The following is a 144,179-nucleotide window of genomic DNA, read 5'->3' as shown; positions in this document are numbered from 1 at the left end:
GTATACAGGCAGTCTATACTGTTGTTTTTTTCTGCAAAGCTCTATAAATCATAAAATATATTGTGAAACATTTGGTATTGAACAATATTGTAGCATATTGAACAAAAACAAATTGTCAAATCAATAGAAAAGACGAAGTGTCATATGATGTGTTTTCTATGCCAATAAACATATGATGTTCTATGTAGGTGAATGACCTATGTATTTTATTTGTAAGTGAATTATTTATAGTCAATTGTCAGGTTGGATTTTTTTTTTCTAGACTTCATTCCATAATTAATGAAAATGGTAAAAATTGTGCCTATAGATGGGGAAAAATAATAAAAAGCAGTTACTTAAAATTTGCTTAATTAAAAGATGATTGTTAATTTTAAACAAAAGAAAAATCATTTGACTGTTTTTTTACTCTAATAAACATTAAAAATTCATACCCTAAATGTAGCCCTTAATGACATATATTCATAAATTTGAAACCCTTAATTTTGATTTTGAGGTATATGACAACACGAAATCTTCTTTTCCCAAAAATATGATTTCTCTAAAATATAATTCATTGTTACGTATTTATAGGTTGAATTGGGTTATAACTACATTATTTTTTTCATAAATACTCTGTTATCAAATTATTGTCCCTGATATGTTTAATAATTTTAAATTTCCGAGTCTTTCTTGTTGATCTAGGAAATATTTGTGTATATATGACTTAAGCTGTAGTTTTTATCTATTGAGTGGCCAAATCATTTAATCATACCTTACTTAATGTCAAAAGTCAAAATTTTTAATTGCAGAATAAAATATTTAATATTAATAAATAAGCTTGCTACCACTTTATCTACAATTCTATATTTTGTTGATCGATTGTCAATTTTCTTTTAATCTTGTGAATAATGGTACTTCGGAAGACAGTCCCAATAATTAATTCCTTGATATGATGCCTAAGTGCAAATGGACAGATTTTTTTCCAAATAATTTTTTAAGCAAGAAACAACTATTACTTATTAATTTAAAAATTTATATATTTCTATTGTTAACTCCGTCCCTACTTTTGGCCTCAAATGACCATTTATTTTGTAAAATTAGCTTCTATTAAATTTTAAGTGTCATACATTTTATTTGACATAATTTTTTGGGTTATTTAATAAAACTAGGCTCTAGGCTAAAAAAAGGTCATAAATGTTAAGATCATCCAAATTTTGTTTTGATCTAAGTAAAAAATGATACACCAACTATTCATGACACTCATAGAAATTTTATTTTTAATACCAGGAGACTTATTTTCTCTCTGAAGCAAATTGCTATAAAAATGCGTGCCTCTCACTCCATGGTATACGAAAATGCAAAATTAAGGAAAGGAAGGAATATGGAATACCTCGAGGTTAAAATAATCACTGGAGCTTTTATAAAAATGTTATGCCTTCCTCCATCTTGTGCATTTTCGAGTGGGGATCAATGATAGCCGAAAATTCACGTTGCAATTTCAAATATGTAATAAACTTATCCAATTTTATCGTCTCTACAAGGATTGTGGGATAACTTTTAATAATATAATTCATGTTTTTAGCCATTGCCCTGGTTTAAACATCCTAAATCTTTTATCATTGTAGATCAAGAATTACTTCGGAATTTAGGCCAAATTTTGTAAAGGCATACATATTATTTGGCATGCCATATAGAACATTTTACAGTACAGAAGAAAAATCAATCAGTCCTTGTATTTTAAATGTTAAAGCCTATATTATTAAAATAATAAGCAAAACAATTATTTTTGGTACAGTTGTAACACTTATAGCAACTGTCCCCCTTGTAATTTGTATTATGATATCTATCTGTTTTTCATCGATAAGTAAATTTTGAAGCTTCATCAATATGCATCAATTGATAGCCAAATACTCACAAATTAAAATAACAAAAGTATAGCAAAAACAATAAAAAACTAAATAAAATAAGTAAAAAAAGTTGTTACTTCCAAAAAATTAGTAGGATTCCTACAAAATAGTTATTATTTAGAATATCTCAAAGATAAAGATTAACTACTTACTTGTAGATTTGACTTAATAATCTGCATGAAATTATATTACTTTAAGAAAATTTTAGTGCTTATATACTTTATTACGCTCTAGAAAACTGTTGTGGGTCTCCCCCTAATAGTCCATTTGCACCCTAGGATTGATTTGTTATAGACTTATTTTTTGAAATATGGATATTTTGCATAAAGTAAATGTTTTTTAATACGCAGGTTAAACATGTTTTTTTCTTTCTATCATTCATAAACATATGTTCATACTTGTCGCAACGATATAAAATATGAATTATTCTATTATTTTCTTCAGACGTTGAAAAACAATGAAACTTATTCATTACATCGCTTTTGTACAAATTCTTTTACTCGTTGTTGACTTTTGCTCTGCAACACAATTGTGAGTATATAATTTCAATAAGAATATATTCCTGATTTACTTATTTAACATAGGAGATTATCCATGATTTGGATTTGATATAAATAAAATCTTTTATATAAATTCCAGAACATTCCCAAAGTAAATAAAGTAGTAAACAGGTTTTCATTAATAGTCTCTCAGTTTATAACAAAAGGGACTCATTCGTTGGCGGTTTTAGTGAAAGTCGGTTCTGGGGCAAAGAACTAAATCTATAAGCTCTTATAATTTTGTAAATTAAAATAAATGATTTTTTAAGAAAATATACGCGCGCGAGACTCTGCTTTTTTTCTATATAGATATAAGGAATAATGTATTTTACAATATTTTCATGATCTTTTTTATAAACTTTGTGCATATTTAATTCAATGTTATCTAAGCATTATATATTTTTTTTATTAAAATGACAAATTTCGTAAATTTCAACCATTCTCTTTATTTGAACTATTTATAAATCATTATTACTTTCAGTGTCCCTAAATTTAAGGGCAATTGGTGTGAAGACAAAAACGAGCGAAGGAATATTCCAAAGATCATGAGAGAACTTGGTGAGATTAATAATCATATTGATTACTGTTTTATATTCATCAAACTTTTTTTATAGGACTATCAGAAGATATAATCAAAGCATATGAAGATGGGGCCCCTGCAGTATTAGATATAGGTTATATTCCCACTGATGCAGAATACAATGTCACCGGAATGGGTAAATTATACATATATAATACCGAGAATGAAATAACTGTATTACATAATATTTAAGATCCTATGGGAAATGAGATTCAATTGACTTTTGAACGGAAGCAGAAACAATTGGAAAAAATAGATTTCTTTGGATCTGAATTATATTTCAAATCCTCTTTCAACAATAATATGATGAATATGTTTTTCTTTAAAAATCCCAAGGACTCCCTTTTCTTTAAGATTCAAATAAATATGATTGTTACTTTTAAAGACACCTTCTTGAAATTTAGGATCGTTGAAAGAAAAACAAAAACCCCGACATTCACCTTATTTACCCGTTGTCTTCATGGTTCTTAATCATAGTATATTTAATACATACATTATACTAGGTATACATATATAAGTTTTTATATGATCTTTACATGTTGTAAATATATATTTACTTTATTTCTTATACAATACCGAGTTGTGTTCATAAATAAAGTCCGTTTTAAGCATATTATTATCCCTCTTTTTACTATTATATTTTATTAATTGATGTAGTACCTTGTATAGTTCGAAATTATTAGGTGTCATGAACAAACAAACTTCATTTTAATATTTTTATAAATATAAAAGATAACTCTGACAAAATGTCATCACCGCTAAACTCAGTTTTTTTCTGAGTCCAAACACTCGTAGATTTAATTTCTACTTAGATGTTCATTCCTCAATATTAAATAACCCTGATAAGGGATAATAGTTAAAAAAATAAAAAACACTGTTTAGGTGTCCAACTACAACATAAGCTGACACGCTAAAAATTGGAAAGGATTTGTAAACTTAAGTATAGTGTACTCTTTGTTTATTTCTAATAGAAGGCAGTATATAGCCAAGAGGAAGGTACATATTTATTATTCTTTTTTTCTTTCAATCCCAATAGAGGTAAAAAATTGGCGTGCTATTAGTACGCATATGTAGTGTGTTTTATGCATAAAGGAAGGAGTTTTCATAATATATTCAATAATATTTCTGACTGTAATTTTGTTGTTCTTCTGTGATTCTATTATTTATAGGATGCAATGTTAAATCATTGTTCTGTTGTTGGCTGCAAAAGTTGGCTAACTCCTACTGAAGAATTTATTCTACTTGGAAACGATGAATGCAAACCTGTATAAAATCGTTTTCCCGAGAATAAGGTAACTGGAGAGATGTCTGGATCTTGGCTGTTGCACGAAAAAAGCTAAACAACAACTCCAAATTCAAGGGTTTGCTCTTTTCATTTTAGACCGGACGATTTCAATAGTAAGAGATCTATAAAAAGATCTGCCGTTCCATATTTTTGGGGTTTTAAAAAAAAAGAAAAAAAAAGAATCTATCCCTTCAATCTTTCAAACTTATCCCCAAAACTATCAATTAAGTATTCCTAAACCAAGATCTACCACCTATTCCTCAGCAGAATCATGTCATATTGGGAAATCAAATTTGGTGCATGACAAGATTGTGAAATTTGAAGACTTCAATTAACTTAAAGATTATGATGACTTCCTGGAAAAATTTTATTTTCTATAATTCCATCTGGATTCCTTCATCATAAGAATAAGACAAATTTGTTCATCTGTTATAATAAACTCAAGAGAATTATTGAAAAATTAAGCTTGGTTATAGAGCGGAACTAAAATTACGAACGTGTTTTATACACAAATCACTGACTGGAATCATTATGAAATAAAGCAAAGCTCAAAAAGATGACTGGAACAACATTGGTTCACAACGTTAAAGGACTGATTAATCTTTGTCATTTTTTATTTGATGTTAGTGATCTAGATTAAATATTACTCAGTAAGATAAACTCTGATCCGGAGGAAAGAAGGATTGGATTGTACAGACAGCTAAATGGTGGCAACTTCTATCTTTGCATTCGTCAATTCTTCGAGTCGAAATAAAAATATAGATAAAATATATCATAAGATTTATCAATATGGAAGATAAAGAAATAAAGTTAATGCAACACAAAGTGAAGGATATAAATAATGCTCATCAAAAGATTGAAAAAGAAACGTCACTCCAATGGGGTGTCTCTCTGCGTTGGAAAATAATCATGATTTAATAACCATACAATAATTACTCTAATTTTGGTGTTCACTGTCGTTTCCTTAATAATTATACTGAATATGGATTTGTTCTTCTTAAGCTGAGAATAATTCCCAATAATTACACATAGGAACTTAAAAAAATCTTTAAAACTCTATATTTACATCTAGTTGTGCTTAATACACTGATTTCCTATCTATTTTTAATTTTTTTGTATCAAATCTTTTTTCCAAATATTTCAATAAGATTTCTTTGATTATTTCATTAAGATTTTTTTGAATATTTAAATCCTTTATATTTTGTTGCATAGCTTATCCCAGTTTTAGAGCTCTCATTCAGAAACTGGGTAATACATTGAAAGAAGGGGACACCGACGATCATAAAGAAAGAAATTTATTTAGGGGTCTAGGATATTTACTTGGCAATTTGGCTTAGTTAGGCATCACCCTAAGGGAAAAATCGAACATTATCTTATTGAGCCCATTTATAACTCAAAATCACAAAAATACAAAATCACCCATCTTCTCTCAAAGACACATGCCCATTTATAATAAGAAAATAGAATAACTCTCCATAAAAATTATTACTGGTAAACTTTGTTTTTTTCTGAGTCCATTTATACTTAGATGTTAATTCCAAAATCCCAAATCATAATAAATATGATGCATACTTAAAAAATAATAATAATAAATAAACTAATAAACTTAATGAAAGCACCCAAAAAAATAGAAATCTATATTAATAAATTATTTACATATTGTAATAATTATTAATTCAGTAATAATCTTTGTTTACTTTTATTACTTTAATTTTGAAGACTTTTAGTATAAAGAAAAGGCCAGAAAAAGTTCAATATCTTTACAATGGGTCTTCATTATTACCTCAATTACTATTTATTAATTTGATTTAGCTTATTAAGTATCTTTATTCGAAAAAAGGTCGGTAAAAAGGTAAAAAAAAGGTCAAATTTATCCTAACATAACCTGTTCTATCTACTTCAAGTAATAAATTCACAATTTCCAATAATTTGGGAGATATATAAATTGTAAATAGGGATATCATTTTTTTACGATCACATAGATGGACATATAGCCAAAAATATAATTTATAGCAGCCTTTCCTCTTTTTGACCAATTAGCACTAACCGTTAATACAAATTACAAATATTTTTGATTGCAATTTGATTAAACTAAATTTCTTGCTTATCAAGATTTGTTGTAACACCAAGGGGTTATTTGATATTCAGGTCAAAACACTCTTTTTTGAGAAAAATCGTAAAATTTCAAAACTGTAAAGCCGTTGAGCTACCTTTAGATATTTTTCAAACCCGTTCAAAATTTATATACGATGTCTTAAGCCTTAAAAGAAAAATTTAAAACCCCAAAAGATTAACCTTTTTCAAATTAAAAAAATAAGCTCCCCCTTAATCTGTACTTTAAATAAAGTCTTAACCAAGGACAATGACAAAAACAATTCGTTCAAGGAAGGTACTTACTGCTACCGCAGTCAGGCCAAGGACACATAAATACATTTATTATTATTAATCCAAAAAATTTAGAAATCGGTTATTCTTTTGTAGTTTCAATAATTTTTATTAAATCACTGATATTACAAGAAAAAAATAATGTTATATTGAGTTGATACCTCATTGTACCAACAAATTCATCCCTGATATTATCAGTTAATCCTAGAACCATCACTAGGACTATAAATCAAAAATTGAGATAAAAAAATAGAGATTCTTTCACAAGGACTCCACGCCACCTACTGACAGAGGCCATGAATACCAGGAGGTTCGAGAGATGCAAAAAAATCCTCATATAGATCAAGGCAAATGAGTCAATTTTGAAAATTTTATCTGACAAGAAGATTTTCACAGTTCTTATACTCCACAAACACCGGAAGGACCCTCGGATTGCAGGTAACAAAAAAAGAGGTCCAAGGGGTCTACTACACAATATCCGGCCCAAACAATTGTCGTTGTGGTCTCTGATGGAAGGACAATACCAACGGGTTTTTATTATGGGTGGACAGATAATCATCCAGGAAGCCTACTATAAGGTGCTTATGTAAAGCATCTTGACATGGCCTAAGATCAACGATCCGTAGGGTGACTATATGTGGGCTCAGGGAAAATATATGCAATACATAAAAAAAAACGTTTATGAAGAGACGAGGACCATCGTTCTAATACAATTTCAGGCTGTCCTAATTGTCAGGAGCTTTACATTTTTTCCTCACAGTCTCTAACCACGACTCGACCTTTGACTACCTCCCGGAATCCTCTAAGTGGTTTCTTGCACCACATCCAACCGTTTCTTCCTGACCCATCCTGGATTATTACAAAGTGAAAATCACTGCTCTTTCCTAATATTTGGCCTATTGCTGTTCTTCCATCAATGAGTAACGGGAGAATTAAGTAATTTGCACTTTTTCCATTTGCACCCCTGTCATATTTGTAATACGTTTTTTAATATATTGATGATAGTTATAAGAAAGTTTTCTATTTTTTCCAAGAAGAAACTTTTTCTTTTTCCCCATAACATTTTATCTACTACCATTTTCCCTGACACCAAACTAAGATAGCGTATCTTGTTTATAAACACTCTATAAGATCAACCTGAATAAATGTTGCATCCACTAAAAAAATTGGACACTTTAAATAATAAATTAATCTCGGAGTTAGTGTAAATTTTCCCAAAAATTTGGAGACAATCTTTAGAAAGAATACAAATTGAATATGGTGCTAAAATTTTGTGTGAAACGAAAGAAAACCATATATTTCAAAAGTATGAATACAGGTTTCAATCACCTGTAACGGAATTCGATTGTGCAATACCGAACTGCTGTGGTTGTCTTTGACCTTCTTCTGGTTCAGTTATAGACTCTTAGGGTATTTCTTGAGAAATAACCCTAATAACAACATCCCTAATTTTTTGCTTGTAGTTGTCTGAGTAGAGCGGGAACATATTTTTAATGATTTTTATGAAAAAGTTATGAATGAACGTTTCCAAAACAAATGTCAAGTGTAGTATATGAAGTGCTGCTTTCAGCCTATCTACCTATTCTTTAATGAATCACAGCCCAAAAAATCAACTGATAATTACAACAATTTGCAAGTACACACATTGTTTACAAAGGTAAACAAAAAAGTGAAAATTTGGGGATCTTTTTATGATCATTATTCAATAAAAACAATATAATGTATTATTTTACAATTACATAGTATCAGATCAAAAAAAACAGGTTTAACTTTAGCAAATATAGATTGAGTGATGAATTTGAGCATTTATCAATTTGATCTCAAAAGATACACACTTTGTTACAATAGAATAGAGTTTCTACGAGCGTAATTTAGTATAATATGTTATTGACAGATTTCAAAAGTAACATTGCTCTTGTAATTCATTAGGATGATCAAACTATTCCTAGTGTTATAGGGAAAATGAAGGTTGATTGACTTCTCATATGGATATCATAGAAAAAGTTTATAAATTACTTAATGATACACAGCTTTCAGTTGGAAAATTTGAGGTTCTAGCTAATTTTGTATATAAAAACATTCAAAAATGGGACATAGATGACAGTTGTAAGCTTATATGCTATAACACAATAGATTGAAATACAGGTAGGAATAATATTCTTCTAAAAAAATGGAAAAGAGATAATTCACTTTATGTATTGACAGTATAACAGGAACTTATATTTGGGTCAGTTTTTCAATCATGCTTGTGATTAACAATGAAATGAGTTAAAATGTGTGAGCCATTTCTTTTGGCCAATCAAAACGAATAACAAGAGACTAAAGATGAATTTAAGTATCTAAAAGTTGTTAATAGTCTAACCCAGCATAGAGAGTGTTATTTCAAGAATATAGTGTTGTATGCCAATACGTTTAAGATCTAATGAGTCGGTAACCTAATTCTAGGAAGCTTACTCAGTAAAAATTGTAATTATAGGAAAAATAAGAAAATATAAAAATTTATAATAACATTTTCTAATTATTGGCTAGTAATAAGAAGTTAAAATATCTTTTAAATGCAAAAGTTAAAAGAAATAGGATTCACAAATTGATCTTGTAGCTCTAAAAAAAGGAATCTGTTCAATACCCAATTTGATAAAGAAAAACTTGTTATAGATCTTAGATCAAATATTATGGAATGTAAAAGATTTTTAAAAAATTAAAATTTAGTTTTGTTTCCAAAAATAAGTCAAAAAGGTATATTGGACAAGTTATTGCTCGGCCAAAAAAAAATTAATAAAGAAAACCCCAGCAAACACCCTGTGAATGTTGGGAAAAAAGCAAACAAATTTGAACAAGACTGAAAATGGGGGTATATGTACTCATAGAACCTATTCAACACTAGTCATAATTCAATTTAGCAAGAGCAAAATTGAATTCAACCAATCAACGGTAGCACAATCATAGAAATAAGTGAAGCCGAATCATGAAACATTTGAAATTTTTTGTTAGGAAATAACTCCGAGCATTATTCCAAAAGAATCACAAAATATTAAGGATTTGGTTATTTTGCTTAAGTATCTAAAATAAAAGGCACCTAATACTAATACTGCTAATAAGAAGTAAAAGTAGAGTAATCAATAGGTGGCCAATTTACGTGTATTTGGTGTTATTGTAAGTTAAAAATATATTATTTTGTCACAAACGTCATACATAAAAATATTCAACTTTACGTACATAGGCCATGAAAGGATTTATATTTAATAGTTCATGGATATAAGAAAGGACAATATTTTAATTTAAAAAATGTTATGAGTATTTAAATGACGATTCAACTTTAAAGTAGAAAGCAGCTAAGATTCCGATCAAGGATAATAATGTTATCCATTGTTTCATTAATTATTTAAAAAAGTTTTAGTGACGGGTTTCTTAGCGAACAAAAAGTGTTTAAGTGAGTAACGACTGTTCAGGCGAGTAACGAGTATAAAATTATAATTATAACTCTACGGAAATTTGGTACATCATAACAATTGACAAGAGATATAAGGCTTTTAAGTTGATGGTCGTTGGACTGATTAGCAAAAATTTCAAGACTAGAAATGGACCGAAACCTTTTATATTTAGTCATTCGATTAAATTTTAGATTTTTATATTCAAGTAAAAGTTTGTCACCACCAATGATACAATCCTTTACCTCATCATCTGATTCGCAAATACGTCGAACAATTTCCAAGAATACTCCTCCATTAGTGCGACCAATAATTGTAACTGGACCAACCACATCTTTATCAGATCCAACCAACATATCCCTATTCCTTCTACCAAAAAGTGTTCTCTCATCATTTTTCTTGAGGTGCTCTAAGCAACAATTAGCTACAAAAGCTATTTCAGGTCCAAAACGAAAGCTCGGAGTAAAGGAAAATTTCTTAGACGATTTAAATTATTTTAGTAAATTAACGGCTCCCCTAAAGCTATAAATCTGTTGATTTGGGTCGCCAACAATTACTTTGGCCGTGCTTTGATGATTGATGATATCTAACATTGTAGGATTTATATCTTGAGCTTTGTCAATCAAAAGTACATCATGTGAAACTATGGTTTGTAGATTTGGCTGCCTCAACTGCCATAATTTTAGATAACCGTCGTGAGTTATGGGCACTGAAGTGTTTTTCTGGTGAATCATTGCTTCCCATACCTTTTTGAATAACTAAGAATGATTTCTCTTTCATAAATTGGAATCGTTTCTTCTATTTCCCAATCAGCTTTTTCAATTACCCATCTGGATGGTACATTCTCTATACTGAGTTCCATCATACATCATAGTAATCCAATCAATTTGAAAAATGTTTTGAGGAGAGCAGCTTAGCTTTAAGGAAGTTTCATTAGATTAGCTACAAGCAGCTATGAGATGAGAGAAATAAACACATATCCTGCTCCGTATCTAGCAATGGTATAGGCAATTACAACGATTTTGATCCTCAATTCACTTCCACGTACAATAGGAATAACCACCTCTTTATCTGAAAATTCGTTTTATTGATCGATTGCCAATTTTCTTTTAATATTTTAAATAATGGATTTTTTTAGTGTGAACCAATTTGCCTTGATCCACACACAAACTTCTTGCACCTCTGCAGTCTCCTTTCATTCACAGTGACCGTCAATAGGAGGTGTGGGGACCTTGTGTAAGATGACAATCCCAAGTCCTCCTGATTATACCCTTGTCCACGTCAAACTTGTTTGAGAGGCGATTCCTGGATTTTGTGGGGCCTCTTTGATCTTTTCTTGATGTCCCCCAGAAACTCAGAATCCTGTTTCAAGTTGTGTTCCCCACTTCCTCCTTTCCTTGAGAGGTCTTTTCCATCCTTTATTATCTTGTCATCCTCTAACTAGAAGATGACTGTATTACAACTATATTTACAAAAAGGTTGATAGAGTTTGAAAAGAAGGATTATGTGTAAAGTGCTAGTATATTATTTTTATATGATCCCTTCTTTAAACAAAATAGGAAGAACACAATTCAGGCGGTTTCGGCTGCTTAGGTATACAGGCAGTCTATACTGTTGTTTTTTTCTGCAAAGCTCTATAAATCATAAAATATATTGTGAAACATTTGGTATTGAACAATATTGTAGCATATTGAACAAAAACAAATTGTCAAATCAATAGAAAAGACGAAGTGTCATATGATGTGTTTTCTATGCCAATAAACATATGATGTTCTATATGTAGGTGAATGACCTATGTATTTTATTTGTAAGTGAATTATTTATAGTCAATTGTCAGGTTGGATTTTTTTTTTCTAGACTTCATTCCATAATTAATGAAAATGGTAAAAATTGTGCCTATAGATGGGGAAAAATAATAAAAAGCAGTTACTTAAAATTTGCTTAATTAAAAGATGATTGTTAATTTTAAACAAAAGAAAAATCATTTGACTGTTTTTTTACTCTAATAAACATTAAAAATTCATACCCTAAATGTAGCCCTTAATGACATATATTCATAAATTTGAAACCCTTAATTTTGATTTTGAGGTATATGACAACACGAAATCTTCTTTTCCCAAAAATATGATTTCTCTAAAATATAATTCATTGTTACGTATTTATAGGTTGAATTGGGTTATAACTACATTATTTTTTTCATAGATACTCTGTTATCAAATTATTGTCCCTGATATGTTTAATAATTTTAAATTTCCGAGTCTTTCTTGTTGATCTAGGAAATATTTGTGTATATATGACTTAAGCTGTAGTTTTTATCTATTGAGTGGCCAAATCATTTAATCATACCTTACTTAATGTCAAAAGTCAAAATTTTTAATTGCAGAATAAAATATTTAATATTAATAAATAAGCTTGCTACCACTTTATCTACAATTCTATATTTTGTTGATCGATTGTCAATTTTCTTTTTAATCTTGTGAATAATGGTACTTCGGAAGACAGTCCCAATAATTAATTCCTTGATATGATGCCTAAGTGCAAATGGACAGATTTTTTTCCAAATAATTTTTTAAGCAAGAAACAACTATTACTTATTAATTTAAAAATTTATATATTTCTATTGTTAACTCCGTCCCTACTTTTGGCCTCAAATGACCATTTATTTTGTAAAATTAGCTTCTATTAAATTTTAAGTGTCATACATTTTATTTGACATAATTTTTTGGGTTATTTAATAAAACTAGGCTCTAGGCTAAAAAAAAGGTCATAAATGTTAAGATCATCCAAATTTTGTTGATCTAAGTAAAAAATGATACACCAACTATTCATGACACTCATAGAAATTTTATTTTTAATACCAGGAGACTTATTTTCTCTCTGAAGCAAATTGCTATAAAAATGCGTGCCTCTCACTCCATGGTATACGAAAATGCAAAATTAAGGAAAGGAAGGAATATGGAATACCTCGAGGTTAAAATAATCACTGGAGCTTTTATAAAAATGTTATGCCTTCCTCCATCTTGTGCATTTTCGAGTGGGGATCAATGATAGCCGAAAATTCACGTTGCAATTTCAAATATGTAATAAACTTATCCAATTTTATCGTCTCTACAAGGATTGTGGGATAACTTTTAATAATATAATTCATATTTTTAGTGATTGTTCTGGTTTAAACATCTTCAATCTTTTATCATTGTAAATCAAGAATTCCTTCGGAATTTAGGCCAAATTTTGTAAAGGCATACATATTATTTGGCATGCCATATAGAATATTTTACAGACCAGAAGAAAAATCTATCAGTCCTTGTATTTTAAATGTTAAAGCCTATATTATTAAAATAATAAGCAAAACAATTATTTTTGGTACAGTTGTAACACTTATAGCAACTGTCCCCCTTGTAATTTGTATTATGATATCTATCTGTTTTTCATCGATAAGTAAATTTTGAAGCTTCATCAATATGCATCAATTGATAGCCAAATACTCACAAATTAAAATAACAAAAGTATAGCAAAAACAATAAAAAACTAAATAAAATAAGTAAAAAAGTTGTTACTTCCAAAAAATTAGTAAGATTCCTACAAAATAGTTATTATTTAGAATATCTCAAAGATAAAGATTAACTACTTACTTGTAGATTTGACTTAATAATCTGCATGAAATTATAAAACTTTAAGGAAATTTTTGTGCTTATATACTTTATTACGCTCTAGAAAACTGTTGTGGGTCTCCCCTAATAGTTCATTTGCACTCTAGGATTGATTTGTAATTGATTTATTTTTTGAAATATGGATATTTTGCATAAAGTATATGTTTTTTAATATGCAGGTTAAACATGTTTTTTTCTTTCTATCATTCATGAACATATGTTCTTTTAAATAAGAGACTCTTAGCCTCAAGACGAATAAATCAAAAAAGTATCTCATTGGATAGCAGAAGGTACGAACTTTGATTAAAAAAGAAAAACCTCCCTAAAAACGCTCTATATTGTTGTTAATTTGAGACCAGGACAATATTTCAAGGATAAAACTCACTTTTGAATTGATCTCACAATAAACGTCCAAATGCTGGAAGAGATAGAAACAAAGAGATAGACAAAGAAAACATATATTATACAATTTGTTATAAGATTAAGCCTACTGTTTCAAACCTGCCTAAATAAATTATTTAAAGCTCCGTGGACAAAAAATGACTCGGTGAATACCTCAAATGAGGGAGGGATTACAAAAGAAGGACATTGAAAGGCCCTATGGAGTAAAGCATTAAACCAAATACCTAAACGAGGGGCCACCTAATCTATAGCTAAAGATTGTATTGGTACAAATAAACTTTTTTTCTTTGCTAGAGGTACTATTTTAGTTATTATTTGGAGATATAATCAGGAGTTTTTATATTATCTAATATATTTTATATTTTAGAAGATGCTCATTCGAAGTCCTGAATGAGCATTGAGTTTAACTAGATAATATTTTTATTCAATTTATTTTTGTTAAACCAATAATTTTTTTATTCTGGGTTTTTTCTTCATATATAATTAATGTAAACATATATATTTTATATAAAACTATGGAGTCCATTCAAGTCTCAAGATTAATTTCTCACTTTTTTACAATAATTGATCATTATTTCAAAATTTTAAAAATAATTCAACGCCCGAGCAACATGACATAGGTAGTTATAAAATACAAATAATTTTTTAAGTATTCTTGATAAAGTGCAATAATTAATAGACATTTAATGGTGTTTTTGAAACTAATCAAGAGTAGGATACTTGATACAATCCTATTTCCTATTCTCTCTCCTTGTTTCTATCTCTTATATCTCCTATTTTCCTCTGTAAACAAAGATAACTTGAATTATAAGTATGATGTAGACATTTTAAAAATGGGTTTAGAATTTGTTAACATTTTCGTTTAAAATTCATTAATATAATTTATCCCTATATTCAACACCGAGGGCTTAGAACAACTTTGAACCTTAAAAAGAACAAAAAATACATGCCCTTTTTCTGAAAGCCACGAGACTCTGACAAAGATATGAAGGCCTTATTTGAAATTGAGGAATCACACTGTACTAAGTTGAGCTTGTTCTGTTCTAGTCCATAAAAAAAGTGTGACTTTGTTGGATATTGTTCTTTTTCAAAGGCCCTTAAAAGGTCATTCTTGGAATAAAACATATTTAATGAAATCAGTGATTTCTATCGTTATTTTCTTCTTCTTCATGTTTGAAAAATGTATAATTTTCAACAAACTTAAATCAAATATAAAATCATGAAAGACACATCTATCAATTTGTGATAAAATAGAGATGTTGAATTGGTCTATGTCATAATACCTAATACATAAATTACAAATAACATCCATCTGACAGTCACTATATTTAAATACAATTGATTAAAAGGACTTGATTCCTTTGCCATTTCTGTGGGATGAATTTTGATTTGGCTGTTAGTCAACCTTAGGATTTTTTGGATGCTTGGACTATTTTTTCCATAGCTGAAGTTAGGGGGATATCATTTTTTAATTTTATCAATAAGTGCTGTCTTCTTTCTAATTGCTCTACCAAAGTTTTGATATTTTATAATGCTGTCTAGCTCCAATTCCATATCAACTATATGTTTTTGAAACATTGAATACGTTACACTAGGGTAATTTTGTTCTGAAATATATATTTTTGTGATGAATAGTGATGTCCATAATGTAAATGATGTAGTGATGTAAATAAGACTTATCTGCATTTTGGGCTCCTTTTTGCACATTCGAGCTTGATTTGCATTTTTTTGCCATTTTGTAGGTAAAAAAACATTCAATTATTAGAAAGAAGAGAACAAGAGGATAGGATGAATCCATTTGTCCAAAGTCAACGTGAATTACCAATTCATGGTATAAATAATTAATGATACTTTTATTGTCGTTATATAAGTTAAAATGATACTAATAGGTATTATTATTATCTGATGTCAGCATTGTTGAGGAAAGTCCTACTGTAGACAAATAATAACGGTTTTTTTTTTTAATAATATGTGGAAAACTAAAGAAATGTATCTATCAAATAAACTGTCTATAAAAAATGTATCCCTCTTGTTCTATTATAAATCAAACCGTAAAATATATTAAAATATGTTATTGAATTGTTTAGCAATTGGATTTCCATACTTAATACAATAAATTAACTATTATACTTCAAAAAAGAAGATATTTTTCTCAAACTATACTACATTTGTCCCTTATTGATCAACAACAATAACCAAATAGTGTTCAATGCAGTTGTAAAGACTTTTAAAATTTGTATTATGCAATAAATTATGGCATTGTATACAATGAAGTGACACGTTATAAAATTACACAGCGTTAATATTTGTTATAATTGACCGGCCAATCATAAAATCTAGCGATACCTTATCTATTTGAGCAAGATACCAAAACCCAGCCTGCTGCAATTGTATAAAGAGTATGTTGTCAAGTAAAATCAAATAGATATTTAATAAATAAAAATCACGAAAAATGTAAACAATGTTGGAAACCAGTTTGTGATGAATGTGTGGCATATAAGGAGGAGACAGTTACTTTTAAATTATGTAAACATTGATTGTTATGTTCAGTGGTATTATTGTATAATTTTTTAAGTTCATTTTTTAAGGAATGTAATTTTGTCTATGTGTTTTTCATCAATACATATTGACAACTTATTTTAAGCAAAATGTACTTTAGTCTATGCTTTTTTCATTCATACATATGGGAAATTTATAAGAATTAGAATATTTCCCCAAATTGTACATAAAAGTAACCAATTCATACAATGAGATAATATGAATACGTACCTTGTTATATTCTCTTTAAATGCTGCAAGGTATTATAAACATAATTAAAATAATAGCTAAGACTATTTATTTTTTTAAATAACAAAATTAAAAGGGATTTTGTCAAAATGATATCACATGGCCTGCTGGGGTGGTATATAAGCCAAGTTCTTCTTGTGTTAAACTTTCAAACTTCTAAAAGTGTTATTCCTAACATAATTTTTAATAAATTAATTAATTAATTCAAATGCAGTTATACAATCAAGAATTTTTCAACTTTGAAAAAAAACTATAATATATTCTGTGGTTATATTTTTCAATTTTCACATGGATAAGTTTCAATCTTCAAAAGGGTTGACCTCTATAATTTTCTGATTATTTCTACTGTACTTTAAAACGCAACAGTTATTTCCTGGCTCGCTGAAAGGGCAATTGAAGAAGAAGAGTCCTGGTTTAATAAGTTATTTCATAAGATCTATTTACCCTCAATCAAACAACCTAGATCTCTTGTGGGAGGAGGATTATCTGTGCTCTCAAGAATATTGCCCAAAGTCTATCAAAAAGTGCTAATTGACCTTTAAGACATCCAAAGACTAAGTGGCAAGCTATTATTTCCTCACACCTAGCGTACACATGGTATGCTATGAACAGATTTTATAATTGATCACTTGGTGGAATTATTTCCATCTTTAGCGGCAGCACATAGCATTATTTTGAAAGGAAATCTGTCATTTTTATCCACCTCCACCATTGATTTGGTGCGATAGAACTGTAAAAAGAAGTTCTACTTTAAAAATCTCATGACACCAAAACAATAAGAATGATTAGCCTTATCGAGGGGTGTTATCTCCTTTCACAACTTGAGCAACGACGTCAGGAAAAGCTGATAAAATCTACGACAATTTCTTGGCAATATTGGGGCTGCCCATATTGTGGAAGAAGAGAATCATGGGCTCAATTTCTAAAGTAAGAGATGGAAAGCGATTTACTCCGCAATTTTAAATATATTCAAGATTTACATTCTTCAATGCTCCTTGCAAGGAATGTGTCAAAATTGTTTCACACAGTTATGTATTCTTTTGCGTACATCCCTTCACTACATATAATGAAAAAATTCATATGGATTATCATAACAGGAATAAATGATAAGTTCGTGACAGCTATTCTTTTATTCGGGCTCACTTCAAATATTTCGAGTACTCCTTCAAAAACTCGTGCTATAGAGTTAGCTCTCTTGAGCCTTAGAATTAGGATAGCAGAGAAGCTGACAGAAGGCGAATTGAAGAATTTAGAACTAATCTTATTTCGACAGTTAAGAGATACTCTTTTTTTTGCCATAAAAATTCATGTTTCTTTTTATCTAACCTGGAAGTACACGAGGAATTTGATAAGCTCCTACCCATTTGGTTCGAAAGATAATAGGACCTTTATTTTCCGTCAAATACGCATCCACAGTTGTGATTTTTGTCTCCGTCCTACTTTAAAAATTTTGATAATTTTTATTCATTTGTTTTCTACCAGATCTTTTTACTAATTTTATTGAAGATTTTTATGAAATGTGATAAACATTTACTACGACTATTGTTATTATATTTTGATTCACTGACTAATTAATTGACTTCTGTTTAGGGGTATAGTTATAAACTAAAATTTTTATTCATATATCTCTTTAAATATGTAACTTTTCCAAATGAATATACTCGTTATGGGGAAAAATAATAAAATTGAACTATTTTGGGTAGTTTTTTTAATTTTTTTTCTAAATTTCCTGCAAGAAGGAAAGCGTTCTTTACATATGAGTTTAAACATGGACAGTTTTATAAAATATCATTTTACGGTGCTTGTTTTTAATAATAAGTTATACCTTAGAAATATACAAACTAAACTTACGATTTTTTTTTTTGATAAAAAGTAACTATTGTAAAGTCGGAAATATTTAACTTAAAAGTAGATTATTAAGGAATATATCGTTCAAATTACAATCAAGGTGAAAATAAAATTAAATGATCGCACTAGCCACCTTCTACAATTATATCACCTACTAAGATACAAACTATGTTTTTTTTCAGATTGAACTGGACCAAACAAATTTAATCCTGACAGTTTCTGAAAAAGTCGATGTGCGTATTCACCCACCGTCTTTTGTCGTTAAGTTCTTCTCAACTTTTCTTTTGTTGAGCTTTTTTTTTTATTCTTAGTTATTTCATAGTTCAAGTTCTATCATGCCTTACATGCTCTAAAATAAGGATTCTCCAGTTTTTTTAATGATGCCCAAACGGTAAAATATTTATTTAATCCAAGTACTCCCTCACTAACACATAGCCTCTTTAGCTTCAGTGACAGGGGCTTCCGCAGTATTGTATTTTGGAAGGGGTCTTTTTTTTTGGAATTTAGCGAAAATAATTTTCAAAATTAATATTTTTGTACAAAAATCTAAATATATTATGAAAAATTTAAGTTTTTTTCTGAAAAAATCTAAATCCACAGCTGTTAACAAAAAAAATCTAGTAGAAAGTAAAAAATCATTAATTTAAAAAAAAAAATATGGGGGGGGATACAGCCCCTCAAACCTTCCCTGCAGACGCTCTGAGTTATGTGCCGTTTGTAAAATATTCTTTCAAGTACCCGCTGGAATTGTTCCGAGTACCCCAAGGGGGAACCACTGCTCTATAACTTTACAAAAAGTAATGTCTTTTTTTTTTTGCCACTTATCGATTTTATATCTTTCCTTATCTTTATTAGTGTTGTGAACGTTGATTGGTTGAAATCAAATTAGTCATTATGAATTTATAAGTAATTTAATGATGAACAGTATCTCAGTTGAAGGGATTTGACTAACTAATTAAATGTTTTCATGTATGAAAATAAAAGTTTGAGAGATAGGTTAATAAAACAATGGGTATGTTTTTGAATTTATACTTTAAACAAACTAAATTTAAAAACCTCACATGATAAACGTTTATAACTCCTCATTAAAACTTTTTGGGGGTCACATTCAGCATAAATGTCATAATTTGTCAATTTTTAATTCATTTAGTAAGTAAACTTTCAGTTTTCTTCTTCTTTTGCAAGTTTATTAACAAGTAAAATTTCCCATTTAAAAATAACGTTTTTCTCTTCTCCATTCAAAATTAAATTTTTAAATAGTAAGAGTGATAATTTCAAATTATAATGTTTTATGTGTTGGTATAACGTAGATCCGGACCCCTACCTCAACATTAAATACGATAAGGGGATAAGAAATTTTCCATGCCTCCATATTCAAACATTTTATTTCTACCCGTTTTTGTAATAATATTGTGTTTAAAGAAGTTTTAATATGAATAAATGATTTACTGTTATATTATGCTCTGATTATGTTTTTAATTCTTTATTTTGCCTTGTTTTTTTCGGACTTTATATCGGTTATGTTATAATTTATTTCTTATATTTACATATATGTATATAATTATATGATTAAAAAAAAGAATTTAAGTGATACCTAGAATTCACATGTATGAAATAAGGTGAATGCTTTTGTGTTATAATTTGCAACTACTATTGAAAAATTTAAGTACCCCATATCAGTAATAGTAATGTCAATTTCGATAAATGGTGTTTCTTGGTTATGTTGCTTGAAGATAGATATTTTTAGCATAGTATTTGTTTGACTAGATTAATGACAAAAAAAACGGCTATAAAAGAATGCATTCGACACTTATGCAATTATTTAATTTGGTTAATTGCGGTAATTACGGGAAGGGCCAACTCTATGGGAAGGTTTCAGGCCCTCAAAGATTTCAGGTGCCTTATATTTCTCTCAACTGTACTGCATTTTACAATTCGGCATTTGTGAAACTGTTTTGTCAATCTAACTCAAGGATTACCTTTTAATTACAGATAATTACAATATATATTTATATTTTTTTATCATGGTTTTATCATTATTCCGTTTTTGGTGAAATTAAATACACAAATTACACGGTCCAACAGCAAAAGTGGTAAAAAAACTGTATATCCTCAATTGAATAGAAATGTATCCCTTAATTTCAAATATAGCCTTATTTGTTCTCTTAGAACCTAATTGCCTTCAGAAAAAGGCCATTTATTTTTAGTTATTTTGGGTTATTTTTAAGGTTCAAAGCTGTTTTAAGCCCTTGGTGTTGAAGATAAGGATAAATTACGTTTATAAATTTTAAAACCAAATTTTAAGAAATTTTAAAAACATTTTTAAAATGGCTGCATCATACTTATAACTCAAGTTATCTTTGTTTAATGTGGAAAATAGATGCTTTTAAATAAGAGACTCATAGCCTCAAGACGAATAAATCAAAAAAGTATCTCATTGGATAGCAGAAGGTACGAACTTTGATTAAAAAAGAAAACCTCCCTAAAAACGCTCTATATTGTTGTTAATTTGAGACCAGGACAATATTTCAAGGATAAAACTCACTTTTGAATTGATCTCATAATAAACGTCCAAATGCTGGAAGAGATAGAAACAAAGAGATAGACAAAGAAAACATATATTATACAATTTGTTATAAGATTAAGCCTACTGTTTCAAACCTATCTAAATAAATTATTTTAAGCTCCGTGGACAAAAGATGACTCGGTGAATACCTCTAATGAGGGAGGGATTCCAAAAGAAGGACATTAAAAGGCCCCTTGGAGTAAAGCATTAAACCAAATACCTAAACGAGGGTCCAACTAATCTATAGCTAAAGATTGTATTGGTACACATAAACTTTTTTTCTTCGCTAGAGGTACTGTTTTAGTTATTATTTGGAGATATAATCAAGAGTTAGGATGTTATATAATATATTTTATATTTTAGAAAATGCTCATTCGAAGTCTGGAAGATGGATTTAGCTTAACAAGAGAAGATTTTTATTCAATGTAGTTTTTTAAACCAATAATTTGTTTATTCTGGGTTATTTATTCATATATAATTAATGTAAACTTATATATTTTATATAAAACTATGGAGTCCATTCAAGTCTCAAGACTAATTTCTCACTTTTGACAATAATTGACTATTGTATCTTAATTAACTCATTTATAATTATAATAACAATCAATCAATCATAAATGTATAAGATTTCAATCAATTTTTGTTTAAACTGTGATAAGTTTCACAATTTTAAAGATAATTCAACGCCCTAAAAACATGACATAGGTAGTTATCAAATACAAATAATTTTTAAGTATTTTTGATCAAGTGCAAAAATTAATAGCCATTTAATAATGTTTTCGAAACTAACCAAGAGTAGGATACTTGATACACTAGGAGGAGAAATGGTACAGGGTAGGATTAGTCATATTACAAAAGGAGAAAACATGTCAAAACTTTAATTGTTATATTCAAGCATTAATTTACTTTTTGTTACAGTTGTTCAGCCTAAAGTAAATACATATATTTACATAAATAAGATAAAAATACAACATTCACAGAAGTAGAGCATAGTTGATAATAAAATTAATTTTGTTTTAAATTATTATAATTATTAAAATATTGATAATTAAAGTATAACAATGTTCAAATTCTCTATAATCGTAAGCATTAATCAACCCAGGTTTTATGTTGATTCGATCAACAAAGGAAGACATTCAATTGTATAAAAACTTGGGTGTTAGATATTTTTGTATTTTAAAGTTATTGACAGTGTAACATGTCTCCTACGTAACAAGTATCCTCACTCTCCCTAATTGAAAACTCCTTTTCTTTAATCGGAAATTCAAAACAGGAAAAATCAAGGAATAAAATAATTTCTTCTTTTCTACAGCAATTTTAGAGTGAGGTAGTCGTGCATCATCCATCACTCTCTTTATTACATCCCAGCCTATGTCTTCAGTAAGAACAATGACAGACTGACGTCATATGTAAAAGGACATCCTTCGAAAAAGGTTAAGGCACAGCAATACTGTATCTCCTCTGGCTGACTTTTGCGTTTCGCTACATGGTTTAAAGCATTACCTCGGACTAAATCCTATTTTCTATTCTCTCTTCTTGTTTCTATCTCTTATATCCCCTATTTTCTTTTGTAAACAAAGATAACTCGAATTATAAGTATGATGTAGACATTTTAAAAATGGGTTTATAATTTTTTAACATTTTCTTTTAAAATTTATTAATATAATTTATCCCTATATTCAACACCGAGGGCTTAAAAAAGCTTTGAGCCTTAAAAATAACAAAAAATACAGTTGCTTTTTCTGAAAGCCACGAGACTTTGACAAAGATATTAAGGCCTTATTTGAAATTGAGGAATAAAACTGTACAAAGTTGAGCTTGTTCTGTAGTGATCCATAAAAAAAGTGTGATTTTGTTGGATAGTGTTATTTTTCAAAGGCCCTTAAAATGGCATTCTTAGAATAAAATTTTTGCATTTTCGAACATGATTTGCAATTTTTTTCTCCCATTTTGTAGGTAAAAAATATTCAATTATTTGAAAGAAGAGAATAATAGATATATACATATAACGTTTGCCGAAAAAATATGCTGGTTCTAACTCTGTTTGATTTTTTCTTACGAGAAAGCTAATTGATGTTCCAAGAGAATCTAGAATTATAAAAAAGTTAGATAAATGTAAATAACAACTGATATGGAAATACCTTTGCCAAAGATTGCATGAGTATGGGCAGTTTCGGAAAGAAATATTTCTAAAGTTGCTGGTTTGCCTTGAATATATTTCTTAATCACATCCTTAGATATACCTAAAAATTACGACTTAATAAAATTATTAATCAGGAGAGATAAGTTTATCAAGCCTACGTAGTTGTTCCATGATTTCTTTAACTTGGTTTCATGAGTCTTTCTTTTCACACCATTTCCCATTGAATCTTGAGACCCTGACATAACATCATTTGTGTAATTCTATAAAGATACATAATGAAGGTATACTTACTTCTGTGCAGTAGAACAAAAGTCCACAAGAAGAAAAAACAAGTGTTTATCTTTCTGAACACAGGACACAGAGCATTGACTTCTTCAAATATACTTAAGTGTCGGCTGTTTTTTCTTTTTTTAAATAAATATTATTGAATATAATTTTTATAGCGAATCTGGAACTTTTTTTATAAATAAATATACAATATTTTGCCATAATTACATAAAAACATTTTTTTTTTTTGCATCTTTATAAACCCATAAATGTCTTTGGTTCGAAATATCGACATAAAAATTAATTATTTGGATTTTGGATGTTCTATTTTTTATTTTTATACAATTTGTTTTTTTTACGTTTTCCTATTTCCCACGGAGGGGAAGTAGGAAAACGGACAGTGTCAGTTTTTGGGCATTTAATATATTCTTTAAGAAAAAATTAATTGAAAAATATTTTAAGTGTCTAGAGAAAAATATATTTATAATTGAAACCAATGTAAGGAATATAATGAAGTTTATGACGGCAAATTAATGTAAAGTTTGGTATTTCATAGTATACGAAATTGGGACTAGGAATATTTTCGAAGTAAAATTATATAAATTGGACCATGGCAAGCCAACATAAAATCAGTTGTACTGATTTTTGAAAAAAATTTGAAGTCTCTTTTTTTGGGACTTATTAAATTTCCGGCCAAAATTTTTTTATTACATAGATAATATCGTTATAGTTTTTTGCTTTAAAGAACGGCAAGTGTCAACAGGATCTAGAGATGAATTTTTCGACTGATATTTCATTTTTCAGACATTCATATGAGGATACTTTTTTTTTAAACTCAAATAAGAGTCTTATTTTTCTCCCAAAAAAAAAAAAAATCTTTTATTTTTAATCGAATTTCAAGAACTACTAGTATTAAACATGAAATTTAAAAGATTTTTTTCGTACCTTGCGTAAATATTAGTGATACATTAGTCTAAAAGAACTTTAATAAACTTCAGTGCGGTCCTTATTAAATTAGTTTAGCTTAGACATCCCCTTATTAGTTTTTTATAACAACTGAGTCATTTCAGCTGTTGAAGCTCTATAATATTCTCTATCAAAAAAGAGAAGATCTCTCAAGTTGAAAGTAGGAAATGTGTGGCTAAAATGGATTGAAATTATACATTCTAGCTATTACTTATTATTTTTATCGTTTTATGTTTCTTTAGTTCTACCTGGGAGTTAAGAAATTAAAAAGGCAGCTAGGACTGAAGGACCTACTAATCGTTCGTTTGAACTTTTGAATGGTTATAAATAGTGTAACAATTAGGAAAAAAAGACTGATTAGGAATGCAGTTCTAGTAACGAACTATCACTAGCTATTTCTAAGAACAAGAGCTGATTCAATTCACCAATTAACTTTCAAGCCAATCAGAAAAGGAAAGCGAAAATTCGAGAATCAGTACAAAAATAAGTTGGTTATAAATTTGTTGCAAGTGAGGAACCGCCGTTCATTATAACAAATGTGGGGAAAATATCAACTTTTAAGTACATTAAAAAGTTAAAACTAGCAATGCCCCTAATAATAACTTTTAAATTTAAAATGGTCTCTTGAACTCTAAAATAGGAAGAGAGCTATGACCTAGAAGACGAAACAATTTCTTTTTGGCATGTTACTTTGCATGTAAAAATGATATTAGTATTGTATTTCAATCTTCTACACAGTTCAAAAGATTACTCAAACTTTGTCACCAATTTCAAGACATATAAAACTAATGATAACTTAATCATTATACCCATTTGAATATTGACATTACAGGGTTTGTTTCCCCCCTCAACTAGGTCTTTATTTATTCACGCATGGACACACACTAAAAAATTAAAATATGTACACATTTTTATCAAATGCATTGCTAAAATCAATTCCAATTAATACTCCAATTTTTTTCCTATTTTCCGTCTACTCAATAGGCGACTGAATATTTCTTGAAATATCAGAAATGTGTCTATTTTTAAGGAATTCTTTCTGTTCTGCTCTCAACTTTTTATTTAAAATTGGCACAATTTGTTTTGCTTCCATTCACTATATTATTCTCATGAACAATTTTATTAATTCTTTTGGTGGAGAGACCTTTATTTGAAGAAAGAGCCTTAAATCTTTTTCAATAGTTATTTTCAGTATCAATTTTCTTCAGCATTTCCTCTTTGTCGATTTCTAAAATACCAAATATTTTTAAACTGTTAGCCACAAAGGTTCGAATTAATAATGACCCAATATTCTTTGTTTCTTCAATATAAACCTGTAATTTCTCTTCCTTCTTCACCTCAAATTTATGAACGATAAAGTTGTGTCCCGTACTAGTTTTATTGAGTATGACAGAGCTGGGTCGTAAGATATTCTGAGTCTATTTTTTAGCTGTAGTTTATATTCTTTTGGATCTATGATCCACTTAGGGATCACAGAGACTTCTACTTACAGGAGTAGTGAACAGTTCTAAATTTAGAATTTTATAATCAGAAAAAGGCTCAAAAACATATAAAGCTCTATCGGTGAAAGAGAGAAAACAACTGAAAACCAGAGAAAGATCCATCCTCGACGACAGCTTACCACTTCTCTATGAATAGGAATACCTATCCTCATACGATATCTTCATCACATCATACAGTTTTATCTTATGTATTAATGTCATTAGGCATTCGGATGTGTGAATGGTTTCATATAAATATCAACATTAGGATCACCAATCAAAATTATAGGGAGTTACTCATTTTTTCGGTTATTAATAATAGACTGGAAAAATAGGTGTACTTTGGGTTGGATCCATAAGCGTGAATAATGAAAAAATCTGAGACATTAAAAGATATTTTAATCTTTTACGACTGACTTTTATTGCAATAATACTATAAACATTCCGAATTTCCAAAGGATTTAGCCACAAATGTGATGTTCCCTCTAAAGGGACTTAATTCAGTATAGAAACACGCATAATGACAAGTATGGAAGTTTGGAAGTAAAGGAATTGTTATTAGTGGTGGACATTAATGTAACCCGAAAAGCATGTCGGAACGTCTAGGGTTATAATGGTTCATACAGTGCTTCAGATCTGAAACAAATAATATTTGATTATAGCTTATAAGTTTTAGATCTGAAATACAATGACCTCCGTCCAAAAATTACTTTTAATGGAAAAACGAGAACTGGCAAAGTAATAAGGGGCAGACTTGATTATATAATCGCTTTACACTGAGTTGCAAATCTCCTAAACGAACCCAGCATACTTCCACCCTATATCTCAGATCACTACCTAGTTTTAGCATAATTTAAGCGTCCTCCCTTAAATTGGAAATCTTCTTGGAAGTTTAATGTTTCTTTACTGGATTCAGAAATACAGGAGATAATATAGCAAAGGGCAATCGTGACTACAGCCTAAAGATAGAAAGTGGACTTTTATCTCCATGGGACACCCTGAAACTTATTGAGTCTCACGCGAAGGGGATCTTCATTCAAAAAGGCTGAGAAAAGGCTAGAGAGGAGAAAAAAACGCTTAATGAGGCACAAACTTTGAACAATGACGATTTTACCTTATCCTTTTAACTGGAGGTGCTTCTGATATACGAGAGAAAGGGGGCACTGATATGCTCCAGGAAGGAATCGATTAAATTAAACTTGAAAGGGAAAACATATGGAACAAGCAGTCTTCTCAAAGAGAATATCTACACTTAGACTATCGACGGGTGAGATCACAGGAGAGCCCTTCGAAATTACGAGAGAAGTTACAATTTTTACACAAACCTATACAGCTGTCCAGACTGATGGTCTAATAACCTCTGTGACTGCGGCTACGGTTGGAGATTGATTAAGACTCCAACGAAATGGACACCGTTACTATTGAGCAAATGGAGCCCTACAAGAGTGAAAGAAGAATCAGCGATTTTGCTTGTACAAATACTGTGGAGGAGTTGGATTTACTGATTACTCATGATGAGATTCTCATTTTTCTGCATAGTTATAGAAAGAAATACAAATCTCTCGGCCACTCGGGCCTGGTTATCAAGTTCTACAAAGAGTTTGATTTACTTCTATCATCATTACCCGCGAAGGTTTTCGAGGAAATATTAAAGAAAGGGTTTATCCAAGACTTGATGAGTTTTGGGTCTCTGACTTTGATTCTGAAAAAAAATAGAGACGCATAAGATTTTAAAAATTACAGGCCAATCTCTCTATTGAATACATCATTCAAAATACTCACATATAAAATATCTCCCACAAATCATCTCTCCAGCTAAAAAGAGTTTATAAAACTTTGCCTAATAGTAATTGATTATCTATTCAGAATTGTGGCGACAGTCTTTTTAGGACCATCTTTTCACTCTTCCCTTCCTTTCTTCCTCCATTATTTGGGATAAAATTATAAATTATATAATAAATATAAACCTACCCCAATACGTTTAAAGTAGATTAATATAATAAAAAACACTAGAGAAATAGTAGTTTAAAAAAGTGTGTGCCAAACTCGATGCCGAAACTTTAGGGCCCTCTAACAACTAAAATGGAGCTCAAAAAACCCAAAATTTTGGATTTTATAGTTTTATATTAAACTATATGTAAAATTATAAAAACATCTGATATAATATAAAAACGACATTTTCTACGTGGCATAAAAAATGTCGTTTTGTTCGATTTGGTGTGGAAACCCCCGGTTCCAAAGTTAAATAATGCAGATAGTGTCGATCCAGTGTTTAACTAAATTATCAGAAAACTAGCTTTAACCTCAAGACAGTTTTTTAGTATTTCAACTTAGAATAAAAAAATTAATTGACCATAACTAATTAACTTTATTAAGTTAAGTTAAAGTTAAGATAATGTAGTTTAAAAAATGAACCAGTTAAGTAAAAGTTAAAATAACGCTCTTTAAATATTTACAACAAAATATAAAAAAATATGAAATATACATACCAAAAAAAAAAATCAGGCAAAAGAACCACTAAGTCTATCAAGGACTCTACGGTAAACAATTCAAAGAGTGTTTATCAATTTTTTCCTACCAGGTGGACAGTGAGAAGTGAAAATTTAGAATTATTTTTAGAAAATTATAATTACTTGATGGAGAGTCTATAGATTATGTAAAAGATACCGAAATGAAAGCTAGAATTAAAGGAGTGATGCCCGCATTGTCAACATTATATTTTTTTATTTTGTTGTTAGAATGGCGAAAGTATTTTAAAGCAAAGGAACAATTTGAGCAACCCACTCCAACTTCATGATATTTCTGCTGCGGAAATATACACATCTATTAAATAATTAGCAAAAAAGAACAAAGACCTTTTTTCCTTTTCTAATCTAAGTTTTTATTTTCAAAAATCCCTTCTCTACTAATGATTATAGAGTTAATATTAACGTAAGGAAAAAACTATGTTTATAAATTTGAAAAGGATAAACGGTTGTTGTGGTTGTTCTTTCTTTTATTACTTCATTATTTAGTAGGTCGTCACGGTGTTCACTTCTCCCTTTGAAGTAAGTATTCTCAAAAAATTACTTTTGTAATAATTACATGTAATAAAAACTTAAAAAATATCTTATATTGAAAAACATGTATCCCCCCCCCCCTCCTCTCCGGGGTCGAAAGCCCTACATTAGAAATATGATCATTGTCTAATCAATTATTAAAACAGATTAAATTAATGGCGGTTATTAATTATTTTATCATAAAACCGGTCTGTGGCACAAAAAAGGTTGGGAAAAAAACTAATAATAGTTTTTACCTTTGTATGTCGATACAGATTTGAGAAGATGTAATGGGATATCCGGACTTCCACAAACCATTACTTCCAATTCATAGCCAGTAAAAAGAGACAAAAGAGGAACGGGTATAACTCGGGACATTCCTTCTCTTATTGCAGATACGGCAAAATCAAACTCATGAAGTCGGTATTGAATTGCTAATTTAACATATTCATTTCTGTTTTCTAGAGTTACACGTGAATATCTGAAAAAAATATTTATTCCAAGTAGTTTATATTTGAATTGGATGAAATTACTAAATATAAGTGTAATATGTAGTGCATAGGTAGAAATTGTTATTAATGATAATTTATTTACCCCAGGACTTGGGAACAGGGTTACTTTTAAGGAAGAACTTGATTCAGGCCTTCCGCTGAACATAATATTTTTACCTTTAAATAAAAAGGTATACAGACAAACTTTTTAATTAAAAATACCATAAAAATAGAAAAAGGGCTGATCTCTTTCTTCAAAGTCATTTCAAAATAGAAACAAAGCATTTGATTTTCTAAAACCACAAATTTTAATAAAGGAAAGAAATTAAAGGGCTCATATATATATTTATTCCCCAGCCCCACTCACGCTAAAAGAGGATGTGCTTAGGCGGAAAAGTCTGTGGTCACCCAGAACTTTTTATGTCGAGGGCTCACTTTTAAGTTTATAATGTGCGACTACTTGATCAAAGAAATAATAGCAATGTAGCAACGAGCGTGTGTAACTAAAGCTCAGCCCGTGATATTAAAAAAGAAAAGGGAAGTATATATCTATCAAGGTTAATAGAAATACAAGGTTATACCATAGTGCTCTTTCGACTGATGAGCGACATCCACCGCACTTTTTAATAGCAACGTCAAAGAGTATGACTGTTACCAAGAGTAGCTATATATCCCCTTACTGGACTGTTGTTATAAATGAACCAGTTAACTTAAATATTTAAAGAGCATTATTTTAACTATTACTTAAATTATATTAACTTAACCAACTCGGCACCTTCCTTCCTTACACTTTTTTTATTATCGGACAAATTTATCACTAATGTTTCCCCACCTCGCCAGACAATCATCAAGTAGTACTCTGACCTATTGGAAAAAATGTTAGACAATTATTTATTGCCTCTGCATTTGCAGGTTTTGTGTATAAATTTCAGGGACACAATTATAATTCTCATACTGATGGGGGAGGAAGCAATTCACAAGTGCTATCACATAAACGTGGTAAATCTTGGACGGGGGATTTTGGGTTACATAATATCCAGAGGGGAGATGTACCTCCTTACCAAATTGCACCCGTATTTATATTTATTAATTTACCGTTTTCGAAACTTGGTTCCAATCGTTTGAACGTCTCTGAAATTTTTTGTATGTGGGGTTGCTTACATTCCATAATCATCCAATGCCCAGGATGTAATCAATTAACATTTCTGAGTCAATGAAGGAATTAGTATCTGAGAAATAATAAATGGTGGTAATCTGGATTCACATTTGAGATTGCGTGAAAGAAATTAAAAAAAAAGAGTTCCGTTTTCACTTTGTCTACGTGGGAAAATTGTAAACTCCACAACACGTATTAAAGCTTCTCTTGATGATGTTTCGCTACGATACGCTTCGTCTTACGTCGTATCTTAATCCCACTTTTGTTAAAATCCAGTGGTGGAGTTGCAGATACGTCACAAGCGATCGGATGAACCATTTGCCATTTTTCATAATAGTAGGAGTTTTGAATTATGAGAGCAAGAGTCGATTCCCTATCATTATCACACAGTGATTCTGTTGAAAGTTCCGAAGATGATATGGGATATAAGAGCTTCTTAACATCATCTTCGGATTAAAGCTTTTTAAGCATTTCATATGGGAGATTTGATGATGGCAAATTAACTTGAGAGTTTTGAGCTTTATGATGACTTAATCTGTGTCTTGAAACCTTTTTTCAATCACACAGTTTGACAAGTGAGTGTCACCTAGTGGGGTATAATTTATAAAGTACATCATGTTAGTATTGTTGGTGCCGGCCATTTTGGGAGCCTGAACAGCCATGTTGAAAACAAGAAAACCCCTTTTTTCATTAATAATAATATAAACACAAGTATGTTGAAATAAATTTTGTTTGTTTTTGTTAGTGAGTGCTCGACAGATTAAAGTACTCATCAGTAGTGATGAAAATCGTGTTTATTTTGGGAATATTAATAAAAAACGAAAAATATCATAGTAATCCAATCAATTTGAAGAATGTTTTGAGGAGAGCAGCTTAGCTTTAAGGAAGTTTCATTAGATTAGCTGCAAGCAGCCATGAGATGAGAGAAATAAACACATATCCCGCTCTGTATTTAGCAATGGTATAGGCAATTACAACGATTTTGATCCTCAATTCAACTCCGTGTACAACAGGAATTTACACATAAATATAACTCTACAACAAATCCTCTTTCCGTCTTCCATACACTATTGATGACTTTATTAGAATTAATTGACTTATTGTTCGTTCTTCAAGAATAATTATAATAGCTTGGAAAATATAAAATCATCTGCACATTGTAATAACAAAAGAGGGCGACCTCCAAATTTCTTATTTTTCTTAACCTATAATTAACAAATAATGCGGTCCCTACGCCACATTAAAAAATTACCCTTTTTTATTTTTCAATTTGTCCCACCTATTGTAATATGCTGCCCCTTGAAATATTCGATGTTATGGGAACCATTGCGCTCTTGGCTCTCCTATAAATAAAATATAAAATCAATTTAACGATGAATACATCAAGTCAGACTTTAACTCTGATTTCACAAGGATGCTTATTGCATGTAATATAACCTTATCCATTGCTAATCATCTACGTTCAAAAAATTTATGGAGAAATACAAGGGTAAACATATCCCTTCCCGAGGAACCATCATTAAATTAATGGAGGATGTTGGTACTGATGTCATTTATAGAAATACATATAAAAATGTTTTGAGTCATCCACACCAAATGACGATCAAGTTATCAGTAAAAAGTATTTACGAATATCGAAATGGAACTCTGAATTTTGTACTATCTCACAGTAAGTATTCAATTTTTTTTAAATCTAACCATAAAATATGATTCTATTTTAGCTAAACATATCAAGAATTATGATACACAACTCAGTAAAGGGCAAAAACAACTGCTTAAATGGTCACAACAACGGGGTAGTAGCTTTGGATGGTTTGCAACAAGTTTGTCTGAGACTACTTACTTCGTTTTAAGACTTGGGTATGATAATTAGGTTTTCCAATATTACATAGTCATTAAATATTACTTTTTTATCACTTAAGGCTTAGCTATAGTTGATGGGCTCCAAGAAATGGTGTTCAGAAAACTCATAAAAGGCAAAACAACTGTTTAAATGGTCACAACAACGAGGGTAGTTACATTGGGTGTTGCATTATAATTAACAATTGTGTATATCCATCATGATAATAGTATGTTGTTATATAAGCATACCTAAATAACGGGGGGGGAAATATTTTTTGATGCTCTTAATAAGGAGTAATATCGCCGGACATTACTACATAATTAGCTTTTGCTCTAAATCTTTAAGATGAATTTATTTCTAACATTTTTTTATTAATATATTTATTGTCTAATTTTATGATTTTGACATTTACTTTATTATGAATAATTAGTTAGATCTCATCGGTAGAGATATATCTATCCTGTGCACAATTGTATATAGCAACTTCCACATGAAGAAGAGGGGTGATTATCTTTTTGATTAAACTCTACGTCTCGCTTGTGTATTGCAACCTAAAGTTATGACATATTTAACTGAATTCCGATGTTAGAACAAGAAAAAATTATCTGGATCAATCTATTATTTCAATATTCTTTATTTATAATTTATTATTATTAATAGTTATATGATTTTAATTGTTTAATTTTGTATATTTAACTTAAATGTTTAATGGTTTATTTTTTAGTATGTAGATTATATTTCATTAAAGCCTTCTTTTTTAAACTTTGAGCTTCAAATATATTTCAAATACTCTACTTTGTCGTTTCATTAGCTATTATTCTGAGAATAAGGTTCATAATGAATTACAATTTCATGGAGTGTGACGTTTTCAAATCTACTGTAACGGATAAAAACGTCGAAGTCAATTATACGTAATATATCTTCATTAAACATTTTGCTAATAAATACATTCGTTATACCTCAAAAATCATAATAAAGCAGGCAGATGATAATCACATCAGTATTTTAAACAATGATACCATATGCATTTTTTCTCCCCCTCCTCCTCGCACGCGTTTTTCTCTACAATATTATCAACTATAGTCATTGCTACATTAATCAATTTGTATTCTATACCATTCGCTTGCCCGGCAAGCACCCACAATCCATCAGAATACAAAACTGTCTAGATCATGCGCACTTATACTACAAAGACCTATATTTTCTTTGTTCTCTGGAGGGGCACCAGATGGTTCCTGGACCATATCTCCCTCTCACAGGACTCAATAGATCTAGATCATTGTTCCAAAGTCCTAATAAACCCTCGATCTCAATTTCCACCGAACATCCTACTGGAAACACTGAGAATGTGGTTCCTGTAGCCACTAGCATCCCCCCTTTAAGTCACTGGCTTTGATCATTGATGCAAGCAGGAGGAATAGATATCCTAGTATTAAAACTCCATAGCACCTTCGCAGCTATGGTGACCTCAAACGTAATGAAGGTAGCTCATTTGCAAAAATAGTTAAGAAGGGTTTTTGGTCTGAGAACTCAATTGCTTTCCAACGCTTCTGTAACGTTCCTCTTTTATTTTGAAATTTCAGGAAGATATGAATATCCGAATCATAGGGTTGGAACTCACATGTTATATTTTTTTTTTTATTATCTTCAATTCAATATTGAAAAACATCTATAAAAAATAAACCATATCAAGATATTACTTCTATCTTGGGGAAGAGCTGATAATTATTTGATAAAAATTGTTATATATATATATATATGTTTTGTGTATTAATGTTATAGTTTTTATATGTTAAACGTTATCGTTTTAGAGTCTTTGATCTATATCTCACTTTACTAATAAGAATATTAAATATGTCTACGAAAATGAAAATATACCTTTTGTAAATTATAAATAACTCAGTAAAATAATGTATCTAATTCATGAAAACTACGAAATCGGCTAACGCGATCACGGTCTCTCCTGTGCATAATACATTTTTTCCCCCCGCTGGAAACCATGTAACTCCTTTGTATCATACAAATTGTTTAACGTTGCAATGACATAAAATTTTATACATTATCTGGGTGTATCCGTAGTAATGTGCGATTTCATTAATTGCGTAGTTAAACAATTATTGTGTACCCCTCCATCCCATTCATGGTCTTTTCTCTTTCCTTCTATCTAGGTTTTTTGGTGCAAATATGAAGATAAAACAAAGGAAATATAGATCTTTGTAGTAGAAGGGCGCATGTTATAGACGATTCGGTCAAAACTTTTTTTGGTTTAACTTTTCTGATGGAGTGTGGGCGCTTGTCGGCAATCAAATGGTATTGAATACAAATTATTTAACTATGATTTGTACATTACTACGGATAAACCTAGTTAATGTATGATTTTATTTTTACAAAATATTGTGAGTATATTTTAATTTGCTTTTACTTACTGTTATTATAGAAATATTGTGATTATTAAGTAATGTAAGTGTGTTAGCTAAAAATATATCAAATTTTTTTGCTTAAAAAAAAAAAGCTGATTAACCATTTTGTTATAAATGCATAAATAATTAGAAATTCTTAATTGAATTTTAAATACTAGATACCTATTACAGCTGACAACGTCAATAATGATAAAACTTTCATCTATCATGGTAGACAACAGTTCCAATAACCAAATTAAAGTACCTAAGAATGTAATAAATTCTTTTGTGGATTATGGATTATTAGAAGGGGTCATAGATGGTCAAGGAAGCAGATACGAAGGGAAATAACCTACCTTCGATCCCAGGAGTTCATCATTCAAGTGTTTTATTGTCCGAATATAATATAAATAGCAATCAAATTGCACACAATAATATTGTCTTCCAATAATATAACTCACAATAACCTTGCTCACCATAATTTTGCTTTTTCTCAATCATAATACCTACAATCAAAATGTACCTACACGATGGCATTACCTCACAATCATATTACCAAAATCATTTCGTCTACAGCCTTTTTACGGCAATCATTTTACAGTAAACCTATAAATTTGAATATAAATATACATTTATTTTTTGCATATATGTGTATATGAAGTCCAAAAAACCTAGGACTTTAACCTATTCTTTCTTTTTATTCAAAATTGTTTTAATGTTCATGCTCATATCAATGTTCATTTAGTGCATATTTAAAAAGATAAAAATAATTTTTTTATTAAAATTATAGGTGATTGCTTCATCCAACAAATACATTGGAATATCATCATTTCAAATCCTTTTATTTCCATTCTTATAAATCCAAGGCAAGTAGTATACAATGTTTGTAAAACTGTAAAATTCATTGTAATCGAGACTAAATGCAACCGATCTTGTTGAATGTAGACCGACCAGAGCACATTTGCCATTAAAACACATCGCAAGAGATGTTCCAGACGCCATAGACTTAAGGCCAGTATTTGGACCAGTACAAAACACTCCCGTATTCCTACAAACTTTATAACTTGCTTGTATAGTCGTCACTCTACCAGCTTGTAATACCTTGCTGTCTTCATTAGTATTCCTTCTCACTATATACACATTTAAATATAAAAATGAATACGTTAATATTACTTTATTATTTCACAAAAATGTTACTAGTTCCATTCGCTCCCTGGTGAATTATTGATCGGTCTATATTCATACATAATGAAAGAACGAAATCAGTAAACGTGAATTTGCCTAAAGTTTGTTTTAAGGCAAGTTCATTTACTCCTGTTATCTCATCAAACTCTTCATGAATCACAGTTTTTACACCATCCAATATCTGAATATTAGACTGTTCTATCATCTTTGAACTCCCAACTTGTACCTAATAACGATTGAGATTTAAATATGTACATAATATATGTAATTAGATAAAAAAAAAAAGGAGCGATGTTTCCATGAGTGAGAAAATAAAGACAACATATATTTTTGTCCTCAGTACTTTTTTTGCCCTTTTCTTGCCATAGAATACATTTAAACCACTTTCAGTTGTTATAACCCATTGGTCATTGGCAATTATTCCACTGCAAAAGACATAATGAATTTTTTTCCTGATCAATGCATGCCATGGAAAATCTTCATTTGTAGCAACTCTCAAGACATCATCATTACACGATCTCGAAATAGAAGTTGACAGCCCACAGGCTTTATAGAGAAGAAGAATTAATGTGCAAGATAAAATATTGACAAATTCTTAGTATAGTAGCTTGTTGGACAATAACCCCAGTATCCATGAGTATAAAGAGTATATGTTGCACACCAAAAAGATCCTAATTTGTCAACTGTTGTACAAATATTAAACTATTTTACAATTCTCTGCAATAGGAATATCATGAAATACTATGGCCGGTCATTGAGGATCAATACTGACTGGACCAAACAATGGATATGAAGAAAATAAACACTGAAGTACATTCAAAAAGGAATTTAATTATTTTGACACTCTTTAGTAAAGGCTTATAAGTAAATGTACTTCAATTTTGTAGAACCCACATTTTTAAGGGATATTGATATTGTAACATTTGTTTCAAGTAATATGTATTTATATTAGAAAAAGGTAATAAAATACGTAGCTTTAAGGATTATTAGTTTTTATAAACATTATCACTAGTAATGTGCCGCAATCTGAATTTTGCTGCATGAGTATTTTAGAGTTTCTAAAAAAAAAAAAAAAACACTCGAGGAATTACAATTTATACTCGTTACTCGCCTGAACAGTCGTTACTCACTCTAACACTTTTTGTTCGCTAAGAAACCCGTCACTCAAACTTTTTTAAATAATTAATGAAGCAATGGATAATATTTTTATCCTTGATCGGAATCTTAGCTGCCTTTAGATCAAGCATTTCTTTTCGAGGACCAGACAACTTATTTTTATGGAATATAATAATAGACTAATAGTTTATGATTAATAAAATAATTTAAAACGGCTTCATGAATGTTTTCCAAGTAGTAGCTGAATGAGGTCATACTGTTGATACCAGAAACTTTTATATTTTTGCTGCATACTGTCCATCCCAATATTTTTATCCTTCTCAGATTTACTTTAGAACATCCCCTTTTTACCTTGTTAGAGTAACATACTTCAACATTCAACTTGCCTATTACTTTCTTCATCATTAAAGTTCTTCATGGCCAATTTATTTTTATTATTTGTCGAATACGAATACATATAAAAATTTTAAACAATAAATTCATAACAAGATATAACTATTTTTTAAACAAAAAAGATAATGGTTGCTACAAAGTTAATTGCCTGATTCTGAATTTCTGCAAGAGGAATTGGGATTCTGTTTAAGCTTAAATTTCGAGGGATACACCAAACGAATTTGTAGATAGTAGAATGAAAATCTGATTTGAAAATTCGAACTTTTTTTCATCATTAAATAGTATTATTGTCCAAATATAATATAAATTGCAACAAAATTGTACACAATCATATTGTCTTGCAATGAAATTACTAACAATCATATTGCTTACAATTGTATTGTTTCAAGATGATATTGCCCAAAACATTTTTCTCTCACAATGATAATGTACTTAACGATATTACCCGAACGTTTTTGTCCGCAACCTTTTTACAGCAATCATTTTAAACTAAACTTCTCTTTTTTTTTTATTTGTCCTATACGGACTTTTGAGTGAGTACTTAATAAACTGCCTAATTCCACACAATGTCGTGTACTCCTGCTCGAATTAAAACATTAAAATAAGATTACTTTTAAAGCAAACTGGGATTAAAAGTCAAGAGGCAACAATGATTTGCCTCTGGTGAAATATAAGTTCTAAACTTAACAGAGGAAGGAAGTCAGTTTAGATGATTTACATGTTATTATGGGATCGAAACGTAAAAATAGAGTATCACAAAGTTTGGAGAGTTTCCAGATTTTGACGAGTTTGATAGAAACCCTCGTTCCTATTGGCGAAAAACTGGAAAGTCGATTTTTACAAGCTTCTCTTGAGGAGAATTTTTTCACCAAGAACAGCTGGTAATCACTTGTTGACAGGTTCAGAATACCTATAAAGTGGATGCATAAGAACCTCCCAACCAAGCTCCCGGAGGTTCTCTTACGTCAATGTCGATGTGTGAGGCCTAACGTTGTCCTAATAAAATATAATCTTTCTCCTATTGGACAAAAAGGGCCGCGCTTGGGCTATGGCTTCCTTCAGACGGTGCAATTGTTGAAAATACATCTCCGAATTAAAATGGTGTTCAAAGGAGAGCAGCTCATGGTTGATGATAAAAATCACACCACAAAGAGTTTTCAAATATCGTGACAACATCAAGGTCGTGGTTGAATATGGGTAGATCTTGTACCTCTATCATGTCTTCAGTCCTCCCTCTTCTGGATCCAAACGAACCGATAAATTACAATACTTGTTTTGTCAGTGCCAAAGAGATCTATAAATCGACCGGAATCCCCTCAATTGGACCAATATGAAGGAGATTTTTCACCCTGAGTGAAGAAGAGTTTCTAACTCTCAGGAGAGTTTTATCAAAGTCTAAAATAAGTATCCACTCTCATACAGCCCATTTATTCCTTCGAACATTATCTTGGAATCTCTTACGAATCGTGATATTAGAAATGCATTTCTGTAAAGGACTATATCTTCAAATTGTCACACGATAGCTACGGAGAAAATAAACAAACTTTGCAGATCTTTGGGTAAAATTTGTCTTTACACGATGAAAATAAATATAACGAATTCATTCATGGACTCCGGCAAAAAATGGTTCCGGTGTTTAATGTCCACCGTCTCATTATTTCTAAATATGTATTTTCCAGATGCAATTAAGAGGAGTTGCTCCTTGTATGGATTAGAAACCGAGAGAAGCAGACATATGTTATACAAGTGCTCAATGGTTTAAGGTATTAGGAATGCCGTATAGAGGATTATTCTTGAGGAGTACGGGTTGAAACTAGACGTCCTAGACTGGTTCATAACAACGTGGAACCCACAGCGAAACTGCAGAAAGATATGAATTTGGTTGTAAACGTTCTCTCAATACTCTTCACGATACTTTACAGAGGGAAGGGGATCCCAAGCAGTTTCAAGAAACACATGGATCAATCGATCCGTATTCTTCGACTTTTCACAATAGGGAGTCCGGTTTGGATCGGGAGAATGGACGGACGAATATATATAGGAAAGAATGGATGGATGTTGGGGAAAATATATGTTATAAAGTCTTTGCAATCTCAATATCATTCAAGTCACTAATATGTGAGTCCAAAAGTTATTTACCTAACTTGATGATTTTTGTCTCATCAAATGCAACGAAAATATCCTTTTCTTCCATTTTCTCTTTTATTATATTCAAAACTTCTTCCCCAACCAAGTTGTTAACGCTCCATGCGTTATACCATAACGCATGGACGACTGACGTTAGACTTCCAGCACGCTTTTAAAATTGACGTCATAGTAGATGTGTGGTTGCGTGTTTTGTTCAAAATATGTTTTTTCTTGCCTAGTAGACGGCACGATACATTAAATGGAAAATTCTAGCAATAGTAACGTCATAGACTATGAGTGGTTGTGTGTTTTATCGAAATCTGCCTGTCTTGCCCAGCAGTCGGTACAATACATCAGATTGAAAATTCTGGCAAGCCCGATAACAAGATGGTTCAACCTTGTACTTCTATTAACCTTGCCTTCTACCATTTACCGTTTCAAACACCTAGATAATAAAGATGGAATACTTACCAACTCTTAAGTACTATTTTCAGATGATTTTTTAAGATGATTTTTTAAGATGAATGTCTTTAGCTTCAATATTAAGAAAGTTATGACCAATTAATCATCGAAATGGCATACAAATTTTTTCGTAGTGTTATGTAATAACCTACACTAAATTATGTGATCTAATAAAATGAGATAGTTCCATAAAACAATATCTTTTGCACATCAGCGTTGATAATTTTAGGTTAGTAGAGGATTTATCTCCCTTTAACGTAATTTTCTACATACCCATTCATTTCTTATTTTTATTGCTAAATATTTCATTAAAATATGTATTCCATTTAGGACAAGATTGTGAATGTAGTCTAAAATCAACCAAATTCAGGGGAATGCATGTAAATATATAAGGTAGCTATTTCTCGTCCCCTTGAAGTAATTTGTATCAGAGTATGAATCACCATAACCTCTTAACTAAAGTTTATGCATTATTTATAGTTATAAGGGCTTCATCCATAAGCAACCAGTTAAAAAACACACACACAAAAAAAACATTTGTTCGCTAATGTGTCCAATTTTTTCACTACATATATATTTAAAAATTTATATATACTCAGGGTTTTCCTAAGCGTATCTAGAGCATTAAAAAAATCAACGAAGGAATTTATTTGCGAAAAACAAGCTTTTTGCCCAGTCTTAGGATAACTTTCATACCAGGGTTGGCTGATTTAAATTAAAAAAATTTAAATAGTAAAATAAGTAAAAACTGAATTTATTTAATGAATATTATGGGCTTATTTGTTAAATTGATGATGATTTGGCATTATTATTAACTATTAATGGTTGATTTAAAACAAAAGCAGGTTGAGTCCGAATCAGTTGAAAAGTAGAGGTTACAACAAAGTCTCCACTTTCGTAATTATGATTATTGGTATTTACAGAAATGATCAAGGGGATTAATACTATTTCAGTAAACATTCCATAAAAATTTAAAATCTTAAGTCTTACTCATTATTCACTCTTCTACTTTAGTTACTGCGGGGGTATATCTATTAATTCAGTTTTACAATAGATTAGTTACCATATTAGGATTTAACTTATTAGTAAGAGTTTCGACGAGGAGAATAGCTACTTTAGTTGCAATATTTGAGCGAGACAAAAAAAAAAAAATCGTAGCTTTATCTACTTAAGTAACTTAGGTGTTATATTAAGGATAACAAGATTTGTGACTAATGTTATTAGTACCTTGTGCACCCAGTGAGTATAACTAATTTTATGAACAATCACCAACTGCTGGGCAACACAGGCAGATTTTGACAAAACACGCAACCCCTCATAGTCTATGACGTCACTATTGATAGAATTTTCAATTAAATGTATCGCATCATGGATGAGAAATCCATGCTCGTATCGACTGCTGGGCTAGAAAAACAGATTTTGACAAAACAAGCCACCACTCATCTACTATGACGTCAATGTTAAAAGCATTAATTAACCTTGGGTGGGATGAATTAGCTTTCATCCACTTATTTTTTCATGCTTTTTTAAGGGCTTGTTATTTTTGGTTGTCGGATACTGAATTACCTGCAGAGGACATAGAACGTAAATACAGTTAAGTAGAAATACTTATGTTAAAGTTGTACATTGAATCTACAAGATGTACAATTAAAAAGTTAGATGATCGATCTATGAATTGACTGATTTTTGACTTTTCTCGTGCAAACGATAAATATTTCATAGAACCTCATATTTAAGTTATCACAGTTCAATCACTCGTTAATCAATAATATATTTATTTTTAATTGTGCTTCAAGGGGAACATCAATTTTAACCAAAAAATATAAATAAAGACGTATCAACCTCATTTATTTATATATTAACCCTTCCCAAATCCACAAGGAATTGAAAAGAAAATCAAAGAGAAATATTGTCAATTCTTAATCTCTTCGATCATATTAGAACTAATTAGAATTTTTTTTTTTAATAACTTCAATATTTTCGCCAGAATATGATTGGACGTTGGTTTCCCTCTGGGTGTGAACGGTAATTTTTTATTATGTATAAACAAAATACTAAAGTTACGCTATGGAGTTCAATATTTAACATTTATTAATTATTTTGATATACTTTCTATTTTTAATTCAAAAAATTAATAATTCTACCTTAAAAAATTGATCAATATTAATATAATAATTGTTTTATATGTGAAACATAACGAAGCAATTTCTACCAAGCATGAAGCATGATTACAAACCATACAAGTTCAATTTTCTCTTGTTTTGTTTGCATAGTAGGAACATCTTTTTCTTTTTTGTTCAAACTCCAGTAAGTATCCACTATGATTGTCCATTATAACAGATACGTTTTTTTCTTTTCGTTCGTCTCGACGACTGAGTAACCAACCCTCTTACCTTCTTCTTTGATAAAATCGTTGTTAATGACTGAATTTTAGGGGTATGAAGCAGTTCTTTGAATTATGGGATCGATTCACCCATGCCTCTGATGTAGAGCTTGACAATTGTAGGACAAAAAATTTGAGAACCTTTTGTTCAGATAGAGTAGGTATCAGAGGTTTCACTTCATATGCTTTATCACTCTTATTATCTTAGAGATTATCATCAAAGTGAAAATTTATAAGTATCATAATAACGACGTTAATGTTGGATACAGGAGTCAATAAAGGCATTCATTCCTACAGTAACCACTTCATCAGCTGTAACTTAAGTATCAGAATCATATAATAAATTGTCAATGTTCTCTTCATCAACGCTGTCTGCTTCGTCCAAAATGCTATAAATTTGGTCACAAATAGTGCTGCTGAAAAGTTTAAAATATCTTGGTCTTTGTTTTCTTTACATTTATGAATAACTCTACATTCAATAGCAAAGTATTCATAAAAAATATTTTTATGTACATCTATTACTTGCTAATTTGGTCTACTAATAAAGAGTACTTTCATATGAATACTCTAAAAGGACAAAAACCTAAGATAAATGCTTCATCCTGAACAAATATTAAAATTTAATAAAAAGAAAAAAAATTGCCTTTCGAACCGAGAGGAACATTAGTATCCTAACAATTTTAAACTGCCATAACATTTGCACTTTTCATCAAAACATAGGAAATTTTTTCAAGAATTACTCTTTATAATATACTAATATTAAACATTTATTAAGAAATTTAAATTATCCTTACATGAAAAACACGATGGGTAGAATGTTATTCTATAGAATTCCAAGAAAAGATATAGTTTGAACACTTACCTACATATAGGACAAATATAAAGTCCTATGATAAAATGTTCTTTTTATAAATTTTTGGAGATAAACGATTACTCTTTCTAATAATTGAAAAATATCTTAAATATCATGAAAAATAATGCAATGAAGAATGAATGAAAATATGGGACACCAGTGTCCCGACGATGAAAAAGGGTTCATACGAAAGTACATAGCGCCAAGTGTCATAATCATTAGGTACTTATGAAACTTATTAAAACTTGGAGTAGCTTTTCTGTGGCCACAAATGGAGTATTATGAGAGGAATATTTGGATTTTATTTACGTATGTATATTCTTTTTTAAAATATTTATAAAGCTGTCACTACAAACTAAGAAAAACTATACACATTAATCGGTATCCGTATCTGAAACAGTGAAAATAATATGCGTCAATTAAAAAACTGAAAATAACATGCGCACAGCAATGCCTTTGATAGTGCAAAAAGGATATATTTATATATATATATGCATATGTATGTATATATATATATACGAGTCTTTTTAGCAAAATTTCTGGTGTTGTAAAAAAAAAAAAGGTATAATATATACATATATATATTTATTAAATATATATATATGTTTATATTGTTTTTTTGTTTCAATAATAATTCAAATTATAGATCATCATTAGTATTATTTCTTATAATAATAATAATATAATGGATTTTTTTTTAAAAAACAAGAATAATAATGAAGTGAAAGGGATGATGATGCTGTTCTTTCTTTTAAATGAATTAATTTAAGTTATTAGGTCTACAAATCAAAGATCTTCTTTTCTTTTCTTTTTCGCTTAGATCGGGAATTAGTTTCGACTTCAGGTGTAGATTCAGTGGTTGTAGGTGTTGATGCTGTCGTGGTCAAGGTAGTCAATGGAGAAGAGGAAAGAGAAGACGTGATTGTGGGTGTAAGCGGGACATGTACAGCATCATTTGACGTTGATTCACCTGATGAATTTATTCGTTTTTTCTTGGCTGGTGTCTCTAACGTATAATTGCTACAGTCTTCTACCTCGTGTTTGACAACTTGAAGTAACTCTGTCGTTGTTACAATTTTGCTATCAATAGAAGACGATACATCAGCGATATCCATAGCAGCAGGGGTCGTTGTTATTGTTGTTGCTTCGGGTGATAGGTCGGCAAGCGAAGATAGTTTATCCTCACTGTTCTTAGTCGTTGAGGATATCGAAGTTACACTTGAACTAGATGAGGAAGGAACCGTAGCAGGTGGTGTGGCTGTTAATGTCACAGTCGAAGATGTTGGTGTTGAAATGGTAGAAGAAGTAACTGACGTATTGGATTTATTTGTAGAGGCAGAGGAATTGATAACAGTCTTCGTGATTGTTTTATTTTTTGCTGGACTAACTGCAACTCGACTTGCCCGAGATTCTGCGATGGCTCTAATATTGACAACTCCTTTACCAGCTGCTGTGATTTTAATACCTGCAGGTACTTTAACATCATCCAACACTGAGCTTTTGGATGATGAAGAAGTTTGCTCCAAAAAGGACTGTATAGCCGAAACCGATTCTTCCTCCTCCTTATCATTTGAAGTTGAACTTGTGGTAGAGTTTGAAGCAGTCTGAGCAGCTTCTGCGAGATTAACCACTCTTCCTGTAGAGCCATTAGAAATAATAACACGTCTCCTGACAGGAGGTGCATTAGTCGAACTAGTAGAACTTCCGTTTCGATTTGAACTCGCCACAGTACGTATCGTCATTGCACCTGTTTTTGTACCCCCTGGGGGAGCAATTGTTTTCTTTGCAAGGATTTTAACCTTGACTTCCTCCGGTTTTTTAATATCTACTTCGGTAGATCCAGATAAAAACGTGTCTGTCACACAAAACCCTGCAGCAACAGTCATGACAGATGAATCCAACCAACATTTTCTAAGAGCTGCAACCAAATGTTTCCTTAGTGCAGAGAGAAGTAGTGCACTGGTATCAAATAACTTAGTATCTTCATACTCATCAACAGTTTTTTTGATTAGATTAACACCATCTATACTAAGCCATTTCTTTAGATTATTTGACAAAACCAGTCGATGTCCCACTGGTTTTTCTTCTCCCAAAACAAGACAAGGCTCGGGACTTGCCAATACTTCAGGTTCAGTAGGTAAACAGAGTGTTAAAACAGTGTCCACACAGTTTTCGCAAAGATCAACGCTAGCAATAGTTCCACAAAGTCTGAAGTCAGGATAACTGAATTTAGTGCATAGGCGGCATTCAGCATACAAACTAAGTAATGTGGTGTTACAACCACACTGGGCAAGTAAACTGAACTTTCCTCTCTGACGATCAATGAATTTATTCACCTCAATTAATTGATTCGCCGATGTTGCTCCTTCAATTTTATGCAGACCTTTGTTGTTAGTACTAATACTAGCAATTGATGAACGGACGGCAACATAATTTTTCCTTTCAGACTTTACCCCAGCCCGGATTTGCAGCATAGTCTTCTCTTCATCCTTGTCAAGAGGAATTTCCATATTTGAACTAGCTGATTTAAACTTCCTTTGAAGAGACAAATGAATTTTCCTTACTCCTGCTGCCTCAGATACTCGACCCACAACTTCAAACTTTAGATTAAATGTTTGATTTGCTGCTGAAGAAGTAATAACTCCAATAAGTGACTCCGTATGAGGCACCATGTGTTCCAAAACCACACCCAAAATCATATCATTCTTTTGCGTCTGATTAGGATTAGATATCAAAGAAGTCAAGTCAATATAAAATCCACATAAATCACATTGATATGAGGCTTTTATTCGAGAAGTAGTAATATCCGTTTCTGAAAGGGCCATCAATTTAGTGATTGGCATTACCTCTGCTACATCTGCTGAGCGTACACTGTGAATAGAAGCAGTAGGATTGGAAAGATTTTCCTGAACTGTATAAATTAATGCGTTTTTTTGTTGGCAAACTGCAGTTGCTTGATTCAAAATCACACGAAGGCAACTGCATAACTGTTCCATATTTTTAAGCTGAAAGAGTTTCAACTTTTTTTCGAAATCTTGTTCCTTCATAACAATGTTAATAAACTGTTTTTGGCAATTAATGCACACACAAAGCTGAGAGTCAACATCATGAACCTCCTGAGTATCTTCAGCAAGGACTGTGGTAGATATATGAAAAACTGCGCAATAAACATTTTGACTATTTTTGCAAACAGAGCAACGAGTAACAGATGAAGTATTGAGTCTCATGAAACCATTATCTCCATATTTTTCTCGAAAACAGTCAATTGCAAATTGCAACTTCTTCGTGCAGTTATACTCAGAAGAAAACTTAGTGCATGGTTGAAACCGAAGGTCAGCTTGTTCAATTTCTTGACATATTTGACAAACATTCTGAGATGAGGGATCAAAATGTTTCATCATATTTTCATAGGAAGTGGCACAATAAGCTCCGGCAAAGCAATTTAAAGTGGCAAGAATGGCATCTTGATGAGGAGTAACATGGCGAATGTAGTCTTCATATGTATAAGGACTATTACAAAATACACATAGAAGGGAATTTCCACGATTAGTTCCAAACTGGGTATTTTTGATGTGTTTGGCCAAATCTGCAACAAAGTTAGCATTTGGTTTATCTAATAGAAACTCCCTCTTTGTCTTCAGACAAATAAGCGAATGTGTAAGAATGACTTCACATTGAGGGATCATCAAGGTACCAGTCTTTACGATTTGTCTGCCGTTAACTTGAATTCGAAGAGTTCGCACAAAATGCTTACTCAAATCACCATAAAATGATGTATGAAGTTCTTCTTTGGCTACAGGTAAAATATGATTAAGGATGCTTTCCCAAGTCTCAGAATTAAGGATGGTTCTAAAGTCATTACAGTAATTGCAACGCACAAATACTCGAGTAGCTGTTGGATCTCCTTGACTTAGCTGTTGTGGTTGGCCAAGTACCTCTGAAGGAAGGTTATCCCCCTGAGGATTTGAAGATGAAAGAAAATCTTGTGTTGCTACTCCTTCTATTCCTCCCTCTTTTGTGTTTTCAATAGCCATGAGAGCCGAATCTAATAAATCTGGTTCACTTGTCTGCTGAATAATCCTCTGCTGGGGTTGAGGTGAAGCGATAGTTTGTTGAGGTAGGGCATTTTGTTGCTGAGCTCTCGAAGAGGGATGTAATACTCTACGTTGTTGATGATTCTGTATTTGTCTAGATTTGCTCACTGTTTTATTGGGCGTTTTTGACGTCGACTTTTGCTTCGTGATTCGAATCGTTTTCCTCCCTCTATTATTTGGATCCGAGGTGATTTGTTTCACTAAAGTTCGAATCAGGGTTTGCTGATCCATATCTTTGGGACACAACATCATGTACTGCTGCGTTTTTCCGTCTTCAGAAGTAACTGAGTACATGACTTGTTGTTGATCTGGTCCAACCTGAACCACTTGCTGCGAGCCAGTAGAAGTTGTATAGCGTTGTTGTAGCTGTTGTTGCTGTTGATCAGTAACAAGATTGGAAGAGGAAACCTTCTTCACTGGAGGAGCCACTGGAGCAGATGGGGTCAAAATGGGCTTAATGTCTTGAGGAATGTGTGGAGCCTCAGGTTCATGACTTACTGCTCCAGGAGTCGCCTCCAGGAGCTCTCCCTCCAAGATCTGTTTTTGAGCTTCCATCAGAGACGTGGGCTTTTCCTCCACCTAATGAAAAAAAGGGAAGAGTGAGTTAAGTGAGGTCAAGTGAGGTCAAGCGAGATTGGCGAGTACTTACGAGGGAATGCTCCAAGTGCGTCTCCTGAGCGAGGGGCAGCAGCACAGACTCCTCCTTCACGTCTTCCACCAGAGAGCCCTCCTCCAGATGCCCCTGGATGGCTTGGACAGTGCCATCGGGTCCCAGAGTGAGTCCCGCTTGTTCCAACAGAGCCGCCGCTTGTGGATCATTGGGGTCAATATAAAGGATTTCTCCATGAGATTCCGCAACTGCTAATTCTTCCTGCTGCTGCTGAAGAGCAGCAGCTTCTTCTTCACTCAGTCCTGCTCCACCATTGGGATCCACACCTAATTGAATGTGCCCGTCCTCAGTTCCGCCAATGATCACTTGATCTTGATCCGAGAGTTGAATTCCCGCCTGAGCCAATAGCTGAGCCGCGTCAGAGGCACTCAACACGAGTTGCTGATCTCCTGCTATCACCAATTGCGCCTCTCCTCCTCCACCTTCCATTGCCGTGCTGCCTCTTTCAACTAATAGATTCGATTTCCTCCTAAGTCTATTCAAACGCCGTAACGGATCTCAGATAAAGGCCATCCTCCCATGGATTCGACTTTCGAGTCTTCGCTGTTGTCTTTTTTACTTTTCTCTCTTTCTGTGTCTCTCTCTCTCTCTCTCTCTCTCTGTCTCTCTCCTCTTTTCTCTTTCTTTCTATCTACTCCTCAATGAGGCAAGGTCCCACCAACACCAACCAAAGCAAAACATCCACAATAATAACAATAAATACATATATTTATTTTGAAGCGTCTCTATTTTTCATCTACAAACTAACCCACCATGCCTATCTAGCCTTACCGGCGATCCCTCCCGCCCTCCTCTACTTTCTTGGTATGACGTCACCTATCAACATGGGATACATAAAAAGACGCGGTTTCTCTGCTTCGCCTGCCTCCAAAAGCCTTGCAGGAGTTCACTCCTTTCTAGCCACAAATAATATTATTATTGTCCATGATGAAATTGAACTAAGTTAGCGGGAAAAATGTATATCTATATTTATTTTAGAAAATCTTTATTTAGTATATTAATGTAATTTAGTAAGTCGATTGATTAATACATGAACTTATGTGTGTATTACATCAGGAATCCTCTTGAGCATACAATTATATAAAAAGTGTAATATTTTGTATTTGACCTGCAAGATATCAGTGTTTCTATTCATTATTTATCCCTATTTTGAACATAACGTATCAGCGAGCAAGGAGGACTGTAGACTATAATTTTTATTGTGATCTCTTCCAGCAGATATTATGTAGGGAACATAGAAAGGAATAGGGAACGATATCTTTTTTTGGCGTGCGCTTTTTTTACTAGAATGCAAATGGATTTATCATATTAATAAAGTATATGCAGTAAATTGAAACTTTAACAGCTCATAGATCATACTCATAACTGGACCTTTTTAAACTGCTAAAAATTTAATTTTTTTTTTTATTGAAAACTTATGACATAAAAAAGGTACAGCTTTTTCCAATATCTCAATGGCATACTTTATGCCTGAAACCAGTTTAGGTTAATTCTGTTTCATTTTTAAATATGCTAAAATGTAATTGGTGTCAGAATAACGGGCCAGACTCTTTGCTGAGTATATATGACTCACTTCTACAATAGGTATAGGAAGTTATTTTGAAAAAATTGAGAAAGAGGTAATTATTCACTTTTAAACCAAAAAAAAATAATCTAAGAAACAAGATTTTGTGATGATAGGGCGAAAAACATGACGAAGTCTTCTATATATATATTACATAAATGAATTTGGGTAAATTCGATTTACCCATTTTTTAAATATTTATATATTTATCCTTAATTTTTTTTAATCTCATCTTCTTGAAATAAACGTTCAATTTGAGAATTCAGACTACCTCTATCTTGCTCAAATTTGAAAAAATAACAATACACTTTAAACTACTTCAAAATCCCTTTTCTAAAGTATAACCTTTTAGTAGAAGTAGATTAAGTTATTGTCCTTTCAGGAAAAGTTTGTTTTCTCAAGTTTTTTGGATTATCTGGAAATACTGTTGGAACAGCATCAGATTTTGATTTATATCGTTTCAGTGGACTATATATTTTTGCAGAGTTGAATTTGTATCCGTTCTTTCATGAATAAAAGTTGATATAGGAAAATGCTTGCTACAGATTCTTTAATATTGATTTGACTCTTAGTTTTTTCTTCTGATGGAATTGACCCATATTTTAATAAGTTCAGTATCTTTTGGATACTTATTAAGAGAAGGTTTTTCTTCGACAATTTCTTCCTCACTATGATTTTGTTGAGTTTTTTTCCTAGGCGATCTTAACCATTCCTACAACCTGGGCAACAGCAAATCATTTTGTCTAAAATAATAAAAGCAAAATATCAATTTATTGGATGAAATTGTTAAAAAATTCATTAAATAATTCCTGTAAAAATGTAATAAATATATGTGATAGATATATCATATATTTTATAGGTAATTAAGGTCCATAGCATGTCAAACTGTATGTATATTATTGTAAAAATGTATAATTACTAAATAAAAGTAGATATATAACAATTAACAATTGTTGAAAACAAAAAAACGTTAAGAACTTTAACCATGAATTCTCTAAATAAACAAAAAAACTATAATATAATATAATCATTTTTCATTAGGAATGAATATATAAAAAATAAAGGATTCATTTCTTCTTTGCACTCTTGTAAAACAAATAAAAAAGAGTGGGTTCTATATTCATTTAAGTGTTCCCTGTAGTATATTGTCGTCTCTCAAACTTGCCAACATAATTTAATTTTCTTTATGATTTACACTCTTGATGATTTATACAATTTTCCTAATCCCAGTAGGAGAAAAGTAAAAAAGGATAGCTCTTATACGCTCTGCTACACTTGTGTATTTCTTTTTCTGAATAAAATACCAATGTTAATAGAACAATTGATAGAATACCCTCTCAGTAATAAAAATACATTTTCCAATATTAAAAAAAGAAGGTACTTTCGAATGATGATATAAATTCGTATGTACGTAACATATTTATAATTCGTAAGAAAGGTCAATATTATCCAGCCATAATTTTATAATCATAAGCTGTTAAATATGCCTTTGCCATTAAATCGGGGATTTATGAATGAAGAAAAAATGCACAACGGTTTCATTTCATTCCTATGTTGAAAATTGTGGATGATTTTTCTTCTTCAGATCTATATATCCATTGAAATTAGAGGTCTAAATTTGAGTCTTGAATGTAATAAGTAATAACTGAGACTCAATGACTTTATTTCTTATGATTTGAGTTTATTTGCTAGACTATGAACTATTTACCACTTCTGATAATTATGTATGGTATCTATAAGTTAGTCCACATTTTTCTGTCATGAGAGTTTTTTTGTTTTTTTTAAATTGAAAATTCCATAAACTGAGAAACAATTTATTTTAATTAAGCTCTTTTTTTTTTAAATTAATAGTTCCATCATGGCGAGTAGAAAGTTAAAAAATATATCAATTGGCACATTACTTTCAAGTGAAGAACCGCATGGAACTCGATCCTAACTAACCCTTTTAGTGTTAAGATTGGAAAATTTCAAGATTGTGACTTCGTCCGACTCTTTTCATATATTAACAGATGTGAGGAATTGGAATCAAAAATTAATACTCGAATTGGGCTTGAATTCATATTTTGAAGATTTGCTACTTGACTTGGACTCGGAAGCTATTTTATACTGAACTCAAGAAAAGAAAATATGCAACAAATATTATAACTATGAACATGAAATGTGAACAAAAAATAATCTGAGGACTCGAACTGGACTCAATAAAAATATTCAAGGGTTCGATGAAAATATTTTATGACATAAAAACTTAAGAGCAAAAACTTTTTCCCCAACATGTATATATTAGTAGGAATATTATATTGGTAGATTTGTTTTTTTTTCTTAGTCGAGCCCACATACCTTTAATAACTAAAGTTGGGCTATTTGGTCAAATAAATTACTGTTTTAAGATTAGAAAAGGAAAACTGTTGGTATAATTTTTTGTTTTTTTACATGATAAAGATCGTTAATATAGCACATAATTTTATTTAAACAATTGGATCAATTCACCCAATAAAAATAACATTAAAAGGCCACAATTAAAAGAAATGAAATAATAAATATAATTTACAATTAATTTAGATCAAATATATGTTCATGACAATTAATATAATCTTGTACTGTACAAGGTAACTAGAAGTACAACGTATTCAATTACACATATTTGGTCTCAACGTTAACGGAAATATGTCTATTAAACTTGATTTGGACTGATGTACGCGTTTCCCTTTTTTCCTTTGTAGATGGAGCGTGAGGTCATAGTGGATATACTATTAAATTTATTGATTGAATTCACGCAGAATAATGAAGGTTCACGAGGTTCATTAGGGTATTTACTATGAATAATTTGTATCCATATCTATTTCCATTCTATCCATAACAAAGGATTTAGTATCTACATAGTTGCCGTGGAATTGATTAAATTCGTATTCCATTTTCTATGAAAAGTTTATAAATTCTGTAGATGGTTGAATTAATCCCCCTCTTGATAGAGATTGGATTAGGCGGAATATTAAGATATGAGATATGGATTCCTAAAGTTGGGAATTTGGGGAGGAAATTTTTGGCCACATACCCCACAACGTATATCAATCTCTCTTCCTGAAAGTTGATTTTATTAGGAATACTTGCAAAATCTCCTACATTGTAGTTTCTATTTCTTTCTTCACTACCGGATTCTGTGTTCTTGTGTTCTTCTTGTTATTAAAAAAAATTGTAACAATGAAAATCTTCAATCTCTTCGAGCGTTTCCTCTGTTATAGATTCATGATTGTCTCTTAAATCTTTTTCATCAAATATACTCCATGTGACTTGTTGAATCATGGAATGAGAGTGATTGTCATTTTGAAAATTACCTGGAGCATTATCAAAAATAATCTTTTCAGAGCTACTGATTACAATATTCCGAAATCGATCTATTGATTGTACAACATTCATTCGGATAAGCGTTAGTTCGTCCAATATTCCTCTAATTCAGGATTTTTTTTCCCAATACGTTCCTGATTTAGGCAAGATGTCAATACATAGGGACGCTGAATTACATTTTTTAAATATTCATACAACGCCATCATCCACTTTGTTAAAAAAAAATTATGCCTTTTTGGTAAGGCTTTAAAATAGATAACTTGTTTAGTATAATTTCGTTATTGTGAATCCTTTTAATTTTTCCTACAAAATTTATCATTAAAAGAAGAATTCCCCTTTGCTCCTCCAAATTAACCCCATAACCATATCCATAACTTTTATTTATCATAGTTAGCGAATTGTTAATGACACCAAACAATTTATCTACAAGCTCGATAAAATCAGCAAATTTCTGTTTAGATTGATCCTCCTGATTTAAAAGTCGAATGACACTAGATGTTGCATGACTAATTACGGATTACACCAAATACTTACGATGTAACAAAACTGTATATCAGAATGATTATTTCACTACTCATTGAAACTAAATAATAGGTTATGTTTATCGATAATTGTAAAGCATATTAATGTGACATTAACAATTAAAATTATTTTCTTATTTATCAATTGTAAATAATGTTGTAACGCAAAGGTGTATTTATTTATGTGCTTCATTGATTTAAGCTTATATTTTGTCTTAATTGTTAAGCCTGATAATAATATATTTGATTAATTTACTACGATTTACACTTCTTATATTTATATACTTCTAAATATCTGGGTATGTAGTAAAAAAGTAAGATTTTTGTTGACTACTCTCATTAAACAAAGGTTTATTCATAAGGGACTTTGCTTCGTTCCAGAATGCCGTAGTAGTTACAAGGCATCGAAGTGAATTTTTTTTTAGTATAGTGCTTACTTTTCTTACAGTCTACGTTTTGTTATTCAATATTTTTATAATTTATAAAAATTAGATCTTCAACAAAAAAAATCCAAAATAATATTATTAATAATCATAATATTTTAAAACTAATAGTGGAACACCTATATTTGCTAGAAATTCTGGACGTTGAATGTGATGAAGAATATTATTTTGATTGTTTTATGTTTTGGTCAAATTTTCAATTTTATGTAATTATTAATATTGAATAAATTCACTACAATCTACTTTTATTTACAAAATATACCTATCAATGAAGTAAAAAGATAAGAATACCCCATGCCCAAAGACCTATTTTACTTAAAAATATGTGTTTGCCCAATACCATATCTCCTCTCACACGCTTTCTCTTCCTTTAAGTTAAGTATTCATTGCTTGTAGGTATTATAATTAATAATACGTTCTAGCAACAAATACTAGAATTTCAGTATTGTATTGGCTATTTTGATGATGTCACAGAGGAGTCAATTGAGGAGGAAATTCAAATTCATATAACTAATTGTATTAATAGTATTTTATTTTCATATCAGACAATTATATTAGTGTAAATTTTTACACTCCAACAATTACTTTACCAAAATTAATTTAAAAAAAAAAATAGTTCAGAACATACATTTTCATATAAATATAGTATAGCAAAGAAATCAATAATATATTAAGAAAAAATGGATATCATGCACTAAATATGAAATGCTTATTTGAAAAACATAAACCAACAATAGTATCTAAATTTGTCATTTATCTTGAATATAATAAAAATAGAGTGCAGTGACTATTCCTAACATAACCGAATATGATGTCTTGAATAAGCCTTTTTTGCATTGTAATTCTTTGTCTTCTCTCTATAGAGAGATAAATAGATATAAATACTAGCAAGAATACTGACAAAAATCTCAATAATGAAATAGCATTAGCATGTCTAAAATAATAACGAATGAATCAAATAATCCTAATATAATTTTGATACATTTTAAATATTGATCAATATCTTCAATCAGACAATTTATAATTAGCTCGCATGTCACATACTTAGTAAATTATTTATTTTTATAAAAATTCCAGATTTTTTCGGGAGAGTAATATTCCAATATGCTAACAAGCAATTTAGCTACTTAGAAGAGGATTCCTGAGTCAATAAGTTTCGAAATTGCAAGGACATTAAGAAACAGCATGAATACCAGCTCAAATACAAGAATTTCTTCTCTGTCGACAATCCTGAGCCAGAATGGACATCAGGGATAGTGGAAAATTTAGCCACATTCAAAACGTGGCTAAGTCTTTACAAAGCAAAAAATTCCATGCACGAACAAATACTTTCTCCAGAAATTTAAATGCCATCAGCAAAACTTTCAACATTGGGTTGGATTTGAGAGGAGCAACATGAATTGATGCAGTTACAAATGTAAATGTACAATTCTCTCAAAAAGGTGACTACATGAACCATCAAATAGAAGCTATATAAAAAAAAAACAGTGTTGAAACTTTTAACTTGAACAAATTTTAGTCAGGAGAAAAGGTAGGTAATAAGCCAACATGCACCTGATAATAAATTGATCTCAGCTATGGACTTCCAAGAAGAACAACAATTGAAAGGAACAGCAGTGTATGATTCCACTCAAAAAAGCTGGTTTATTGAAATATCCTGGATTGATCATAATACAGAAAGTCAGTTAATGACAGATAATTATAACAGAGCATTGGGTATCTGGAAAAAGGTTATAAATAAAACGGATTTGCGGAAAAAATTTCAACGCAATTACAAAATAAAAATCACCAAACCTACATTTTGACGAGTCGTCCTGTGTTAAAGCCTTAACGATTCACAACAAAATGTAGGATGACTTGTAATAAACGCTTCCATGCCCGATTAGAAAAATAGAAAACCTACATTAGATATATTACTGTTACCAGGTCCAACTTTATTACCAGAATTTGTTCAATTAACCTTGCATTAAAAAATGCACAAGTTTATTGCAACAATAGATATAACAAAAATGTTCCTTTCCATACGACTAAAAAATTAATCAGATATAGATATGTTAAGATTTCTTTCCAGCAATACTAATAAAAATCCTCCAGAGATGTATTGGTTTACCAAACTTCCATTTGAATGTGCACATAGTCCATATATGGCAAGTTATTGTCTCCAAGCTAATGTAAAACGATGAATAAAGGTATATCCAACAACAGTAGATATTATCTTGACAAAAATTTATATTCTGATTGGTGCTGATACTGAAAAGGAAACAATTAAATTAATAAAAGAAATCCATGTCACTCTTGAAAATAGTGTACTTCAAGGTAAGAAAATTACGGCCAATAGTCAAGTCATATTAAAAGCCATTGATAAAGATAAAACAGATTCCCCAGAAATAATTTCCATTTTGGGTCTTAAATTAGATCAAAAATCAAACAAATATAAATTTGATCCAAAATTTAAATAATTTGGCCCAAATGAAAAAGAGATCATTCTAAGTATCACTTGCAAGTCAGGTATTTCACAGACAAGGATATGTATCACTGTTTTTAATGAAATTCAAACAAAATTCTACCTATGCAATGGCACAACAAGACTTCTTGAGATTCTTCGGACTTTCAGTACTATAACTGATTAAAAATGAAGTAATACAGTTGAGTGACGTCATCAAGGACCGAACTGTATAAGCTTTATAACTAATATCTGGTTCTGAAGTAGACCATACCAAGATTGAACTGGACGAGATTGTAGTCTTTCGTCCTAAATTTGACAGACACAACAGTAGTTATTAGTACCTTATTTTGTTTCCGTTTACATATTTTTTAATTAATGATACTCCAAATACGTAATTTGGATCCAATCTAATTTAAATGTATCTTCTATTAATTTTATTAATTGAATATTTACAGTGGAAGATTACATCAAGTGTTTATGTGTTGAAGGTTCAGACCTACATTATTTATTTAGATTTTTTAAATATCATCGCAGTTTGCGGGAACTATTTATTTTAGGTAGCGTAGGCATATTATCAGGACAATGTTCTTATTAACTTATGTATTTAATGATATATATTTAAATAAAGTAAATAACACTTTCAAAATAATTTATAATATCTATCTATGACTTTAGCAATAACCCCAGAAACTTGATCTAAGAAAAAGATATGAGTTGCGGATTCATTTTTAACAATGTGTGTATTTAGTTAAAGCTTATATTAAAAAAAAGTACGTGCATTATATAAAATGAAAAATATTATGTGACTTTAGATGAGATTTAGAAACAAGTGTGTGTAGCTAAAGAGCGTTCTAGAGACTAAATTACTCCCTGACTCATCGACAATGTTAGATAGAATATGTCATTAATCATTGCGGTATATAGAAATTAAAAAACAAACAAAAACAACAACAACTAAATACGAGTTAACAAAAAACGATAAAGTTTTATTCTAATACGAGAGGAAAATGTACACATCTATTTTTCACACATTGATTTCTTTGTGATTAATGATTAAGCACTTTCGCCCAATTTTTCATCCACTTTCTTCAATGTATTTACCAAAATGATTGTTAATTTACTTTTACCATCTGCAGTTATTTTTTCCATACCTTTCAACTAGAATGATACTGTTTCATTAATACCATCTACATTACACACCTCCTTTTTTAGCTCAATAAGACGACCTTTAACATCAATCGGGAATTTGGTATAGAAACAAGCCTGACCCAAACTAAATCTAGGGTTTGCTCCAGCTATTTCATGCTCCTTGATCCCAAACATTATTGCTATATCATATAAATCAATATGCTTCAAGAAATCCGTCTTAAAGATTTTACTTTCATAATTTTCAATTACAAATACGAAGGTTTCCCACTTGAAGTCGCTGTACGGATTAATATCAAAATTCCTATAATTATTCATATTACTCTTGACAACATTTGAATGTTTCCTTCTTTTAGTAGAAAGAGTTACTATGTTCCATGGGCATTTCAAGCTTTAAATGCCCATGTATATTCTTATCAGGTGGCTCACCCGGTGATACATCAGCCACATCAATCAATTCAAGAAGAAGTTACCTGATACGCTTAACGGTGTGAATAAACAAATAAATACGATGACAATGCAAGAATCTTTTTTTACGATCTCAAAGGACTCCGAAAGGCACCAAAAGTTCCACAATCCCCTGTTGGATCAACTAATGGACCCCACTTAAGCCCTTGGTGTTGTTGGCTTTAAAAATATGAATTAAATTTCCCCAGAAAGTCTGTGACTGAATTAAATTAATTTCATGCCTATCACAATAGTCAACACAACCGCACACGACAAAAATACATAAATTGGGTTTTTTTAATTATTGTTCTGGAATAAATGAGGTAGTTTAACATTTGATTCAAATGGACAAACATAAGTTATGAATTACATTACTTCAAATGCATCCCCCCCCTCATGTGTCCGTGGAATGGACAGGCTCATACTTGTGCCCTAAATGCATAGTAATTGTAAGTAAGACTGAAACCCAAAATTTCGTCAATATGGGTTCAAAATAAATAATTATACGTTTGTTGAAATTATATAGATTGAGAAGTAACGATTGAAACGTTTCTATGATTTTTATTCTTGTATAATTAAAATTTTAATAAATTTTGCGATAATTATATAATAGAATTGATCAATTTATATGAAAAAATCAAGTTGTTATTAATAGCGATCGATCACTCTAAAAAAGCTAAACAGACTGGAGTACAATCAGACCGGTATTAATGAATTTTGTCATTCCTAGCTAAGATCAGTTATTAACGGTCTTAACTATATAGATATATATTCTTTATGTCTTAAACGATAACTATAAAAGCTGAAATGAAATAGTTAGTAACTGCTTCATTTCAGTTGTTGAAGTTTCATTACGATATATATTTTTTGTTTTTTAATATTCTTCAATCCTAGCAAAGAGTTAAGAAAATAAAAAAAAAACCTAGCTGGCACCTATGAACCGACAAATGGAACCGTTGAATGGGGGGATCGGACTGATTAAAAAAAAAACAAAGACCAAAAGGCGGGTAGAGAGACTTATTATAAAACCAGTCCTAGAATTAATCCATCACTAATTATTAATAAATAAGTTACTTAGATTTAAATTAAATTAAAATCAAGTTTCCCCAGTATGCACACAAAATTTAAAATATTGGTAATATTAAATAAATGCAAGAAATAATGTCACATAGGTTTATGAATAAAAAAAATATATATAAATAGTATAACTTTTTAACACATATTCAAATTAAATAAAGAGACAACACAAGATTAGTTTCACAAGTGGTCTGAAATAATAATATATAGAATATACAAGCACTAAGAGACTACATGATAGATGGTATGTATATAATTTATAAGTTCATAAGATTTGTACAATAACTTAATATAAAACAAAGAATGAATTTAAAACATAAAAATTTATCGGATCATGATATCTATTTCAATGCAAAAGTCTTAAAATCTAATTCATATTTTAATAAACCTGAAAGAAGAAATTCTTTCGAAACAACCATAAAGCCCGCTTGAATATGTTTTTTGTATAAAATATGATCTTTAGGACAAGAAATTATTATAATTTTATCCACTTGTTTTTTCCGAACATCTCTAATGAATTTTCCCCCCGAGCATTCAATTATACCTGAAAGTAACACAATGATCATTCGAAATTGTATAATAATTAAGATATATAAACAGAGTTGTATAAAATATGATCTGCCAGTATGAAAACATAAAAGAAACTGAAAATTAACGTGATTCCCTGACAATTTAGAGAATGTTTGGTAGAAAAGCATCTTAGCTTTCCAGTCGTTTTATTAGATCACCTCCAAGCAGAAGTGACATGAAGGAAATAAACATAAATTCCACTCTCTATATACTGGGGCGTCCGCAGAGGGTGGACTGAAGGGGCTGTGGTCCTCTCCAAATTAAGGAATTTTTGCTTTTTACTAGAAAATTTAATATTTGAATTATTTTTTGTGAATAGCTGTGGATTTTTGAAATTTTTATACATAAAGTTAAAAATTGTAATGAAATTTTTTTACAAAAAATTTAATTTCCATTTTTTTTATAAAAAAAATATTATAATAATAATACTAATAATAAGCCTGTAGACACCCTTTATATAGAAAGGACATAATGACTGGAATTACTCCGATGTCGATCCTCAATTCTACTCAAAGTCTAACAAGAACTTAGAATTACAACTTGCAAGCTAATTCTCATTGTTACGCTTCGTCTTTCATGAGCAAATGCTTATTACTATTCACTTAGATGTTCCCATCTCAAGAATTAAATAATAATCATAACGGCTTTAGAAGATAAAAAATCATGTTCATGTTGCAACTATAAAAAGGTTCTTGCTCGTTCTATGTCATATTTTACGCAACTCTATATGTACATACTTTTCAACTGAGCTGGTCGTGGGTCAACGGATTTAGTGACGTAAAATTCTAATTCCGAAAGAAGTGGTTTCTTTTCCGCTTGCCTTAAAGTAGAACTTAAGACAAATGAGTATTGTCTTTGAAATTCTTCATCGTAGATGAGATACTTCCAAGGATCTATAAGTAAGTTAAAATATATAAACATAGATAATTAAAAAAAATGAAACCTATCAATATAGAGTATTTTCATGTGATGTCAACATTGTTGATGCCGGCCATTTTGGAGGTCTAAACAACCAAGTTTTCTTACAATAAAAACCCTTTTCTCATAAATATTAAGGAAAAAAATTATCTATTGAATATCAAAATGAGACCACTAAGGTTAAGGACTTAAACCTCACAGCCTATTAAACAAATATTCCTCTAATGCCTAGTTTTAATATGTATTTGATTCTAAAATGTATTAAAAATATGTTATTTCATCATTAAACAATCATATTTCTATATTGTAGATAAAAGATATTTTTCTCTAATAATCAAACATATATCGTCCCTAACCGATCAAAAAAAATTGTACAAATCTAACCTCTTTTTTAAATTTGTAGTTCATAATACTTTAATTATATTTAAATATCAGGGTTTATCATTACATTAAGCAGTATTCAATGCAAGTGTTAAGTGGTTATTTATTCATAAAGCCATTGGATGGAGTTTTTATCAAAATCTTTTATTGGATATTTTTCAATTTTATAAATTAAAAATGTCAACTTTGAGCGCCCAAGTTGCTTAGTCCTTCAATTATTATGCAATTTATGGCATCAATGAAAATGCTTTATATATGTAATGCAATAAAAAAAATGGGATGAAGAAATTGGAGGGAAATCAACTTGGTACAAGATTTAAAAATATATAAATGATTGTCGTTTAATAAACTTTAAGAATAATATTTAAAATGATAAAGAAGAGATACTAACCAAGAAAATACATTGCTTCCTTTGAGCGTAATAAATAATTTCGATCCACGATTGGAACACCTTTGCCAACCATAGACACCATTTTGACTGTGCGTCGTAATTTATCCATGACAATCAAATTACAGTCGTTGATGTTTTCTGTCACTGTGCCACCAAGCTCTTTTGCAATTTTCGTATCCTAATTTTTTTTTTTAAAGAGATCATTTTTAATCAAACAGCTAGCAAAAGCAATAGTAATCTATACCAAGGGAAAATTATAAAGATACTTGAAATTTTAAGTGATTAGATTAATAAACTTACAGTTTTTGTATCGTCAAATCCAGTAAACATTAACACGGGTTTAAATCTATGACGACTCCCACTTCTTGTAGAATCTTCCTTTTGAAGGGTTTTATTTTTTAAATCATTCCTGGTACTTTGTCTTTTTTTAGTTGAAGATTTTTCTGTATGAGGCTCAACTTTTATTTTATTATCATTTACTTTGGAACCTACACCACGACATCTCTTTCTTATAGGTTCATCCTTGATAACTGGAATACTTTTTCTTTTAGGTTCATCCTTGATAACTGGAATACTTTTTCTTTTAGGTTCATCCTTGATAACTGGAATACTTTTTCTTTTAGGTTCATCCTTGATAACTGGAATACTTTTTCTTTTAGGTTCATCCTTGATTACTGGAATACTTTTTCTTTTAGGTTCATCCTTGATTACTGGAATACTTTTTCTTTTAGGTTCATCCTTGATTACTGGAAGAGTTTTTCTTTTAAGTGACTCATTAGATGTCACTTCATTAGGCACTTGATCAGTTTTCTTAAGTCGAGAGGATCTTCTGCTGGGAACTGTTACTTCATCGATAGTATCACTTTTTCTTTTGTTAGGTCTTTTTTTAGGTGGCATAGAGTTATTAATATCACTTGAGCTTTCATCAGATATCAAACTGAACTTTTTTTTAGTCGCCCTTCTGGTTCCAACACTTCCTAGGGCAATAGAAGTATCATCTTTAACCATGAATTCAGTTTTAACTTTTGAAACATTTTTACTGGAATTCATGGGTTTATCTAAAGCAGTTTGGTTATCTTCTATCTCAACTTTAATATGGCTAGTATTAAATTTATATTTTCTACTTTTCCTCGAGGAGCGAGTTCTCTTAGATATATTCATATCGTCAGTTTTTAATGATACATTTTTGGATGAATCAGTATCCATAAAACTATGTTCACACTCGTTAATATACTTGTTAAATTGAGGAACCATATGTGGCAGAAAAGAGATTAAAAAATAATGAATATTGTGCTCAAGTTCTTCATTACAAATACTTTCCCTAGGATGGCTTTCTGCGTCCTGTGAGGAACTTTTATTTACGTGAACCAGACCTTCTTCCAACTCGGCACTTTCAATCATTAAACTTTGGCTCAAAGGGAAAGGATCATACACTTTTTGATTAGAGTCATTCAATACGCATTTTATAACCTTTGAAGGATCACTTTTTTGTTTAATCTCTTTGAGATTAATGGTACTAGAAAATTGAGGTGATTGTGAACGTACTAACTTCAGTTCAATCTCTGGAATATCCTTCATATTTTGAAGGGATGTCTTTGTTTGATAGGAAGTCGAATTTGAATCCAAAGTACGTGATTCGCTACATTCATTTAACTTGTACTCGTGAACATGATGTGTAACAAAAGAGTTGAAATATTTAAAGGATGTACTTTCATTTAGGTATGGTTCCAAAATAGATAGACCATTAACTAAGCTATGTTTGTACTTTTCAGATGAATTTGACTTAGCATCCTTTTCGTCAGAAATTTCAACGGATGAATCTATTAAATCTTCTTTTGATCCATTAACGCTATCGGAATTAGTTCTATTCTTACATTTAGAAAATTCAAAATTATCAGTCTGAGATTTCCTGATTTGAGAAATATTACTTTCAACAATACTTGAGCTGTCTAAATATTCCCATTCATTGTTATCTTTTTCTAATACATCACTGTCAATTGTGTCTTTGGTTTCATCGCTAACAGGAGAAATTCTTTCCGAAATTTGAGAACAATCATTCCCATCAAGGAGTTCTTGAGTCGACAAAAGAAGAGGTTCACTATCCGACAAATTGCTAACTTGTTCAATTGGTGTTTCGTTTGAATATTTAACTGGAGACTGATCATCTTGAGAAAATATATCATTCAACACATCATCCATGTCCGATGCCTTCTTGGAGAATTTCAGTTTAATGATATCCTCATTTTTGGAACCATTATCTTCTGTGTCATTTTCTCCAGTATTCACATCATCAAATTTTTGAGTTGGAAGAAAGAATAAACCAGTATCATCCTTAAGTTCACTTTTACTGTTACCCTTCATGCTTTCATCAAAGGTATCATCCTCCGAAATAGCAGTACTATTGATAAATTCTGTCAAATTTTGCGTTTCGGCATTCAGCACAGATGAACCACCAGTAGGACCTTTTTGAGTCGCCATTATAATTGACACGTCTGTATCATTGCATGACTCATTTATTAAGACTAATGGAGAACTCTGTGAGGCCGGAATGAATGACTTATCGTCATCAAAAATAATCGGACGACGCTTTTTGACCACAAGAGGTGTTTCTGGTATCAACAAAGGAGACTTTTTAACCGTCTCTGTAATAATAAAATAAAAAAAAATATAACGACAAAATGCTATAAAAATATAGGTACAAGAATGGGGTATCGAATCCAAACTCAATCAATAAGTTTGAGTATATGTAGAAATTCATATTTTTTTTTAAATTTTGAAATAAAAAGTTTAACTATTATAATGGAAAGATTCAGATATTTTCCTCTAATTATCCTACTTTTCTCGTCCTTATTTGATCAACAAAAAAAAAAAATGTAAAGATTTAGACATTTCATAGTGATTTTCAGTACATATTACTCTGACTTAATTTAAATATTACTCTTATTATTGGCATCAACTAGTATTTAATACAAATGTCAAGGTGTTTTTATTTATAAAACCATTTAATGGAGTTTCATCAAGATTTAATCGAAATGTGTCCAATTTATGTAGTAAAAATATCAACTTTAAGCCCTTACGATGGCTTCTCCTTCAATTTTGAGGGAATTTACATATGAAGTAGGTGACAAGGACCAATACGGATTTAATAAAAGACTGTAAAAGGAATTGCCTGTAATAATAGGAGGCTTGGACCCTTGATGAATATAAGCTCTGATATCCCCAAATTTAAGAAGTTCATCTCCTTGAAGAGTGTATCGTATGTGAGGTTGAAGCCTTGAAGAGTTCTTCCATGTTTTATTGGCTGAGCCCAAGTCTTCAAGAGTGACAAGGCCATTGTCTTCCAGCACAATCTGAGCATGAACCCGCGACACAGTCTAAAGTAGAATCAATAAGTACATCAATCATGGATAAGATATCCTATCTCGAATTAATTACATCTTTTCTACTCACTGGGTGATCCAAATGCACTGAAACGCGATCCTTCTCTCGACCCACTTTATTGAATCCAGGAGACAAATCCACGTAGCGAACATCCAGTCCGGATGCTGACATGTAAATCTCGAGATAAAAACACATTTGAGTGAAGATCCCGTCCATTTCTTCCTCCTCCTCTTCATCATCATAATTTAAAACTTGTGTACATTCCATTTTTAATTTTTATATTACGAATTTTAAAAAATATTTTAAAGAAGGAATTTTTTTCCCGTATTTGATAAATAATAAAAATTCAATTGAATTGTTATTGAATTGTTTGGAAGGGATTGGGCGCAATTCAATCCTTTGAATGTCCCGGCAAAATAAATTGTAAATATTTATAACTACTCACTCAACCTCGTATTTCGATACGACATCACATAAATAATTCTTAAATATATTAATGAGTTAATAAGTAAGTCTATGCAGTAAATATGATGATTGATGGGCCATGAATAATTATATAATCTGAATAAAATTAATTAAATCTTATAGGGGTTTAGTTCAACTCATAAAAATGAGCTAAAGTACTCTGGCTTATCAAATAATTTTTTTTTTCTAGCTGTTAGAAGATTTTTTTATTCTTGAGGAGTAACGTTGAAGTGTCTTCGTTGGAGTGTGCACATGATAAATGGAGAGTAACACGCAAGGATTTGTTGCGGAGTTATCTTCAATATTTTTATAGCAAAAAAAAAATGTTCGATGAAGCCTAATAACTCCGAGCAATGCCGGATACTATCACTATTTAGTATTTATTGTTACATCTCAAACTTTATTATAATCATTACTATACAATATTTAATTAATAATGTTGGACATAATATCAAACATTTTGGTACATAAAAATCTGTCATCCATTCCCACTGATATATAATTATTCGCTTATTATATCATGATTAATCAATTTGTATCCTCAATTACCCTTCTTTTTGCCTTTTCGTTTCTTACTTTTCAAAAGTTGTCTCGTTTTGTATGTTCTCCATGCTCGTTGAATTACTTTAGCTGCGATATGTCGTCTAATGTTCAGCAATTCCTGATTTATTCGCTCTTCTTCCTCTTTGGCAATGCGTCTCTCAATATCAACTTTTTGACCTTCAAGGATTTCAAGCTCTCTGTTTGTGGTTTCCAATTGACTCTTCTCTATTTCATAGGCCTTCTACTTGTAAAAAAATATATTTTTTAATTAAAAAAATTCGAAATATGATTAATTAAATGCATAACTTACTAAAATCGACTCTATTTCACGATGCCTCGTGAACATTTTCTCATCATAGCTATCAATCATAGAGAGGACTTCGTCCTCTAGGCGGTTTATGTAAGCTCTTAATTCATCTTCAATGATGATATGTTCCTTGGTGTTCTCCACTAATTCACTTTTAAAGACCTTAATATCTTCCCTCAATTCATTCATTTTCCCTTCAGAGTTGGCAATCTCTTACCAATTACATAATTTAAGAAAGTAATTAATGAAATGATTTGTGACAATTTATCTATGATACATACCCCCTTGAATATTTTGAGAGGTTTGATCCTTAACGGATTGTATAAAGCTATTAGAGTCATCCATAACTCTTTTGATGCTAATTTCTAAATCATTTACACATTTCTCTTTTTCTTCACCCTGATCGGTACGGAACCGAAGATTCTCCTCGAGTTCTCCTCTCAACTTAGTACTTATTTTGGTATATTTTTCCTTAAGAAAAATATTCTCAACAGTTTCATTTGTGGATCGTAAATAGAAGGTGAATGGAGTTGTGATGCTCACAGAGTAGTAGTTCATTAACTCATTCAATGGGTCTAAGAAGGACTGTTTGAGCTCTAAAGATGAAGTTTTTGCCGTGTTAAAGCGCCTTTGCACAGATTCTTTAAGAATTTTATCATTGCGGATTCTGAGTAAAACATCATGGGCAGCAAGTGTGAACGACTTGATACTCTGTTCTTCGAATGAAAAGTTTCGAAAAGTCTCTTGAAATTTTTCGACCAACTTGTAGATTTTTGGATCAAGTTCCTTATTGAAGAGATTATACGAATAATTATTATTGAACCGAATATTATTCAAAAGTATGTATTCATATTAATATATGTGAAAGAAGAATTACTCGAATGTTTTCATTGACAATAAAGTACAGTAATGAGGATGCAATCCAACAGATTTCATGAACGTTTTCAAATATATTCTTTACTAAATTGGCTTCTGGAAGGATATCGCCAGATAAGGCGTCCTGTTTAAACTTCCCAAGGGGTGCTACACTAAATTTTCGAAATGTTGTTGCTAAGATTTTGGTTTTACTACTTTTAGGCATGGTTTATCGTATTGTAACAACAGCTATAACCTATGAATGTCTCCAATAGTCACCATATGAAGAATTCGTTGTTCTAAAATAATTATTTCGAGAGACTCGTGGATCATAAATGCGGGAGTGGGATCCCTGACCATTCAAATGGTGATTCTTTACTTCTTGAGTCCTAAAAATGATAAAGCAATATTATTACAGTGATCTGTAATTATCTCACGAGGAATAGAATTTACTTGTTGCTAATGGAAATGGGTGTCGTGGTTATTATTGGAAGTGGATTACTAGATTGAAACGACTCTATTCTCCGTCTAATATTTTCTAATTCATCATTCCGAGGGGTTTGAACATCAATTAAATATTTCTCTGCGATTTCATCCATAGTGGCCAAGTTATTAAATCAATACTTGTAGTACGAAAGGCTGAGGCAGGTTCTCAACCTTTTTTAATCACTATGTAGATATTTATTCAATATTACACCTTGGTTTTAAATATATATTGTGTACAAGTTGCAAAAAAAAAAAAAATTGTATGAATAATTTTAAATGAAAGATTTACAATATTTGGGATGATGATAATGCAAAAATTGAATTTTTTAATGGATGATTGACATATTAGTGCTCCAATTTTTAACTATTGTGCCCGTAGAAGACTAGGATAACTTATTTTATAAAAAAATATATAATCAGAATGTATAAAAAATTTATAAAGTTCAATTCCCAATTCCAATTAGACTCATTGGATCTCATTTCATTGGATTTTATCAAAACAAATCTCGCAAGAATGATCTTCTTTATACAAAAATTGAGCGTGGGTTATAAATTTTTGTACTGTTCGACAAATATTTGTGAATTTTTACCAACAATTTTTTCTAATTACTTCTTTGGGTCCGTTGCAAATTACACATAAAGTCCACAAAATTAATCTTCATAATAAAAGAAAGATAAATTATGATTGGAAGGGGAGATATCTTGCCCAATATAAGTATTTTAAATCAAATAAAGTTTATAAACTATAGCTATAATTACTGGGTATCTGAACTCATCCCACAAATTTGAATAATAAGACTATAATTGACTCAATAAATATGTCTATTAAATATCGGGCTAGCTGTAAGTACTATTAATAATGTAAGATATGAAATAATAAAATGCCTAAATAGCGATTTTATTTTTCTTAATTTTAATTCAAGATTGTTTTTATGTTGACGTACCACATTTATGTAGCTCATTGTTAGATCCTATTGGCTTATAAATTCATTTTGAACGAATGAAAACAACTCTGACGTCATATGACGTTTAAAAATTCAATATTTTTTATTCCTCACCTCTGTTTTTAATCATTCATCACTAACGGCAACCACTTTTTTAAATCTAGGACGACGATTAGGAATAGAATGAGGAGTCCGTCTAAGCATGTGATTCGTCCAAGTCCTGGAGAATTGGAAAGAAAGTTGGAGGAAGAGCATGCACGACGTCGCATAGAGCGATTGTCTCAGGCCCGAAGTCAATCTTATTCTTGGGGACGGGATGTGGCCCGGAGTAAGTTTAGTTAAATTGCGCCTTTTATTTACAAAGTTACTGCAGGGATGATTAATGGATTTTGTGTCCGTCTTTTAGATTCCAAGTCCTTATGCGAGAAGGAATGCAGACGGAACTCGAAAAACATGTCTCGACATCGTATCAATGAAAAATTGATGAAATTAGAGGTCCTTGAGTCGCAAGAGAGCGCTTTTCTTGCCAATGTTGGCCTTGGACGAGATAAGGCACTCCAGGAAATTGAGTTGGGCAATGAAAAGGCATGTATGTCACGACAATATCGTAGCAAAGCTCAAATAAGGGGCTCTGCAGCCCTTGAACAAGAAGTGAACACTAGAAAATTAAGCGATCTCCTTTCTAAAAAACAGACTGATATGAAAAAAACAGCCTTACTCAATGAGAAGCTTCGTTCTCAAAGGGTCATCAAGAAGAAAAACACTAATTTCCTGGAATATGATGCCTCCAAAAGCACTCTCACCTCCAAATTAGTTCCACAATCCGAAATTGTGTCCAGTGATAAAGAAAACATTGTAATCATCCACAACTCCTTTTCTTCGAGCAAGTGTAATGGTTATGATCAAGCTCAAAAAGAGTTCTCTTCTGCTCCTCCTCCCCTTCCTCGCCCAGTCATTCATTCTAAAGACTCATTCAGACTTAAAAAGCTTCAACAAGAGATAGCCATGAAGGTGAAAAGAGCCAAAGAGGAGTTTATGAACTTGGAAGAGTCTACAAGTGTCACTCAGGATAAAAACTATCCTCCTATTGATACTCGAGTGATTCGTGAGTACCCATTGGATACGGGGGATTTGCCGGATGGAAATATTCATGATAACGATGGCATTTATGAAGACTTGAATCAAATTGTTTTTGAATTTCCAATCAAGGAAAAGGAGAAGAAAGTTCCTAAATTACCTAAGGAGGACACAGTTTCTTCTTCTACTCTTACACCCAGTGAAAACATGAGTGACTCTTCTTCTGGTTGTCCTTTACCCATGATAAGAGATAACATTAAAGACCCGAAGAGTGAAAATAATAGCCCATTTGACGTTATTAAAATAAATATTGCTGAAACTTCGTCTTCAACTCTGGAGTCTTCTCATGATCAACATTCTATCGCGTCAAAAGTATTTGAGGACTCTTCCACTGCCAGCTCAACTTTATTTACATCTACCTCTGATCCAATAGCTGATCAATTAAGGGAATACATTGATAAATGTCTTAATATGAAGAGAGAAGAATTGAATGAACTTTCATCCCTGACTCATTCTTACTTGGATAACTCGTCCTCCGTCAACACAACCCCTCCTACTTCCATATTGAGTTGTAAATCAAACAAGAAACTCGTAAAAAAGCGTCCAAAGTCTGTTCGATTTAGCTCTTCAACATCGACGACGGATGAAGAGGACTCTCGCATAGAAATGCATCCAAAGAAGTTATCAAATGATCCCAGGATCCACTCTCAATTAGATTCCATTTCTGAAGGATTCTTATCCATCTCGGATAGTTCAAAGGAAGTAATAACGCCACTGAGCTCTAAAATCATCTCCCTCAAAGACAAGATCTTCAATATGGAAATCCCGGTTCTTCCGAAGCGAACTTTAATACATCCTGAAAAATTTGAGTCCTCAAGTACATTTGTCTCCTCTAGTATATTCTTTAGTACGGACATTGATGAAAAAGTATCAAGGAACAACTCCTTAGAAAACGATGATAACCATTCCTCAATCACGAGCTGCTACCTTAGTTCTTACTAAAAGTACTATATCCTAATTTGTCTCAAGACAAGTATTTAAACATTGAATACATCATGATGTAACCTCACTCCATTGAGTTTTAAATCCATTAAAAATATAGTTGATTTTATTTTTCATCAAACAATACTATAATAATTATAATTATAAGGATAATATCAAAAATTGAGACAATTTTCTATTTGCGATAAAAATAAATATACTAAATATATATATATATATATATTGGTGTATATAATAAATAATTGAAAACCTATTATTTATCAGGTTTAAGAGATAAATACATAATCCCTTTGGTTTTAGAAGTAATTGGTTTCACTTTCTTCAATACATTAACGAGAAGAGGCATAAGCTCTTCACTACTACTATCTTGAAAGCGCTTCGAATGGATTTTCTTGACCAATTCCGTTGTGGTCATGGGCTTACGAGCCAAGTACCTCCTCACATCCTCTTCTAGTGCTGCCTCTGATCCCGAGAGAGGACTTACAATACTGGAAGAACTGGATCCAAAAGTCTCTAATCGCGATTTCTTTTGAGCAGGCTCAAGGCCAGGATCTAATATATTATCAATAATGGACTTCCTTTTATCCACTTTGGCTTGTTTATCACTTCCGTTAGGAGTAGGGCTGGATGAGCGGGAACTATTGGTGCTCTGTTTTCCATCTTTTTTATTGCCAGACCCCTTCTTGTCTTTTTTCTTTTTTTTATCTTTTTTGGAGGTTCCTGCTTCATCCTCATTTTCTTCATTAACTTCCTCCTCTTTATCGGATTTCTTTTTGATTTCATCCTCATCTGAGCTTGATTCAGAATCCAGCATACGTGCAAGTCCTTGATCCTGATCAACTCCTTTGGCATCTGTCTTTTCCATCATTTCATTCTCGGAATCCGAACTCTCATCTGACATGTAATCCACTTCTCGGCACTCGTCGTCCCCATCATCGGAGTCCTCAAATGCTTCATTTTGAACATCTTCTTTGGAACGCTTCTTCTTTGTCCTTGAGTCTTTCCCTTTCTTCTTTTTTCCTTCATCATCGCTATCATTCTATTGTTGAAAGTAATTAACAAATATCCGCATTCGTCAGTCATTACACCGTCTTCATTATTTCAATTATTTCTTACCTTTTTCTTTTTTTCATCTTCAGAATCCGTTTCAAGCTCATCACCTTCCTCCACCCAATCATCCATATCGGATATCTTAAAAGCATTGTCCTTTTTACTACTCCTTTTTACAGACTTACTACCATCATCATCCATTTCTTCCTCTTCATCCTGCGCCGAACGAATCTTTTTATTCACCATGAGAGCCCAATGATTAAGAATTTTCCCTCTCTCTGCGAACTTTTCTTCAGCTTCTTCAGAATTCAGGGTTTTGTAAGTTAAAATGGGAGTAAAATTGTACCAATCTGAAATGGGGTGTGCTTCAAAGGCCCCATCCTGTGCATGGGTAAAAACGTAGTAAGTCGTGTTTTCGGCAACTCCCCCTTCTCGGATTCCTCTGTAGCGCCTTCCAGTTTTTTTATCTCCGACCCTGATCAACCAGGGTTGATCCTCAGGCTTGTACTTTTTTTTGTTATACCCATATTTTTTCCTTCGAGCCTCCTCTTTTTGTTCTCTACCAAATTCAGAACCTGCACCATACTTAGGCATTTCTGCTTCAGCGGCCTTGGATGCTTTTTGATTGTTTTCACGAACCATACGAACAGTTCCTTGTGCCCATTTAGTGAAGTCTATATTTAAAGATGCGTTGAATTTCATGACATGATGAGACTTTCTAGAGTTTCTAGGGGGTACACGAACAATAAATTCAGATACTTCTTCTTCCATACTCCCCGACGAAGCTCCGTTATTGGCCATTTTCGAGGATTTTTTCCTGAAGAAAATATAATATTATTAACAATTAATCATAAATCATTCATTTATTTAAAAAAAAAAGTATGTGTGGTGTATATATTTCTAGAAATGATAACAAATATCATAATTCTTGATGAGAATGTAAACTCTTCAATTGAGATTGTCTAATGTCTTCATCGGCACTAGCGAACCAAGTATTGTAGATTTTAACAGGATCAGTATTAATAAACTTGTGGAAGGAAACAGGTTCTTGGTGAAGGAGTAACTTTTCGTCATAATCTTCTGGACGGGCTTGATGGAATCCCGGATGATGTATAACAGGCGATCCAATATTACTCATACACGATCCTAAATGCATGTCATCAGGATAATCCGGCTTGATACAATTGCAATACTCTGGATTGGAGAACATTTTCCTCGTGGCTCCTCGACTAAAAACCATACCACCTCCTCCAGTGATATAATCGTAGCCATATTCCCCAGTGGTAACACGGAATCCATATCTTTGGCCAAGAGATATTGGCTTGGAGGAATCATAGCATGCAAGGATTTGTCCAATTTTTTTAACACTAAGGATTGTGTCGTCATCCGCAATGACAAGCCATTCATAGGTCGTGTTGGTATTAAAATGCTTAATAATAGAGGATGTCTTTTGGCAGTGTCCATTTTGAGTATTGATAATATCAGGTAGAACTGTTGTTGGAATGGAAGAATCCCTTTTTTCACTCGCATATATGATATTAGGAGCTACTTTGCCCCAAGTATCGAGGATGATCGGTAAACGAGTTGAGTGGAATGATTCTGTTGTTTTAACAGCAAAAAGAGTCTTATCTAGGATATTACCAAGTGGACAGATTTGAGATGGAATTGAGTAGGTAGCACAAGGGTTCGTGGATGGCCTTAAACAAAATAGGGGTGAATGTATGAGTAAAGGCCCTTCCGCTGAAGGAGTTCCTTCTGGGTCATCCTCATCCAAACTGTCCAGATGAGAGTGATGTATAACATTGGCAAGTTCATAAAGGGGATCAATGGAAAACGTGTTTGGGAATTTCCCCATTTCAAGTCCATGTTTTGTGATTCTATTGGTCAAGTCCAGGACAAGGCGGAAAGAGAGTGCAAATCCGGAACCAAAGGCAGGATACTCCAAGCCTGGATTATCATAGTGATGAATCACGCTGTGTTCTGTATCTTTGAGAGCATTTCCCAGAAAGTGTGGATCATCAGGGGAGTAAGGACGGAGTAGGGGCACAAGCAAACTGGCGTTGAGGCGTGAACCTTCGCTTAAGAAGATGAACCAGTCGTAGTCTCCCTTGAACTCTTCGTGGAGAAGGGGGAAAAGAGGGAAGAAGGTCCATGCACCATGGAGTGGAGCCTCTCGACCCGTCACCATTATGTTTCCATCCCCATGAGCCACGTCCAAACCCTCTCTAGCCAATTCATCCTTCAGAGCTTCTTCCGTCTCCACAGCTAGTTGCCCATCATGTTCCTGGCTCATGAGAACAAAGACCATGCGTGAGAGTTCTTCAGCCGGATCCCCAGAAACTCCACAGGCAAGGATGGACAAAAGGAATAATAGTCCACGCATCTCTGACTCTAGGTAAAAAGTGAGAAAAGGATCCAATTTCAATTGGGAATCAAAATTAGGGTCATTTATAAAAAAAGAATCATAAGTCAACTCTTGACTCTACCTCTCTTCCGACATAAATCATTTTCATAGCCGCTTCATTCTCACAAATCAATTATAGATGAAGAAAATGAAATCAAATTATATATAAATAAATAGGTAATAATAGCCCGATGCAGAATCAAGAATGTCGATTGTAATGAAGCTGAGCAAGTATCGCAGCACTTAGCGGCTCCTCTTGCTCGCGATGACGTAGAATAATATGAAGATAAATAAACATTCAAGGCTAGTCAACTAGGTGGCGCTTCCATTTTGTTCCAAAATAGAAATATAATATCACTCTGTAGCTGAAGAAATTGCGAAGGCATGCAATATTCTCTAGCTATTATGCAGCTACTTTTTTATTTATAGCTCTCGCATATTCACCAATCGATCCTATATTATCGATTAAATTAAATATTATGTAGAATCCTTATTGTATGCCGTCAACACAAAATCAAGGAGGAATTATTTTTCTCAAAATTGATCCTGGATTGTATTCGTATTTCTCGACATATCTTACTCAATTTCTATCACTAAATTTTTCTTTCAACCAATAATAATATCTAAGGCAAGAGAGTATGAGAAAGCTCACGAAACCTACTACGAACAAACTCCTTCAACGGGTGAAGGAGGAAGAAATAAAATGATTTAGTTTAGCACTTTTTGTGAAAACAGTTCTCGTGATAAACTTTAGTCATCAAATTAACTACTTATAAGACAATATGAATGTTTTTTCACGGAACATTTCCGAATATACGGATGTGAGTCAACTCATAGTTCCGTTGAATTATATGTGTTCATGACATTGGGATATCCATCATATTCAGGGATTTCATCTCTTTAGAAAAGGTTTTTGCGCCTTACGCGATGAATATCATGTCATTTAATCCTTTAACACCCAAATCTGCTACTTCATCATCCATTGCTTCAAATACCCATCTATCCCTCTATATCTTGTATGGAATTGTTGTATACTATGATACTTCTATAATAACTGAGGATATGTTTGATCAAGAGGATTAATACTGGAATGAAATGTACAGTGAGGAACAAAGGGACTTGTGATCCTTCAATTGCATCTCTTCCATTGAAACTTCTTCCAAATTCTACTCTATTTCGTCTCCTAATATTCTTAGAAAACTTTTTCATTGATTTGAGTCCTTAAATGTTATTGATGTACATAACAAATAACTCAGTCATATCTATGACAACGAGTCCATTTATAAGGCCGAATTATTTCTGTAATTCTAAACACTTCATCCTCGCTTCCGATTCCATTATTACTTGTGTGTCTCCTCTGTCATTGGAAAAAAGTAGAATAACATCCTGGACCATGAATTTAATGTGGTCCTCTTTTCTAGATATCTTTATCAGCAAAGCCGCAAAACATATTCAGGTCCCCTATTAACTACATATAGTAAACATTAATATTTTCTATGTGATAAATATGCTAATAAATTATCAGTGATTTTATAACTTCAGTAGAGTTATTTTGGAAAATATGAATTTTGTCTAACATTTTTTAAAAGTTAGTGAGTCGTAAGTAATTTTCTGAATTACTAAATCACTGTCATTATATTTAGATATAATTCGATCAAGAGGAATTTCGATCTCCACATTAGCATTAAATGCCTACAATGTATCAAAACTGATAAAAGAAAGATTATTTCAGTATTCATTGACACTAAATAATAGACTATGTTCCTTGACAATTGTAAAGCATATTAATATGATATTAACAATTCAAATAATTTTATTATTTAGCAATAGTAAATAATGGTGTAATGCAAATATATATTTATTTATGTGCTTCATTGATTTAAGCTTATATTTTATTTTTTTCTTAATTGTTTACCCTTATAATATATTTGATAATTGATTAATTTACTACGATTTGCTCTTATTCCAATTATATACTTCTTAATATCCAGGTATATAGTTAAAACATAGATTTTTTCTTAACTACTTTCATTAGTCAATGGTTAATTCATAAGTGTCTTTGTTTCGTTCAAGAATGCAGTACTAGTTACAAGGCATCGAAGTCGTAAAAAATTCAGTATAGTGCCTACATTTTTTAGCGTCTACGTTTTGTTATTCAATATTTTAACAAACAATAAAAATTATATCTTCAGCAAAAACAAATATACTCACTAATTTATAATGTTTTAAAATAATAGCAGAAGACTTATATTTCTAATAAATTCTTAACGTTGACTGTGATGAAGAGCATCAATTTTATTGTTTTATATTTCGGTCAAATTTTCAAGTGTATGACAAAACAACTAGTTTCTCAAGTAGAAGATAATATTCAAAACGATAACTTATATAAAAACTTAAGTGTAAAAAGGATTCAAAAATTGAATATTAAGATGTGAAATCAAATCACTGATTAAAAATTTGTTGTAATATTATATTTTCAGAGGGATTCCCCTCATAAAATGAAAAACTTAAACATGACAAGGCCGGATAAGCATTAAAATAATAGATTTATTATATATTAAAAAAAAAAAAAAAAAAAAGGAAATATTATCAAAATATAATTCTGCCTAGATTTCATAATTAACAAACAAGGACTTATAATGGGGAAAATTTACATAATTTTTACAAGATTTCAATGATACTTGATAGAAGGAAGGACTAATAATATCTTCTAAGTATGAAATCAATATTTAGGGGGAACTCGAAAAGTAAAGGATCGAAATGTTGTTCTTAATAATAGCTAGATTTTGTTCTTTAAGGATTCGATATCCGAAGAGGAGTCTATGAGCATTCTTCCAAAGTCCCATAGCTAACATTACTATTATTATTATTATTCTTATTTAAACATGACTCGTCCATTAAACTTTTTTCGTCATCAAGTTGAATATGAACGACTTGACTTTTGAAAGAAGACACGATCAAAAATATAGTTGTGGCTATGAAACTTAAAATGGAGAATATAACGACCAGTATGGAACTCCATTCAAATCCTATTTGATCCTTTAAATACCCACCAAGAGTGGGTCCAACAAAAGCACCAAGTGCAAAAGCAGACGCCCATATTCCAGAAACAAGCCCATAGGTATGAATATTATTTTCGAATCCATTTCCAATTGCTTCTTCATGTGCATCCGAGAATCCTGATACGAGAGAGCATCCGAGACCCACTCCATGCACCCCAAGGGCGACTACTATAAGAGTGTAGTCCTTAGGTATGCCCAAATAAGGTATAGGTCCCATGACAGCGACTGAAATAGTAATAAGAAAGTTTCCAAGGAGGCCAATGAATTTTGGATTTATCTTCTTATCACAGATCCAACCAAAGAGTGGAGCTGTGAATGCGTAAGTTGCCCCGTTCAACATGAATATTAAGCCTAAATAGAAGCAAAGACTCAATTTATGTGGTTTCTATTTTTTATTTTGATTATACACTACCAACAGTTATGGTAGACACATCGAATCCATTCCTTAAATGTGGCTCCAAATTGACTTGAAGGAATCCAAGGCTCAAAGATGCAGAGAAAACACATGCACAAGCTAAAAAAATTGGGATTAAAGACAAAGCTTCCACAACCCCTTTTTTTTTATTCGAATTAGTAGAAAAGTCCATGGACGGCATTGAAATTTGAGCAATCAAGGATGAGATTAAAAGTGTGGTTCCGAGAACCACGAATGGCAGTAAAAAACCACCAACCTCATAAAGATATGCCCCAATGGTAGGTCCAACAATCAAACCGAAGCCAAAGCACATTTCAATGGTTGAAAACATGGTCGCCACATTACTAGAGAATTCTTGAGCAATGATAGAGAAGGAGGCCGTGATGAAAGCGGAATTTCCTAAAGCCTCAAATATCCTTATAAAAATCCCTGCTATAACAAAGAGCCTTGGGTCTTGGATGAAATCCAATATCCCGAAAATAATACAACAGAACCCTGTAATAGCAATGCCCCATACAAAACATCTATGAATTCCAAGCTTGACCAGGAATTTACCTATAGCAAAGAAATCCAGGTTATTTGAACACTATTATTTATATATATATGTATAATTAATTAATGTGATACCAATGATGGGGCAGACTATGAACACCGTCAATTCAAACACTCCAAAGACTAGTCCATACTGTGTTGAAGTTGCGCCCTTCTCCTCTGCTTTATCCGGATAAAATGGAGATTGAAGGGATACACAAATAGCAGAGAAGAAATTAACAGTTCCAATGATGATCCCAATTAGCTTTTGTCTCTTAGTATATGACTCTGCCATAATTATCCTTGGATAAAGACACTGTTAACTCCTTGTCAGTCCCTCTAGAGTTGATTTATAAACAGAAAATAAGAACAATATAACAACCCCTTCAACAAGATTAGAGAAAATGGGAGATTTACCACAAACAAACCTATTGATATTCTAAATAAATCTACACTGTAACTAATTTGTTATAAATATAACACATAGGTATATATATTGTATTTCCAAACATATCACTCTAATTTGTGTACATTGAACCCTGGGTGATAACCTATTGTAAATCCGTCACGTAATAGCTAAGTCCATAACAAACTGTTACATTCCTCCAGCATCAGAAAGAAGTATTTTTGATCAGAAATTAAAAACCGGTAAATTTTAAATACCGCAAAATCTCAAACACTCTTATCAATATTGTACACCCTCTATCCATTATTATATAAGTTCCTCATTTTAGTACTTAATTAAATAAAAACAAATTATATTAATGATCTATATCCTATCGAAAATTATTCCTCTGCATTTTGTTGGATTCTAGGTATTAAGAACAAATTAATAATTATTTGAACCCTTCAAATGAACTTTTGAGTAATTTTCGATTAAAATGAGATTGTATTAGAATATTAATAGACATTATTATGTAATAAATAGTTGAGCCCGTTATCATATTGTGTATTTTTGTTCCATATATTGTTTGTCATTCAGTCATTCCGTCATCATGGAGAAGTAGGAATCAGCTCAAAGAAATACGAAATGTAACACGTATATATTAGACTATGTTTTTCAGGTATATTTGTAAATTAAATACTAGGAATATTAGTGATATCTGTCTAATAGTAATAGAGGAGATGAGTACTCAATATTAATTATTATTTATACCAGGCCGGTCCTGGTATTTTCATTGGAGGGGGTTGAATAATTTTTGAATAAGTTTTTCGACTGAGGGATCTTATACAACGATGGATCAAGAAGAAATTGTATTCCTGTCCCGTTGGAAACGGAGCATAAGTATAAACAGTGATTGAAATCCGGTGTAATTTCTAGCTGGCCTTTTATTTTGGAATTGGTAATCTGAAGAATGAATTTTCTTGTCCTTAGCTCTTGTCATTATTATTTAATTCCTGAGTAGTGGACATCCTTTTCTAAATAGATTAAATTATATTCGAAATCTGATTAGACATTTAGACGGAGGGTTAACCTGAGGATTTGTTCCAGATTTATTATTGTCAATCCTTGTTGGGCTCAGAGTTGAATTGGGGATCGACATCGGAGTATTTCTTGAATATGTCCTTGTTTATAACATTTTCTCCTTCCTCCCTTGTCACAGCTAATTGTAGCTGATCTAATGAAACAACACGAGCGTTATTCCTTCTATCCTTCAAAACATTCTTCAAATTGCAAGGGTTACCATGTTGATTTTTTTCTTTTAACAAGGCCAGTGTACACAGGAACTTCATGACCAGTAATTTATATATTTCTTACTATGAATTAAAAAATAAAATTGTGTTATAAACTTAAAATAACGTACCTACATTACTAGGAATGAAAAAAATGTATCTAGATGAGAATTCCCTCTATTATTTTTGTAAAAATTGCCAATTCGAAATTTGCTAATAAAATTGCATAAAACTATTTCGCGCTAATTTTGAAAAAAAAAATAATAGATATTAGCATTTATTGGCAATGTAAAGAGAAACACAAACCTACGAAGATTTTTTTAGTACTTACAAATCCCAAAAAGTTATGGAAAATAAAGTAGTTGAAAAAATAATTCTCAATAACTGGTTTATTTTTGAAAATATTGTAAAAACTATTGACATAATGTTCTAGAAATTGAAAACAAATATTGTGAGCGTTTAAAATTTTAATTCCAAAATGCAATGTTCTCTGACATATCTTTATTAAAAATTTACGATTGATAAGAACACTGAAAAATTATTCCGAAAATGACAAATATTTCAGTTAAACATCAATTTTTATATGTTAAATTTATTTGCAAACGAATCTGGCGACAAATTTTTACAACCTTTATTTTATTCACAAATCCAATATTCCATTGGAAATCCATTTTTTTTACTCGAAAAAAAGCACATCTGCAATTTTCACTGGTTTTTTTTTTTTTGTCCATAACTTCTTGATTTTGAATAAATTTAGATAACCTTTTTATTGTTATAGTTACTTTTTAAGATGCCAGTCACTTTTTGATTTGTCACTTAACCTTTCCTTGAGCTCCAAAAAGCAGTGTTTGTGTTCTGGGTATATAATAAGTGACCCCCCCCCCCCAAAAAAAAAAAAAAAAAAAAAAATTGCCACCCGGTCTGATCCTGACCAAGTTCAAAAAAGACATCCATGCAAAATATGTGAATGTAGTAGGAAATAAAGTTAACTACTTAGGTCTTAAATAATAACGAAAGCAGCTGAGGAAAAGAAAATTCATTCCCCAGATTACATATATAAAAAAAAACCAGGCCAGCTAAAAAATTCACAGTATATTTACATCACAAATACCAGGCCCTCGCTGTTTGATGGGTGTAAGGCAGCGCTTGTCGTCAAAATTGAGAATATTTACTAAGGAGACATTCACAAACCTCGTGGCTACTTAGGGGGAAAGGCTAAGACCTAAAACCATGCAGATCTAAATGACATTTGAAAAATTGAAGAAGGATAGACATTTGATCTTTAAAAAAAATATGTATTTTTATAGATCAGCTACAAACAGCTGTGGGAAAAATAAAATAAACATAAATCCCACTCCAACAAATAGGCTCGAATTAATCCAATGTCAATGGACCACGGTCTGGACCGATAAAAATTTAGCAAAAGAAAACATGGGACGTCACACACCTTTTAAAAATAATATACATGAATTATGATAATTCATTTCGTTACCGTCTCTATATAGGAAATTACTACGTCTTAGTAGGCCGATTTTATAATTTTATAAGTTTTTTTTGTGGCCTATGTCTTTAGTCTGTAGACCGATGCAGGACCGATTATACTTAGGGTATAACAAAGACTTACACCTGCAATTACTGCATAAGTCCTCATTGTCACTCTCCGTCTTTTATGAGAACACCCACTAGTTGTTACTTTTTACTTTAATGTTCCGTCTTCTAACATGAGATCAGCTTTGTAAATTAAAAAAACCTATTCAAATTGACTACTAGAAAAAAAAAAGCTGATTTTATTTACAAGTAGTGTAGTAGAGTAGTCTGTCCATTATAGATGTGAGTTGATCAAGACTCACTCGGTTGGTCCAAAAAATGAACCAATAATAAAATCCTAGTCACGTGACTCGGCCTGGTATTTCTAATGTAAATAGTACGCATTGTTTAGCTGCCCGCTTTCTTGTTATAGGTAATCTGAAGAATTAATTTTCTTTTCCTCAGCTGCTATCATTATTATTTAAGTCCTGAGTAACTTTTTTCCCTACTACATTCACTTATTTTGCATGGATGCCTTTTTTGAACTTGGTCAGGCTAAGACAGGGTGCCGATTTCTCGTCCTTAATCGATCAAAAAATAAATAATTGTACAAAGTTAGACCTTTCATATGGATTTTCATTCATTATTACCAAGAAATTGGTGAGCGACGCTCAAAATTCTTGTGCGAGAATGGGAGCACGCTCATCGTTTTGAATAATGAGCGAGAGAGCGCTCGCAATTTTAATTTTCGCTCATTTAAATTTATTTTCCTTTTTTGCATCTTGTCTCAAGGTATGCTCGAATATATTTTCCTATGTTGTATCTGTGGCTCTCTACTGTCTTCAGTTGACCTCTCATGTAGCTGGTCACTCTAAGAAAACTCAGATATCAGTTCCCTGAGACACACCGCCAGCTCCTTGGTGTGTGGATATTAGTTTGGAAGATAAATCATTCTTTTTTGTGATCATAATTTCAAAAACTTGAAAACTCTGAGTTCAACCTCAAACTAATTATCAGGTTTAACTGGATGATCGTGCACGAAAACTCCTAATAACATATCCCCTAAAACAGTCGCTCCCTAACGTTTTGAGCCCAATGCACACAAACAAATAAATAAAAATGTATTAACATAATTATTCTAATAAAACCAATTATTTGGATTATTATAAGCCATTGTAAATAATGTATGGTTATTACAAACCGTATGGCACAGTTGAACTTGCCTCAAAACAGACTGTTTGGGGAAACACAAGTCAATAACACTTAATACTATCTGATTTGCATGTGGTAATTCTATCAATTTAATCATTGTTATTCAAATATTTGGCAGAATTGCCGTTAGATCTAATCAAGCACAAATGTTACATTCTGATTTATACACTGCTGTCCTCAGCTATTTTCTATAAGCAGTCAATTAATTAAGAATAGATGTCAAAGCTTAATAGAGGAAAACTTTGATAAAAAATAACTATTGCCAATGAATCAAATATTTAATAGTTAAAACATTGGATTAATCATTGTATTGATTTTTTTAAATTTTGAATATAATTTTAGATCTTTAAGTTTTATTTATTCTTGTACCTTATTTCTCTCCATATTTTGGAATAAATTATATATATATATAAATTTAATGAAATACTCATATAAGAGCGAAAAAAACCGCGCCGTTCCTTTTTTTCTGAGCGAGAGCGGGCTCCCAAAATTAGTAACTGAGCGGGTGTGCACTCAAGATTTCTTGAGCGGACTAATGCTATAGTTATTATTTTGATTTCATTCAAATATCAGTGTTTAACATTGGCATGGAGTCGTATTCAATGAAGGTATTGAGTTGTTTTTTTAAAGACATCTTTGGAGTTTAATTAAAATTTATTTTAAATTTGTCCATTTTATTTAGTAAAAACAAAAAAAATTCTACTTTGAGACCCAAAGATGGCGTCTCCTTCAATTTATGACATCATATATATATATATTTAAGTGAATTATAGGGGTTTTCTTCAAATTTGTTGGATGAGTTAAGATATCCAAGAATTTTAGCTATATTTTAAAACCTCTAGTTGATTTGATAGACTTATATTGACTCCAATATTGTCTTTCAAATTAAATTCGTCAATTTATCATTCTTTGATTATGACGATCAATTTTGACTACTACAAATGTAATTTACAACACATCTAAGGGTTAATATGTAAGTATAATTTGTTAGAAAATTCGGGCCCAGGAAATGATATTAAAAACAAACAAGGCTGCAGCTACCTTATATGCAGAGTGCGTAGTGCCACAAGTTCCAGCAGGGGCCCCGAAAACTAAGGTTACTTAACACAATGGTTTTCCAAGTAATGCCGTGAGGGGAGGCTAGGGGGCAGGAAGATGGAGAATTGAGGATTGATTTCAGTTTACACATCCATAGAACACATGTTTCTTATAAAGGGGGCCTCACCTAAAAATATATTAGTGTAGGGGGCCTTGGTATATTAAAGTTTGAGAAACCCTGGCTTAAGAAATATTACAGTTATCATATTATAGGGCCCTAACAAGCTTAGTAATGGACCTGGATCCATAATATTCCCCACTTTTATTTACACTGTCTGGTCCATAAAACCCCTTTTCCAGATCCTTAAGAAGCCCTTAGCTATTTGGAACTCCGATACAACTGTATCCCCCTAGCGACGTAAAAAAAAAATTGGAACAAAAAAATAATCAGTAAATTAACTTATTTATTAAAGCTAATTTATTTTTTATAATATATATTGTATTTTCTGCATATATTCTATATAAAGGAAAACAAACACAAGAACCGAGACTGATAAGCAATATATTGCGATCTCTGTTCAACATTGTCGGTTCCGGTTCTAGCGGTTCAAGAAATGAAAGTGCTAGGCCGATAAGGGGACAACTTTGATAATTTGTCGAAAAATACAGTATATTTAATTTACAATAAATTTCTAGCTTGCTTTTATGTTAACATATTAAAATTAGCCGTAGTGCGGTAATAGAGCAGCAAAGTACGTCGAATAATGACGTCACTTTCCTCTTAAGAATCAATATTTAAAAAAGTAAGACACTTGCAAAGCTGAAGCTATCTCTATCATTTTTATTTATATTATACTATTGAATCACTTATTCATTGTTTGATAGTCTTTGACAAGCCCCTTGAATTAGTAGTTTCCTTCAGTACCTAATCAATGGATGGTGGTGTGTAAGTAGTGTGCTTTAATTATATTAATAATGATCCCACTTGGAGTTATAAACTAGAAGTAGAAACTAAGCTGGAGAAAAGTTATATTCTGAGACAAACAAAGGTATGATGTATGCAGCATGAGACATGAAAAAGAAAGAAAGTGCTTCAATTCTTATGAATACAGTCACGATACTGTGATACAAGCACAATATATAACAAAGTAACATAGTAATGCGTGTGTACACGCCTCAATTTTCCCTTAAAATCATTTTGATTTAGTACATTGCTTGATGAGGGCATTGCGTCAATTTAATTTGCGTACAGATAGGAAGGAAGGCCTAGCAATGTCGTCCTCCTCTTCTTCTAACCCAAAGTAAATAATTATTAAAGTTATGCCATTTTTCAAAAGGATCATGAAGCGAATTAGTTCCATTAAGAGTATAATGAAGACCAAGATCATCATGTCCCTCACTAATAAATACCCAGAGATCGACACTCTTATGAAAATCATTAATATCATGGTTAGAAAGTATCATGAAGAATGCATTTCTGCAGGGATTGCCACGGATTTGGACGGGGATGGCCTAATGGACGAAATGGAGGAGGATGATCGATGGGTTCCATATCTTCTTACTCTTGGTCTTATCTATAAAGTACAAAAAAATGATTCAAAGGCCTGGTACAATCATGAAACCTCTTTTCTACAAAATGATGATCTCCAGGGTAATCTATCTTTAAAGTAAAAGCTTATTCGTTTAGTCTAATGTCCCTCTATCTACTTTTCAGAGAAGTTCCTTACTACCTTTGGATACTTTTGGCACCTCCTTGTGGAAATCAGTAAATGTATTCGCACTCAATCATCAGAGGACGTTCTGGAACAATTGAGGACGACTATGACTTGTATACCACAAGAAGATATTATTTATGCTCATAGTACAGATCAACAACATCTGGGAGATCACTGTCCTGACTTTGCACTCACTCTGCAAAGAGATCAAAAGTTGGTAGTTCTCACGATTTGTGGAACGAGAATGATTCCTGCTCCCGAGATGAAAGACGTTTTTATGGACTTATATGCCGACACAGAGCCATTTCTTCATGGACATGCTCATAGAGGAATGGCCATCGGATGTCGTAATATCGTGGAAAAGGTCTTACCATTCATTCTATCAACATTAGAAGAAAATCCAGGCTACGAAATCATGGTCACGGGCTATTCTCTTGGTGCGGGAATTAGTCAGTTAGTTACGATGGAGTTTTCCGAGGGGGAAAGTAGAAAAGTGATTCCCTCAGGAACGATTATACGTTGCTTTTGCTATGGAACCCCTCCCGTTTTCTACTCTGATGAAGTACAAGACTACAAGTGTCCCAATGTCTATTCCGTCACGTTTAACAATGATGGACTCATTTCAGCATCCCTCACAAACGTTCTTAAGCTCTTTATGCAAATCAAAGCTCTTGAGCGGATGCATATGCGGCGAAGAGACATGTGTAGACTCGTTTTCTCAAAGTCAGATTTTAACATTAACCCTTTGGAAAGTTTTAGAAAGAGTGGTGGGAATGAGCAAGAAGAGGAGGGAGACGAAGACATCCAAACAAACGCCGACGAAGATGACGACGAAGATGAAATGGGTGATACGGAAAACGAATTAAAGTCAGAGCTATGGATGCAAGTGAGGGAGGCGCTAGATAAAGTGAGTCATGGTGGAGACTTGATTCATCTTGAACATCCTTCAAAACTCTTTATTTTCAAGAGGAAGAATGACATCATAACAAGAATATTCCATGATACGAATCCCTTCACTTGTAGTCTCCGACTTCGTGCCTCCATGTTTAAGGATCATATGCCATGGGGCTATAATACCCTTTTTGAAGGCTACGGTCTATCATCCGATGATGTTGATTTAAATTGTGTCAAATGATTTATTTAATGGGTTTTGCTCCTGTGAATCTTTGTGATGCTTATAGTATAACCCTTCTTATTTTTTAAAGAAACGCAAAAACTAACAATATCAATTTTTTATACGGGTATTGTTCACTTTGAAATGTGTCAAAAGTTTTGTTTTATATCAAGTAGAGTGGTATAAATAGAGTTTTAATTTATGAAAAGAAAAAAGTTTTTATTCCATTGGAATTTGAAACCATTTTTAAAACTAAAGTTCTATGAAACGATATTGATTTTATAAAAATACATGTCATTAAGTTATATATATATATTTATGGAAGAATGTTCCTTTTGCTCCCCTAAATCAATTAATCATATATATATGATTAAAGTAATTATCAGTTTTTATTCCTCGCTTCATTTTATGTTTCAAATTTTCAAAGCTTATGTATAGATTCATATAATGATATCGTACATAGATTTATAAAAAAAGGCGTTACTTGAAATATACACAAATAGTACAAATAAGATTAATTAATTTAATTTGTTGTTAAATGCTGAGGCCTCCATCAATTTTATAGTCTCCTCCAGTACAATACGCTCCCTAAAGAAATTATAATATACATAAATAAATGTACTAATAAACTTGTCTTTCATAAATACATTGTCTTCTGCCAGAGTAAGGACGAAACTGGCAATTTCTGTGGAAGTTCCTAGTCGTTGCATGGGCTGGCGATTGATAAAATCCGTGTATGTTTTCTCTGGGTTAGGAGTATTATTTACTCGGCCTCTGATGAAGTCAAAACGTTTGAATTATTGGTAAATCTTTTAATACTTTTTCAAATACCTCAATGACGGTGTATCCACTGTTCCTGGACAAATGCAGTTGACTCTGATGTTGTGCTTAACAAGATCACATGCTAGGGATTTAGTAAATCCAATTACTGCAGCTTTGGTTGTTCCATATGCAAAACGATTTGGGAGACCTTTGATGGATGAGCAAATGGAGGACATATTTATTATACTTCCACCCTTCTTATTCTCAATCATCTATAAATCAAACATGGATTAGAATTAAAAATGTTACGAGTTATAACTATGATGATACATTACGGAGGGAACAATGGCTTTACACATGTAATACATGCTATCTACATTTATTTCAAAGCTACGCTTCCATGAGTCTTCATCACAGTCCAATATACTTCCATGGTGCACGTATCTAGTAGCATGGAATAAGTTATTATTTGAACATAGGACCCACAAGGGATTAAAATCCTGACTTTTACCCAGCACAGTTAAAGAGTATATCAATGCTCTCAGTAATGGAGTCCTTGGCATTCATTACATCTTCCTTATTAGTCACATCTAATTTGAAAATGGATATACCCTCATGATTAGACAACTCCTTGAGTAGAGCTTCGTTTATATCTGTTGCGTAGACCTTCGCTCCTTCCTTTGCAAAGAGTAGAGCTGTTTCACGACCAATTCCTTGAGCCGCAGCAGTGATGAGTGCTACTTTACCATCTAATCGACCCATTTTTGAAAGAAACTACTTGCAAGAATCAAATACTACGAATAATGTTCAACAAAATATCATGTCATAAGCAATACGTGTAATTTGCTTGTAACTAGTGGATCAAACTTGAATGAAAACTTGAAATTGGATATTGTTTTTATGAATGCTTCCATATAGAATAATATATACAAATAAAACATGATATATTTTTCATAAAGTTGATCAAATTATACACTACATATTGACCCATCGTTGCAATGGACTCAAAACAGGGACATTTTTTTTAAATACAGACATTTAAGTAATCATTATCAAGACTTTTTCCTCTTAAACTCCTCAACATTTTTTTGAATTTCAGGAATGCATTTCTGATATAAATCCTTTTTATAACCAAAATAAAACATGATCTCTAAAAGAACAAAAAGTGGAGCTGTAATAAAGGCTTGGAAAACATTGTCAAGGAGAGCAGGAGCTCTCTTTTCGAAAATCCCATGCCCGATAAATTGAAGAACCCAACCACCAATATGTACCCCTAGGGCAAGATTCCATCCATTATATCCACATATCAATGCTCCATTTTGTACAGAATTCAATGTCCAAAAATATATTCCAATGATAAGAATGGAGGCTATTTTGTGTAGTAGAAAATAAAACGGAATAATTTAAATCCCTCTCTCAACCTATCAAAGGATATAATTATAACTATTATTTACCTAAAGTCCCTGCAATAAAATCTGTGAGTAGGAACACGATGATGTAGAGAGAGAGTATGAAGAAAGCATAGTTCTCCACTATGGGCTCAGGGAGAAGGTTTGATATCACGGGCGTGAATTGAAGGAGATAGACTGCAGACCAGGCAATGTTCCATATACATAATAGATGGATCCCAATGTTGACGGGGTTGCTATGATAGGAACCATAGAAAACAAGGTTTCTCTCGAGGTTAAAGTAGTCTCGCACTTTCATTTTTGTTAAATATTATTAAAAGATTACTTAAAGAAATATTAAAAACAGCTACGTAATATTATTATTTATACCCCATCGCGCACCCAACTATAGCTTGCCTAATGTCTTTTAACGCTTTAAGCTTGCCATACTTTACTTCGTCTCTGTATCTGATCCCATTTTCCTATATTATAAAATGAAAATATTTTTTTTTCTTTTTTCAATGAATAAGGCATGAACTTTGTTTACTTAATTATATTAGTTTGTAAATAAGGCGACAGAGAGCTCTGCCCTATTGCAGGAAAATATAATGACTCCCTGAATGATTACCATTAGAGATAAAAATCGTATGTACTTTGGGCATTTTAGAAAAAAAAAGAAATACAAAGTCAATATGGTAACCTTGATAATTTGAAGAATATTTTGGAGGAGAAGAGCTGTGTCAAGGGAGAAAGTGACGGGAAGGAAATAAACAAAGATACTTGCAATAATTATTCTGGTGTCAATCCTCAATTGTAGTACTCTGAGTCCAACAGAGACTTACAAGTATAACTCCTCAAGGTTACTCTTCGTCTTTTCTGAGCACACATAAATGTTCAATCCGGTTTTGTATATTATTGAATGTAGTAGGAAAGGAAGTTCACACTTCAGGAGTATTAATTTAAATGATAACAGCTTAGGAAAAGAAAGTTCAATCTTCAGTTTACCAACTCTAAAAAATCCGGAAGCTAAAAAAATACAATCTATTTTCAATCAGCAGCAGATATGAAAATAATACTATCCACCGGTTTGTTGAAAAATCAACCAAAAATCAACATGGTAACCCTGACAATTTAAAGAATGCTTTGGGGAAAGAAAAAATAATACTCATGACGTTTAATTAGATCAGCTGCAATCAGCTGTGACAAGGGAGAAATGAGTAAAGCATAGAAACAAGGATATTTGCCAGAATTACTCCGTCTATTCTGAGTCCAACAGGAACTTACTATTATAACTCCGGAACAAAAATTTCTACACTACATTCTACGCTGCATTTTCATTATTGTATAGATGAGAAACCAGTGCGTGCCCGCAAGCAATCTATACTTATATTAGCTATAGAATGTCAAAGCACCTTGTGGAATATATATATTTTTTTGTAATTCGCTCATGCACCATTGAAAGATAAATTGAAAAGACAAATAAAAAAAAAAAAAAAGAAGTAAACATGGAGGAAAGGTGAATTATTTTATAAATCAATCATTATCTAATCTTTTATTAATTTTCTAAATAGAGATAATTTGAAACAATAACCGCTTTTATTTGAAATTATTCGATTATCGTTTGACAATGGTCCAATTTTCGTTCTTTTATTCGTCAGAAAATTGGAACATCTCTAATTTTTAGTAACCAGAAGTTCCATGATCTCTGGTCTTTTATTCATCCGTTACTTAATTTTAATAATAATGTCCTACTTATATATTTACTATTTACTAGTATGATTCTAAGACTGTAACTGCCTAGATTCGTGACGAATTTGTGTTGATATATACATATGTGGATTCTAGGAGTCCCCGTCCTCCTACCCTCAAATGAGCACGTTCCCGAACTCCTTACTAGTAAAGTCGATAATATTGTAGAGAAAAACGCGTCAGAGGAGAAGGGGAAAAAAATACATATGGTATCATTGTTTAAAATACTGATGTGATTATCATCTGCTTGCTTTATTATGATTTTTGAGAGTATAAGTATAGTTGATAATATTGTAGAGAAAAACGCGTGCGAGGAGGAGGGGGGAAAAAAGACATATGGTATCATTGTTTAAAATACTGATGTGATTATCATCTGCCTGCTTTATTATGATTTTTGAGGGTATAACGAATGTATTTATTAGCAAAATGTTTAATGAAGATATACTACGTATAATTGACTTCGATGTTTTTATCCGTTACAGTAGATTTGAAAACGTCACACTCCATGAAATTGTAATTCATTATGAACCTTATTCTCAGAATAATAGCTAATGAAACGACAAAGTAGAGTATTTGAAATATATTTGAAGCTCAAAGTTTAAAAAAGAAGGCTTTAATGAAATATAATCTACATACTAAAAAATAAACCATTAAACATTTAAGTTAAATATACAAAATTAAACAATTAAAATCATATAACTATTAATAATAATAAATTATAAATAAAGAATATTGAAATAATAGATTGATCCAGATAATTTTTTCTTGTTCTAACATCGGAATTCAGTTAAATATGTCATAACTTTAGGTTGCAATACACAAGCGAGACGTAGAGTTTAATCAAAAAGATAATCACCCCTCTTCTTCATGTGGAAGTTGCTATATACAATTGTGCACAGGATAGATATATCTCTACCGATGAGATCTAACTAATTATTCATAATAAAGTAAATGTCAAAATCATAAAATTAGACAATAAATATATTAATAAAAAAATGTTAGAAATAAATTCATCTTAAAGATTTAGAGCAAAAGCTAATTATGTAGTAATGTCCGGCGATATTACTCCTTATTAAGAGCATCAAAAATATTTCCCCCCGTTATTTAGGTATGCTTATATAACAACATACTATTATCATGAAGGATATACACAATTGTTAATTATAATGCAACACCCAATGTAACTACCCTCGTTGTTGTGACCATTTAAACAGTTGGTTTTTGCCTTTTATGAGTTTTCTGAACACCATTTCTTGGAGCCCATCAACCATAGCTAAGCCTTAAGTGATAAAAAAGTAATATTTAATGACTATGTAATATTGGAAAACCTAATTATCATACCCAAGTCTTAAAACGAAGTAAGTAGTCTCAGACAAACTTGTTGCAAACCATCCAAAGCTACTACCCCCGTTGTTGTGACCATTTAAGCAGTTGTTTTTGCCCTTTACTGAGTTGTGTATCATAATTCTTGATATGTTTAGCTAAAATAGAATCATATTTTATGGTTAGATTAAAAAAAAATTTGAATACTTACTGTGAGATAGTACAAAATTCAGAGTTCCATTTCGATATTCGTAAATACTTTTTACTGATAACTTGATCGTCATTTGGTGTGGATGAATCAAAACATTTTATATGTATTTCTATAAATGACATCAGTAACAACATCCTCCATTAATTTAATGATGGTTCCTCGGGAAGGGATATGTTTACCCTTGTATTTCTCCATAAATTTTTTGAACGTAGATGATTAGCAATGGATAAGGTTATATTACATACAATAAGCATCCTTGTGAAATCAGAGTTAAAGTCTGACTTGATGTATTCATCGTTAAATTGATTTTATAGATGAATATCCATACTCTAGTTATGAGATGAGGATAATGAGTGGCGTGTAATTCTAGACAGGGGACTAAAGGCACATTTATATTGACAAATCCGACAAACCATCTGTTTCTCATCCGGTAAGTATTTTCCAAATTCCTAGGCCTCCATTTTCAGAAATCCAGACAGAAGGCGACGTTATTTTAGGCATTTTATTCAGTTCTCTATCGACTATCCCCATCTAATATTATTATATTAATATTGAATAATAAAGGCGGGAATGATAACGTTCATGATTGATAGAAGAAGATGTATATTATTTAATCAATGATGCCATAAGTAATTCTTCTTTTCTCCTCGCACGCTTTTGTATTCTTACCAAAATTATCACCCTTAAGTATAAGTTACTAGTTACTTAAATCCATATTTTTTTTATCAGTATTATTGAAAAGTACAGCTAGTAGACGATAGAGGGCAAAATTAATTAATAAATGTGATGGTTGTTGGGCAAACCTACTTTTCAGTTCGAATCACAAAGTAATTACTAATTAGGAGACGCAAAAATGATTAATAAATATTTTCATGTAAAGGCGAAATAATTCGTCTCCCTGTCTTTCATTAGAGAGGCTAAAACAAAATATATAAAGGGACTTGAATCCTTGAGTCCTGAGGGGTCATTTTTCTATTAAGTTCCATATAAAGATCAGTAGTGTACATTTCTACTTAATTAAGTCACCAACGGTCGAGGCTTAGGAAACCAATCAAATATTCCCTGCCTCTTTAGGGCTTATATTTAAAAAATGTGATAATGTGTAAGCTTTATCTAAACCTTTGGGTAGATCTCAGGATAGCCAACACTCTGCTTGATATAGTAGCCTCCACAGAGACGAGCTTTTCCATGCTCAAATAAGTTAAAATAGGAAAAGAAAATAATCATCCACTGAGTTTACTCCTCAGGAATTAAATAATAATGATTAATGACTACAGGTTATGAAAAGAAAATTCACTCTTCAGTTTGCCAATTCTAAAAATCAAAATAATTATCAATCACAAATAGCTCTTCGAATGAAACAGAGGAACCAATCATTCAATTATAGGTATGCTCACTCACCTCAACAAAAGCTGCAACCCTATATTTAGAGTTTTTTGGTCTTTTTCATAAGAGCGAGAGGAAAAGGTTGAACCAAGACATATGCTTCATTTGAATTAATACCCTTGTTAATATCAGCTACGGTTTTTTATGATTTTGGAGGAAGAAAATGAATTACTGCTGGATCATTCCACGTAAAGTGAACACACACTCCCGGCATGACCATTGCCAATTTTATGATTTTTGGTGAGCCGGCTTTTCTAAATGGAATCAGAGAGGGATTGAAATATTAGGATTCCGTGACTCACCTGAGCCGTTCTAGGCCCGCTCATAGTCGGGCGAAATACGTTGGACCAGTGTTGTTCAGAAGGGCATTTCCTCGTAGTGGCTTAAAAAATACGCCAAAAGATGTACAAGAACACAAACTTCAACTTATATTCAATCATAATCTTATTTTAATCGAAATTAAAAGTTTGGAGCTCAAAATGGTTTCCCTACCAAAATGAAAAAACATTTTTCAAAACTGCATGGTTCTCTTATATCAAATTCAGATTCGCTGGACGTTGTCTTAGTCCAAACAGCCTACTAAGAGATGTCTTTAGGCAATTTTCTACAGCAAGATCCTTTAGGAGATTCACATTCAGTTGAGCAATAAAGGAAAAAACTAAGGAAAATGCACTATAAATAAGAATTGAACGGGAAACTTACCGTTCGACAAGACCTGATTTGTCAATTTAAGAATAAGAAATGCTTTTCCGATCATGGTGTCACACAATTGATTGATCAGTTAGTTTGAGTAGCTACTTGTTTATATAGTCTTAGTTGAATTTTACTTTTTTTGTGTGTGTGGATTAAACAGTTGTATTAATCGTCAATGTTGATTAATTTTTGTATCATTGTTTACCAAGTTTTGAGTGAATGCTCACCGATGTTGACTATATTGATCTATATAACAAGTAAAGTACATCTATATATGGTAGTAATTTACAGTGTTGGTCACGTTGCAGAGTCACTAGGTACTAGAAGATTTGTTGCCAAATTTGCAAGAAGTGAAACACGTATTTGGTTATATACATGATTTGAATATAATAAGCAACATTAGACCGATATGAATAATACATTTTCTTGAAATAAATTAGTTTGTAGAAAAGTATTACAATTAATAACATAACTTACTGGTGGTATCACTTCTAAGTGTAGTGTAAATATATTATTAATAATTAACACAAAAATATACATAATAAGTACTGTATTTACCTTTGGAATTTTATTTATCAATTACACCAACATGCATTGGATAATACTAAAACTAATTATGTATTAAATAATAATTTTGATAAAAATGTTATTATAATTGTCATGACAATACTCCACTAATTACAAAATAATAATACTGTTTTTGATATATTCCCGTAAGCCAACAGTCCGTGCATAGCATGAGTTCTGCACTACACCTAATGCAGGGAAAAAATTAGTTTATCTTTCTTCTCTTTTACTTTTCCGTCTCTCCTTTACCGGATGCGGAGAAAAAATCTTTACACTTTCAATCTAGGACTCTATCAAGATGTATTTCAGCAACCAGTTGTAATAGAGTATGTCAATAAAATAAAAATAACTAATATGATTCTTGGTTACTCTAATCATCGATGTAGCCCCTCTTGGCATCAATAATGGCTTCCAGGCAGCCACGGAAGGCCTTGCGCCCAGTGCAGATGTAGTCCTCAGACATGGCATGAATGGTTGACAGTGTCCTTGAGGTTGTTCATATTTGGGTGACAGACAGTGGAATCAACATGCACCCCAAAAGTGAAGTCCAATGGGCTGACATCTGATCAGTAGGGGCCACATTTTCTTTGGCCAGAAGGGCAAGTTGTCCTCCAACCACTTCTGGGCTTTTATGGACGTGTGCTGGTCCAACAGACTGCTGGAACACCACTTTCATGTCTGGGTTGTTGGTCTGGATCCCTCGTAACAACTTCTCCTCCAAGGTCTGCACGTAGTCAGCCCTGTTGAGCCTGTAGCCGACTGAGAATCAGATAAGGGTAATGTCTTTGTCATCTGAAGCCACAAAGGTCAAATATATGACAGCTGATGTGTGCTAGTAAGAGTCTGGAGAGACTCATCAACCTCCACAAAGGACAAATACCTCTCATTTTTTTCTTGTCAGCGACCAAAAGTGTGCGGATCTAGATCGTTGGTCACATTCAGATGGCATTTTGGCTTCTAAGACACTTAGGAAGATCTAGTATTTCTTGTTTATTTCATTTTTAGTATTTGACTGGAAATTTTTTACTGCATTCACATTAATTCTTGATTTATGTAGCAAAAACGAAGTGTAAAGATTTTTTCACCGCACTCGGTACAGTACGTCACAACTCTGCTACAAGTTACCTATGGGTAAATCCATCGTAGGATGGGCATGTTAAAAAAAGAATTCAAATAAAAGTGGTTATTCTTTAAAATAACCTCTATTTAGAAAATTAATAAAAGATTGGATAATGAATGAATTATAAAATAATTCAACTTTCCTCTCTATTTTTTTGTTTGTTTTTTCAATTTATCTTTCAATAGGGCATTACAAGGTGGCTTGATATTCTGTAGCCAAGGCTAATATAAGTATAGATTGCTTTGGGGCACACGCTGGCTTCTCATCTATACAATAATGATCAGAAATGAAAATGCAGCGTAGAATGGGCGTGTTAAAATAGAAACAGGAAATCAAAATGGTAACCCTGACAATTTGAAGAATGTTTTGAGGAGAGAAAGAATAATACTCATGATGTTTCATTAGACCAGACACAATTGGCTGTGAATATGGAGGAAGGAGAAAAGGATATAAAAAAGGACATTTGCTAGAATTACTCCAATGTCGATCCCCAATTCTACTCAGAATTCAAAAAGGACTTATGGGCATAACTCAGCAACAAATCCTCAAGATTACTTTCCGTCTTTTAAGAGCACACACAATTCAATGAGGTTTTGAATATAACTGAATTTATTTAGGAAAGGAAGTTCACTACTCAGGAATTAAATAATAATGACAAATGCTTAGAAAAAGAAAATTCATTTTTCAGATTACCAATTCCAAAAAACGGGCCAGCCAAAAAAATGAATAGATTTTCATAACTGCTTATACTTTTTGACGTACTAAAAAGCGTACTGGAAGTCAAACATCAGTAGGAAAAGCTTCATAGTATAACCTCGTATTTCTACTCACCTTGCATCATTGTTTTTTCAACTTTTATTGTTTAGACCCCTTCGGTGCAGGAGTGCATTATAATAATATGGCGCCCGTATAATAAATACATATACGTGTTATTATGAATTAAAAAAAGAAAGTTTCAAAACTTGGAATAACATACCAACATACATTTATCCCTAAAAAAATTTGTTTAAATGATACGTCGATCGATTTCTTCTTAAAACTTGAAAATTGAGTTTGTTAAAAAAAAAAAAAGTGTTTCAGAAATTGACAAATAATCCAGTTAAAAATCAATTTGAATGTGTCAAATTGAAATTTACTATGAAAACGAAATTCCAGACAAATTTCCGCATATTTTTTTTTAGGTACGAATCTAATATTCCATTTAAAATCCATTTTTTTGGCACTTGAGAAAAATCAAAAGTTCAATTTTTACCTATTTTTTATTTCACCAATTTTTTTGAAATTTTTAACTCAAACCCGAATCTCTTTGAACTCCAAAAAACAACACTATTTCTCCATCTCTGTAAAAAAAAATCAAACAATGTGAGCACCCATAGAGGACACACACAAACTCTATTCAATATATACAGATAATCAATGTACAAAGGAATGTTTTTATTTACGAGGTTAAAAGCCCTTGCAAAGTCTGAGAGATGGCACTACTGGCGCGTACAACAAACGAAAATAAACACAAGAATATATAACGATCAGTAATATATTGGAGTCTCGGTTCAACTTGGTCGGTTTCGGTTCAAGAAGTTTTAAGAACCGGGACTTCTTGAACCGTTAGAACCACTAGACCGATAAAGCAGCAGCCATGTTTTTAAGCAAAGCATTTAAGAAAATATCTAAACCTCGATTAAAAATGTCTAAGAATACAAATAAATCCTAAACAATACATTATTCAGATAAATAATGAATACTAAATGTTTCAGGAGGATATTAAGAGGTATGTATACATCCCTACTTCAAACATATGTATGTATGACTTGATGATGTGTCAGAATATTGATCTATCTATAGTAAGTTTATTATCTACGCATAATAAGATGGAAGATCAAACAATTTTACTTACGTTTTTTTAATTTTAAATATTAATATTTACTTTTTCAGACCTGACAAAATTGTGAAGTAAATACGTAATTATTAACCCATATGATTCCACGTCAATGATTCAGTCAATATTGTTTTCTCAATTTTTATCTTCAAATTTTTTTTTTTTCAAAATTTTTTTATTTCTGTGAATAGCTTTTTATAATTTGAAATTTTTTTTCACAAAGTTTTATTTGTTAAATTTCACTTTTCAAAAAACTAATTTGCTCTGAATAGCTATAGATTCTTGAAATTTTTCTTCGAAAATTTAATATTTGAAATTTAAAAAAAGTAAATAATATTTGAAATACAATTTTAGAATTTTTTTTTGTGAACAACTGCAAATTTTTAAATATTTAAAAAAAAATTACTTTGATGTTAATAGCTTTGGATTTTTAAAATAAAAAAAAGGAAATATTTGAATGTCTTTCCCAAAAATTGAATTTTTTGTGCACATCTGTGGATTTTTGAAAATTTTTTTTGTAATTTGAAATTGAATTTTTGTATTTTTTATACAAAAATTTTTTATTTTTGATTTTTTTCGAATAAAGTCAAGAATTCTATAATTGAATGAGAATACATTTAATTTATTTGTACACTTATAGTTGAGTTTATGGCAACACCGTCTCCTAATGATTCCTTATTTACGACACTACAAACATTTATGATTTATCCTTAAATATTAACATTAAAATAATGAAAATTTATAATTCTTTTTACTCAACCTATTATTATTATTATTTATTGAAGTTGTAATGAGAAACACAAAACTACAAAAAAAAAATCCTTCTTGCAAAGACAAAAAAGGTATGGAGAATAATGTCGTCGAAAAACTAATGCTCGATAACTGTTTATTTTTTGCAAATATTGCAAAAAATATGTAATAAAATGTTCCAGAAATTAAAAATAATTTTTTGATCTAAGTGAAAGTTTAAAACTCTAAGTCCAAAATGCATCGTTTTGTTGCATTTCTTCTAAAAAATTGAAAAATTATACAGAAAATGAGAGATATTTCAGTTTGACAAAATTTTGATGCGCTATGTTTATATTAAAACAAATCTCCAGAATTTTTTTTCTAAAACTTTATTTAATCTACAAATCCAATATTTCATTGAAAATCCAGTTTTTTGGACCTGGAAAAAAACAAAACTGCAATTTTGAACGATTTTTTTTTGTCAATAACTTTTTTGATTTTGAATAAATTTAGAAAATGTTCTTATGCGTATGATTGTTTTTTTGGGACGCAGGTCACTTTTTGATTTATAACTTAATCCTCTATCGTGTGTTCTTGTGCTCCAAAAAAAAAACCTGCCACCCCCCAGCTTAGTCTCATCAGTTTCAAAAAGAGATCAAGATTTCAGCCTTCAAGGCTCAACAGTGTGGGCACCCATAAAGGACACACTCAATCTCTATTTTATGTACATACATACAAAAATTTAATGGTCCAGCGTCTTTGAATCTCAGTCTGTAGGAGAAAAGATCCAATTAATATTAACAATGCTAAGATTTGTGATAGGCATTTTACATCCAATGATTTTGAGCGGAATCTCCAGGCTGCTGAGCTTCTTGATCTAAAGGCCAGGAAGAAATTAAAAAGTGATTCAGGCCGCTTACTCCATATTCCCTTTGCTTCTCCTAGCTTGGATGACATTTCAATACTTTTCATTGTCACCATGAAGACGCAATTGACAAAAACCCAAATGTATTTGAAAGGCTGCATATTCATCTACTAAAATTATATCTTAACTGGCCAACAGAAGTCATCTTATCCTTTGTGAAAACAACGACAGTAATTAGAGTAAATGATGACCTTAATAAAAGCTCAAACTGAAGCACGCAAGTGCTAATCTGAGAAAACATAGACTTTTATTCACCACTTATTATGTAATAAAATGGCAAATTAGATAATATATACATAAAACATATTAATATAAGCTTACAAACAAATAGTTTATCATTATTAATATGTAGATTAATGTTAATCCTTTTAAATAATTAGTTCTGAAATTGATTTTATTATTCTATAAAGTATTAAGCAAGGATTTCGTCAAGTTTCATAACAATCGAAATAAGTATTGGAAAAGATTTACTTTTCCCGATATTTATATCAATATAAGTTACATATTTCTGCTTTTTATACTTTCTGGCATGTTCCTAAGTTTACCATTTTGTAGTATAAATGAATTTTAATTATATTTTTTATTTAATTTGTTTTCCCTTACAATGAATTAAGTCTGGATGTCAAAATTATTACTTTACAATTATAAAGGACAGAGTGACGTCATTAAAATTTCCTTCTTTTCTTGATAATGAAAAAACAAGTCCTACTCTATATAGAACATATTACAAAATTACCTTAATTTAAAATAAAATCTACTCCTCCTTTTGTTAGTGAACATCCTCTTTTGACTTAGTTTGAGGTCGCCTAGGCCTACCAAGACTTCTGACTTTGTGTGGTCGAATTTATTAAAGAGAAGCGGGGTTTATTATAAATAATTGAATGACATTCAATTTAGCTTTCAAATAATAAAACATTTATGGTTATATTCCATCTAGTTCGTTCGTTATAATCCTTTAAATATTTTCAAACGTATCTGGACCACTCTATAGTATCAAAAAGAATATTTCCTTAGTGTTATGTGGGCCGTTGGCTGCTCTTTGGTGAACTGCGATTTTATTTCCCCCACCTTTTATAAAACTATCTCTAATTCTGTTGAATTATATTATATTACACTTTTTAATTTATTACTAAAATCTAACGTCAAATCACAAACAAACAAAAATCACTTTGGATGTTATTGTGATAATGATTTTTCTAGGAAACTATTTCGAATGTCTTTGAATGTAATAATGGAATGAACAGTCGTTATAGCGTATAACCTCCACTTAAAATTAAACTTAGGGGTTTGGAATGATTTAAACACAGCAACAAAGACAGTCTTCCTCTTGACACACCTTGGTTTTTGGACTTATCTAACATTTTTAACATCATTTCAAGGGACTCTGTATTGTAAACTGTGCTCTTGGAGTAAACAAACAAGTTCATGTTTACAGAGAGAAAGTAACCTGCGAAAACTAATTCCACCATTGTGTCTCTTTTTGGATCAATGAGGAATATATCTATCCTCTATCCAATGTTCCTTCTTTGAAATTATTGAAAGTCAACTCTACTTCGTCTCCTATTCATTACAAAGAGTCCTTCAGTGTCCTTGATGTATATATCAAAGAAATTACTTATCTCAATCACATTTACATCCATCCCATTCGTAAGTTGGGCTTCGTTATATATGTTCTATATGGATAATTATATAACCTGTACACTTCAAGCTCAAACATAATTTCTTTATTAATACCGAGTCTCTTTTATCATTGGTAAACAAGTGGAAATGATTATAGACTCGTCTTTTCTCGATATTTTGGTCTGCAAAGTATATTCTACTCTATCATTACACGTAGAAATCACTTATCTCATTCATATTTATATGAATTTCATTTACTAAATTTAATTTAGCAATTTCCACAATGTTGGTAATATAATATAAATGCTCTGAAAAGGAAAAGACTTTGTTCTCAATTATATATATATACATACAACTCCTTCACTTTAAAAATAATCCAATTAAATAGAAAAACATGAAGCCTCCTCGAGAATAAAATGAAATTGGACTTGACTTTCTTTTTATTGAGCAAACAATCAAACATATCTTATTAGTGAATTATTTTATATAATGTATATCTATCAAGATGAAGATCAAAATTTTGAATAAAATTGAAATTAAATGTAGTGTCCACTCAGGGGCGTCCCTAGGATTCCGCCACTGTCCATTTTGTTTAAAGAAACATTAATTATTTTAGGTATATGAAGATGGATTTAATATGTCAGGATATTTGGTGGTTCCAATAGAAACCCCATGAAATATTGGCCATTAGAGCGTTGTTTACTTATATTAGCTTATAAACAACGCGAAAGTGAGTGGCTCCATCTTGCATCACAGTAATATAACTCCCAGGCTTATTATATTATTTGATCTACCGGGTGTAAAAAAAGCATGAGGTCTGGCTTTAAAATACTCATAATTGATTCGGATGATGACATACATGGAATATTTTATTTTATTATATTTTTTACAATAACGATGGACATTAATTATGACTCTGCTCGCCATCAACCATTCCCCCGGAACCCCTTGCCCACATTGGCAACGTACTCGTCCTTTTTCATGATCCTCCACTGAACGGTGGTTTTCAGGGCATCAATATTCGTGTGGCGGATGCCTATTATTGAAAATATAAAATTATTGAAATTATTCTAATCTAAATCCATGCCTCCAGTTCTTATTTTCCAAAGCTGTTATCATTATTTTTTAATTCCAGAGGAGAAACCATCGAACTATAAATCGTAACCACGAGTGTGTTTGCTCATGAAAGACAGATCCTTACAACAAGGATTTGTTTGGGAGTCATAAGTACAAGCACCTTTCCGACTTCTAAACGTTAACGCTCGTGTTAAATCCCTCCGGAAGTACTATTAATAATAAATATGGTCTTTGAAGACCAGGACAGGGTATAGTCATTATATTTCAACAAATGCCATTTACCCAGGGTTGAACTATGTGCAAAAATATTTAAAAATGATTTGAATGCAGTTAAACTTACACTTCATAACAAATATTTTTTAAATCGTCCAACCGTTTAGCAAGATATTGCCTCTTTTAAAAATCTTCCCGCTATGTCTCTCTCACAATGACAATTCCTAAATCAAGATGTGAGTCATGGAATTTTGTAGCAGAAGAAATCCGGTACCTTCCCTCAACTTCACGGAATCATCAAAGGGTTTTAAAAAAATTTAACAAATATTTATCATAATTTTTAGTTTGCATGTTTACAGTTATTTTTTCAAAGATTGATATTTAGTTAAAATTCTACCCCGGAGCATTAAGTATAAACTATATTGTTTATTTATGTAATTATTTACGCCATTGCACCTGTTTATTTATATAAATGTATGTTCCATATAATATATAAACCAAATAAAGAATGTTGGGAAAAAAACTTTAATAACTGATTTTATAAGGTCATATTTAGTATAAAATATGATTTTGCTATCAAAATATATGTTTTTCGGGCTGAGGAGCTTGAATTCGAGAGGCTTATCTTTAGAGCCCAATTTGAGAAGGAAGGATTACACAAAATTTTGAAGAATTTTTTTTTTTTGATTTCTTCTAGAGTTCCATATTCCACTCAATTTTTTTTTATTAATGTTAGTATCTTCCTTCAAATATTATTTAACTTTGCAAATTTAATGTTATAATAATGGGTATTAAATTGTATGAAAATTTGTTGAAAAATAATGGAACTACTTGAAACAGACAATATGACTTTAAATTAAATGGAAGATAATCAATTTGTGCATGGCTCAGAAGTACTGTGGTAACTAGGGTTTATCATATGTTTTAATATTTGAACCTTTTTTCAAAAAAATTAATATTTGAACCTTTTTTTCAAAAAAATTAATATTTGAAACTTAATTTTTCAATTTTTTTTATCAAAAAATTTAATTTTTCCATTTCTTTGCGAATAACTGTGGAGTTTTAAAATTTTTATGCATAGCTTTTTTATATTTTAAACAAATTTTTGAAATTTTTGGGAATAGCTGTGATTTTTTGAATTTTTTTCCCAAAAACTTAATATTTGAAATATAATTTTAGAAATTTTTTGTTAATTGTTAATTTTTTAAATTTTTTGTTAATAACTTTGATTTTTTAAAAGGAAAAAATCAAAAAAATATAAAATTTGAAATTTTCTTCCAAAAATTTAATATTTGAAATTTAAATTTCATAAATTTTCTTCCAAAAATTTAATATTTGAAATTTAAATTTTATAAATTTTCTTCCAAACAATTGAATATTTTAAATTAAATTCTTAAATTTTTTTTCCAAATAGTTTAATTTCTTTCAAAAAAATTCTAAAGTCAATCATAAATATAACCCTATGGACGTCCTCTGATAGTACTTGGATATGGATAAACAATGGGGGTAGGAACTTTGAGTATTCTCTCAACTCCCATCCCTAAAATTAGTTGAGAAATAAAACGCACCGTTTGCCAAATCATGACAAATTCAATATGTTTGTTTTTTATTAATAATATTGGCATTGCTATCATTATTATATTTGACTTGAAGCCTTTTCCATGGTGATGGTTGCTTGATCAAGCATGGAATAAAACAACGATAACAACATAGTTTTTCATTATATAATTAGGTTATATTACATAATGATACAAATTAATTATATGTACAAATGAAGTTGTCTTTGGTAGTTAAGTTTTGTTCTCCGTACAATGGAGCTCAATCCCGATCCCACCCTTTCCCATCTTGACTTCCATTTCCTCCTCAATTTCCACCTCCTCATTCTTGTACTTTTGATAGAGTTCTGAGGCCTTCATACTCAGGATTTGCTTAACCTCTGCCTTTGTGCATTGTGTGAATACATTCCCACTCAAGTCCAAATACCGACCTCCGGAGATCTCTAGCACACCGCCCATGATCCCCTTGTCCAGATTTGGAGCAGAGAAAACAGTGTAGCATCCATCATGAGACGAACCGCAGCCTGCTTTGATTTCTGCATGACTTCGCACAACGCATAAAAGACTGTTCTGCTCTGTTATGTACAAATGGATGGATTAGTCTATAGATAAATTACTAATGAATAGTTTTGGATCGGTCTAAAAAAACTAAAAAGACTACAATCCTTTGTCAGTCCTAGGACTGGTCCTTATCGGTCTTTTATGGTAGTTACAACAGCTGAAATGACATAGTTAGTTGTTCAACATAACTTCTTTCTAGAGACAAGATACCCCGGAAAAAAGTTTGAAGTAGGAGTAGTGTGGCTAAAACTTTTCAATATATGATCTAGCTATCATCTATTATTCACTTCATTTTTATAATATTTAATCCTAGCTATGAGAATAGTTATAAATATAGCTAGGACCGTAAGACTCAAAGACTGACGTATCAGTCCGTGGGACAGTTGAAATACGAAAAGATTGGACCGATAAAAAAAGGAAACCTTATTTGACTGATTAATTAGGCAATCAATCCTAGGACGGATCCAACACGTATAATGGATACTCACTTAGAAAGGAACGAGTTACATCTGGTCCAAAGAAATGCCCCATACCACGGGTTGAAGTGCTAACTCCTGACTTAAGTACAGGGTCAGACCAAAGCAGATCCGCCACAATTCGATTATCTTGTGGCTCTACGGGTTTTCTAGAATGAGGAAGGAATTAAAAATAGATGACAATTAAATAGTTAATCCCTTACTTGATACAACGAATGTCGTTCACAGTCGCATTGGGGGAAATCCCTCCATGAACGATAAATATACGAGTTTCTACGAGGTGCACCAGGGGTAACCACCGAAAGATCTCACCGAAATGCTCAAACATGAATAAATCTCCATATTTATGACTGATTTCCTTTTGAAATCCGTGGCGGGAATTGAGAGCTGAGGATTCGTGATTCCCTCGATTTATAAAAATGTAGTTTGGATACACGTATTTGTAAATAAAAAGAAGAAGAATACACTCCAGGGACTTGGGACCCTTGTCCACAATGTCACCATTGAATAAGTAGTAGTTTGTGGAGGAAGGTGGACCTAGTAAAGATTAATAGTCTGATTAATATATTCTTCTCAAACAGTGATTTATTTATGTTAATTATAGTATAAAAAAAAAAAAGGTTGTGTGTCTATGAGACGGAGTGCCAGTTTTAAAGGAGGTGGGGGTGCGGTTGGGCACGTAAAAATATCGACCCTCATTATAATAACGCATTTTGTCCTTTGTTGTATAAAGCGGGTGATTGGGTTCTTGGTTTTTAGTTTAGAAAGTATATAGAATCTCGGGGTTTTTGTATAAAATTTTCATTTTTATAGTTATTTCATTTCGAATTGTGGCTTTGAATCGAAATTATACTCATCAAAGTGATTTAAAAAAGACTTTAAAGACCAAATCTACTCCCATTGAAAAGTTTAATGATCGTTTTTGTGTTCTATGGCTTAAATAAGAAAAATAAATGTGGGCGAAAAATTATATAATTATCGATATTTAGAAAATTCAAAGGTTCTAGAAAGCAAGTATAATTAAAAATTGTACACTTAAATATGTTTTTTTTGTAAGAGGGGAAGTAGGGGAGGGGAGGGGGCGAGTGAGACGTATGGTATCCCTGAATTGATACCCCAAAAGAAATTACTGCTTTAAAGAGGATAAATTTCACCATTTAAAAGAAATAAGAAAAATATTCTAATTATATATAAATTTATTTTACAATGCATTTTTAAAGCACTTAACATCAAAGATATGCGAGAATTCTTCGTTTAGAGTGAGATGTTAACACACTTAAGACTCATTAAATTATCAACAAAAAGTAAGAAAGAGCATAGAGATCAACTGTTTTTCTATTTTTAATCCGTCAACTTAGTGTTTCCTTTACAAAAATCCCATTATTATCTAAACTATAATTATGCTCTGTTTCCAAAAAGATAGGGATACAATTTTTTGTTGAGACCTCCCAGTATATACATGCAATAGGTGAAGTAATTAGCTCTGAGCGTTTTTTCGCCTTATTTTGATATTAAAATTAACATAGTTAGAATTAAATGATGTAGATAGTTCCAAACAAATTTCTGGCTAATTTTCAGTCCCTGGTCAATAGAATAAGTGATCACGTACTGGTCCAAATCGAAGATTTCCATTATTTTATCCACATTTTCGACGCCCATATTAGTTACCAGAACATAATTGCTGGTACCACTGCTTGGCTGTTGGATTCGATACTATATTGGGTCCATAAATATGAGCATTTTTTGGGGAGGCTTGCTCCACCTTTTCATCTTGGTTGTAATGCCACTGTAGAATGTATTGAATTTCCACTTTTTTTTACTTCCATTTTGGAACGCTGTAACATTTATTGAGGCATGGCATGATAGTGATACTCTAAAATAGTGATTCCCGACTTTCAATGCCTCATTTTAGAACAAGAAATCAAGAAACGACCCCAATTCTTAAACATATTTGTCATTTCTTGCGATTATGAGTTATAGATGATATTATTCGTAAAATAATTATATTTCTGTACATTCAATATAAGAGAAAAAACCCAATGGTCGCCATATTGTTTAAGGTCGTTAAGAAAATTCCATATGGAATTGTTGATGCTTTTGAGTCCAGCAGCATTGACCAAATCTAGCCACGAAGTGGCCAAAAAAAAAAACGGCAGATGCTGCCAAATTTGGCAAAATCTATTTGGAAATCACCTAGTTTGGCAATACTCATTTGAAGAGCAGAAGTGGTCACTTGACAACAAAGAAAGAAACGGAAACCAAAAATGAACTGCTACAATTAATATCTGAAATAGTTACAACTGTCTTCATATATTTTTTATTGTCTTTTATATAGTATTCACATTCATTCCATTGTCAATTAATGCCCCTATTGCATTGGTGTTGAAACCCCATTTGGGGTCAAGAGCCACAGTTTGGGAACAACTGCTCGAGGAATAGCTAAGAGATCAAACGCGTTGGGTATGATTTACCTAACTATTTGGCTAACTACCAACTCGGGCCTTTTTTCTATTTATTCTTGAAGAAAATGTTGCATAATAAAATCTAGTCAAGGACGTATCAAGGGTAATATATGATAGGTGACATCTTGCGGACATTATTGAGGTGTTTATTTATTTATTTTGCATATGCTCCATTGAATAAACTATGATTTGTTCACAAATACAAATAAATTAAATAAATACTTTTAGCAAAAAGGAAGTGTAAAAAATAAATGAAATATATATTTGTTAAAAAAGCAGTAATGTATTATAAAGAGTTATGTTGATTATTTTTTTATCTTGACAAACACGCACTCATGATGAGACATCAATCCTCATCACCCTTATACATTCATATGTATGTATGACACGTCAAAAATGTACACAAATAAGAGTAAATATTATAATATTGTCATAAATGAACAAAGGACGGCGAGAAACTACACTCTCTAGGTAAAATTATGAGTAACAAAGCCCTTCGATTAGCATGAGGGAGTCCTAAAAAAATGTTCTCTCCAAAATTATATATTGCACAAAACGTTACTCTATATATATATATATTTGTGTGTTGAGGAGGGTATTTCCCTATATTTTGAAATTAATTACCCCTTTTATCGGTTATAAGTTATAGCTAGGGATGAAAATTGTGTGTATTTTGGGCATGTTAAAAAAAAAGAAACTGAAACTCAACAATGTAATCCTGACAATTTGAAGGATGATTTGAAGGGGAGTACCTAAGCTGTCATGAGGTTGTATTAGATCAGCTGTAACGAGGGAGGAGAAGGAAATAAACAAGGACATTGGCTAGAATTACTTCGAGGTCTTACTCTTATAACTCCCGAGTAAACTCTCATTGCTATTCTCTGTCAATGCTTTTGGTGATATCAGCGTCTATCATCTGTGACAGGGAAGGAAGGAGAGTGGCTAAATAAACTAGGGCATAGTAAAGAATTACTACGATTTCAATTCTCAATTCTACTCTGAGTACAACAAAGACTTACCATGAAGGTTACTCTGCACCATTTATATCCGTAGACGAATGTTCAATAAGGTTTTGAATATAATAAAATGTTGTAAGAAATAAAGTTTATTACTCAGGATTTAAAATTGACTTAATAGGTAAATGTTTGGTGGATCAACTTTAAAATAAAATGATTATAATGTTAGTAGATTTATGGTCCTGGGACATTTGTGTTTAAAGCAGATTATGACGAAATAAATACGTACCTTTAATCCGGAGTATCTTTAACAAATCGTTGTACTGCCCATGGATGTCCCCACAGACATTGAGTATCGTGTCCTCAGCAAGATTGACATCCACTAAAACGGGGGTTCGCCTATATACATCCTCCATCTTGGCCAAGAGAGCATAGACACATTTTCTTCGAAGAAGTCCATCATTAAAAAAGAAGCTTTCATATTCCGATAGATTATCCTCATTCAAGTTAAGAAGACTGCTAGGCTCATCCGGATGTAAGGGAGAGTCATACAGGATGGGTCCTTCATAGGGCTCCTTGGGGTTCTCTCCTAAATCATGATCAAAGTCTATGAGGCTTGAGAATTTGGCAGACTTAGAGCGGAGCTTTTTTTTTAGGTTGACTTTGCTGTAGAATGCTACGGATGAAAATGAGTCTTTGCATTTAGTTTTGGCGAGGTGAAGAGAGGGGATTTCGTTGGTGAGGCGGGTGAAGGCCTGCATTATTTTCCTTAGTTGGTTTATTAGAAGAATCCGCCTGAAAATTAGTATGATAATTATATATATGACAGTATATAATAGAAAAGGGTTACCCGGTGTTGCTCGAGCGAGCGTTAGGGTATTCTCACAGGCATTATGATAAAGCCCCTGTATATTACCATGAATTTAAAAAGAAAAATTGTCTTATTTATTTCAAACAACATACAACAATTTGTCTAGATAAAACCCATCTTTTATTTCAGTTAAAATTGGACAGATTGTTATTTTCAAAGAAAATTGCAAAAAAAAACCGCAGTAATTTCCCAAAAAAATATGTTTGTACTAATTTTGCAGAAACTTATAGTCTACTTATTAGGCCAAGAAACTCAATATACTATTTTTGCAAAAAACTCATTATACTAACTTTGTAAAATAATGTATTGTATTAATTTGGCAAAAAACTGTTTTGTACCAATTTTGAAAAAAACTATTTTTTACTAAATTTTGCAAAAACAAGTAGTTAATGCATTTATTGGTATCGTAAAGAGGAACACAAATCTACCAAAAAAAAAAAAAAAAAGGTTATGGAGAATAATGTACCCTCTACAACTAGTTAACTTTTTGCAAATATTGAAAAAATAATTTAGTAAAAGCTTCTGGAAATAGAAAATATTAAATTGTAGAGATTTAAATTTATGTCCAGAATGGATTGATTTGTGGATATTCTTTTTAAAAGTTGACGTTGAATAAAAAAATTGCAAAAAATTTAATATAAATTGAAAAGTCATTGATAGTTCGGTTCAGCATATGAATTAATTTTTTTAAATGTATTTGCAAACTGTATTTTATCTAGAAATTCAATAATTTCATTGTTTATTTGCATTTTAAGAAATGCAATTTAAACCCTTTTCTTATTTTTGTAATAACTCTTTTGATTTCAATTCGTAATTTATTCGCATAGTGGTTATATATATGTACTCTCTTTGAGCTTCAAAAAACAATTTTTGTATTTTGGGTATAGAATAATCCCCCCTTATATGACTTATATAGACTCACATATTGAATTTTATCTGTATATTAAATACGAAGATTGGTGTGTTTGAGTCCTAGAATCACAGCCAAACAAAATGATGGATTTTCCTGAATTTTTTCATGTAGGTAAAATCCATGGTGGCCTTAAAATAGCATTGTATAATGATGATTTTTTAAACTAACAAACGACTATTTCATTTAAGAAAAAAAATAAAGACCGTAAATTTTTTAGAATGATTCTCGCTGAATGTTGGTATGCATGCATCTTTGCACACTTTAAAAAAAAGTAATTTAGAGAAGAAAAGAGAGAATATTACAAATAATTTTTGACATTAATAAAAGTTCAGTGACTTTTTAGATGACATTTTGGAATTGATAATTTGAAGAATGAATAATGATCTTTTCCTGAGCAGTCGTCATTATTATTTAATATATGAATACTAAACATCCTATAATAAATATATTCAAAAACCTGATTGAACATTCGTGTGTGTTTATAAAAGACGGAGGGTAACCCTGAGGATTTGTTGCGAAGTTATATTTCTAAGTCCCTGTTGGAATCAGAGTAGAATTGGGAATCGATATCGGAGTAATTATTGACAATATCCCTTTTTATTTATTTCTCTTCCTTGTCCCAGCTGATTTTATTATATCTCCTCTAAAAGATTCCTCAAATTGTCAGGGTTACCATGTTTATTTTTTTAACATGCCCATTTTAGACTGGACTTTCATCATGACTTGATATATGAAAGATGAGTTTAACTTTCTTCTCTAAGTACCTTATAATCTCCTTTAAAAAAAACAGAAAAATTCTGAAGCTAATTTTAATTTTTTAATGTCCTGAGTAACGCCGGGCAAAGATACTTTATATCCTTATTAAAAAAAAGGAGAATATATATATACCAACATTAACATGCAGCCCGAATAATTCTTAAGATTTTACGGTTCTTATTTTGTACTTTATATTAAGCAGAGGAATTCTTTATTAGTTTCAATTTCTTTTTGCCCTGGGTAACGCCCGGCAAACCTCAGAATTCTGAGTTACGTACTTAGGGTTAAGGTTCATTCTGATCAGACCTGGTTTCTGTAGTGCAAGTTTTTTTTTTGTTAAATATCGATTCCTCCTGTTTCGAAGTTTTTTTTAAGGTTTCTTGGTTCGAAAATGTATAAAAAAAAATTAAAAATCCAATAAAACAAAGGATTGAATACGAATTAAAAAAATGGTAATTAAGAAGAAGAAGAAGATTAGGGAGTTAGTCTTAGTATGTCTCTTCATTATGCTTGAAGGAGGAACATGTTTCGAATTATTCCAAAGGGATGGGAGAACTAAATTCTAAAGTTATTTAAAGCATTTATCTAATACATAATACGGACAAATATATAACAAAATGAGGAATGATTTCCATTTTCCTGGTCATTAGGTTAAGGAGAAATGAAACTAAAAATATTGCTCCTATCATTTTCTGAATCCTTTTTCTTTCTTCTATTAGGATAAATAAGAATAACAATTTGTCTGATTTGTAAAAGGAATAAAAATAGGTTTTTATTTGTAAAAAGAACGAGGCTTTCACAAAGGACTACTAATTGGTATGTACATCAACATTCATAGGAAAAGAAAAAGTATAACTAGAATAAAAATTCAATTGTTATGAGAAACACACACAAAAAAAGAGGCCTCCTCATTATTATTTTCAGAGGCCAAGACTATAATTAATGATGATGAATCATGTCGTCTCATTACACTCTATATATCATCAACATAAAATGTAGTGTGTCAGAAAAAATCAATCAAACTCGAAAATCTGTGTGCTCTTTTACTTCATATATACCGGGTGGCCCATTGAAGTCTCTACACTTTATAATTTAATAATTAATAAAGGTTGAGAAATTGAAATTAATTCATAGTTCGATATATTAACGCATAAGGAATGAGTTTCAGAACAAAATAAACCTGAGCTCTCTAGCTTACATACAGATCAGGAAAGTTACATTTGAACAGGATCGTCGAATTTTCATTACCGCACTCCTAGCAGTTGGAAGCGTCTTGTATCCCTGTTACGCCGTTGGAAAGTCTGAAATGTTGGAGAAGAAGAAGGGCTCCGACAAAAAGGTCAAATTGTACCAGGAGGAGCTATAAAAAAACCGGACCAACCCCCTCAAGTTCAACAATACCCATGCAAATGATCTCAGTGTTTTACACCAGAATGCCCAAAGTACTTTTAAAAAAGTGGGTGGGTAAAGCCTTGCAAGAGTGGAAAGGACATTTTTGACACCAGTAATGAAGGAAAGCCCAACTTCTCCGTTGCAAGACTCTTTTCAATGATTCGTTTGACTTTATTTTTTGACACTTCCCCCCTTATGCTAACACACTCAACTAAAACTTTCGGGTGTATGCCATTGGGAAGGCCTGCAGTGTTTATTATCAAACACCAAGGCCCTCGAAGGCACTGTCAGCCAGGAATTATACAACATGACAGAGGTCTACATCTGCATCAGATTTTAATGGACAACTCTGTCTATTAATTAGGGTAGTCTTTTTTTCAATTTTCGACTAAGGATAGCTTGGAAAATTTGGGATTTGATGAGGAAATAACCTACGCAAAATTTTATTGCTCTATGATGTTATCTTTAAGTAGCACATCTAGTTCAAAATTAGAATGAAAAATAAAATTCATTACTTCATCTATAATGATTAAAATACATCATTAATCATTACATTAAGCCACTTACAAATTTGATAAATAACATTTTAGACTGTTTTTGAATTGAATGGCCACACTCCTTAGAGGAAACTGAAAAAAAAAAAAAAATTGTTCTCGATCCAAGTTTCAACACTAATATGTGGTGCGTCAACTAAAAAAAAATCTTAACAGAAAATAAGAAAAGTCGAAAATCCCTATTTATTGATTTAACTCATATAACCATGTGTTTTAATAATTCATAGACCCATTTGAGTAAACTATTGGTATATTATACAAATTTCTGCGTAAAATTGAGATACTTTAGAGTTTAAAACTTTTATTTGATAAAAAAATTTATATTGGTCCCGATATGGTCCCTATTAAATAATTAAAATTTGTCAATTTCTTATTTTTTATTCAGACAAGAATTTTGGATACTTTAAGTGTGACGTCATAGAGCATAATTGGTTGTGTGTTAAAATCCGTTTTTCTTGCCCAGCAGTCGGTACGACACATCAAATTGAAAATTCTAGCCAGGACAATTACATCATGGTCTAACCTTGTATTTCTATTAAATTTGATGGAACCGAAGAATACAACATTGCACTCAAGTTTGATAAAAATCGTTTGAGCTTGCTCTTGCGTTGAGAAGCCACATACATATGGCTTCGTTGTATGTATACACATAAGCAGATAGATAAAAGAAGACTCACAAAGGAGAGGAGTTGCATGTTTTTTACTCTCAGTAGTAACAACAAAAAAAAAAAGAAAAAGAACTACAGCAATCAAGTCATGCAATACCTATTTTATTGTATATATTTGTGTATAAGTATATCAAAAGTACTATTAATAAGAAATAGAAGAATATATAGAATTGGAGCAGAATAACGTGTGTTGACTTGGATTCTCTCATCCATGAAGAAAAATAAAGAAGCCATTAGGAATGGATCCTTCCTTCCTCCTTTCCTCTCTTTCTTTGCATACTTAATGCTATTGCAAATAAATAAATCTTCCAAATTTCTTGAATTATCATATTGTACATACTACACATTTAGAATGAGGGCAGAAGGGGGAAGGGTTTTAAAACTTTTGAGTCACTCAAAGGGGGCCACGTCCTTGAATAAAAAGAAGAAGAAAAGGGGGGAATACTAATAACAGTTACTATTTGCAATATTAATCCATTTTTTAACAAAATATATACGAAGGTCGTTTGAAAAGTCCGTCTAAAGTTCGAGAGATTGCAGTATTGGCGCCTATCGAGGTTATGTTTAGTAGTTAGTAGTATCTTTTGGAAGAGCACACACCAACTATAATCCAGATTGGTCTATTTCTTTCTGTTTGGCATTCGAGTGAATCGGCCGGAAATATTCCACGATTGTTTTCCAAAAAAGTCCTTTTCCATCACGACAATGCACCAGCTCACACTATGCAGCTGTTGTTGCAAAATTAATGGAAATAGGGGTCCAACTCGAGATACTCACTCACCAAGAGTCTCAGTCACCTTCCTTCCTCTGTCATACATCACCATATCATGGATTTTATCAATTATTTCTGGAGTAATAACCTCGACAGGGCGTCCAGAACGTTCAGCGTCACTTGTGCCCATATGGCCACTGTGAAAATTATGAAATCCCAATATAAACTGTTTTAATCGAAGGTATAGAGTACCTATAATGTTTATCAAGCTTTTTTTTGGTCTTCCAAGGCGTTTTGCCTTGCATAAAGTAATGTTTAATTAACACACAAATCTTTTTCGTCCATTTTTTGAAAATAACTCCACAAGTCCACAATACCGATCTGGCTGAAAGTTGGTGTAAGCTAAATATAACCTTTATATACGCCAGTAGTGCCATCTCTCTGACTTTCCACGGATTATTCAAACGACCCTCTTATGATAACTGTGGGACCTCAAAAACAAAATAATCCTTCTATAGAACCCCCTATGATCCAGTCCAAGGGGTGTGTGGTATATACTTTTGGCCTTGAGAGATATTAAAAAAATACCACTGCCTCTTCAAGAACCATAAATGATCCCTATGCTCAAAGGACTGTAGATGGGACGCCTTGATAGATGAATCCCTACATAAACATATATTCGTTGAATATTTACAGGAAATTTTTCTAAAATTTCCCCACTTTTTTAATTTTTTTAAAAGGTTTTTACAAGGTAAAATCCATAAAAAAAAGGTTCTAAGAATATTACTCTCAGAACCATTGGCATCACTAAAAAATTGCCTAAAACGAACTTAAAGTATCAAAAAATGATTTCACCTATTTTGAATAGATACATAAGTAATAAGTTATTTTGAAATTTAAGAAAAAGTTTAATGAGCAAAAATTTTACTTTTTTTTATAACAAATAATAGTGAATAAACATCCCTGTGTTGACTGTTGCTAACTGGTAATGCACCTTCTTTTGTTCACTGTTGGCGTAAAAAGTGGTTCCACCTGGTTTTGAGAATTGCAAATTAATACATTTGCCGATAAAATTATTTCAACATTTCAGAAAAGCTTGATGGACATTCCCAATGTATTTTTAACAAATAATAGATGGTTTAATTAACAAAATCAAAAAGAAAAGTATTTTTTAGTGACATATTTGATGAACGACATATCTGCTGATAGAGATTCCTATAAAAACTATAATATCCTACTCCTTAATACGTTTCAATTTTCAAAATAGGGTGAAATCAGGGGCGTCCATAGGTGGGTGGGACGGAAGGGATGTACCCCCTGGTTATGGATTTTTGAAATTTATTTATTTATTTAATTGTTTTTCAAAAAAATTAATTTTATGTAAACAGCTGTGGATTTTTATAATGTTTTTCGCAAAAAATTGAATATTATGAATTTTTTCTTATAAAATTAACTTTTGAAATTTTTTCCCGAATAGTTTAAATTTGATTTCTTTTTTATTGAAATTTTTTTTCTTTTTTTAACTTTTATTTTTTTTTGTGAATTGCTGTGGATTTTTGAAACTTTTTTCGAAAAGATTTAATACTAGAAACTTAATTTTTGATATTTTTCCCATCAAAATATTAACTTTTGAAATTTTTTGTGAACAACTATAGATTGGAATTTTTTGTAAAAAAATTCCAAAGGAGAAATTGAAAAATATTCGTTAAAATGGCCAAATAAGCCTTTCAAACTATAGCTGCATTTCTGGGTATCTTTACTTTTCCCACGTATTTGAATGCAATAGCTATACCTGTAAATGTAAATATATAAATAAAATATGTATAATGTAAAAAAATTAATTCGGATTTTCTACTTTTTTGATTTTTGTTCAGGATTGATTTTATGTTGCAAACCATATATATTATTAAAAAAAATGATTTATGAGTGACTTCCGTGAAATTATATTGAGTATTACCTCTATCAAAGATAACCCATATGAAAATAACAATGTTGAATTGAAACAAGAGCAACATATTTTTACTTTATAAATTGTGGCAATTTTTTCTTAAAGTCAGATTAAATAAATATTTGTCAGTATTTTTAGAATAATTAGGATTGATAATATAGTAAAGATATAGATAAAACTATAATCAATATTCTTGAGTATTACTACTTATCCCAGAAATTTGAAGAATAAGTTTATAATTGACACAAATATGCTAATAATATTTAGGGTTGTATTGGCTAAAATGATGGAATTTTGAATTTTCAAGGACGATGCACAACCTAAAATGACTAACTTATTGTCAATTAATAAATTTTTACATTTTCAAATTCGTTTTTCAAAACAATTCTAGACACATTTATTCTCATACATCCACCAATAGGATACTACAGAGTGTGGCACAAGCCCTCTGTTGCCGTAAAACGGATATTTTAGAAGGCAATTTTCTCTCCAGCCAGCCAGTGATCAAATTCGGAAAGCTTCACTGATTTTCATTTATTTTTGTCAATAAAATTACGTCCAGCCTCAATTATAGTCGATACAAGAGGCGTTACGATCGAGCAGGTCTTCTCTGCTCGGTCTATTTGCAAATCCTGAAATTCCTTCTTTATCAGATTGATAAGTTCGTCTTAGGTGTGGCAGGGGTTGTCGTTCGATTGCATCCCGCTCAAAAAAAAAAACAGATCCGGTGAGTTTGGAAGCCAAAAGTCTGACGAGATGAGATAGTCAAAATTATTACTTCTACCTCATCCCGAATAGTTGCTGCTTCAAAATCCCTTTGAGGTTCCTCCTAACCTTAGGAACTAAAGTCTCACTGAGTCCCTGAGTTCGAACAATTGTTATTTTGTTGCTCCGACACGGATTCTAAGGAGAACTCCATACCTTTCCCAAATACTTGGGACAAATAATTTCTCAATTGATTTCCTTTTTTTCGAACTGGTGCAAGTTTAAAAAGTTTTTTAATTTTATATTTGGCAAGGGGCTTCAGCCTCTCCAGCCCACTCCCTCCAGACACCCCTTATATAAATAAAAAATCATTATTCCTCGAAGAATAAAATTATAATCCAGACACAATTTTGATAATCATCATTATAAATTGCTTTTCAATTGGCGGGTCACATATTCCCAGTTTTTACATGAGTTTGGGGGATAAATTTAGATACCCCAGGAGTTTAGTTATACTTAGAAATATTTGAAATTTTATTCCAATTAATGTAACCTATGATTTTTTCCAAAAAATATAATTTTTTTTGAATAGCTGTGTAATTTTTTTTTTTTTTTTTTTTTTTTTTAAATTTAAAATTTAGTTATGGTGTTTTTTTCCTCAAAAATTAATTTTTGAGGAACAGTAGTTGATTTTTGGATTGTTTTTTTTTTTTTTCAAAAAATTTAATTACTAGAAAGTAAGTATAGATTTTTGATTTTTTACCAAAAAATTTAATACTTGAAAATATTCTCCAAAATATGTAATTTTTGTTAATAGTTGTGGATTTTTGAAACCTTTTCCAAAAAATATCATATTGGAAATTTGTTTGTAAATAGCTATGGATTTTGATTTTCTTTTCCCAAAAAAAATGTATTTTTTAGCAATAGCTATGGATTTTTGAATTTTTTTTTTCCAAAAAATTGAATTTTCCAAATTTTATTTCAAAGAATTAAAAAAAAAAAATATATATAATCCTGCGAAAGCCCCTGATAATATATTATGTATATAAAAGATTGGACCCCTTTGTAGGCTTGCTCTCTCTTAATATACATAATGCTTCATCATATTCTGTTTATAAATATATTATGTTTATTTTTCTAAGAAGAAAAACTGAGAAGAAGCAATGTATGTATATTAGGCCGGTTTGTGTTTCAACTTTTTACGAATTTTGATTACGGCTAGTTTGGAAAAGTTGGGATATGGTAAGGGATTATTAACCTTAGCGAAATTTCATTTTCCTACAATGTTATCTTTAAGTAGTACATCTATTCAAAGTTTGAAAGGAGATAAAAGTTTTTTAGATCGTCAATTAAGATTGAAATAGAACATTAATCCCTATGTTACATTAATGAATGATGATAAACATTGTTTTTAACTATAAAAATGAATAATAAAGTTTTTTTGTAAAGACAGGGAATAGTATATGAAAAATTTAATCTTTTTTTGGTTTTTTTTTGCTCAATAAGACAATTTAGAAAAAAAAACTTTTTAAATACTTTTTATTGGTTAAAAAAATATTTTATAAAAACTATTTTTTGCAGAATAAAATACAATAAATCCTTAATATATATGTTCAATGAGTAAACAGTTTTTGCATTTTTTCATAATTTGATCGAAATTTGCAACCTAAGGATGCCCTTGTATGGAAAATGAAATCTTTATATAGGTAATTTTCTAACCATATGGAAACTTTTACCAAATACCCGTAATCTAAATTCAAAATAAAGTTAAAAGTCAAACCGCTCTAACTTACATATTATATATTGTAGAAGATAAATATGCCTTCTTCTCAAAATATAAATATATTCGTATTCCCTTCTTCCAACGCATTCCATATTTTCAACATTAAAAAATATATACATTTATTTTCTGTCAACGACAGTTTTTTTCTTCCTTTTCCGTCTTTTTTTTTTGTGTGTGCCTTAACATATTTCTTATGTATGTATAAAAAGGGACAATAATGTCATCAAGGATACCTACAATATATTTTTTTTTATCATAAAAGAAAAATTTAAAAAAATAAGAAGCTTTCCAAATTTTTATTGTATTTAAATATCTTATCTAACATAGTATTAAAATAATTTATGTGTTTGTCTAATGTTCTTCCCGCTTAGAAAAACAATGATAAAAACGTATTTATTTCTAAAACAGAGACAGATACAGACATTAGATATAAAATAAAAGTTGTTTATAATTCTGAGTTACGTACATAAGGCTACTTTTCATTCTGATCAGAACAGATTTACTTGGGTTTTGGAGAGCAAATTTGTATTTTCGCTACTAAACTGATTTTTTTTCTCCATAAAACCAGATCGATTCCCCGTGTGGCATAGTTTTTTAAGGTAAGGGCTGTCAATTGGAAAAGGTACCAAAAAAATAATAATTAAATGCAACAAATTATTGTAGTAACGTAAGAGAATATAAAATACGTATGAAGAAAGGAAGAAGATGATTAGCAAATTATTCTTAGCATATATCTTTATTATGGTTATATAATAATTCTATTTATTCCAAGAATTAACCTTAGTTCTAAAAGCGGTAAGTTTCCATTTTTAGTTATCTGATTAAACGGTTTCCAATTGAGTTACCTATAGTAATAATAATAAATAAAAACAAGGTCAAACATTTGATAGAATTTCTTTATATTTACCGAAATCAATATTTTCATATAGTTAATAATTATATGTTGCATTTTCAAGCGTGTCAAAAAGGGGGTGCAGGTTTGATTAGATTTATATCAAATCAGGGGTGTCCGCAGGGAGTGGGCTGGAGGGGAACAAGACCCCTAAAATTAAGTAATTTTTGCTTTTTACTAGAAAGTTAAACATTTGATTAAATTTTTAATTTTTTTTCCATATCGATCCTAAAAATTTTACTCCTAGTTCCACATGGACTCCCACTTATAACTCCATACTAAAACCATTTTTTTACCCTTCGTCTTTCATGTGTTTACGTACTCGTTGTTACTTTATACTTGGATATTTTGTTTTTAAGAATAAAATAACCACTTTGAAAAATAAATGAAAATATATATAATAGAAAACAATACATTTATCATATTATTTTCATCAACAACCCTCAACATTTGATAGTAAAACTGCTGAAATAGCATGACACTTCATCAGATTAGCTAAGAGCAGCTTTGAAAGAAAGGTAATAAACACAGGACATAGGCAGGAATTACCTCCAAAGTCAATCTTCAATTAAACTCTTAGTTAGTCTACAAAGACTTTGATGAAATACTCATCAACAAATCATCACTCTTATTTTAATGTTCTCTGTTCAAGAATGCAAAAAAAAAAAAAAAAAAAAAAATGATAACAGCCTTGAAAATTTAGAAAAAAACTCTTCAGATGACCAGCTTATAAAAGTCTTCACTCGTCTAAGATCATATCTACTACACCACTAACTTATAATATTGTTCAATAAATATATTATGTCATGAAATAAGACGCCAAAATACAAATGGATCAATTTGGCGGGGAATTCAAAATAATCATGTTATGTTTAAAACCATACTCACGCAACTACTTCTTTTCTCTTTCTTCCTTTGTTTATTTGCTGTTATAAGAGATGTGAGACATTTTATTGGTTTGAGTAAAAACGCTTTAGTGTATGGTTTGGGAACAAGTGACGTTTAAGGAAAGAATGAAATATGTAAAAAGCTCAAAAATGATCGTCATCATCATTATATTTGTTCTTATTCTTATTGTTATTTCCCCCTTCTTTTGGTGAGGGCTTTCACTCTACGAGGATAGTCGATAACTATTACTAGAAACACAACAATAAAAAGGAAGAAAATAAAAAGATATTCTTCTTTTTTCCTCGCTCTTCTTCTTCTCTTTCAAGACACGCTTTTCTAAGGCTTTTCTTTATTTTCTCCCCCCCCCACCCCACTTTTCGGTTTGACTATACATACACATATATAGGGTGCACAAGCTATCTTTCTCACCACTTTGACGCTCTCTCTTGGACAAACATGGGCATTTAAGGGAGGACTGATGTTTTGTTTGTTAGGTAGCTTGTTTAAACCCGCTCCAGTTTGAAAAAAATGGAATCAATTGAGGATTTTTTTGTTCTATATATTTGGAAAAGGCGCAGAGCCCTACTTGGAATCCCTGCCGGGAACAACAACATCAAAATTGCTCAAACTGTGAGTCATTGTTTGCAAGATCGGGAAGTAATTTTAGGGCTCTAATGGGGATTTTCAGGCAACAACGATGCGGACTGAGGTCAAAGGTAGAAGTAACTCTGTCTAGCCCCCAAATTTTTTGGGCCAGAATCCAAAAAATTGTCAAATGAGGACCTAAAGAAGTCCACCCAGCCCATTGCTTCAGAAGTTGGTGGGCATAGTCGCTGATCCGGCTCTGCATTCACGAAAACCTACATTAACTACTCAGACAAGATCCTGATAAAAAAAGGCTAAGAAAAGTGCTTAAAGCACGCCCAAAAGCTCCTCGATCGCCTCAAGCACTCATTTAATTGAGACGTACTCTGGTTTTTTTCGGACCAGAAGGTCAACATCCAGAACAACAGATGGTTGACCGTCTGCTCTTAGAGAGGTGCCTGTCGACATGCAGACAAAGTTGCAATCTCATATCATGGCGTTTTGGGTGGTTAACTCTGAAGGTCATGTCATGCCTCCTCATGTGTTCCCCCAAGGCCTTAGGGTCAACACTGATGCCAACCTGGTTGTGTTAGATACCAAAGTGAAGCCCTAGATCGAGATGGTTGTCAATTTGTGTCTCTGCTATACTTTCAAATTGATCCAAGACAATTTTGATGACTTCATCTTGCCGTAATTTGGGCCTTTAAACTCATCATATCTGAAGGAGATGGTTTTTTTTTCTTTGTGGAGGACGTGATCGAACAACAAACCAATCGAATCCCCTGCAACAAAATCGACGAAGTAAGATCAAGAAAGAATTCCTTGAGAAAATTTGAATCCATCAAGCTTTCAGAATCTGGCTTTATTTTTTTTATTTGACAACTGGCTGAAGAGAAAATTGCGTTTGAAGTAACATTTTTTTGTGGCACATATATCTGGTGCATGTTATATATATATTCTACAGAGAAAAAGGTAATAAAGGATGACGATGATATGAAAATGAACAATATAATCAAAGCATTTGGATCAAAATTATAAAAGAATTATACATTAGGGGAGTCCTGGCCCGTCAACACATAAACAAGAGTAAATTATGTTTCCCAAAATAGAGTCTCGATAACACATTTGTATTCTTCGACGAATATCTGTCAATTTATATCAACTAATTATTATTATTAATCCTGTTTAATTGCCAAAAATGGAAAATTGCCTTTTTTTTTTGGCTCAAATTTAATGAGGAATAATAACATATTATTAATTCTCTTCATATTATTTATCTATTATTTTATGTATTTTTTAAAGATTTAAAAAATAGATTGCATCTATTTTATGTCGTTAACAAAAATTACATGAAATTTATTGAATTATTTTATGGAGGAACTAATAAAATATATAACTTTGTTTGAATAAAATTATAATCCCTAAATTTAATTATATTTGCAATTTAATTTACAAGATTATATAAACTATTTCAAAAAGAAACAGTTAGATACTTTAACCTTTCAAAAAAGAAAAAAAAAACAAAAAAGTAATTAAAAATTGTGTGTACCCATTACAAAATCAAAGAAAAACAATTATACATATAACTCTTGATATGACCCTTGAATTACAATTAATGTTATTTACATGTATTGTAGCATCTATAAGAAAAAAAAGATTCAATTTGCAAACCCAGTGATAAAAATATTTTTTGGGTATTAAAAGGATTCCTTTGATGTATTGGGGAGTTTCTTTTATCAATCCTAGACTACTCCAGGCCAATCTAAGGGCAGAGGGTATTCTACTATAATTTAAGAGCTCTAAACTAATTATTATACTCCTAACCAATCCTCTCGATCTATTTCTTAGAAGATTGGATTGAGTTTAAAAGATTAAAGGAATTAATAAAACATGGGCATTTTCGTAGTACTGAAATATTGCTATGCAAAGGGGAACCTTTTAACGGATTAATTATTAACTATCGGATAGGTCAAATTATGGACTTTTCAATGAAACATTGGGTTATATATATTTATTATCTATTTATTAGACATACAGAAAGATATTGTGACATTTAGTTCAAAATAACATCATCACTTTCTTCTTCTTCAACTAGAAGATCATCCAATGATAAAGTGGGATTTTCAATCAGAGTAAGGTCTTCACCACTAAGAATAACATCGTCATTCAGAATAACATCGTCTTTCTCATTTAAAACGATGGGATTATTCATTTTATAGCCATTGTTTGGGGTTTCCACGACTTCACTAAGGGGAACTGGAAGACCAGCACTCTCATCATCGGAGTTCATGACAAAATAACTTCTATCCATTGTTTCTAACACGGTGACTGTGACATTTCCCTCACCAGATTCTTCATTAAGAATAACGTTTGCTAAAAATAAATCATACATAACTTGAATACACATGTGAATATGACGCCATGGAAAGTTGTAAAACTCAAGTATCAAAAAAGATATTAGCACAGAATTATAATTACTAGATATGATGTCAATTATTGAGGAAATAATCAAGGGTATTTATCATCGTTTCTTTGAGACATTTTGAAGAATATTTTTGTAATAATGGACTAATTGATTTTGCTTTCATTTATATCTTTTGACTTATTGATCAAAGTTTATTCCTATATAATTATATATAATTACGCTTCACATCAAGCATGTTTGTTTTAGCATGGGTGAGGCCCAAATAGGGTTGAAAGAAGGAATTTCTCCGATCTATAATACTGATCAATGATCTGTAATATAAATCTTACTAAACATAACTTCACTTACGTAATTTGAAATTAGCAAAATTATTTGAACGCAAACAACTCACGGATAATGATACTAGACAGCTAAAATTTGTGTCATCAGATCCGGTGTTATGTAAAAATTCTAAATTGTTGCAATTTGTTGACATAAAGTACTTCAAACAGGACTAATGGGGAAAAAACCAATATTTCAAAAACGCCGAAAAATGATTAAATAATCAACTAAGATATATTTTAAATTAAATTTTGCATTTTAATTCATTATAATACATTGTAATTTAATTATAATTCAAAATCATAAAAAGTCTAGTTATTTACTCATAAAAAATATTCTAAATTTATGACTCAAACTCCATATTTTCTAATTGTTACAACCGTTTCTGCCTAGAGGGTCATTCAAGTAAAATTCGAGAAAAACAAGGAACTGTTATAATCTCTAAATCGATTTAAATGTATCGAACAGATGTAACTTTATTCTCTTTAATTTTTGTGTGTTTAAATTAGACCAACTCTAGTTATTTAGCCAAACGGTCAAATATCTACTAATATCTTGTAGATATCCAACCTATACATTGATTTTAAATGTATGCTTCGAGGATCTGGACAATTTTCCCATCCCTAACCTTGATAGCCATTTAGAAAAAATAAATCTCCCAAAAACGTGTGAGATAAAAAATACACTCGATTTTGATCACTAGAGAACTAAGAGTAAACTTACGGGTAACTGTCTCTTCGTTTTGAATCACGGGTACTCCCGACACTGGATTGTAAAAGAGGTATGTATATTAAAAAAGACAAAGAACAGAGTACAACTTACCAGAAGTGGCAATCCAAGCCAAAGACACAATAAAGAGAACTGTTCCTTTCATGATGTACTTGTATACTGATTTAGTTGATCATTACGGAGTTTTCCAAGTTAACTCGAATAAGTTACCTTATGTTTTTATTTGCAATGGTATCCAATTGTCTTTCGTTTGCTCAACTATGATTCACTCATCTTATTTGCTTAAATTCATCCTCTACCTGATCCCATTTAATCAATAAGGTGAGTGATGACACACTAATATTGCACGTACATTATTCATCATTTGTTTGATTAGGATGATGATGGTGTTTGAACAAATGTTCTACAGAGTATGATCTACATGGCTACACAAACTTATGATTAGAATATCTTCTATCCGTATGTAATAATAAAATAAATAGAAAATGAACAAGCTTAACCTAACCTGAATTTTTCATTTAATATTTATCTAGTACTAAAAGTCCAACCTAAAAAAATACTTCTTAATATATAAAGCCCTTTTTGTTTCGTAATACATAAAAATGAGGCTCAAGTCCGTAGTTTATTAGAAACAAAACAGACAATCCCAGGGGTCCTAAAATGATACTCACAATTTTGCTAAAATTGTGTCCAATTTTCTTCAAATTTGTTTGTTTTCAAAAACCTCAAATTATAGGCACTACTTTTATTCAAAGCAACCTCCAATTTATTTTCAACTGCCTTACCCTTTAAAAATAGCTGAACCGACATATTTTTCCTTATTTACTGGAAAGGTTCACCTGTGCCATATACAATAAAGGCAAATGCTAAGTGTGCCGTTCATTGCGGTGCCATAATGGGTGTGAAAAAAAGGTGACCCCCTTCCTAACACGACTGTCGGGCCGGGCTCGATTTTTATAACTTTACATTTTGGCCAAGTTGCACCCATAAAACTAGGGTCTGGTGGGTCTTTAATTTGTCAGGGCCAGTCGGGTTTTATTTTTTATTTTCTGGCTTATTTTTTTTTTTTTTTGAGAGGCCTCTGATTGGTTTTACATTGCTTTGTTAATTTCTTGAAAAGGTTGAAAATTCCTATTGTGAGTTCATCTCTGATATACCCACAGTGGTCTTAGTTTGTCTACAGTGTTAACCTCTCCAGACAATTAATATTGAAGTAGTACTCATCATTTTGATCGTTTGTGATTCAAAAGAGACATGCAGAATGAAATTTTTGGAACTCAGGCTAAATTTTTGTGGAACATAATGCTACTTCAATCTGTCAAAGACTATGTAAACCTTAAAAGAGATAGGGTTAATAGAGCTGTCAATCGAAGAAGGGAAAATGATGTCTGGACCTATGAATTCATCATTCTAGCAAATGAGATACTGGAGTCTGAATATTTGAATCAAGAAGCTGTCGTATCTCTTAATGATGTCAGCATTCAGTGTAACAATAAACAGCTAAATTCAAGGATTCTTTGTATTTTTAAGAAAAAATATTAGTACATTCATCAATATTTATGTTGTACCCTTCAAAGTAATCACTCTGTAGATACCATACACTTGTGCCAAAGATTTTTGTGATTCTCAAAGCATTTATTATAAGCATTTTTTGGCTTAACCTTGAGCTTTTCCAGCGATGCAGTGATTATTTACTCAATCGTTGACAATCTCCGTCTTTTCATAGGTCTCTTCAGTTTTGGGACCAAGAAAAAGTCACATGGGGTCAAATCTGGTGAATACGGTGGCTGAGGTATGATTGTGGTGTTGCTTTTGGCTGAAGAATATCTCACATGCAAAGTCGAAATTGAGTAGTTTCGGAACAAACTTCGCTGACACTCATCTCCTGCCCAAAACGTTCAAAAAAATCTTATGGTACGAGCTAACCGAAATGTCAAATATGTATCGAAAAATTATATCTGATCTTGTTTCAAGATGCATGAGCTTCAAAACTATTGATTATTTGAGAAAAAGTAATTATCTATCTCCTCTAAGCTGACAAACTCAAGAGAAGTGGCTTCAACGGTTTGACTGCTCGTTTGGATTTCAACATGACCGGATTAGGACCTTCAGAGATGCTTTTAATTTCCGAAGATGATGAAAAATGTGATGGATATCAAGTAAGATATGAAATGGATTTAAAGAAACAACAGTTAGTTAGTCTTTACAAGAAATTGCAAATGGTTTAGTCCATCACTTGAAGTAGCCAGTCTTCTTTGATTTGGATAAGTCTACAACAAAGGAGTTACTTTTTTCTATTGTAAATGAAATGGACCAGAACGGATTTAGGAATCACGATGGACAGAGCAAATATTTGAATTTTTTTTCAAGAATTTAAAATTAGAAATTTAATTTCTGATTTTTTCCCCAAATAAATTGGAAATTTTTGTTGCATTTTTGTTTATGCGTATAGTATAATTTTTTTTTTAATTGAAAGAATAACTACAGACATTTACACTATATCGAACAAAATCTTATAGCCCTTCAAAATAACATAGTATCAGTAATTGACCTTTTTTGTTGATTGTCTTCTAATCGGATAAATTTATTTTAATAATAATTACTTAATTAATGACATATTCTATGATGCAATATGTATAATGAATAAATTATACATATTGCTACATTAAAAAGTAGTTTCAATATTGTTTAGTAAGTAATTTTGTCCTATATAATTATACAGAACTGTTGTTTTAGAATGTTGCTTTTAGAAGTCTCAGTTCACTAGAATCTAGACTTGTAGAAAAAAATAATATCTATTATGTACAATTATAACTTCATAAGCAATTTTCTTTGATTAAAAAAATGGCCACATTATGACCTTTCGTCATGAAATTCACACTCATTTTAATTTACCTTCTAAAGTCTATTTTTCTTTCAAACTATTCAGTAGATTAAGTATACATACATCGAAAGGGATAACTAAATTAAATTAGTTTCTAATAGAGTGTTTTTCAAAGTTGGTACCACGGCAAACTGGGATCTTCCCTGATCGTGTTAGGTGTGCCAAAAAAAAAATTTGTATTTTGATATACAAAATAAAAAAATCAATGAAAATAAACAATCATTTTATAAATCAATATATTTGAATTCATAAATACATTCTGTTTACATATGAAAGGATTCAATGTTAAATTCATATTAGACAAATAGCTATAAAATACTACCTGAAAAAATCCAAGCAAGGATCAAATTTGAAGAAATTACACGCCATAGAAATATAACATAACATACTGTTTTAAATGAATTTTGTTTTTTAACATTCATTTGTGATTATTTTCATATTTTTTAATTAAATAATTATTTCATTCAGATGTTATTTCCGTGCAACAACAGAACGTCTACCACAGGGGTGGGGGGGGAGGTTGGATAGGGTTGAGAAATTATTGATGTAAAAAAATATATATATTGTGATAAAACATAGAATAATTTTTTTTCTATTTTAATTTTTGAATATAATCCTGCGGATACCGCTGCACTAGTATGGGCTTAATTAATTTTACTGAGAGTTATTTTGGGGTGATCCTAAAAAAATTTACGCGACCACTGCTTTTTGTGGAAAGTACTGGCTTACTACCAACTGCTTTAGATACTTTTTTTAAAAAGAAAGATGGTATGATACAATTAAGTTAACAACGTGGGATATGTTCATTACATGACAAAATTTTATTTCATATCAACAAATTAAGATTGAAGTAATATAATTTATTAGCATTAAAAGTCAATATTGATCAAACAAAAAAAAAAGGTTTATTAATGTTGTTGGGGAAACCCGTGTGATGTAAGTAGGGTTTATACATGGTGTCGGGTTTCTATGTAAAAAATAAATTAACCTAATAATGAAAAACTTTATAACTGTTTATTTTTGAGCTAAATAAATTATAATTCCCTCAAGTCCCAGTATCATGAACTCGCAAAATTATAGAAATCGTGTAGGATGTAACAAAAAAACTTGTATGATTGTGTCATTTCACTTTTAATTGTCCTTCAAAAACTATTACTTTGTATATAATAAATTGGGGAAATCTTTAAGGCTTATAATGAACGAACTAGATGGGATGAAACAATAAATTTTTTAAATTATTTGAAAGCTAGAATGAATGAAATTCAATTATTTAACATGAAATCCACCTCTCTTTGATCCTCAACTCTCTAACATATACTCACCATTACTATTCGTTATAAATGAGTACACACACTCATGGCTACACTTTGAACATATATGTTCTCTCCTCAATAATCAAAGAATATCGAGGGCAGCTTTAGGGAATAAATTTGAATCACTGTTTAGGTTGCAAACAAGAAAAAACACTCGTACACTAAAAAACGCTTAAAATTTAAAAATTTTTGAGAAAGGCTTCTGAGTTTTTTAATATTTTTCCGAAAAAAATATTTTTTTGTGAACCCCTTTACATTTTTGAAATTTTTTCTCAAAAAATTAATTTTTTGAGAAAAACTTGCGAATTTTTGATTTTTTTTGAGAAAAATATTAATTTTTGACTTTTTTTTATTATAAAATTTATGTTTTTAAATTTTTTTACAAAAATTTCAAAAACCTATACCTCCCCCAAAAAAAAAAAGATATATATATATAAAATCTTTCGGACACCCCTAAAACTGAATGTGAAAACATATTTGAAATTGTTATCTTCGTTATAAGAAGAATGACAGATGTTATTGGAAAAATGCTATGAGATCTTAAAGTAAACTCCAGATATATTTTTTGTATATATATTTGCATATAAATATCTACAAAAGTAACCTTTTGTTCCTTAATGCAATAACACACACACAAAAAAAACAGATCTTAATTCCATTTAACAACTTTTATATTACTTAATTGTGCTAGGTAAAATCATAGACTTTTTGATAACGAAAAAAGGGTGTAAACTGTTCCAAGAATGCAAAGTAGTACAATTTTGAGGCTTCATCAAGATACATTTTTATTGATATATCTTTATACATATTATGCAAGATAATTTTCTTTGACTCCTACCGTGGCCTCTAACTTGGGCCTAAAGACACAGCAGCACTTCTTAATGCATGGCCGCCCACAGCTACTTCACAGAGGCTATCCAAATTTGGTGAGGATTAGCATAGGTTCTCTTCTCCACTACAGTCCTTATGGCATAGTCGAGGGGGAGTAGTCTTTGAAAGAAAGTGGCCAAACCGACGTTTATGTTGTAACCAAATCAACAATTTCTGGCCTCGGTTGCAGGGAAAGCAGTTGTCAATGTTGTCGTATATAAGAAGCCTTCTCTAAATCCTTCACATACCTCTTTACAGTCCAATAACTGATATTGAGAGACTTGGCATCCTGTCTCTTCGAATTGGGCGTACTTCTGGTGCCTGCAGTGTCACTGTCCTCCATAACTCCAACTTTCCAGCGTCTACTTATCCCATGGGACCTCTAAAGGCTATGACGTGAAACCACCATGCTTTTAATCTTGCAGACAAGACTCTAAGTTTTAAAATGTTCACCCTAAAGTAATCTAGATTGATTGAAATTCTATTCCACTTTTTTGTCTCTGAGAAGGTAAACAAATGATTGGACAAATATATCAGCTGACAAAAGGGGTATAATATGACGTTACATTTGCTATTTTTTAGTACATGAATAATTATCGTCAATTCCAAAGATAGAGAAATGATATTCAACTATGATTGACTCTGACGTGCCAAGTTAAGGAAATCAATTAACTTATTTCCTTCGGTTGATGTTGAAATTATAATACATCGTTATACACATAGTTAAAATAATATACACTTATATCATGACATAGAAGTTTAGTTCGTCCTTTAAAGGAGTTTGTCAGTGAAAGCAATTTAATCCAAAAGAAATAAATAAATTTAAGTCCAAAGTTCTGTCGCCAACTCTCGACCAGTTCCTATCTTCATAGAAAATGGTTTATTGTGGAACTCCTATGCCAAGATTTTACTCCATCTTTATTTCTACCCATTGACATAGCTAACGTTTATTGGTTCAAACTAAAGATTTTAATCTACAACAGCCTTAATATGCTAAACTGCCAATCGAAATCCCTTTATCGACCGATTCATTTATTTCTCTAACACGTCGTTACCTTAATTGTATCATAAAGCCTTTCATAGAGGCTGACTCCTTCTTTTCATATAACTGCAAAAATGAGAATAATTACAGCAATTACCAGATTTGCAAGTTGTTAATAGTATTTCACTAGATATTGGATAACATACAAAGTAAATACTCAATTACTGTTACCTATCAAAAACTATCATAATACCCTCAACTAATAGTAAAGTTATTCTTTTTACGTCGACCGATCCCTAATCATTGCTAAAAGACATTCACGTATCTTATTTCCACATAAGTTTCTTTTATTTATGAACAAAGTGTATTTCTAGTTGACGTTATTATGATAGCTTTTTATAGACTACAATACTTGAGCATTTAATTTTATTATTTTACTTGATTTAAGGTCATATCATAGTTATCTATATTGAGAGATGTGCAGACATAGTAAGTTTTTGAATAATGATTGTGATATATAACTGACAATATTATAAATACTATTCCTTGCTGTTGTTGAAGATCCAGGAAAAAAGTTTTATAGTTTGGAGATTTTCTATAATAGTCTGAAATGCCCCACAATTTGCATGACATATTGATGTACTTTTAGAAGTAAGAATGTAGAGATGATCATTTTTTCGTCTTTGTATGTATATATGTTCTTCAACGAGGTGTCAAATAAGGAAACAATTTATGTTAAAGTGGTAGCCTTTAGATATTTGTTAAATACAAAGTGTTTTATTCCTCTACAACTTAGACCATTCACTTATTTGCACTAGCTAGGCAGATATCTTAAATTGATTTATGTGCCATACAAACTATTTCTTGGTATCTAATGGCCATTTCTGTTATCGTAAATCATACAACCGTTTTAAAAGTTTGATTTTGTGAACTGACATTCTGGCATATCAAAGCAACGGGAAGGAGCACAAAAGAAGGACCTTAGAAGAGATGAGATATTTGATTCATTATGAATGTGAACTTGGAAGATTGAACTTGGTTAATTTCCACTAAGTGTAAGAAATTAAGAAGCTCTTCACAAATGTTGTCGAATATTTATTTTTCTGTCATTGGAGCCCAAAAAGCTGCAAGGGTGACATTTTCCGTGACAGGAATTAATTTTAGCGTTTAAATTTATACAGTATACTACTAAGCTCTTATTTAGTTCGATGTTGTAACAGAAGATCCTGAGGGATATGCCTTCTTCAACTTCCATGCAAGCTACAATGTCTAGCTCTTTCATATCTGAATCTATAGTTTGGACAAGTGCAACTTTTGGAGCCTTAAGCAACAGGAGCCCCGAGGGCAATGATTCCGAACAAAGTTTGTCATAGAGATCTTGTACTGACAGAACAGCCGCTTTCATAAATATTGCATACTCCAGAGCTTCTTGTCTTTCATTCTCCAAATACACACTTTTCCTGCTAGTCGATGCCTGTGTTGGTCTTGGAGTTGGTGATGGTGATGAGAGGTAGCTTGGCAGATTCGGCCACTTTCATGGGATGGCATCATCTTTCAACCGCCTGTGTATATATATCATTTATAAGTATGATTGATTACTAAAACTACATGGGAAGAAATTGCAATATTAAAGTGTCTAATTTAGAATTTGAATGGAATGCTTCTGAACTATGCTATAATTTTGTTGTCCGGACATTTGATAGGCATACGACAGTCTTTCTAAAAACATTTAAACGGAAATTAAGCAAAAAACAACAAGTCTAAGAGATAAACAAGTATGAAGCAATCTTCATAGTAATTAGGAGTATTGTTTACCTTGGTTGGAGTAATTTTCCTTTATTACAGTATTGATCATGAGATTCAGTGATAGAATCAGTCACTTTAAAATGCAGACAACATAGCATTGAATTCGCTGGTGTTATCTTGTTAATCTCATCTCTTCGCATGGTACTAAGTCATTTGGTTAGGTTTTTGGAGTCTTTCATGGGGAATTTGTGAATGCTCACATCCGGATCCTTAGTAATGCCGTCATAGCCCTGCCTACACCCAGGAGCAGAACATTTGTACACGATTTATTAATTAAGTAATAACTATAAGCAATAATAAAAAAATTAATGAGCTTTTGTAATCCACGTTTTCCTTTATTATAATCTATAAAACAAAGAAAGAATGTGTCAGCCTCTTCGTGTAGAAAAAAAATTGAGCGTGATTTTAAGACGCATTTAATTCCTTGGTCAATAACATACATTGGGCCAGTCTTCCTTCTCGAATTGTTATTTATACCATATCGACTGTTGGTGAACCTAAATAGAAAAATTGCTTTTGTGACGTCAGAGCCGATTTGAAAAATTTATATAATATAAATATCGTATTTTAATCGTATTTATAGTAATTAGATAAAATTATTATTATTACAATTAGCTTTATTGATATAGTAACTGGTGATTGAGTCTCACTATAAATCTTGGATTTTCGTGTTTGTCATTTGTGACTCATTTAATAATGTGGTTTACCAGATTTCCCTAAGAATTGCAATAGGAGAAAGGTGGGCGAAAGAGCTTGTCATCAAAAGGGTCGCCTTGGAAAGACACCAAGAATTTGTGCAAATGATCTTGACAATAACAAAATTAAATCCAATTCATATTTTCTATACGTGATGAAAGAAAGACTTAAAAAAATATTTAATTAGGTTCAAAATAAACTCATCGTCAGCAGAAAGAATCTGAAAGATTTAAAAAAATGATATTATTCAGGGATTGGTACTCAAGTCTCTCTCCTCAAAAGGTTACAGGCACGTTCAGTCAAGTGGCCTTCCTCCAGCTCCGTGTGAATCAAAAGATGTATTGCAAATTTTAAAGCAATTATCATTATCGAAATTATGTATCAACAATTTAAATCTTAAAGTAGTATTTTATCTTACAGGCATTTCATTTGATATAAATTATCGTTATAGTTTAATGTTTGTTAATGACGTTTTGCCTTCAAATGTTTTAATTAAATATGATGTGACTTCCTACGAACATAATCAGAATCTCTTTGACATATCACTGCTAAGAAATATTCTATTCCTAATATTTTGCAGCTAAATCAAGTTATATACATATTTTCAGACTTTTTTTTTATCATATCTTGAGTCAGATTAGCAACAAAGTTGACTGTAGTCCTTAGATTTCAAAGGCTAATGTATAAATTGGATATCGCTACATATGATTTTTTTAGTATTCCACCAGTTAATTTATATGATATGGTGCTGTTTGGAGCTATGTTTAGCTTATATATCCATGATGAATAGGCAGTTTTGTTTTAAAAAATTTAGGATTCCTAGTGCATCAGTACGATATAATCCTCCACTCCTAAACATTATCATAACCAACAACACAGCTATCCTTTCATGAAATATATTGAAAAAGATGAAGAAACAGTACCTAGCTTTTACATTTATTATAATTTATTTTGTGTACACCTTTGTATATATTTGACATTCCAATAAGTTTGTTCTATGTACAATATTGAAGGTCTTTAGTTTAATAAACCCATATAAGTTAGCATTATTGTAATATATTTACTTAAAAAATAGTTTGATATCTTCGTAGAATGAGATTGGCTCTGCATGTCGGAATATAAATCTTTAACTAACCAATTCAACATTTTTAGAGGCAGTATCTAAAAAGTTGTTAAGTTTTCTTTTAAAACTTAAAAGCATTTGAGTCTTAAATATTAATATAAATTATACGTTTAACTCAATCGATGAATATAATAGTATATCGGCTGTGACGTCACGCTCAATTGACGCATAAAAAAGGGGAAACGCACGGTGAATGACATACATCAGTCCAAAGATGCGTAATTGACAAACCTTGTATTTCAAGTTGCCTTGGTTTATCATATTTCCCTTGTATTGGAAAAGAGGGTCTCTTGATGAACCTATTTTCATCTTAATTAATTCAGATCATCTCTATTCAAATTGATGATTGATCTCCCTTTTTTAATTGTATAAAGTGTTTCTGATTTGATTTTCAAAATTAGTTTATGTTTGTGGTTCATTTTTGAAGTGTTTGTTATCAAGGATGCTTCGTTCTCCCCAGTATATACTCGTATATGAAGGATATCTGCGTAAATGCGTACCAGAGTGATCACTCTCCCCAACTTCTTTGGATATTGTTGGCCATTTCCATAGTCTTGAGGTTTGATATACTGAAGCTAAATCCAGAATTTCATAAAATTGGCACATATCTACCTTTGGCACATTCTTATTTTCGATCACTGTTATTTTTGCAAAAAAAATATTTTTATTTTTTTCAATAACAAAGGTTTATTAGGATCGGTAATCTAATTATTAGTGTGTACAAAATGGAAATACGAAGTGCTAATCCACAAGAAATTGTATTAGAGTGTCGATTGTCGAAATAAAGAGTATGACATCTTAAGGGATCAAAATTACCAAGCTATAAGATAAAGTTTGAAGTCGTAAAATTTCACTCAGCATGCAAGCTTTAGATTCAAGTGGGGACTATAAAGAATTAATTCAGCTGCCACTCGTTTGTCTTGGTGAAGCACCTCTGAAATTCAAAAAAAAAAAAAAAAAAAAAATCAATGCTCTCGACCTCTTCACAATGTTGGGTGGGTGGCAAAAATGATATATACTCAATTAAATTGATACTACTATCAGATCGAATAAATTTATTGTATCCAGTGACAGTTTTTAACCCTGTACAATTGGAAAAATTTAAAGGATCTATCCGAGAATATAAAAATGTACAACTTACTTTGTCAGGAGCCGCTATTAAACCAATAAGGTTGTAAATGTGGTATTTTACAAAGAATTGGTTGTGTTAGCATTGTTTAGTGAGTCAATCGATGAAACGAAAAAAATGAGGATCATGAGCAAAATTATTAAAATAGAAAACTGAAAATTCATTTTTTTCAAAAAAATCTCAAAAGTACACAATAAGTTCTAGAACAAATACTCTATACATATAAGAGACGGCAGCATCAAAATTAATCCTAGATAACTCTATTTAAAGTTTGTATAATGTTGTTGTACTTGAAAAAACATATGATGCCATGCGATAAACAATTTATCTGTAAAATCCGTCTAGATCGATTTTTTGTGACCAAACTATACCGAATTTTTCCTTTGGACCCGTCCAAACCGAGCTTATAATACTAAGCTTAATTAAATATAACGGTCTCAGACCGGTCTAGGATTTCCCAGACCGAACCCCAACACTAATATTGTCCTATCCTCAACAAATTTTGAAGAGTTATTCTAAAGTTTAAGCTTCAAGACAAGAACAAAGGCCAATCACATCCCGTAACTTTTTGAAAAAAATGAGGGAGATTAATCCCCTAGTACCTTAAATCTCAGGCATTTTAAACTTATATTATAGATGAAGAACTTAAATGGGGATTACTCAACATGTTAAGCATTAATTAGAACATCGTTTGCCTCCAATGCCTACATCGTAATGCAACAAATCGTGGGGTTGATATTTCTTTCATTTCTAATTGATTATGATAATTTATAGTGACAGGAAGCTCAAATTTTACTTCAAATATTTATTTATTACATTATATTTAGATAAGATTGCCATAAATCTTCTTCCATTGGAATAACTCATTATGATATTGATCTAAGATCACTGGATGTACCAATAAAAATTATAGAATAAACTTATAATTTTATCATTTCTAGGATTATTATATTATTAGAAAATCCTACCATGGATTACTCAAGTGTTCAGTAATCCCTGATCACCTTATAGTAAATCAGTTCATACTTCATTATTTTTGACTCGGATGTTGAGCTATTATTTCTCTAGATTGAACAGACATTTATCTTATTCATTCATTTTGTGATCTTTATTACTTTTTTTTATAGAGGTTATCATTGTATATGTACAAATGAGGCATACAAAATAAACAAAGGAGGAAGGATCACCTAATAAATATTTTAGTTTTTACACATATCACAAAGCAAAAATAACTAAATAAAATCCGTCAATATATAAAATTCGGAAGACATATAAAACTAAAACAGATACAAAAGCAAACAAGAATGGGTATTTGTTTGGGGTTACTGATGGGACGATTAACTTGAATCGGGAATAGGAGAATCGAGTAGAGATGGGACGATTCATCGGGAAATCGGTTGTTTTTTCTGGAATCAGAATTGGCATCAGGAAAATAATGATTAATTTATGATTCCGATTCTTATCTTTATTATTTATTACTTGGGATTCTCTGGGGTTTTTTTTTTTTTTTTTTTTAGACTCCTGGGAGTCATCGATATTGCTGCTTGGAATTAGGCAGTTAATTAAGAACACACTTAAACATCCTTCTCAGAGCAATGGGCACAGGACAAACTTGTCTGCGTTAATATAGATGAATAATAATTGATAAATGAACATGAATACATCTGAATGGTCAAATTTGATTTTCCATCTACTAGCTACTAAATTTGTTTGTCATATCCCTTGAGATTTAGCGTAAAACATAATCCCCATTCCTTTAACACTTGCAACATTTCAGTACTAGAGTATTACTAGAATACTAGAATATTATCTTCTTTACTTTAATAGTAGTGATAACTTAAAGTGAACTTAAATTTTAATATGTATTCGTATTCGATCAATATATTTTTTTTAGAACAATTTCCCTCTTTAAGGATGAATATGTATAAAATAAATAAGAGCCGTCTAATTTTTTTAATTTTCTACACATTATCATGTGCATTCACATTAATACGCCCCAGTACCAATAAAAACATACTGTTTATAAGTAATAACCAGACTATGGTAAAATATTGATGAGTCAACTATATAAACTCTTGAGTTACACATATGACCATGATTAAAATAATTTCAAATAATTCTTAAGTTAATCTTAGGAAATGAATTACGAAAACAATTTTTAAATTACAAGTTTTCATTAATTTTTTGTCGACTAGTTTTTAGCAAACAAAAGTGTTAGGGTGGGTAACAAGTATAGTTTATAATTCCTCGATTGTTTTTTTCAGAAACTCCAAGATCCTCATGTAGCAAAATTCAGCTCAGGGCACATCACAAAAAATAATATACTTTATATTAACCAAAGAAAGGCGATTTATTTAATCAATTTTAATTCTTATAAATTTATAGCAAAATTACACTTTTTAACTATTATTTAAAATATTAAAGCATTGGAATCGGGATTTTTTTCTTTAATCTTCTTTCTGGATCTAACTGTCATTTTTATAGTGTGTATATTGTGCGTTCTTATTCGAAGGACAAAAATCTAAAGAATGTGATTTGGCTCAATAATTCCTTTTTTGTTTTCTTTTTTTTTGAATTTCAATCTTATAAGAGGGAAGAAATCTATATCGTCTCAAATAAAACTTTTCAATGAGGCCTGAGCCTTATTTACTTATGTTTACTGTCTAAACTAAGCGACTGAGAGCGACAAAATTAATCAACTTCATGAATGGTAATATTATTTGATAAGAAATAGCATGTACGTATGTGTCTGACATAGAGGGTGCTGTCAAAATTCTTCTGAGTTTTGTAACAAAAAGCGTCAGACCTTCACACCACCTTGTGGATAATATAGATGTTATAGTTTCCGTATTGGTAGAGTGCAAACCTCCACCTATGGTCATTTATCCTAAATGCAATATCATTTCTTATTTATGCTAAAATCAAAAATGTACAATTTTAGGAAATTACATAGATATTGCATTCATACTTTGATATGTATATTGTGTGCTCCAAAGAGATGATTTCCGCTTGTATCTCAGTTTGTTGAAAAGATATGGTCGATATTGTGTTTTGACCTTTTCTATGACTTTGAACTTTACTTTTATATAATCCACATAATAACATCACTTTAAGCCCCGTATCTAAATATGCTTCGAAAGTTATGGTCGATTAAGTGTTTTAAAGTTTTTTTCTACCTTGACCTTTGATCTTGGTCCTATACAAGTTTGATGCTATATGACCACTACATCGTTATTTGTTAATTAGACTTATGTTTATCATAAACATCATGGAGCACTTTATACAGTCCACCAAGGGACTCGTCTTCATATATACACCATTTATATTTTATACATTAAGACATGCATAAAGACAGAAAAAAAACTTTGCAAAACAACAATCTGGACATCCTTGTATCTAAGGATATTGCAATAATTAAATATTTTCACCCCCCCCCAATATATAAATATATAATCTTGTGGAAGCCCCTACTCTAAAAGTGATATTGAGGCAACAGGCAAATGACGTTCCCTGCCTCTGTCATGGTGTTTGGGGTTGTTAGCTTCGAAGGCCGTGTCATGCATCTTCATTTGTTCCTACAAGGGCTCAGGATAATCGTTATTATTACAAAAAAGGTAAAATTTAGGACCAATTGAAATTTTAAAAGAAATCCTTGATGTTAGCCCAACAAAATATGTACGTCTAAACAGTTGCAAGGCCTCCTATTATGAACATTTTCTGGGCCACCAAAAGTTTTAGAGGGCGCACAATTTTAACGGAAAGAATGCTTTCGTAAATCTGTTGCGTAGGGTCGCTGAAATTTACTCATGCCCTTCCCTTTAAAAACTGCAGAGATGGGAACTTGGATTTGAGCCATATTCAATTCTCGATTTGGACTCGAAAGTGATTTCAATTTTCACAGAAAATAAAGTATCTTTCATTATCTGAGAACTGTTCTGGATTTGATGAAAATATTCTAAAAATCCACTGCAGTCGATAAAAATATTAAAAAAATCAACTGGATTTGTTGAAAATATTCAAAGACTCGACTGAACCCGATAAAAATATTCAACAACTTGACTGGACCCGTTATATTATTTAAGGACTTGATAAAAATTCAAGTTTCTGCTAATATACGTATATACATATATAACGAAACAACTGAAAAAGTTATACTTAAAGAGAAGCTTCTGCAAAAATCAAAGTAACAAGTTTGTATAGTGGATATATTAAATATTACTTGTTGTTACTTCTCTTAACGTCTGTAGTGGTAAATATACGCATTTTTTCCTTATATAAATATAAATAGAAGGCAAGGTATGAAATATTGAATAAACTCTTTGAATATAAATTGTACAATTATTATATAGGTAGTTACTATGGGAACAATGAAGTGGATAGAAATTTGATGAAGATATAAAGGAAAATTTAGAAACAACATCATGTTTCGGATAAACAATTATGGATGGGTTTCAGATATTTGTTTTTCAAATCGAGTAGTGTATTGTCTATGGATTGTGATTAGAGTTGAAGTCAATACGACCTATGATGAGCGGCAGACTTTTTGTAATAGCAATCTTGTTTTGTACACAGGCGGTCTGAAATGTTTCCATTCTCAACGTGAAGACGGCAGCACTCGTAAATAGATTTCATGCAAGCTTATTAGAAATACAGGTAGTTGTATAAATACACGGACTAATTTTTAAACGCTTATATCTCGAGGTTCCATCACCGGAAATAAAAAATTCCAGCACAAGTAACTCGGTAAATCTATTGTCTTTGTTTTTGTTTTTCTTACTCGCATCAAACAAAGTCGTTTACGATGAATGACGAGGCCAAACGTCATATGGTTACCACTCTCCTGCGCGCCGGAATGTCTGTGTCTACTTGGAGATTTTGAAGGACAAGTTCCTTCCAAAGGCCCTCAAGATCTCTAATGGGGATCTTTATCTTCCAGCAGGATGGGGCACCTGCCCATACCTCTGGAATGACTCAGGATTGGCTCGCTGCCCACATGGCATTTTGGAACAAAAAAATTTGGCCACCTCAATCACCTGATTTGAATCCCCTTGACTACAGTGTGTGGTGGCAAATTGAGAAGAAGGCCTGTGCTACCCGCAACCCGAATTTGGACTCATTGAAGGTCAGCGTCAATGAGCAATGGGGAGCCATGAAAGACCATTACATCATCAATGTGTGCAAGGCCTTCTGCGGGCGCTTGGAGGGTGGCATAGCAGCTGATGGCGGTTATATTCAGTAGTTATATTAAATTTTATACCAGAATAAATTATCTATTATATAATTCTCCAAAAAAATACGTCATACGAATTTTATTACTCATTTAATTATTTCCCACAAATAGTCCGCGTATTTATGCAACTACCGGTACATGGTTGTACCATAACGCGTGTACGACTGATGTTTGACTTCCACCACGCTTTTTAGTATTGACGTTATAGTGTTGGTCTGGTTGTGTTTTTACTGAAAATCTGTTTTTCTTGTCCAGCGATCGGTACGATACATCAAATTGAAAGTTCTAGCAATAGTGACGTCATAGACTATGATTGGTTGCATGTTTAGTCAAAATTTGACTGTCTTGCCCATTAGTCTGTACGATACATCAAATTGAAAATTCTAGCCAGCCCGATCACATAATATTATAATAGTCAAAGGCGTAAGCAGGATTATATTGGGGGAGCTGGGTTTGTGGATTTTTTTTTTTTTAATCCAAAAATTATCATTTTATGGAATAAAAAAACGAAAAACAATTTTATTTCTCAAAAATATTTGAAAAATTAAAGTTGCTCACAAAAAAATCGATTTTTCTGAGAAAAAGTTCAGAAATTAAATTTCAAATGTCTTGATTATTGGCCTAATTTAATAATAATTTACTATTTAGGTTAATTATTTTCGATAAATACTATTGAAGTTTACAGTCAATGTAAAATTTCTCTAAGTAATAATATTTAAAAAGTAAATTCGGTTCTTTTTTTATCTTTATATTTATTTTTTAAATTTAATTTTGAATTGAATTCTTTAATAAAGTGAATAAAACAAAATATGAACAAATTAAAAAAAAAAAAAACCATTTTTAATCATGAATCATGAGAAAATAACAACTGTGTATCAGTCGGTGCAATAATCAACGTTACACTTACACCTGTATACATCATATAGAAGGCTGTGACTTGTGTTGTAAGATGGGAGTGTAGTGACTAATGGATGATGTACTATTGATACCCTTTTTACAAGACTAGAATTTTGTCTTTGAGTGGGATTTGGATCCCCCATCATAACTCTGACCATCTACAAAAACAAAGAAACATGGATCGTTTTCGAACATTTTTTACATGTGGTGTTTCTGAATCTGGAGTCCGAGCGGCGGTGTTGTCTCTTCTGAAACGGAAGAAATCTACCATCTAAGTCTCGCTATTAATCTAAGAACTGTCATCTTAATGCTATTGACCTTTTTAGCTTTCTTGTAGGCTGACAAGGCACTACTATTAATGGATGACCTGTCATTCAATGTATCTTGGAGAACGGCTGCAGACTCCCCTACAGTGTCTACATTTTCAAATCATAGCAAATGATTTCTAATACTACCTGAAAGAGTATACTCTCCAATCAATCAACCTGTCATGCTGAAAAACATCATTTTTTATTATAAATTCAACTTGGGGAACTCATACGAATATGAACTTTGTTCAATTGTAAGGCTATTGAAGGGTTTTCTAACGCAAATGTTCAAAATATTATTAAACTGAGGAATTTGTATTTCAAAAATAAAGAATCTACTTCAATTTGTGTTAATAAAAGATCATTTTGTAATTTCATTCCAATAATTAATTAATATAAAATATTATTCTTCGATTGCCCTTTAAATACTAATGTAATTCATTCATAAAGTCAGAAGGGTTGAGTCTATTTGCGCAATGAGTCAAATGGATTTTGAGTGGTATAATATAAATTGTTGGATTCAGAGCCATGACCACAAAATATTATTCCGAACTGAAACTATTAATTAGGAGTTATTTATTTTTATAATTAAATTGTTCATGGTTAAGATTTTAAGAACTCATCATTTAAATTTAACTTATAGAGTATGATTTTAATAGTTTCTTGATGTTGGATTTATGATATTAAAGATCCCGGCTCCGAATCTGCAGCTATTTTAAAAATTACAACTCTAAATCATAGATCAATATACATATCATCTGTGTTCCAAATCAACTCTGTGAGTAAATACATGCGACTCCCGGCTCACTTATCACCTATAATTAATATTTCATGGGAATTATGTAAATATATCTCATAATTTTGGAATAATACTTATTCTAATTCCAAATCAATTCAACTCTGTACGTAAATGCATAGAACTTTACTTAATCCCTTCTCAATCAATTGTAACTATTTAAAATTTACACTATTTTGATCCTTCTAAACTCTTGAATGGGGGATATAAGTAATCGATACAGTCTGTATAAAGTTTTTTATCCTTTTCTGTTCGCCATCAAACATGTAAACCATTTAATGATCCTTATAAATTAATTACATAATTATTCAAAGATTAATAGATGATATAATATTTCATATTATTTGAATGAAACTTACTACAAAATCTTTTACAATCCCGATCTGAAATTGACACTTTATTTTGAAGGAAAAATTCATAATTTTAAATGATTAGTTTAATAATTTTTCTAAAGTTTACTTTAAATAACCTTTCATAATAAATCTACTTTGATTTTGGTGGTGTATACGCTAAGTAAATCCATCATTTTTTGCTTATAAAAAGAATTTTTTTATTATTTTAAATATTATCTTAAAATGGAAGAGTTTCTGAGTAGAATTGGGGATCGACGTGAGAGTTATTTTAGAAAATGCCCCTGTTTATGTCCTTTTCTCCTGCCTCTCTTTTCACAGCTGATTGTAGCTGATCTAATGAAACGTCATGAGCTTTATTCTTTCTCTCCTCCAAAATATTCTTCAAATTGTTAGGGTTACGATGTTGATTTTCGGTTTCTTTTTTCTCAAGGAAGATTGGCTGCTTCAGGTGATGGACTAAATTGTGCATAATTTTCATGCTCATGCATCTTTAAACAAGATCAGATATAATTTCATCCCCTATATAAACAATACTGCCATTGGTATACTTATTTGATGATTTCGTTTTGTCATTGAAGGGAAATCTTGATACCAATGTGTTTTTTACAATAGATATCTCATATATCTTACTCTTCTGATACTTGTTTACCTTACGCAAATTTGAAATATCATTTTCTGCTTTCAAAAGTATTTCCTTACGTAAGTCGTATTTTTTTGAAATACAAGGTGTGTACAAAAAGGTAGGTGAATTTTCAAAGTATGGGGTAAAGGTACAATTGGTATACTCATTTTTTAAAATTTTTAGTAAACTCGCAACAAACATATATTTACTGTTTCAGCTATATAATATGTTTAGTTTGTTTAACAGAGGTATAACTGTTTAAAGTATTTTGCGTGTTCGGCAATTTTTTGCTATTGAACGCCCATGCACGTCAACAACAGACGAAAACGTGGAAGCACTAACGAAAATGTTGAGACTCCAGTATCTCATTTGCTAGAATGATGAATTCATAGGTCCAGAACATCATTTTCCCTTCTTCGATTGACAGCTCTATTAACCCTATCTCTTTTAAGGTTTACATAGTCTTTGACAGATTGAAGTAGCATTATGTTCCACAAAAATTTAGCCTGAGTTCCAAAAATTTCATTCTGCATGTCTCTTTTGAATCACAAACGATCAAAATGATGAGTACTACTTCAATATTAATTGTCTGGAGAGGTTAACACTGTAGACAAACTAAAACCACTGTGGGTATATAAGAGATGAACTCACAATAGGAATTTTCAACCTTTTCAAGAAATTAACAAAGCAATTTAAACCAATCAGAGGCCTCTCCAAAAAAAAAAAAAAAATAAGCCAGAAAATAATAAATAAAACCCGACTGGCCCTGACAAATTAAAGACCCACCAGACCCTAGTTTTATGGGTGCAACTTGGCCAAAATGTAAAGTTATAAAAATCGAGCCCGGCCCGACAGTCGTGTTAGGAAGGGGGTTATCTTTTTTTCACACCCATTATGACCCCGCAAT

The 144,179-nt window shown here is 31.4% G+C and overlaps 12 protein-coding genes and 6 long non-coding RNA genes across 26 annotated transcripts; 5 read left to right on the top strand and 13 right to left on the bottom strand.

The window, feature by feature from the left end:
- The first annotated feature begins 2,308 nt into the window (after positions 1 to 2,308).
- LOC121124147 (uncharacterized) lies at positions 2,309 to 3,618 on the top strand. The gene is made up of 4 exons (XM_040719271.1): positions 2,309 to 2,417; positions 2,907 to 2,983; positions 3,040 to 3,141; positions 3,199 to 3,618. Exons 1-4 carry the CDS (start codon positions 2,344 to 2,346, stop codon positions 3,474 to 3,476), a joined length of 531 nt encoding a protein of 176 aa, XP_040575205.1. The 5' UTR covers positions 2,309 to 2,343; the 3' UTR covers positions 3,477 to 3,618.
- An 18,814-nt stretch (positions 3,619 to 22,432) lies between these two features.
- Positions 22,433 to 24,662, bottom strand: LOC121124793 (uncharacterized). Of its 2 annotated transcripts, XR_005866421.2 has the most exons (4): positions 23,791 to 23,828; positions 23,658 to 23,734; positions 23,498 to 23,599; positions 22,433 to 23,444 (listed from the first exon to the last, which is right to left on the bottom strand). It is a non-coding gene; the product is annotated as an uncharacterized lncRNA (long non-coding RNA). The 2 variants fall into 2 exon arrangements; XR_011781875.1 differs by having other exon boundaries at positions 23,658 to 24,662.
- Positions 24,663 to 29,424: 4,762 nt separating this feature from the next.
- Positions 29,425 to 30,979, bottom strand: LOC121124337 (uncharacterized). The gene is made up of 2 exons (XR_005866290.2): positions 30,838 to 30,979; positions 29,425 to 29,732 (listed from the first exon to the last, which is right to left on the bottom strand). It is a non-coding gene; the product is annotated as an uncharacterized lncRNA (long non-coding RNA).
- Positions 30,980 to 32,260: 1,281 nt separating this feature from the next.
- Positions 32,261 to 33,535, top strand: LOC139906333 (uncharacterized). The gene is made up of 2 exons (XR_011781803.1): positions 32,261 to 32,567; positions 32,620 to 33,535. It is a non-coding gene; the product is annotated as an uncharacterized lncRNA (long non-coding RNA).
- A 274-nt stretch (positions 33,536 to 33,809) lies between these two features.
- On the top strand, positions 33,810 to 36,665 carry LOC121124698 (uncharacterized). The gene is made up of 2 exons (XR_005866389.2): positions 33,810 to 35,740; positions 35,931 to 36,665. It is a non-coding gene; the product is annotated as an uncharacterized lncRNA (long non-coding RNA).
- Positions 35,819 to 40,390, bottom strand: LOC139906332 (uncharacterized). Its single transcript, XR_011781802.1, has 2 exons — positions 36,338 to 40,390; positions 35,819 to 36,270 (listed from the first exon to the last, which is right to left on the bottom strand). It is a non-coding gene; the product is annotated as an uncharacterized lncRNA (long non-coding RNA).
- A 3,909-nt stretch (positions 40,391 to 44,299) lies between these two features.
- Positions 44,300 to 49,215, bottom strand: LOC121124836 (uncharacterized). Its single transcript, XM_040720038.2, has 2 exons — positions 48,403 to 49,215; positions 44,300 to 48,332 (listed from the first exon to the last, which is right to left on the bottom strand). Exons 1-2 carry the CDS (start codon positions 48,850 to 48,852, stop codon positions 44,439 to 44,441), a joined length of 4,344 nt encoding a protein of 1,447 aa, XP_040575972.1. The 5' UTR covers positions 48,853 to 49,215; the 3' UTR covers positions 44,300 to 44,438.
- A 10,276-nt stretch (positions 49,216 to 59,491) lies between these two features.
- Positions 59,492 to 65,410, bottom strand: LOC121124198 (uncharacterized). 4 transcript variants are annotated; one of them, XM_040719333.2, is made up of 6 exons: positions 65,105 to 65,406; positions 64,839 to 65,043; positions 61,970 to 64,311; positions 61,670 to 61,847; positions 60,717 to 60,872; positions 59,492 to 59,953 (listed from the first exon to the last, which is right to left on the bottom strand). In XM_040719333.2, the coding sequence occupies exons 1-6, from the start codon at positions 65,315 to 65,317 to the stop codon at positions 59,751 to 59,753; spliced, it is 3,297 nt and encodes a 1,098-aa protein (XP_040575267.1). In that variant the 5' UTR covers positions 65,318 to 65,406; the 3' UTR covers positions 59,492 to 59,750. The 4 variants fall into 4 exon arrangements, with proteins under 4 accessions (XP_040575267.1, XP_040575268.1, XP_040575269.1 ...); XM_040719334.2 differs by having other exon boundaries at positions 65,120 to 65,406; XM_040719335.2 differs by having other exon boundaries at positions 64,747 to 65,043; positions 65,120 to 65,402.
- A 473-nt stretch (positions 65,411 to 65,883) lies between these two features.
- On the bottom strand, positions 65,884 to 67,846 carry LOC121124679 (dynein regulatory complex protein 10). The gene is made up of 5 exons (XM_040719860.2): positions 67,674 to 67,846; positions 67,243 to 67,609; positions 66,647 to 67,151; positions 66,369 to 66,577; positions 65,884 to 66,299 (listed from the first exon to the last, which is right to left on the bottom strand). Exons 2-5 carry the CDS (start codon positions 67,444 to 67,446, stop codon positions 66,057 to 66,059), a joined length of 1,161 nt encoding a protein of 386 aa, XP_040575794.1. The 5' UTR covers positions 67,447 to 67,609; positions 67,674 to 67,846; the 3' UTR covers positions 65,884 to 66,056.
- A 904-nt stretch (positions 67,847 to 68,750) lies between these two features.
- Positions 68,751 to 70,945, top strand: LOC121124536 (uncharacterized). The gene is made up of 2 exons (XM_040719696.2): positions 68,751 to 68,978; positions 69,057 to 70,945. The coding sequence occupies exons 1-2, from the start codon at positions 68,834 to 68,836 to the stop codon at positions 70,727 to 70,729; spliced, it is 1,818 nt and encodes a 605-aa protein (XP_040575630.1). The 5' UTR covers positions 68,751 to 68,833; the 3' UTR covers positions 70,730 to 70,945.
- TfIIFalpha (transcription factor IIFalpha) lies at positions 70,818 to 72,580 on the bottom strand. Its single transcript, XM_040719697.2, has 2 exons — positions 71,846 to 72,580; positions 70,818 to 71,768 (listed from the first exon to the last, which is right to left on the bottom strand). The coding sequence occupies exons 1-2, from the start codon at positions 72,578 to 72,580 to the stop codon at positions 70,983 to 70,985; spliced, it is 1,521 nt and encodes a 506-aa protein (XP_040575631.1). The 3' UTR covers positions 70,818 to 70,982.
- LOC121124538 (beta-1,3-glucosyltransferase) lies at positions 71,847 to 74,162 on the bottom strand. Its single transcript, XM_040719698.2, has one exon. The coding sequence runs from the start codon at positions 74,160 to 74,162 to the stop codon at positions 72,699 to 72,701; it is 1,464 nt and encodes a 487-aa protein (XP_040575632.1). The 3' UTR covers positions 71,847 to 72,698.
- A 2,291-nt stretch (positions 74,163 to 76,453) lies between these two features.
- LOC121124539 (MFS-type transporter SLC18B1) lies at positions 76,454 to 78,841 on the bottom strand. 3 transcript variants are annotated; one of them, XM_040719701.2, is made up of 4 exons: positions 78,609 to 78,841; positions 78,288 to 78,530; positions 77,658 to 78,215; positions 76,454 to 77,596 (listed from the first exon to the last, which is right to left on the bottom strand). In XM_040719701.2, exons 2-4 carry the CDS (start codon positions 78,484 to 78,486, stop codon positions 77,004 to 77,006), a joined length of 1,350 nt encoding a protein of 449 aa, XP_040575635.1. In that variant the 5' UTR covers positions 78,487 to 78,530; positions 78,609 to 78,841; the 3' UTR covers positions 76,454 to 77,003. The 3 variants fall into 3 exon arrangements, with proteins under 3 accessions (XP_040575635.1, XP_040575636.1, XP_040575634.1); XM_040719702.2 differs by having other exon boundaries at positions 78,620 to 78,789; XM_040719700.2 differs by having other exon boundaries at positions 78,288 to 78,808.
- Positions 78,842 to 84,419: 5,578 nt separating this feature from the next.
- Positions 84,420 to 86,980, top strand: LOC121123952 (uncharacterized). 3 transcript variants are annotated; one of them, XM_040719034.2, is made up of 3 exons: positions 84,420 to 84,588; positions 84,980 to 85,293; positions 85,357 to 86,980. In XM_040719034.2, the coding sequence occupies exons 1-3, from the start codon at positions 84,575 to 84,577 to the stop codon at positions 86,490 to 86,492; spliced, it is 1,464 nt and encodes a 487-aa protein (XP_040574968.1). In that variant the 5' UTR covers positions 84,420 to 84,574; the 3' UTR covers positions 86,493 to 86,980. The 3 variants fall into 3 exon arrangements, with proteins under 3 accessions (XP_040574968.1, XP_040574969.1, XP_040574967.1); XM_040719035.2 differs by having other exon boundaries at positions 84,462 to 84,691; XM_040719033.2 differs by lacking the exon at positions 84,420 to 84,588 and having other exon boundaries at positions 84,705 to 85,293.
- LOC121123954 (dehydrogenase/reductase SDR family member 6-like) lies at positions 86,842 to 87,995 on the bottom strand. The gene is made up of 5 exons (XM_040719036.2): positions 87,745 to 87,995; positions 87,569 to 87,677; positions 87,303 to 87,505; positions 87,119 to 87,245; positions 86,842 to 87,059 (listed from the first exon to the last, which is right to left on the bottom strand). The coding sequence occupies exons 1-5, from the start codon at positions 87,993 to 87,995 to the stop codon at positions 87,006 to 87,008; spliced, it is 744 nt and encodes a 247-aa protein (XP_040574970.1). The 3' UTR covers positions 86,842 to 87,005.
- Positions 87,996 to 88,160: 165 nt separating this feature from the next.
- LOC121123955 (uncharacterized) lies at positions 88,161 to 88,940 on the bottom strand. The gene is made up of 2 exons (XM_040719037.2): positions 88,688 to 88,940; positions 88,161 to 88,602 (listed from the first exon to the last, which is right to left on the bottom strand). The coding sequence occupies exons 1-2, from the start codon at positions 88,938 to 88,940 to the stop codon at positions 88,286 to 88,288; spliced, it is 570 nt and encodes a 189-aa protein (XP_040574971.1). The 3' UTR covers positions 88,161 to 88,285.
- A 1,995-nt stretch (positions 88,941 to 90,935) lies between these two features.
- LOC139906266 (uncharacterized) lies at positions 90,936 to 93,097 on the bottom strand. The gene is made up of 3 exons (XR_011781648.1): positions 91,905 to 93,097; positions 91,712 to 91,851; positions 90,936 to 91,649 (listed from the first exon to the last, which is right to left on the bottom strand). It is a non-coding gene; the product is annotated as an uncharacterized lncRNA (long non-coding RNA).
- Positions 93,098 to 103,699: 10,602 nt separating this feature from the next.
- On the bottom strand, positions 103,700 to 120,453 carry LOC121124554 (uncharacterized). The gene is made up of 5 exons (XM_040719712.2): positions 120,204 to 120,453; positions 108,411 to 108,916; positions 104,907 to 105,240; positions 104,716 to 104,852; positions 103,700 to 104,241 (listed from the first exon to the last, which is right to left on the bottom strand). The coding sequence occupies exons 2-5, from the start codon at positions 108,880 to 108,882 to the stop codon at positions 103,901 to 103,903; spliced, it is 1,284 nt and encodes a 427-aa protein (XP_040575646.1). The 5' UTR covers positions 108,883 to 108,916; positions 120,204 to 120,453; the 3' UTR covers positions 103,700 to 103,900.
- Positions 120,454 to 144,179: the final 23,726 nt, after the last annotated feature.

This window comes from Lepeophtheirus salmonis, chromosome 9, assembly GCF_016086655.4.
Source record: "Lepeophtheirus salmonis chromosome 9, UVic_Lsal_1.4, whole genome shotgun sequence".
In the NCBI taxonomy this organism is placed as follows: Eukaryota; Metazoa; Arthropoda; class Copepoda; order Siphonostomatoida; family Caligidae; genus Lepeophtheirus; species Lepeophtheirus salmonis.
The sequence above is the reverse complement of the archived record's forward strand: the minus strand, read 5'-3'. Positions and strand labels throughout refer to the sequence as shown.

What these genes read in the sequence shown, in the direction of transcription:
- LOC121124538 (XM_040719698.2), bottom strand. Translation starts at nt 74,162, where the DNA reads ATGCGTGGACTATTATTCCTTTTGTCCATCCTTGCCTGTGGAGTTTCT.
- LOC121124836 (XM_040720038.2), bottom strand. Translation starts at nt 48,852, where the DNA reads ATGGAAGGTGGAGGAGGAGAGGCGCAATTGGTGATAGCAGGAGATCAG. An exon ending in CGCACTTGGAGCATTCCCTC is followed by an intron (nt 48,333 to 48,402) that starts GTAAGTACTCGC and finishes TTTTTTCATTAG; the next exon opens with GTGGAGGAAAAGCCCACGTC.
- LOC121123952 (XM_040719033.2), top strand. Translation starts at nt 84,963, where the DNA reads ATGCCATTTTTCAAAAGGATCATGAAGCGAATTAGTTCCATTAAGAGT. An exon ending in ACAAAATGATGATCTCCAGG is followed by an intron (nt 85,294 to 85,356) that starts GTAATCTATCTT and finishes TCTACTTTTCAG; the next exon opens with AGAAGTTCCTTACTACCTTT.
- LOC121124554 (XM_040719712.2), bottom strand. Translation starts at nt 108,882, where the DNA reads ATGCAGGCCTTCACCCGCCTCACCAACGAAATCCCCTCTCTTCACCTC. An exon ending in AACGACATTCGTTGTATCAA is followed by an intron (nt 104,853 to 104,906) that starts GTAAGGGATTAA and finishes TCCTCATTCTAG; the next exon opens with AAAACCCGTAGAGCCACAAG. An exon ending in TGTAACTCGTTCCTTTCTAA is followed by an intron (nt 104,242 to 104,715) that starts GTGAGTATCCAT and finishes TGTACATAACAG; the next exon opens with AGCAGAACAGTCTTTTATGC.
- TfIIFalpha (XM_040719697.2), bottom strand. Translation starts at nt 72,580, where the DNA reads ATGGCCAATAACGGAGCTTCGTCGGGGAGTATGGAAGAAGAAGTATCT. An exon ending in AAGATGAAAAAAAGAAAAAG is followed by an intron (nt 71,769 to 71,845) that starts GTAAGAAATAAT and finishes TTTCAACAATAG; the next exon opens with AATGATAGCGATGATGAAGG.
- LOC121124539 (XM_040719701.2), bottom strand. Translation starts at nt 78,486, where the DNA reads ATGGCAGAGTCATATACTAAGAGACAAAAGCTAATTGGGATCATCATT. An exon ending in CATAGTCTGCCCCATCATTG is followed by an intron (nt 78,216 to 78,287) that starts GTATCACATTAA and finishes TCTTTGCTATAG; the next exon opens with GTAAATTCCTGGTCAAGCTT. An exon ending in TGTGTCTACCATAACTGTTG is followed by an intron (nt 77,597 to 77,657) that starts GTAGTGTATAAT and finishes GCTTCTATTTAG; the next exon opens with GCTTAATATTCATGTTGAAC.
- LOC121124147 (XM_040719271.1), top strand. Translation starts at nt 2,344, where the DNA reads ATGAAACTTATTCATTACATCGCTTTTGTACAAATTCTTTTACTCGTT. An exon ending in TTTTGCTCTGCAACACAATT is followed by an intron (nt 2,418 to 2,906) that starts GTGAGTATATAA and finishes TATTACTTTCAG; the next exon opens with TGTCCCTAAATTTAAGGGCA. An exon ending in AAAGATCATGAGAGAACTTG is followed by an intron (nt 2,984 to 3,039) that starts GTGAGATTAATA and finishes CTTTTTTTATAG; the next exon opens with GACTATCAGAAGATATAATC.
- LOC121123955 (XM_040719037.2), bottom strand. Translation starts at nt 88,940, where the DNA reads ATGAAAGTGCGAGACTACTTTAACCTCGAGAGAAACCTTGTTTTCTAT. An exon ending in TTTTATTGCAGGGACTTTAG is followed by an intron (nt 88,603 to 88,687) that starts GTAAATAATAGT and finishes TACACAAAATAG; the next exon opens with CCTCCATTCTTATCATTGGA.
- LOC121123954 (XM_040719036.2), bottom strand. Translation starts at nt 87,995, where the DNA reads ATGGGTCGATTAGATGGTAAAGTAGCACTCATCACTGCTGCGGCTCAA. An exon ending in ATACTCTTTAACTGTGCTGG is followed by an intron (nt 87,678 to 87,744) that starts GTAAAAGTCAGG and finishes CCATGCTACTAG; the next exon opens with ATACGTGCACCATGGAAGTA. An exon ending in TTACTCTGGCAGAAGACAAT is followed by an intron (nt 87,060 to 87,118) that starts GTATTTATGAAA and finishes TAATTTCTTTAG; the next exon opens with GGAGCGTATTGTACTGGAGG.
- LOC121124536 (XM_040719696.2), top strand. Translation starts at nt 68,834, where the DNA reads ATGAGGAGTCCGTCTAAGCATGTGATTCGTCCAAGTCCTGGAGAATTG. An exon ending in GGGACGGGATGTGGCCCGGA is followed by an intron (nt 68,979 to 69,056) that starts GTAAGTTTAGTT and finishes TCCGTCTTTTAG; the next exon opens with ATTCCAAGTCCTTATGCGAG.
- LOC121124198 (XM_040719333.2), bottom strand. Translation starts at nt 65,317, where the DNA reads ATGGAATGTACACAAGTTTTAAATTATGATGATGAAGAGGAGGAGGAA. An exon ending in ACCCAGTGAGTAGAAAAGAT is followed by an intron (nt 65,044 to 65,104) that starts GTAATTAATTCG and finishes ATTCTACTTTAG; the next exon opens with ACTGTGTCGCGGGTTCATGC. An exon ending in GATTTGACGATACAAAAACT is followed by an intron (nt 61,848 to 61,969) that starts GTAAGTTTATTA and finishes AAAAAAAATTAG; the next exon opens with GATACGAAAATTGCAAAAGA.
- LOC121124679 (XM_040719860.2), bottom strand. Translation starts at nt 67,446, where the DNA reads ATGCCTAAAAGTAGTAAAACCAAAATCTTAGCAACAACATTTCGAAAA. An exon ending in TTGTCAATGAAAACATTCGA is followed by an intron (nt 67,152 to 67,242) that starts GTAATTCTTCTT and finishes CTCTTCAATAAG; the next exon opens with GAACTTGATCCAAAAATCTA. An exon ending in GTGAAATAGAGTCGATTTTA is followed by an intron (nt 66,300 to 66,368) that starts GTAAGTTATGCA and finishes TTTTACAAGTAG; the next exon opens with AAGGCCTATGAAATAGAGAA.